Genomic DNA, 144,179 nt, shown 5'->3' with positions numbered 1-144,179 from the left:
AAAATTCTTCACATTAGCTCTAAACAGGTGCTCACCTGCATCATACAGTGCCCTATAAGACATTTTAAAGGGGACCAATGGAACCCCTGATTTTCAATTAAAAGAGCCAATCAATGTTTGTTTGTTTTTTACTCTAGGACTTCCATTAACATTATAGGGATAGTTCACCCAAAAATGTTGTCATCACTTAATCCTCAAGTTGTTCCAAACCTGTATGAGTTTCTTAATTCTGTTTAACACAAAAGAAGATATTTTAAAGAATGCTGGTAATCAAACGGTTGATGGTTGCCATTAACTTCCATAGTAGGAAAAAAAATACTATGAAAGTCAATGGCTACTGTCAACTGTCTGGCAGCATTCTTTAAAATATCTTCTTTTGTGTTCAACAGAAGAAAGAAACTCATACAGGTTTGGAACAACATGAGGGTGAGCAAATGATGACAACATTTTCATTTTTGGGTGAACGATCCCTTTAAAAATAAATGTAACTTCATGAAAATTATTGAAGATTAAAATGAATCAGTGAATCATTTTTGAACTAGTTCATTAAAATGAATCATCTAAATAAACCAACTCACTAAAATGATTCAGACTTCCCAACACAATTTGAGAGAGATATTCTAGCTGAGCATGTTTTGTCAAGCTACACCACTACTTGTTGAAAACTCTTAATATATTGTAATTTTATTGTTGAATCGAAATATTGTCTTGAAAACAATCTTGACAATTTGGGAAAATTTGGTCATTCTCCATTCAGGTAGAAAGGAGATGTACTTATATGTATTGTCTACACAGAGAATAACTAGCCTAAGGCATTACCAAGATGGCCACCGACTAGACTGACTTGCCTTTAAGGGACTTTGGGAGCATCCAAAAGAGACAGACTCCCTTCTGAGACCACACCAATTTGAGAAAGGCACCTCTATCACTTTTTTTCTTCTTCCTGTGTGCAATTATTCTGTTTATCCAGAAGGCTGCTGGCCATTGTCTGAGGGGGTGGAAGACTTATAAAGGCGTGAAAAAATAGGGGAGAGGGTATGTTGCGAGTTGGGGTGTTGGGGAGGTTGGATATCTATAACCTTTGTAATCCCCCCCCCCACCACCTCTCTTCTCTTTTTCTTTCTCACCCCCTCCATTCCATGTGACATTCATTCATCAGCCAAGTGCGTTTGGCAAGCCCTTCGCCTATGAGCGCCGTCCCAGTGACCACTAACCTTGGTATGTCCTGACACTCGTGATGAGTATCTGCAGGACACAGAAGGCAAGCAGGCTGCTATGTCAGGCCTTTATTGTGTACTGCCGAGGCTGGGGACAGTCAGCATAATCAAACAAATGACCCCTGAAGGCTGTGCCCCTCAGGGAGGGAGAAGTAGAAGGAGACAGAGCTCTGGCCAAAAGCACTTGGGCAGGATTTTTTTTTATCTCCTCTTCTCTTCCCCCTCCCTTCCTATGATCTTGCCCCAGGAGAAAGTGTGGAGGAGGGGAGAAATTACTGTACGGCACTGTACAAAAATGTCACCCGTTTGAGACGGACAGAGTTTGAGCACAGCATTGTTGCGATGATACTTTAAATTACAAGTAACTTTAAATAACTTGTAGTAGTACAAGTTACAAGTAACAGTTTCAAAGTAGTTCAACCACAGTCAAGCCGCCCATGAAAAAAGTATAGTTGGTAACAAAAAGTAGCTACATTAAAGCTATATAAGGGAGCGATATAGCTAAATTATATAATTTATTGATAAAATATTTAATAAATTATATATTATTTATTATTGAATACAATAAAATTGTATATAATTACACATAAATCTGGACTAAAATAAAACTAAACAAGAACTTAACTTATCTGAACTGAATCAGAAACATAGTGCCAATCATCACTATTAAACTAAATATTTATTCCGATGCCATGGAGTGCCATTAAACAGAGAGAAGATTCAAATTAGGTTTTGAATCAGTTCTTTAAAATGAGTCATCCAAATGAACCATCACAACGCTATTTGAAAGAGACAGCTCTACGAACATTCAAATTAATCAATGAATCATTTTAACTAGTTCATTAAAATGAACTGCCAGAATGAACCAGCTTGGTTCACTGAGTAATGATTGAAATGAACTAATGAATGATTTTTTTTTTAACTCCAGATGAATTAACCCACTAGATAGCACATTTTGTCACCCTACAATGCTACTAACTTGTTACTGGAAAAGCTATGCTATTATGCTACACTATTCAGTTAGCAACGTCACTACTTTTAGCTATTTACTCCCTGCACATCATAAAAGGGAGGTAGAATGTTGTACGTTACAGCATATAAACCCGATCAAGCCATCAACAACATTGAATCATAACATCTAGTTTAACTGCCATTATAAGTTCAGTATTTATAGCCATGCTATAATTTAATACTGCATCACAACCAAAAGTCAAGCACTTATGATTGTGGCGGCAGAGTGAAACATCTTCCACACTGGTCAAGGCCTTCCAGACAAGGGTATGCCTTTGATGACAGTATATTTAACACACTTAATGGAAAAAATGGAGCTGGGGATGGTGTGGGTCGCATGGATGAGATTCTTTGTCCTGACAACTGCTCACCTGGCAGGGCCTTTGAGAAGCAGTCAGGGTCTGATTGATAGTACTGACACCAAACTAAGCGCTGATCCCGATCCACGGGAGAGGGCTGCATTGATAAAAACCAACTATAGGACTTTAACCTTGCAGGGGAGGATGAATATTAGATGGTGCCATAAACTTTGCTGCAAATACATTGATTTAGGATGGTTAGAGTATAAACTGATCTGACTCTTTGTATCTGAAATGGATACTTCAACAGAAAAGTGGAATAAGAAAAAATATATATTTTGAAGAATCTAATGAAAGTCAACGGGGTCCAATACAACATTAGACCCCACTGGCTTCTTATGACACTTACTATGATACATTGACTACTATGGACAAAAAAACACCAGACATTTTTCAAAACAACTTATTGTGAGTTCCAAAGAAGAAAAAGTTTCACAATGACATGAAGGTGAATAAATGATGACAAAATTTAAATGTTTCGGTGAACTTTCCCAGCTGTGGCCATCAAAGGCTAGTGTTTTCTCTGTGGCCTATTGTAACACATTTAATACGACAGCATTATGTTTTTGTTTCTCGTATGCAACCTTTGTGTCTGTTTCTGTGTCCTCGTGCCTGCTTCCCCATCTGTGTTTGAGTGTGTGGGTGTTTGTGTGTGTGTGTGTGTCAGTAAGCACCGTGTCTGGGAAGTGTCTTGTCTAGCTGTAGGGGAGGTGGCTTAGTTCTTTGCCTGGCTAATCATCTCTATAATGTTAGCGGAGAGGAACTGTCACTGATGCTAAAGAGATCACAGGGCCAGTCTACAGTATGCCCCCGGTCTTGGCCCTCTCTCACGAACAACAGCCTCACGCCAGAGAGGATGTGTTCTGGTTGTACAGAGCAAAATCCTAAGTAGTGTCCTACACACTAGCTGATTACTTTGGGAAAACACTGCCGTTAGAGATCCAGACCCTGTCCAAGAGCACCAATAAGCTACGTGGTTGTTAGAGAATCAAGTTTTTCTGGAACCCGATAAGAAGCAAAGCTGAATGTAGTATTTTATGGGCTGCTATCAGTGGCAGAATCTTCTTCTTCCCCTTCTAGAAGTGGAAGCATATTGAGACAAAAAGACATTTTATGAGACATCGCTAACAATCTTGTGTCAAATAAAGGGAAGTCAACAAATGATGTTTCGCTCGCTCTAGGAAGTAGACTCTAAAAGAGGAACAGCTCAGGTAATGTTTAACCCAATGAGTTCCTCTTGGTTACAACCTCACAAATTCTGCCACCTTCAAAACATTGACTGTAAGGTGTTATGCAATGGTTTCAATTAAATTCTTGCTGCTTTTTTGACTAACCATTCAAAAGCATTTAAGTACTTTCACGTCCCCCCAATGTTACAGTTAGAAAAAAAAAGAAAAAAAATACAATTGATATAAAAGATTTGAAAGACTAAAAACAGTTAAGTTCCACTCCAACACGGGTATTCAAGTCGCCATCACCAAAATGTGTTTCAGCAACTGAAACAAAGAGGAATCAGTGTAGTGATGGTGTTTGGGGCTGTTCTCTATGTCCCCTCAGACTTGGCAGCCCAACGCTCCCCCATACACAGTTTCTGCCAGGAGGGTCTTTCGGCTCTTGGAAGGTCCCGCTTGAGCCTCAGTGCAAAAATCTTATTTTCTTTTTTTAATTCTCTTTTTCCTTTTTCCCTTTATCCTCTTTTCTTAATCAGAGACTTGGGATTGAAACATAATATGTTTATTAATGTCATTGTCTCCTTGTGTATCAGCAGGTTCCGGAGCGATTCCTGGAAGTGGCACAGATCACGTTACGGGAGTTTTTCAATGCCATTGTGGCAGGCAAAGATGTTGATCCTTCCTGGAAGAAGGCCATATACAAGGTCATCTGCAAGCTGGACAGTGAGGTCCCAGAGATTTTCAAATCTCCCAATTGTCTGCAGGAGCTTCTGCATGAGTAGTGATTTGAATTGCTTACCAAGTATCATCCCTTCTTTTCGAGAAATCTTTACAAAGTAAGAGGTAGCATTCCTATTTTTGAGTCCCGGCTACTTTTGAATGACTTAGCTGTTAATTTTTTTTTTTTTTTTTTTTTTGCATCTTTTTGGGAAAGTCTATAAAATTCTTGATTGTTTTGACTGTATTCAATCCTTACCCCCTTTTCCTTGCCTTTAAAATGGGCATTACTATGTTTACCACACAATGGTTAACAAATGGAACTGACACCCTGAATTTCTCTCTTTTATTGGTCATTTTTTTTGTTGAGGGCTTTGTTTTATCCCAGGATGTTTGCAATGTGTGATGGTTTTACTATTGCTGAATAAGACTTGCATTTGTAGCTTGTATAGATGTAATTATTATTTATGATTAATATAATTATTACCATTAATGTTATTCATGCTTGCTACAAAAAAAAAAAGAAAGGAAAAGAAAGACAAAAAATTGACATGTGGTATTCTTGTTTCTCATGGCAATGCTACAGAAAATAAATTATTCTTTGGACAAAAAATAATAATAATAAAGAGGGGTATACATTTTCTATGTGGGAAATTCATATATATATAATATAAATTTATATATATATATTTGATGTTATTCTTGAAAGGAACAGCATTAAGGTTTTTTTTTTTTTTTTTTTTTTGGTTTAGCCATTCTTCCATGTTGGCTAGGGTCCAATATTCTTGTGTTTTGTGTCCACATTGATAGCACTGGCTCTAGGGAGGGAGGCCTACTCGTAGGTTTTTTTTTTTCTTGACAGAGCAGCCTCTCCTGTAACTAAGCAACATGGCCATTTCATACTGGGGCAAGCCAGTTCGGCACAAAAAAAATGGACGCCTTCCCACTGAGAAACCATTCTTGCTCATAAAAAGCACACTGTCACAACTGCTCGCATAAACACACACACACACACACATTACTCTCAAACATAGACGCTAATTCACAAACACAAACACGTGCCGCACGGCATCAAGACAAGAGAATGGTTGTTATTGTTCATTTTCTCCACCTGCTAGCTGGGAACACCTCTATAATTGGACTGTAAATTTGGTAGATTATCTCAAGTTTGGTTTACACAGTAGACATTTTGGCTGAGAATAATTATTTGAGCATTAGCAAAAGTTTTTTTTTTCTTTGTACGTACTGGATTGTACATAGTTTATTTGTTAGAATTGTACAGATTTGCTTAATATTCACAATCATCTGATTATGCTGTGGCAGTGTACAGTTTATCAGTAGTGAAACCATGTTAAAGAAAGACATTGTTTGTTTGAGTTCAATTGTACATTTCTATATGAATCATATGAATTTCTTTGAGTTGCATTTTAGTAGCTTAGCCTGCTAAGAGATCCACGTAAATGTAACTAATTACAAAAATTAGCCTACCCTAGAGAAAAAAAAGCACAGTTTCTTCTCAAATCCGTGTTGACAAAAGAAAAGAGGGCCTTCAGACTCTTTGTGCATCCCTTCCTAGTTCATAAATAAGAGTCTGCAGTAGAGGGCAAGGGCTGGACATGTGATCTGCTCTGGAAGCCTGTGCCGTTTGCATTGGGCAAATCCAGCTGATGAATTGAAACGCAGGCCGGCAATTATTGTCAGCACAATGCCTTAAAAAACCTGCTGACTTCTAGATTAATGGGCACAAAAGAGCATGAGGTGCTGTCATTCTGTCGCCAGGGCTGGCATCATCCACAGCCCCCGGACAACGCACAAAACGCCAAGCTATTCACTATGCATTGTAAAGAAGAGGAAAAACAAACCCAAAAACAAAGTTTGGCCCTGTTCTCTTCTCAAGTCTCTTGCAAGGCTGTGCTGACGTACGTTCTCCTTTACATGCATTGTGATAAATAAACGATTCTTTCAAGTCGTAAGGAATTCTGTTATCACTACTGATTCATTTAAAGGTGATGCTTTGCAACATTTTCAACCCTAAAAGTGAAGGTTGTGTCATTGCAATATTTTAATTTGCGCATAAACTGGTGCTTAGTCAAATTCATCTGCTCATAATCATCTATACAAACAGGTATCGTGTGTTTTACGCATTTAATGAATCTGATAATTGCCTGTGCCTAATGTTAATTACACCAGCAAATTATTTTTGTTTTTTAATAAAAGAAAATACCATAAAATGTCACAGAAATTATACGATTTGACTTGTAAATCCTATGAAGAGACATAAAAACATAGACAGACCTGGAAAAACAATATTATAGCACAAATTGAAATTGAGGGTTATACTCTCCTTCTTTTGAAAGAAAATGCCCTCACACTAATAGGTTCTAGGTAATGAACTACATGCAAAGTCCAACTTTTACAGGCCCATTTGATGAAGAACAAGTGTGACGCTTAGTTCCCCATGAATCTGATGTACTTTGAGCCATTTAACGTAGCACAGAGGCAATACGTGTGCATAGGTGTGTGTGCGTGCTTATTTGGGCATGTGCGTGTTTGCAGGGAGTGTGTGATATACACGCATGATAGTACGTTAGTTTTAGTTCCCATAATGACTTCTGTTTATTTTCTTTTATCTATTGTTTCTCTTTTGAACTTTTATTTGTATTTATCACTGTACTGCATCTTCAAGACAAACCAGAGTGAGGTTACGTTCAACATCTCAAGTCTTTTTTTCTTCTTCTTGCTATTATACTTCTAGAAGTGTTATGATGTTTTAAATGTTTCGAGTGGCTCTCGGTCGACTATTTTTCTCCCCTTCATCTCACCACCTCTTCAGGGTTGCCCGTCAAAGGTGTTCTCGCTCGATCTGCATTCATTTGGTATTGAAATGAGATGGATCTGTTTGCGTGGTTACACAGGGTCATTTGCTGTGTTGCTTTGTGTCGAAAAATCCTAAATGTAGCCGTGTACATTTCGCACTCCATTAAGGACACTCTATAGAAGAAGAAGAAGAAAACCTATCTGAATAACCTTGATTCAAAGTTTGGGTATGAAGTACACTATTACTACACTATTGCTCATTTACATTTGACATAAGAAACGTTGTTTTTTTTCATGCAATGGAAAAAAAAATTCTGTCATGTGGTGATATGTACAAATCAATTGCCAAACTCAGTTTGGGACTGTTTTTTATTACAAAGAAAGACATTACAGAAGAGAAAAGGAAGAAAGAAACTTTGTATATGACTATATTTCTGGGAGGGGAACAATTATTTGTACTGAATGCAATGTGTTGTACAAGACTCTTGACTCTTTGTAGATCTGATGCTGTATTTATGAGGTGTGTGCTCCCTGAAGGGTTTTAAACATGATTTCACTGGCTATGTAAATACAAACCGAAAATGAGAAAACACTGCCTTTCTATGATTTAGCAATATGATGTAAATAGCATTATTAGGCTTCTTTTTTTTTTCTTTTTTTTTTTGTATGAAAGAACTCTTTGATTCTAGTATGATAATAACAGCTGAAACTGTTACAATTTTCTTTAATACGTTTTGAAGGATACACATACATTGTTAACGGGATAGCATTGTGGATTTTGTTGTCAATTTGTCATACAGAACTTTCATAATTTATTGGTTTAATTTATCATAATTTATTTGGTGATGGTGTAATTTTGGTATTTCTGGGGATGTATTGTAATATTATTTGGTAGAAAGAGACCATATAAATGCCCTCCTAAGCTCCTTAACTCTGTAGAGACATAAAGAGACACATATGTCAAGGTAGCCATTGTAATTTCAGACACTGTAGTCATAAGAGACGCTTGATGGGGAAAAAAAAAACCAAAAGGAAAAAAAAAAAAGATGTACAAAACAACTTTTCTTCTATCTTGTTTGGGGGAAAAAAAATGTGTGTTTTGAAGTTTTTATTTCTAATCACTTAAACAGACTTTTACCTTTGCTTTTTACCACCTACACAATACAGTAGTCAAAGTGCCTCGTGTGCCTTCCATCTCCTCGGAACTGAATGTATGTGCAGTATATATGCAAGCTTGTGCAAAATAAAAACTAAGTCCTAGATCAGGTGTTTCCTTTTGCCATTTGTCATCATTTAAATCAGCATGGTAATCAGAGAAAAACCAAGGAGATTTGGAGTTGCCTGTGATGCCAGAAGATATTATATTAGAAGATAATATTTCAGGTTCAATCCAAGTTATTCGGTTCAACTCACAGAACAACTTGATTACCATGAAAATTCATTTCAACTCATAATTTACTTTTATAAAAAGCAAAAATCTACATTTCAGTGAAACACTTACAATGCACGTGAATGAGGCCAATCAGTAAATGTTAATATACTTTTAAATAGGCATAAACAGTATGAGTGTTATGATTTTATATGGAGGGGGAGGGGGGGGGGGGGGGACGCTAACCTTTTCTGTGAAATGTTAGGCCTATATAAAATTTTACATGGCATAACACTTAAAACTCTTAAATAGTAAGATTTTATCAAAAATAAATAATGTAAGGTATTTTATAAATTTGCAGGATTCACATTTCTGATTTTAAATCCTTTAAAAAAAAAAAGTGGCCCTATTCACTAAGCGTCTCACAGAGAAAACTTTTTTTTTTAGAGAATCAGCATAAAGCCCCAAATGGTGTCAACTGAGCTTAATTTGTAATAAACACAGGTTATTCATTTCAGCTAACTGTATAACTATTAAAATGTTTATAGGCCTTTCTCCCCATGTAAATCAAATTCCTAATCGAGCCTGTTATTTCGTCATTCTTTGATTCAGGCTGAACAGAATCACTGGAGATGCACTTCATCAGATATCACGGTAGTTGTTTCTCGATTATGTTGTCTTTGACAAAACACTAAAACGATGTCATTTCATGTGGATTAATATGAACAATCTGAAGCATAGATAAATAATAATGATAATAATGAAATGCTTCAGATATTCACATCAACATCCAATCTTAATTGCAAAGAAAGAGGGTGGAAAAGGTGCACGTGGGGAGAAAAGAGCAGCGCTCGCGCAATTGTGGCTCGTGCGGCGTTGTGGAAGGAAGCGGGGCGGCCGCTGCTGTAATTTATAGTCTGATACAAAGAGGCACTTTAGTGGGCCTGGACCGCTCCAGCGGCTCCGCTGAACAGGAGGTGGGGTCAGATCACCCCCCCACCCCCCCCCTTCCCACCCTCCGCGCCATAATGACGAGCAGAGCCGCTCACCGCTCCCCTTCTGTTTGATTTCATCATCGCGCCTTTGAAAAGCACATCTTAACAGCACAACAATAAAACAGCTGTGTTTGTGTTGGCCCATTCATTGTTGAAAATTTTACCACCATCCCCTCTTCTCTCCCCTCCCTAAAGAGATAACACGAGAATAATGTCGCTACCGTGATGCTCTCTCAGAAAAGAGAAAGGAAAGATCGCTGTTATTAATTGGTTGTTATTAAAGCAGAGGGGGATAAAGGTTTTGTTCGACGTTCTCACAGGCCTGTCCGTAAGGTAGAATGAATTTTGATGGCTTTTGTAGCAATGTTGTAATAAGCATGTGAGGTTTTTCCTCATGAATAACGGTTAATTATCTGGCAACATATTTTTTTTTTTTTTCAGATTGTAAAGAATAAAACTGGGGTTTTTTTTTTTTTCAGTTCAAAATGTGAACAAACACTAAAGCTTGTGTAAGCAGCGCACCGGCTGACCTCTGTCAGATCGGGGCATTTTGTTTTGGTTATGTAGAGCTAACACTAACAGGCGTGTGTGACCTTCCCTTTATCAAGAAGACAATGACCTCATCACTCCTTCTGGCATTACATGCAACTTCAGATGCAGCTGCATCGGTTTGGATCCAGAGCTCATGGCTGGATCCAAACGACATGGACAGACGCGGTCAAACGCGCCAGGCTCGTTTCTTCCTTCTTTTTTTACGGAGGACGAACCTCTGGGGCTTCCCGCCTCAGCTCAGAGCCGACAGGCTCCTTGCAGTTGGGCTGAAGCAGCATCCTTGCATTACACGAACAGTCTGCTTCATAATCAAATACCATCTGTCGCTACATCTGAACCTGTTTTTAACATCTGTGCTTTCTGGTCTTAACAAAGCTTTAAAAACCAATTCACAACTTTCACAGCTCACTGAGCTGGATGTGTATATTTACTACTTTTAATACATCTTTCTGCTACTTTTACGAGGGCTCGGCTCTCTCCCAGCTGGGGGGCTGTTAGGAGGGCTGCTGCTAGGATGATACTGCCTTGCTCAAGTACCAACTGGCCCGCCACGAGTAGCCAAGTGCAGAGCACTGCCGCATACCGGGTCACAGAGGAAAAGGAGTGAGGCGGAGGAAGGGAAAACAAGGCGAAATGTGCCCCGATGAGAGAATGAACACCTTTTGCCAAAACAAGTTTTGTCCATTTGCCCCTCCGATGAGGAGGCTTGGAGTTGATCACGCTTGAAGCCCTATTACTGGAAATGGCACTGCAGGCCGAATGGCAACCAAGGGGAGAATCAGGAGCGTGGAGCAGAAGTGTGTTCTGGGTAAATGGGTAAGTGAAAGGTCCCTCCGAGGACAGTTCGGTCTGTCACCTCGCCATGCCGAGGAATCTGCAGAGTGTCTTCTACAAATTCAAACCCATTCGCCGGCAGATGTTACCGGAGAGGGTTCCAGAAAACATGATGGTTCGTTCTACAAAGTCAAAAGTAGACGTCAGGCCGATGTTTCCTATTCGCTGTGTCTCATATTTGCTACATGTTGAGCAAAACAGCAATCTCTCTGTTCAATTTGTGTTCTCATATCAAAACGAACCATAGAAATTAGATGATATGAAACAAAACCACATAGAAAGGTATGCCAAAATGCCATTGGTTGGCAGTTTTTCTCTCTAAGCCTTGTGCAGATTTTATGGGTCAAGGACAAACAAGAGTGTCACCAAATAAAAAGTTATTTTTAAAAATCTAGTTTCAGATACATGTATGTCTTGGAATATCGCAATAATATCGTATCGTGATATGTATCGAATTGTGACATGAGGGTATCGTTACACCCCTAACTTGAACACATGAGAGTCTAAACAAAATCATTATTTTCAAAGTTTTAAAATGTATTTTTAAGGAAAGATTATCATTAGTAACTTTTTGGGGAGTTTTTACAACCTCCTTTTTGGGAGACATTTTACAACCTGAACTAACTTTGCCTTGTCATAAAAGGTTGAATATGATATTTTAAGAGATTTTATGACCTTGAAGTGAGTAAGTGAGGATCTGCAGAGGTCTTTATCATTTTTTGTTTTGTGTGTGTGTATATATATATCATTATTATAGTATCATATAATCATTGTTGTTGACCTATTTAACAGAATCTAAATCAAACGTTTGTTTTGTAGCATTTGATTCTGATCAATTTGGTGCATTTAAATATGTGCAGCAGAAGAAAAAAAACTTTTTCTCCCTCTGTGGCCTTTCAGAAAAGGCTAATGTTTCAGATGACTTAGTGACACCTGGTGGCAGATTCATTACTCTGATCTCTGCTAATAGAGTCAGTTCCCACTCCTCCAATGTTGGGGGGAGGACAGACCACAAGCCCGTCATTAATTAAGAGCCACATAAGATCATTAAAAAGTCAATAGGGCCTTTCAAGTCTGTGAGCGTTTTCAGCATGCCAACTCAAAGCCGGACCTTTTAAATCAGAGAGCGAGAATAGCCACAAGCATTTCGCTTTCAACTGGCTTCTGTTTCACTTCCAAGTCCTCCTCCATTAGCATTTCCAGAGTTTTCTTCTGCAAAGACCATTTCATATTTGATATTCTGCCTCAGCGGGATTCTCTAAGGGTGACTTGATGTATGATATTTATAAGTGTGCACGGCCTTAGAGTGTGCCATGACTACTTGTCTGTGTTGTTTTATTTGAGCAAAGACCTTCTGATGTGAAGACTTCTGGACATACCAGCTTTATTTTGCGTTTTCTGTTGTGTGCTTTGACTTTATTGCAGTGTAAATCGCATTGATTTCAAAGTATGTTAAAAATCCAATATTTACCAATACCCATGTATTAAAAAAAAGATTCAATTTAACGATATATCACGCATCCCGTCATGTTCACTTGTTCACTGTCATGCAAACACTGACATTTCTTTTAGGAATTCATTACAACACTTTGGTAAAACCTATCAAAAGTAAGTGACAGCTGTGTAGCGTTTGAAGAACCATCAACTCTCATTCCTCCTAATTGTCATGCCATGCATTAAGTTTCTCAGACAATAGATAAGAAAGACACAGGCTATCTTTGAAGATGAGGAATGGCATGCTTGCAATGTGCACAAGAAGTGTGTGTTTTATTTTCAACTTTTACAATTTAGTTCTGGTGCTCCTAAGGAATAACCTTGCCCTGCTCGTGTCAAGGCAAGGCATGCCTTAGAAGGAGATATCCTCTTGACAGAGGAGGCCTCTCATTCCTAAAACACTCCATGGTCCTCTTTTAACGCTTGGGTTACAGCCCCCTTAGTCTGAGCTTCTCATGAGTGATGCATTGATATGGCTGATATTTATACATGTTAGACAACCACAGGTTGACACACAATGGGCAATGCCACCTTACCATTTCACGTTATCGGACCAAAAATGAGGTTATGAGATACAAATTAATAACCAATTATACACTGATACTTGTATTAAGCAATAAAAACATTCATAAAAAATAGGCATTTTCAGGGCTCCAGACAAAAAAAGAGAGAGAGAGAAACAAGGGAAGCCACAGTGTTTAAATATGTATGTTGTTATATAATTATGTAATGATTCCAACATGTCACCAAACAAACTTCAATTCAACCTTTAAACTGGATTTTATATGCTAAAAATGAACCAATAATATTTTGATGTGTCTTTAAGTGCAATGTTGTCATATGAAACCAGTCAGTAAATAGACTGATATCACAAATCCACACATCAACAGTTGCTGATATTTTACTAATGCACCTTAACAAGACATCAGACAAAATCTCCCATGAATGCAATCTACATTTCTACATAGTCTTCCAATCAACATTTTAAACTATTGTCACAAAATAGATTTTTTTTTTTTTTGTCATCATATTTGCGACAAAATTATTTGCACTCTGGAGCTCTTTTTCTGCTATGTGAAGCATTGCCAAATGGTCTCTCTCACGAAGTGAATGTACTGTGATTAGCTCCCCTAATTATATTTTCTATGGGTGTTTCTGAAGATTAGCATATTGTGATATTAGAGTGGAAGACCCAGAGAGACTGTAATACTGTAACACGCACTCACACTCGAGTCAACCCCAATAATTCTAGATCAATTGGGAATCTACCTACTGAAGATTAAATGATCATAAAGTATTAATGTGGGGAAATTTCATTAGGTCCAAGATAGTCAGATTAAATCTACTTGGAGAGTAACTGGATATTCAATATCAATTCAGACAAGGCTGTTGTATAGTAAATCAATTTTGCTAGACATGTTCCACTTTCCTCGAGAAACCAAGCTAATTCATCTAAATTTAAAGATGTCTATACAGATAAAACTCAGAGTATTATGAACCTGTAGTTTGTGGGATACAGACTATGCTGAGATGTCTAGAGATTATCTATGAAACGACTGGCATCATGGTACTATGAACCCACGCCTCAGACTTTGCCAATCTCCTTCTGCATTTTGAAATGCCACAATCAAATCTATTTGAAATCTTCTTACGAGTAAGCTAAAAAGATTAATATCTTTTTAACCTTGCAGGTTAATGCTTACCTTACAGAGGAGGGATTATTACAAACCTGTCTTCTTCCCAGGAACTATTTCTGGGTATGATTATATTCTAATGTAAGCAGGACAGGGTGACCAAATAGAAGAGAGCTAGACTTGGCATAGCAAGGTCTCGTGTCTTTGACGATACTGTGACCTACATCCCTCTTTGTAAGGTTCTGAACCCATTTATCAGAAAGACCAAGGAAGTAAACAAGAGATGGTTCACCCGAAAATAAAAATTCTGTCATCATTTACTCACCCACATCTCATTCGCATCCTGTATGACTTTCTTCTGTGGAAAACAAAAACACAATTTTTAAAGAATATCCTGGTCACTTTTTTTTTTTTTGTATAATGATTGACAAAAATACTTCTGAAGCCATTTGACAGCTTGTGTTAACGCCAGACCAACAATTAAGTCTTTATTTTTAGCACATTCATGAGAGAATCTGAGATTTGAAAACTCATTTGATTGCACAGGTGATGAACAAATTACATTTTGGAGAAACACTTTACAATAAGGTTAGTTAACTACCTCAGTTAACATGAACTAAGAATGAACAATACTTCTAGCATTTATTAATCTTAGTTCATGTTCATTTCAACATTTATTAATACAGTATTAAAATCAAAAGTTGTATTTCTTAACATTAGTTAATGCACTGTGAACTAACATGAACAAACAACAAACTACTGTATTTTTATTAACTAACATTATCAAAGATTAATAGTTCACATTAGTTAATGCATTAACTAATGTTAAAGGTGATCTAAGTTACTTTTTTACCTTAACTGAACAGCTTCGGAGTCATTGGAATGGTTGTATTACTTATTTCGGGTTGAATGGTGGTCGTTTCGCACCCCCCTGGTGCCCGTGAGCGGAAAATCCGCACTTGCAACTTTGAGCCGGCGGGCCGCCGGCCGCCGCGTCAGGAAGTATCGCGTGATATCAGGTCTCGCGATGTAAACAATTGCTTTACGGCCAAAAGATATCTGCTAAAATGCTGTCATTATTGCGCTCCCTCACGCTGTTCGAACCCGAATGAAGAAGACGTTTTAAAGAATGTCCCATCTGCTTTGATGTCGTTGATCTACTAGCCTCTGGTGTCTGAGAATCGTCAACGAGTTTTTACAACAGTGTTGTCAAATATCTCAAATATCTATTCCGAAGCTGTGGGGGGAGTTCTAGAGAGAAACCTGCGAGCAAAAAGTGAGAATACAGCGAAGAAATCCCGAAACTACTGAGCCCTGCTTTAACAAATGAAACCTTATTGTAAAGTGTTACCCTTTTTGGTATTTTTTTGTCAAACATAGCTATGATATTGCTTCTGAATAGTCACTTTTATATTTTTATGATGCTTTTGCATCCTTTTTGAAGTTTGACAACCCCAATCTTCATCCACTTTCATTAGAAAAGGAAGAAGTGACCAGAATATCCTTAAATTGGCCTTTAGTGTTTAAAAGAAGAGAGTCAGTCAGTCATACAAGTTTGAAACAACAGTAAATGATGACTGTATTTGAGTGAACTATCCCTTTAAGGAACCCCAACATTGGACAAAGCACCATTTCGCATCTGAAATATGGTTTCCCAGCTTCATTATTTTTCCAGTTTAATGGTACTGCCTCTTGTGACAAAGCGTAATAGAAGGTAGCCGCCAAAGAAACTACAAACTTAACTCCTTTTCCAGCTCACATGTCACTGAGCTTGACAAAAGGTCTTTGAGGTGCCCGACATCAACTATCTGTGCTCTTTGTAACCTTTGTTTGTGGGATAAATGTGTGAAGGCTGAGGTGCCATAAGACAAGGGATGACAAGCTGGACAGCTGCAGACTGCAAACTCTAATCTTTAAGCTGCCTGGCTCTCTCAGTCCAATTGTTGCGGGCATGGCCAAGGAATTTCATTTATCATGAAATAGACACCCCCTCCAAGAACTCTCCTCTGTACTCACTATAAATAACCTCCATTTTTCCTGCAGTAGAAAAACAGCACGTAACATCAGAGACACACCATTCCAGGTAAAAAAAAAAAAAGGGGGGGGGGGGAATTAGCAGGGGTGTTGAAGGACTAATTGAACAGATTAGATCACAATAATCTCAACTATCTTTCAACTATACTTGTAAACTCCCAAATGTTATTTGAGAATGGAAGAGTGGTGGTACCAAGTGATGGACGCGCCATCTGTCATTGTTTAATCGTATTTTAGAGGATCACCGGAGGTAATAATTATATAAACAGAGACGATCCCAGTAATACGCTAATGCTTGGGGTGAACCAGGACTCCTTGGATCAAAGTGTGCTCAGGAGAAAGGATCAGCGAGGGTGATGGCATTGGACGTAAATGTTATCTTTGAGAAGAGACTCACTAAGGCATCCGTGGCTTGTGTTCCTCAACAACTGTTGTCAAGCTAGTTAAGAGACAATGCAGATCAAGCCCAGGTATCCGACAGCTGTTAGCCAACAATAAATGGAAGAGGGGAGGCAGCCATGGAAGAAGTTACAGCATACAGCATTTAGTCAGCCCCCTTTCCCAGTTGTCACTTGGGCTATGTCCATCAAAGTCCAATTTAGGATGGCTATTGAGGGAGATGGACAATGCAGTTCTTTTTTTTCCTCCTTGCTTCTTGGGATGCCAGGAAGATGGTGCCGCGCAAACACACATGGGTGCACGCGCTTACACACACACCATAAATAAGACAATGACACATTGTTCCCTTGAAACCATGAACGTCTGGGCTATGAGAAGGTCAGCCGAAGGAGAGCTCTTGTTGTGGAGGCATAAGCAACATGGAAAGAACACAAAAGCATGCCAACTGGCACCGCGGCAAAGCACATTCTCAATCACTATCAGCGTGTTGACATGACATGATATGTCCGCAAGAATCCGCTAGAGGAAGTCAGAAAGGTGTCACACTTCTCCTTCATGCAACTTTAGCCTGAATTAAACATCTCTAGATGCTCATGAAGCTTTTTTCTAAGTGAGATTTCAGACAGATCATTACACCGTTACGTTCCCTCATCTTACACGTCAATTATTTATATTCTCCATTTGCCTTTCTCGACTGGTTCTTACCAGATTATTGTCTAGACCCATAACAAAGCAGTTTAATACTGTCCATTGTATTTGTGGATGAGGTACCTTTGAGAGATACAGTAAAAGAAAGTCAATGACTGGATTAAGAGACTTCAGAATTTACATTTTGTGAGACATATTGTTTTTGTATTTTATAATCAAATGATCTTCTTATCTCATAAGCCCAAGATTGAAGCACTAATCTAACCCAAGATTAGGCTCAGGTCTACCAATGGTATTCATCTACGGTGACCCCAATAATGTTAGGACACTTATGAGTAGATTTATATTTTAATATATATATATATATATATATATATTTTAATATAAAACATGTTCCTCTGGTTCGAAAATGCTTTTACTTAAATATTTCTGTCAAAAAAAAGTGCTGTTCTTTTAAAATTGTATTGATGAGAGAACTAGAAAGGTTACTTGAGCAACAAATCAGCATATTAGAATGATTTCTGAAGGATCATGTGACACTAAAGACTGGAGTAATGATGCTGAAAATTCAGATGCTATTAGGTAAACTCATGCCAGAAAAACAATATAGAAGCAATTTAATTTTTGATAAACAGTATAAGGGGTTACACAACCTTCCCTTATGAACATCACCTATCCCAGGAGGACTTGAAAGGATTTCATCATGTAACAGCAATAAACTAAATGCAATCTATCCAGGCGCAATGAAGACATTTGGTAAATGTAATATTTTCTGACGAGGATGCTTCGGTCTTTGTGTTTAATCCACAAAGAAGCCTCCCCCCTCTCTCCAGACAATCTCATCCTTTTCATTCAATCAAAAGATAAGCACGCAAGAACATGGTCAATTCATCAAATCTGTACTCTAGGACCAGTTCAATAATATTAGGTCCTTCTACTCCATGATGGGATGATTTTTTTGGAACAATCCAAACGCTTATGCAAAGGCAAGTACAACAAATCATGCTTGAGTCTATTCCTATCGTCAACCGAGAGATATTCAGAAGTTAAGACGAGACAGAAAAATCTGCAGAAAATGCTTGATAGAGAAACTTGCCATTTTAACCATAAAAAATATTAAACTAAGACAGAAATACGGCATCTTAATCGTTAGAAATTATTTATTTCCAATGTTGATCTTGTTAAACAAGAAATGTCCTCATCCATATGAAACAGGTCATCGGAACATCTGTAAATGGCTATAAAACAGCATCTGCTTAGCACACATAATGGCTTGCATTTAAATGTCCAGATGTCCCGTATTAATAAAATGATTGTGGTGGAGGAATTAAAGAAAACTGCTCTCATCAGCTCAAGAGAGACTGTGGGCTTGTAGAAGCACAGCAGGGCCTACATAAAATTTTCTTATTTGAGATCAGAAAAGAATTTAAGTATCTACCCAGTTAAAACGGATTTCTTACATGTATGTCAGACATTTAGACTAAAAAGTGTAATTTCAGTGTCTATATAAAGTATATACATTTGAATAGAATTTATAGCCTTGAGTAATTAGTTAAAAGCTAACATGAATAACATGAATGACAGGTGCTCACACTGTCACTAGTAGCTACCATACAAGATTTTATGTCTGTGACAATGGCAACATTGTTATATAAATGTTATGAAATACAAATAGCAAACGAATTGTTACTTGAAACATTGAATCTTTAAAATATTTAATGAACATTATTTCAAGACTGCTATTTGATCAAAATATTTTAATAAAAGGATTTAACCCATTTTAAATGATCACTTATTATTATTATTATTATTATTATCAAAACAGTCTTCACAGCTAAAATAATTAGCACCACATCAAATTTTTAATTAATATTAATTTATAATATTTAGTATTAAAGTAATGATATTTGAAGCATGATCATATTTGAAATACAGTGGGTTCATATATTTTGCAAGTGTTACAATTGCCCCCAGCTTCCACATTCTTATTTCTTGTATTAAATTATTGATTTTACACTGGTTTCAATTAAATATTATTATTTTCTCAATGTAAATAGATTGATGCTTTACTGTTGGCACAAATATATATTTTCTTGTACCCAATGATGCTCTAGTCAAATAAATAATTTGACGATTAAATAAAATAAACAAAAGTCTATGTTTAAAAAAAAAGCACTAACCAAAACAGAAAAAGAGCTTAGACCTTTAAACACCTTTGGATATGATGTGCAGCACCCATTTCAGAGCAGGTGTAAAGGTGCTTAACAGTATCATGCTAATTGTGTCATTCAAAGCAGAAGTGAGACCATCACTAACTTCAACTGAGGTCAGATGTGCACCTGTTTTGAGGGAAACAGTTGAATTCAAAGCTCCATAGTGAACACAAAGATCAGTGTGGTGATACGAGGCCACAGATTTGGCACTCAATCTGAGCGGCATAATAACACAGCAGCGCCTACAACTGCGGGGAATTTTCTTAAAGCACGTTATGGGCCAACAATCGCACATTACTCATGTCTGCAACAGCTGCTGTTAGAATTATGTGAAACTAAGATGTGCCCTAAAGGGAAAGTGGAAGAACAGTGTGTGAAATGAAGACAGGAATTTTTGCAAGTACGTTTGTGAACAGTGATTCCTTTACAGAAGACGCTGAAAATCCATGTATATTATGGTAGCACTTTATTTTATAAGTCCTGTGCCCACGTACATACTATGTACTTATTATAGTAGTCACAAAAACTGCGTAATAAATAGGTACTAACCCTGAACCTACTCCTAAACCTAACCTTAACCCATGTAGTTACCTTATATTACCTACAGTAGTACTTTCTTAGGCAAGTACACTGTAAATGCATGTAAGTGCATGTACTGTCAAATAAAGTGCAACCTATATTCCCATACAAGGGGTGTACTACAAGGTTGAGAAAGACACTCAGGGGGACTAAAACTGCAGACAACACAAGAAAAAAAACATTTCTGCATTCAGGGTCCAAACTAAATGAGCTCAGAGTGTAGCATTAAGCCCTACATGTTTGTTATGGGGAGATTTAAGGGTTCAGACTGCTCTCTGTCATCTGCACAGATTGAAGCATTTTATCATATCTGAGTCTCCTTCAAAACTAAATCTACTTATATATTTTTTTTTTCATTCCTTATCATTTTCTTTAATTCAAAATGACAATCCGGACTATCTAATCCATCTTCCTTTTATTAGAAAAAAAATATTATTATTATTCCCATAGGCTCTGCCCTTGCTAATATGAAAACTGATTTAGTATTTGGGACATGATGACTGGGGGAATGCCAAACAGAGGGGGGGGGGGGGTTATATCCCAAGAAACATTGGGTTACACATTAATCAAGAAAATAAACGAAAATGATAGCATTATTCACAAATGGATAGGTGTATTCTTCTTTGCCTTGATTGTATTATAAAGGGTTGTGTCTTTAGATTAGAACTACTAAGAAAAAAACATTTTGATTGGTCTGCAGGGTTGGATAAATCCTTTAGGTGCATGTTTGTGTCAGATCCTTGTATTTATCTGAAGGGTGATTTTATGACATTTTAATACAGAGAAGAATAGGGAATTTCCCTATTCCCCGTGAGTTATTTCTTAATCTTTGATCCTTCCCAAAGAGCTTGGAATAACTTGTAAATGTATTATAAATGAATCTGACTGCTTCATGAGATGAAACTAAGGCATGTTGGAGTCCCACAGGATTCCCAAGTCAAATTGCAACACAAATGCCCAGTCATAATGTGTGAAACAGAAATGCTGTTATAAATGCCTCTACATTGAAATGTTTAAAAGTATTCCCTTATAGTACAAAAAAAAAAACAAGCAAAGGTAAATAAACTGGCCAAGAAAAATAACTGAGAACATTCATAGTCTGAGATACTGCCATATCCAAACCGATTCCCAATATTAAATACTTGTTATTAGATTACATTTTAAAATACTTGTAATCAGAGTTCAGTTACTTTTTTATTTATTACATGACTACTTAATGTTCATAAAATGGCTCCAAATTATTAATAATTCACCGATTATCTTGAAAATTCTTTTTATTTTCATTTTCCTTTCTAAAAAAAAGCCTATGGCTTTTACATGTTCGGAAAGTCTTCCAGTTTTGTGGAATTACACAAGAACAGTCATTAGTCAGGCAGCTATAATTACATGGAGAATTGAGAGATCAGCATAAACAAGTAAAATAAACATTTATTTTTTTTTGGTAGTGTTTTATTTTGATTGTTTTATTTTAAAAAGTATTTAAAAAAATTTTTTTTTTAAAGATTTAATTAATCATTAGCATTTCATCAATTTCCGAACCCCCTGCAGTTCCTACACAAACCCTAGTTTGAGAACGCCTGACGTATTTTTAATGCATTTCACGTTGTTGATAAATTGGAATACATTTTCTTTCTCTATGCATTTTTATATCAATATGTTACAAGCTTATTGTATTTAAATCAATATGATAAATGAGTATCAAAAGTAATCAAAAAGTAATCAGATTATATTGACTAAAATGTGTAACATAATAGATTACATTACTAATACAGTTCTCATGTAATTTGTATTCAGTACTGAATTACTGTTTGTAAGGAATCTACCCAGCACTACATATACAGTATACACAGTATATATATATTGATTTAAGGGCCAAAAGCTATTGCTTTTACTACATGATGAACAATTGTGATGAATTATTCAACTCTGATGATAACTTAACACAAAGAGCTGTTCTGTAACTTTGCCAATTGGACTAATTGATGATTTGCATGTGAATGCTGGCCTAACATTATCCACCCTTTAATGTAGGATCAGCTAGAACCATTTTGAAATGAAAAGCTCAAACATCTTTGTTTTTAGGGTTGCTTTTGTAAAAAATACCTAATTGATGCGGTGGTTAGTTTTTGTTTGTCATTCAGGTATTGACCATTTGGCTCCTTCTCCTTATTATTATTGAAATCATTTTTCCACACACAATTCTTTGCCAAAATATATTCAGATCGATACTGGAAAACAGCATCCACGTTCACAACAGGAACTCCTCTGCCTGAACAGATAAATTCTTTCAGGCTTTAATTTTCTTCTGATGTGGCAAACATAATTATAATTCAATAATTATTAGGTACAACATCCAGGACATCAGAAAAACAACAATCCCAGTGGGTCCAAAGCAATAAATTATCCTTCTCGTTGAGTGTAACTCGCTCTTACCAGCAGATGGAGGTATTGGAGAGCGTGTTTCAAGAGTTACAGTAGCAGTGCACTATGGTCAGCAGATGGAAGCAGACATCAAAGAACCACCAACTGGATTATGTGGGGAAATCAGCTCACTTCTTTGTCTGGCTGAAAAAACTGTAAGGAAAGAAAGATTATTTATCATATTTAATATTAATTAATACTAATTAATAATTTTTGGAAAATTTACTGGACTAAAGCAACTTAGGTTTACCTATCCATACATCATTTATTCGAAAATTCGTGTTAAAATCTCAACCATCACTGAATAGCATTGCATTATATGTTTTGTCCCCAGAATCAAAACTACAAAACTTTGATTATAAAACTAAGCATTTAAACACATCTTATTATAATACATATTATTGGCAGATGTAGAGTGGCGACTGATATTTATATGCTTTTTATGCAAGTGGTTTGTTGTACTATTGTTAAAATCTTATTGATTAACATTACAATCTTACTTTTTGACTATATAAATAACATCTGCACCAAATTACATATTTTTGAAGAGTTTAGGTCTTTTGAGGTGAAAATGTAGGTGTTTTTTCATCTTTGAGTGTAAGACTACACATTTTCTCTATCCTATATGAGCCATTAAAGCGTGATGTATCCAATTTATACAAAACATAAAATGTAGTCAAACTTTTTTAGATTTTTTTTTAAAGTTTCAATAAACGGATCCATTTAAAAATATATTTATTTTTCGGACTATTTTTTCTAGACTTTACGTGGTTAATACTCAAAGGGCTGCTTAATATCAGAGGTGGACAGTAACAAAGTACATTTACCTGAGTACAGTACTCAAGTAAATGTACTTTGTTACTGTCCACCTCTGATATTATTACTTAAGTACACTTCAGTACACTTTTTGAGTATCTGTACTTTACTGAGTATTATTTTATCTGGAAACTTTTTACTTTAACTTCACTACATTTGAAAGACAAATATCGTAATTTTTACTCCACTACATTTCTGTCAAGGTCCTTGAGTAGAAAGCAGTAACGTCAGTCAGGGGTTGATTTTGGTTGCATTTTGGTTGGAAATGAAAGTCGGTTTGACGTCAGAACCCGACATCGGATTGACGTCAACATCCTACGTCGGACAGACGTTGGATTTTGGTTGGAAATGAAAGTCGGGTTGACGTCAGAACCCGACTGATGTTGGTTTCTGACGTCAACCCGATTTTCCTTTTCAATCACAATACTAGGTCTGTCCAACGTTGGAGATTAACGTCAATCTGACGTTGGATTCTGACATCAACCTGATTTTCATTTTCAAGGTAGGCAGGCATAGATTCAGAGGTATAAGGTACAGTGTGTGGACACAACCACCATACAATGAAACAAATCCATTCACTCATTTTTTTTTATCCTCAAAAAGCCTAAAAGCCGGCACGGACATCACCGTCTCCGGAAAGGACACCACCGTCTCCGGCACGGACACCACCGTCTCCGGAAAGGACACAACCGTCTCCGGCACGGACACCGGCACGTACACCACCGTCTCCGGCACGGACACCAATGAATCCAGAACAGACACCAACGACTTCGGCACGGACATCACCGTCTCCGGCACGGACACCAACGTCTCTGGAACGGACACCACCATCTCCAGCAAGGACACCGCCATCTCCGGCACAGACACCATCGTCTCCAGAACGGACACCAGCCACCATCTCTGGAACGGACACCACTGTGTCCGGTACGGACACCACCGTCTCCGGCACGGACACCAACGTCTTCGGCACGGACACCAACGTCTCCGGCACAGACACCACCCACCGTCGCCGGCACGGACACCATCGTCTCCAGAACGGACACCAGCCACCATCTCTGGAACGGACACCACTGTGTCCGGTACGGACACCACCGTCTCCGACACGGACACCAACGTCTTCGGCACGGACACCAACGTCTCCGGCACAGACACCACCCACCGTCTCCGGCACAGACACCACCCACCGTCTCCGGCACGGACACCATCATCTCCAGAACGGACACCAGCCACCATCTCTGGAACGGACACCACTGTGTCCGGTACGGACACCACCGTCTCCGGCACGGACACCACCGTCTTCGGCACGGACACCAACGTCTCCGGCACGGACACCAACAACTCCGGCACGGACACCACCCACCGTCTCAGGCACGGACACCAACGTCTCTGGCACGTCTCCGCCACAGACTCCAACATCTCCGGCACGGACACCAACGTCTCCTGAACGGACACCAAAGTCTCCGGCACGGACACCATCATCTCCGGCACGAACACCATCATCTCCGGCACAGACACCAACGTCTCCGGCACAGACACCACCCACCGTGTCCAGAACGGACACCACCGTCTCTGGAATGGACACCAACTTCTTCGGAACGGACACCAGCACAGACACCACCGTCGCACGGACACCAACGTCTTGAATTATGAAAAACGAATTATTGATATAAAAAATTAACATTGTTACTAGTAGCAATTCAATTGTTGATATCAAGAATAGACATTTCAACTAGTGACAATTGAATTCTTTATATCGAAAATAAAGGATTTACTAGTAAGAATTGTATTTCTGATATGTGAAATTGGGAATTTCAACTAGTAAGAAATCAATTGTTGATATCAAAAAGAGAGAGCAAGTCCAGGGTTTCATTCAAGAGTCATGATTGTGTCCCCATTTTCAGTTACCTGGAAGAGTGTTACCTGCTACACAGCATTGCTGACAACAGGGAATTTTAGGAAATATCTGCCTGCTGAATGATTGATCAATTAGAATGAAGTATTCCAGGCAGCTGTGAAACAAATACATATTTATTACGGCTGTGATTAAAAACAGCTATTTACACAGGTTCCTGTAATGGGCCATGATTAACCACCCTTAAATTACATTTTGCCATTTTAACGCATCAGAAATTTACAGCCCTAATATTATAATATAATATTCAAGTAAACAGACATGTGCTTTATCTGAAGGCAGTAGAAAGTATAACACAAAAAAATCTATTGTTATATACATAAACTAGGCTATAAGAAATAAAATATAATTAATCAATTAACAAGTCTAAATGAATGATTAAAGACAAAACACATTAAGCTGGCAGTAAGAACAATTAAGTCAAATTAAATCAAAATTTTGGTTGACAACTAAATAAATGCTTTCTCAGACTTGCATTACTAATTGAACAAGAATGTGTTCATTTATTATACATTAAAATACATTACAATTATTATACATTAAAAATAGTATAAGTTTGACAAAGACTTTGGTTTTGATGTTCACTAACATAAACTGATTACATTTCATCATGGGGCAAACAGTGGACAATGTTGAATCTGGAGATCTGGACTGGAGTATTGTTTTTTATGAATTAATTGAATGGTTGTTCAAGGGTCTATTGAAAGAGTGGATTCTGGAATCCAATGCTGCTTCAATGTATATCTAATGAGTGATTATAATCAAGGTATTAATCAACATTTTTTCTTCTAAATATCAAATTAGTGGAATGACTTCTCAAAGTTTATAAGATTTTACCTCACCATGACAACTATAGGTCACAAGGGTCATTGAAACCTATAGTTGAGTGACCATTTCTTAAAGTCTTTACTTTACTGTTAGATTAAAGTGGACTCTCATTGAGAGAAAGAACATGTTATCTTGATGTTTTGAGAAGACTTTCCTGTTTATAATTATAGCCTGGCCAAATCCAACCTTGAAGAAGCTGTGTGTCTGTGTGTGTGTTAGTATTCTTGGTTACAGGTTAAGGAACACGTGACATTATTGGAGATTGACTGACTTGTTTTCTTCGACATGTTGGCGCCCGCCCAGCAACCCAGATCTGCGACCTGGAAGGTCACGACGTGCCTAAATTCAGGGTCCGAGTGTCAGCAGCATAATCGATGGAGATATGCTTCAGTCTGTTTATGTGTGGAAAATGTGTGTTTATCTATTTCTTAGCCAATCAGAACCATTCAACCTGAAGCAAGGACGTAGCTTAGACCTTGGTGAAGGTTATAAGTGCTGTGATATTTGTAACAGCAAGCGGGGCGGCCTACGAACTCCTTGTGAGTCTTGAAGCTGACTTCTGCCTGATGAAACTGCAAACTATCTTCAGATTTTTTTATTTTATTTATTATAATTCTGACTCATGTCTTAAATTGACTGCACTTCTAACTCCTGGTCTTAATTATTCATATCTGGTCCTTGGGTCTTTAACTGTAAATCCCCTAACAATATGTTTACACGACAACAAAATACTCAAAACAGACAACAACTTTGTCAAAACATTCCCCGTTCATGCGGATCTGCAAAAAAATTACTAAAAAGGTTGTGTTTGGTTGCTGTTTGTGTGAGACCGGAAACACCGACCGTGAAGTCACGGGCCTGCAGGCCTTGACTGTGGCCAGGTAGTTGGCAATATCAATTTGTCAAGAAACACCCCTAGAACACGTATGCAAATGATGCGCATGACGTCACCGTTTTCACAAATTCACGTTTATATGGACACCCCGTGAACACGTGTATCTATGATGCTTATGCGCATGATGACACTGTTTTCACAAATTTACATTTTTGTTGTTTATATGGAGACGGTAAAGGCATCGTTTTCAAAACCTAGCACTTTAAATCCATTTTAAAAAGCTTGCATTTTCAGGCCCCCAAAACGCCAATGTCGTGTAAATGAAAAACACATAAAAGTTTTCAGTTTTCAGTTAAAAACAGTGTCGTGAAAACATACTCTAATTAAGGCCCTGTTTACACGAGAACGCTCGCGGGTGAAAACGTAAAAATATTTTATCAGATGTGCCTTTCGTTTAGACAGCGACAGCGTTTTTTGGGGCTTAAAAACGCAAAAAAAAGTGAAACCACCCTCCAGAGTGGACATCTTAAAAACGCTCCACCGTCGCGTTCCCGTCTAAAGGGTAAAAACGCAATAGTCTACTAGGGAAAGAAGTAGAAGGAAGGTTGTACGCATAGACAGTATAAGAAGTGGACAGAGCCATCTCATTGGAACTCAATTGAGATAAGTGAAGCCCATTTTTAGCGATTTTTTAGGACTTCCGTTCCTGACGCGCAGACTCAAACAGAGCTTGACGACGCAGATGTCACGTGAGCAACCCGTCTGTCTTCTAGTGGCTGTGGCATGAGAAATCTGAATCATTCCCTTCCGAAACTTGCAGAGACGGAGAGTGTGAGTAGGAGCTGTCCATGAGCTTGGAGCAGGAGTAACTTTTGCTAGGTATTCTGATTAATTATTTTGTCATTTTGCCTCCATGTCTCCTCGATTGCGCGCAAGCTTCTCCTCCTGTCCATACGGTAATCTCTCTACTGTGCGACAGAGAGTCGCGTGGTTATGACGCAATCGTTAGCCTACTTTTACAAAAACTGCTTCTACGGGGCCGTAACGTAAGATACAAGGTAATGGAGCATTTTATACATTGTCGTGTTTTTCTTTAGAAATAAATAATGGACAAATGGAGTCTTCAAACGCCTCAGATGTAAAGTTATTCGCTGTCAAAGTGACGCCAAAATGAATGGGAGTCAATGGAATGCTAACAGCAGGTGAAGTTCTGCTACAAGATGGTGGCACGCGGCCGGCTTCAACTTCCGGTCGACTTCCTTCCCACTTGGTTGTACGCAGGCGCGCGGACTTGGTGTTGTTGTGTGGCAGTGCTTCACATTGCCACCTAGCCGCCTGGAGTGCATACTACATCGAATTTCACACACTTTTGCGTCACCATATGCACGCAGATTTCCCCCCATAAAAAGTGATAACGCAAGCCACTTTTGCGTTTTCTCTTCAGATCGTTTCTGTGTAAACATAGCCTTAATAAGAATCTAAGGGGCTGTTTACACGACACCGTTTTCAACTAAAAACGTAAAACTTTTTATGCGTTTTTGCCAATCATATACACGGCAACGGTAAAAAAAAAAAATAATCGCTGTGCAAACAACAAAAACGCGAATCTCTGAAGACGATGAAGTCATGTGTTCAGCCTATAGCGTTTCATCACCATCTTATGGCCTGGCAGCAGAATACAGGGTTTTTAGCATAGACTGTAAAGGCATAAGGGTAAATAATGACAGGATTTTCATTAACTTTAACATAGAGGGAAATAGTGGCATGCTGAAGTGTGAATTGAGGAAGCTGTTTTTAGTCGTTTTCGCTGATCCGTGTGAATGGGGATCATTTTGACAGGTGTGGTCTGTATGCGGAAAACTGTTTTAAGCATATCGTTGCCGTGTAAACGTAGAAAAAAGAAAGAAAACCCGCCAAGAATGTGAAGAAAAAGAGCAAGAAGGTAAGTTATGTTTGTGTAATATTTTAGGGTAACTTAAGTTACCCTAAAATATTACACAAACATAACTTACCTTCTTGCTCTTGGTTGTACGCAGGCGCGCGGACTTGGTGTTGTTGTGTGGCAGTGCTTCACATTGCCACCTAGCCGCCTGGAGTGCATACTACATCGAATTTCACACACTTTTGCGTCACCATATGCACGCAGATTTCCCCCCATAAAAAGTGATAACGCAAGCCACTTTTGCGTTTTCTCTTCAGATCGTTTCTGTGTAAACATAGCCTTAATAAGAATCTAAGGGGCTGTTTACACGAATTGCTTCCCAACCAATCTGAGCAGAAAAAAAGAAAGAAAACCCGCCAAGAATGTGAAGAAAAAGAGCAAGAAGGTAAGTTATGTTTGTGTAATATTTTAGGGTAACTCAGGGTGCTTTCACACTTGGTTCGATTGCCTGTTCCGAACCCGAGTTCGATTGCTCCCCCCTCCCCCTGCCTCCGATGGACTGTGTTCACATTATATTATTTGTATCCGAACCGCAGTACGCTTGCGTCATCAAGCTGCAGCTGGCGCTTACTCGTGTTAATGTATCACTGTACAAACTTCGTTAAATTAATTAAAAATGAATTTAAAAAACTGACCGAGATCCGTTAAAACATTTAGAACCACTTCATGGGTTCACCAGATCAACGCCATCCATTTTGAAATTATTCGAAATTCGAATGTCGTATTGGATCGAATCGATCGCTGTACTTTGAACATTGTTGAACACTTGATTCAAGCTGTCATAAAAGATTTAAAAATGCATAATAACAATAATTATGTTTATATAAAAAAGGACTCTGCAAGAGGAAAGGGAAGTTATTTTGATTAAAGATTGCATGCAAACACATTTATGTATTTAAAAAAAAAATGATGTAAGCATTTATAATAAACTAGTGCAAAATGCCCGTGCAAAATACGTTTTTAAGTGTGTTACAATTTGTTTGTTACAATTGCACAGCAAATGTTCAGTGACAATTTTATTTGTGCATGGTAGAAAGCACACAGTGAACTCTGATAAAACGCTATGCTTGAGCAAACAGTTTGTGCATAGGCAACTACAAATGATGCCCGTGAAAGAGACTGTGAACGCAATGAAAAGGATATGTTTAGTTGGTGAATAGCATTTACACGGTAGCGATAACGTTAAGCGCACCAGAATGAAATATAATATTCAGAAGTAAACAGCATGGCTGACTTATAGATTCAGTTTACATCCACAAATGAATAAGCGCGTCGATTCAGGGAGCAGTGCAAAGTGCCCGTGCAAAATCAGTTTTTGTGAGCTGATCGCCGTCAAAAAAGTTCAGGAGATATTTCTTAGCGATGGCTGATTTCAACAGTTTCAATATGATAAAAAAAAATACTTTTATATTGATTCAATGGATTAATTGCATTTTGAAAAAAAAAAGTCATGAATTTATTGCATTTTTGGGGAAAAATAATCCGTTTTTATAATAAATCTTTGAAAATCAAAATCTGGATTTGAATTTATGTTATTATAACCTAAAGATGCTATGTGAAAGTTTGAAACAGAAAAAAGTGGTTTTCATCTTGCCACTTTCTTGGTAAAGAAAACACATTTTTACTCAAATTAATCAAAATGGATTTATCACGTTCTGGAACCAAACTATAATATTCAGAAGTAAAAAGTGTAGCTGACACAGTGTAGTGTTTATGTGTTTATGTCAGAATGTTTATTTTTAAACCACAACCTTCTTGGGGCTTCTTTGGCCGATACAACCCTCTAATGTCAGAATGTTTATTTTTAAACCACAACCTTCTAAAAATGATATATTTAACAATATATTTTGCATTTCTCATCCAAACAACGTCAAACTTGGCACTGCACTTACTCGTGCCCGTAGCAAGACACCTGTCGAGTTTGAAATCCATCGGACTAACGGTTCGAGAGATATGCGAATAACACACACACACACACACACACACACACACACACACAGACAGACAGACAGACAGACGTTCCTGTAATTTATAGAGAGATACTGCAATATTCTATTAGAGAATATTAATTTTCATTTTTTAAATTCAATTCATTTATCTTTTTTATTTGTTTGTTTGTTTGTTTGTTTTAAGAATTTTTATTTAGGAGATCAGTTCGATTGTTTCATAATCTCAAATGCCTCACTTTCCCCTAGACACCACGCGATGGCGCCATGAAGCCAAATATCAAGGTAGGCCGGTAGTGGACGACACTCGCGGACGGGCTTTAGGACCGCTGGGTGTGTGGGGCATTGCCGTAAGCCGCCTGTCTTCTGGTGCAGCTCGTTCGGAGTCTTTTCGCCGAACATGTGGTGTGGTAGTGGCGTCACTACACTTGCCGCAGTCACTAACAAAACCGATTGAGACCGAGGCACCGCTTTCTGACGAGTGCAAGGAAGTGTGACACGCGAGCAGCAGGTCAAGAGCAATGAAAACCGAGGGAATTGAGGGTACTGAAAGATTTCTGAGCCCCGGTAAAGGCCGGGGACTCAAAGCCACTAAGCAGTTCAAAGTTGGTGATCTAGTGTTCGCCTGTCCGGCGTATGCTTACGTGCTGACAGTGAACGAGAGAGGCGGACACTGCGAATACTGCTTTACCAGGTCAGCGCTCCTTTTAAGTCCACGTCTGACACTTTGTGTCTTTGTGTACGAGACTAGATCCTCCTGACTTGCTGTGCACACGGATGTTTCATTTGACAATGCATGCACGTACACCAAGAGCTTTATATTAATAATAATAATTGTTAACTTTTATAATAGTTCTTGATCAACTTTGTTTTGGTCATGACATATTTGACCGGAAGCTAATCTGCATTCACTGCAAGGCTGGTCCCTCTTAAAGATGGCTGGCACATGCTTTCTATTTTTTCTGCGTTTAAATGCTGCTGGGTCATGCACTGTGAGTGTGAAGGGTGACCCACTTTATACACACCTCCAACACGGACAATGAGTGCTGTGCATGAATGTTTAGTGAAATCTTTCTTTTCAGGCAGTCAGTCTGTAGATTTTTACAGGAGACGTGTGTGATGTGATCTAGACTGCATAAATCCATTAGATACAATGGCAATACATCTATCATAAGCGTATGTAAACACAAGACAATGTAAATTATTATTTTATGGGCTTAAATGAGAGCTTTTCGTGTGATTGATGCATTTGTCAATGTTGAACTTTTTATACTTTTGTATTGTTACAATGAAGGTGATGTATGACTTTGTTCCATTGAACAAGAATGGAGATGTTAAAGTTGGTATGCAAGAAAAATTCTCCTCATCTGTTTTCTAAATGCTTGTTATAGATCTTATTGTGAGTGATTTATCCTTGCATATGTTTCATTTTTAATGAAACTTTGTAATGTTTCATCAAAATGTCATAACTGGACCTTCTGGTGAAATCTTCTCTGTGGTGATGTGATGGATGCAGGACGTTTCCAATCATTTTATCATTAGCTCACCCTCATGTCGTTCCACAACTATAAGACTTTTGTTAATCTTCGAAATGCAAATTAAGATATTTTTTAATAATCACTTAAAGATTTCTCTCTGTATTGAAAGTCCAGGTAACCATTGATGCTTCAAAATGTTCATAAAGGCATCCATGTGAACCAAGTGATTTAATCCAAGTTTTTAAGGGATAGTTTAGCTAAAATGATTAATCTGTCATCATTTACTCACCTTTTTAAAACCGTAAGAATTACATATTTCTGTGGAACGTAAAAAAGAAGATGTTTTCAGGGTCAATATTAACCAAAACTGTATAGTTATTACCAACATTCTTCAAAATGTCTTATTTTATGTTCTGCAGGAGAAAGTCGTATATGGTTGGAACGGGTGATGAAATGATGACATGATTTTTATTTTTGGGTGAACTTTACAGAGAATGACAGAAATAAGATGCAATCAATGAAACTTAATGGTGACCGTGGCAAAAATATTTTGTGCTCTACCAAAGAATGAAAGTATTATGTTTTCAAAGGCATAAGGGTAAATAATGACAGGATTTTCATTAACTTTAATATAGAGGGAAATAGTGGCATGCTGAAGTGTGAATTGAGGATCATCTCAAAAAAAGAAAACTTTTTTTGTCATTTCATTCACAGGAAAGAAGGGCTGTCGAAGTGTGGAAAATGTAAACAGGCCTATTACTGCAATGTTGAGTGTCAGGTAAGTCTGTGTTTGTGCTTTTTGTTGAGGGAAATAATATCATAGTCTCTCTGTGTATGGATTTGATCCATTATCCATATTACAAAAATAGTTCACCCCCCAAAAAAGAAAATTCAGTTACACTTTATTTTACAGTGTCCTTGTTACATATGTTACATGTACTTACCATAGTAATAACAGTCAATTATGCATAATTACATGCAAGTAACCCCTTAACAAATCCTAATCCTACCCTAACCTTTAGTAAGTACATGTAGTTGCTTAATATTACTCATTACTTAAATATATAATTACACTGTAACAATGACACCTTAAAGCTACACTGTGTAGGATTTTCTCCCATCTAGCGGTGAAATTGTTTATGACTACCAACTGAATATTACTTCTAGCCCCTCCCATTCCGAGGGCGTTTTAACTCCTACGGTGGCTGTATTATTTCAAATCTGCCGGCAGTCGCGAGTAATCTCCCCCTCGCATTCGTCACGGTGCCACTGAGTGTAAAAACGCAAAAGGCGAAGCTTGAATTTCCAGGTATGTCCCTCTTTGACTAATGTATTTTCAAGATGGAGGCGCAACCATGCCACCATTCGAGCGACTCCCTCGTATATGTATTCTAAATGGCAGATTCTACGCTTACGAGAATACTTGATTAGTTGGTAGAAGTAATTACACATTAATGAGCACATATCATTTTGAAAGAACAAAGTGTTTTTTGCAAAGAATCAACTTAAAAAATTGCACAGTGTAGCTTTAAAATAAAGTGTAACTGAAAATTCTGTCATTATTTACTTACACATCATATTGCCTATATGCTGTGGAACACAGAGACATACAGTACTGTGGAATGTAACGCTGACACACTGTATTGACCAATCAGAAACCACAGCCATAACGATCTGTTTCATAAAGTTCATTTTGCTCTGTCAGCATATATCAGAGCTTTTTTTCCCAATGCTTAGTACTTACACTACAGTGCTCTAATTGTGAGGATGGTCCCACTGGAGCAACGCTTGTTGAAGTGCTTTTCCTGTGTTTGAGCCAGAGTAGCATAGTCTCAGACTCAGAATGAACTCCATAGTTAATGCACTCACTTTACCTGGAATCAAACCTGCAGCCTTTGTGTTAGCAGCGCAGTCCCTCAACAACTCAACCACCCTTTGCTACATATCTGAGACTAGTTTTGATCCATCCATTCTAATCAAATGTAGGGTCGTGGGGATGTTTATATATATATATATATATATATAGTTTATATAGTTTATATATAAATAGATAAATCATTGTTTATTTTTAAGAAATATACACAACACCGTTTTCAACTAAAAACGGAAAACTTTGCATTTTTCGGGGCCTGAAAACGCAAACTTGGGTTTCAAAGTGCAAGTTTTTGAAAACGATACCGTTATCTCCATGTAAAATACAAAAGTGCGAATTTGTGAAAACGGAGACGTCAGTCTATAGACCTTATGTGCTAGAGAAACAAGTGCCCAGCCAACTTTAGAATTTAGTTTTTTAACTTCCGTTTTCCCAGTAGCTCTGTATAATTCTATGGCGTTGCTGTCAAAGTAATTTGCTGGTGTAGTGGATTTACTTATTGTAGCGTTAACGAAAGCGGATATCATAACAAATGTTTAAAGTGGATATCATAACAAATGTCAGTAGCCTGGGAAGATTTTAAAACGAGCATTTCATTCATAAATCTGTAAGATCTTACCTGCGTGCTGTGCAAATATAAAGCATAAGAGACTTAAAGAGACACAAAACAATCTTACAAGCCCCAAACATTTGAATTGTAATTTTTAATTTATATATTTACTTTTTACTGTTCTAAAAGGCTTTAAAATATTTATTTCATCTCATCAACTTTGTATAAGACAAAGCACAGTTGACTCAGTTCCTCATTAATGAGTTCCTCCAGGATGAGAAACAGGGATCGTTCTCTGTAGAAACCACAGCCGGAATGACAGCTCTGTAATTGATCATTACGAGTGAGTGCCAAGCAGAGTCGAAAATCCAGCACAGAAAATAAAGATCATCAATAATCCATTTGCACTCTACCACAAGGCCCTTCTCTCTAGTCCCTGCTGTTTTTCTGCACCCTGCAAGTTGTGGCGTTAGAATCAGCCTATCCATCATCATACGGTTTTAAGCTGTTCCAATTCAGGCTTGTCCCTCTGTGGATCCTTGCTCTGAATTTAGGCTTTTATTCACATATAAATGTTGATCAGCCTACATAAACACAAGCTCAACCGTACTTGACGCGCGAGAATAAACCTGATTGGTTTTTGTGGAAGCTCAGACGTGCTGCGTAACACAAGAATGAACCTCATTGGTTGTCGCACATTAAGCAAACATGCTTGAGCTTCCGTTTACCATGTCTAATGTGTCCGTTGATTGTTTATTTGTGAATAAAAGCCCAAATTCAATCTGTTCATCATATAAAAAGCGAACATGTCTCTTCAGAAAATGTGGACTACATCGCTCAATTCATATGGATTAGTTTTACAATCTCTTTATTAACATTTTGAAGCGTCAAAGTGGTAATTTCACGGACTCAATGAAGAGACCGTGTTTTGAGGATGAACGAAAATCGAACAGGTTTGGAACATCAAGATGATGACAGAATTGTGGGTGAACTAACCCTTTAACGTAAAGTCATAATGTAAGGTAATATGTAAAAATGTAAAGTTTATGCATTATCATTAAAATCAGTTCCTCCCACATGAAAATGACCCAAATGCAACGCTCTATTCCCTGCTAAATGACACACAGGAAGTCCCACCTTAGAATCACACCAAAGATCTAAGACTTGCAGCAGAACAATGATTTGATAGCACTTCAGTGTTTATACTGCAGAAAGGGAAGCTACAAATGGTTGTCTCTGGCAAAGAAATTACACACTGTTGTCCATTTAAATATAAAAAGCAATAGTACAAAAAAAAGAACAGCAGACCAATATAATTAAAGCAGCGATCATGAAGAAAATCTGGGTAGCCTGTTTATTTTAAGGGATTTGGTTGTTGCTCTATTCCTAAATTGAGCTGAAAGGCGTTCTGGCCACGCTGTTGCTATGACGATCCGTCTCAAATGCATTAGGGATCGGTTTCTGTTTGCTCGCCAGAACACAGGATTTAGTTTATTCGTCGCCCAGTAGCCTGTGAGGCAGGCTGAGACTAATTCAAAGTCTTATCTCTCAGGAATTCTCGTATTCGCCTTGAGGTTCCGTTCCATTTGAAAGCATGACTCATCAAACGGAAGCGAGCCGACGTGCGATTGGTTATATCAAAAGCATATCATCTCAAAAAGAAGAGCTGTGACCCTTCATGCTGGGTGTGGTATTCATCTGTTGATGAAATGTGAAAATATGCTATATGTTTCCAGTTTGTGTGAAAATAAACAAAGGCCTTGTCCTTTCCTCAGAGAGGAGACTGGCCCATGCACAAGCTGGAGTGCTCAGCCATGTGCTCATACGGAGAGAACTGGTGTCCATCAGAAACCGTACGACTGGTCGCCAGAATAATACTCAAACAGGTGAGGACAACCAGGTTTTTGAGGTATGAGGTATAACTTTTTGTTAAAAGTTTTTGTTGGGAAAAGTTTTCAGCATTTCTAATATGAAGTTTTTCATCAAATATTATTTTTATTTTATATCAGCTTTATTTCAATGAACTGATATGATTTTAATAGTTTTAGTTAACAATAACAACAGTGCTCTAAAGACACCTATTTCCGGGTAACTTTTCATGCACGTACTAAATGCAATTATTATTACACTTAATGATATTTTGCTTGCTAACAGTCTTTGCCTAGGTGGATATTTACAGTGAATTTACTGCAGAGTAGTAGTTACAGTACATTTTATTCTCTGCTAGAACTATATTGCCTGTTACATCTTAAACGTTTTTTTGGCTGTGGAAGTATTTTGAGGAGGCAGCTCTCCAGCTGCTCTGCTGTAATAATGTCTATAGCTACAGCCACTCTTACTCATGAGTACTTCAGTTCAGAGAGTAAGAGAGGTCTAGTGCTTTCACATTCCTCACCTGCCAATTAGGTTTTTTTTTTAGGTTTTTTTTTAGTTTGAATGTAGTTTTAAGTTCGCAGTGCCCTGCAACTGTACATATGTCTGAATGCCTTGAGAAAAAAAAAATTGTTATAGAGGGTTTAGAGAAGAGGCGGCTTGCTCAGGGTTGGTGAGATTTTTTTAATGTTTTTAAAATATGTCTCTTATGCTCATCAAGGATGCATTTATTTGATCAAAAATGGTTTTCTATATTTTAAAATGTAATTTTTTCCTGTGCTGATTTTCCTGTGCCTCATGCTGATTTAGTGCTCAAGAAATATTTCTTATTATTATCTGTGTTGAAAACCGTTGGGCTGCTTAAGACTTGTCACTTTTGATCCATGTAACAAGTCCTTCCTTGCTGAATAAAAACATAACTTTCTTTAAATAAATAAAAACTTACTGAAACCAAACTTGGGTAGTCATTTAAGTTCTTAAAAATGTCAATGATGGAAATTGTTTTAGGAACTAATAAAACAGACATTTATAAATGAGTTTCCTCCCTTTAGCCACTTCATTCGATGCTATTGTTATTAATGCGCCTGATCATGAGATTATAGGCAGCGAAGACAGCACACATCTCTGTTGTCTTCTAAATCCAACCAGATCAAGGAGTTTCAGCAGACAGGCTGTTACACAAACATTGGATTTAGATGTGCCTTGTTGCCTTCCTACCTCCATATGTTGCTTGTGAAGGCAGCATTTATCAGGTTTCAGACACATCTAGTGTGAGTCTGAAGGAACTCAGCTCTTTCTGCTGCACCTGTTCAGATGATTAACCTTCACAGGTGTGAAAACACGGACGGCTTTTCTTTTTCTGAACACACTGATGCAAAGTTCACCAATAGTAATATTCAGTCATTTAAGAATCGGTACAATCCAGTGCACGGCTGATGATTTAGTTTAGAACTAGATGTAGAATTTTCAGTGCTGCTCTGGCACATATGGTGCTACCATGTGTTTTTTATGGATGTGTTTTTCCTGAATGCGTCAGGCCCGGCAGCTCTCCGTGACTCACTCTGCCGGCACATGGCGCTTTGTGTCACACAGCATGTGCCCGTTAGACAGTTGGCCAGAAAACTGTTCGGTCTCATCAAACACTGAAACAAGGTTTTGTTTTGCATGTTTGACAGTTTGTGAGGATTGTCACATCTAACTTTTAAACATTTTCTTGTTTTCCAGAAAAGCCAGACAGAAAGGACTCCTTCAGAAAGAGTGTTGACTCTTAGGGAATTAGAAGCACGTAAGTGTTTAGGGTTTAAAAAAAGGTTTAAAAATGCAAAGTCTGTTTCTTTTGCTTAAAAGAGGGTTTGAAGTTGAAGTCAGTAAAAGGCTGGTGACTTTCCACACCTGTTTAATGACCCTTACCATCTGCCCTGTTGGCTCTCACAGATATATGACGCCTAGAGTAGGACTTGAAGTCTTCGTCTGTGTCTGAAATTGTAACTGGTGGAGCCATGTGAAAAAAAAGAGTCAGACATTGCATGTTTGATGAAAAGAGAGCTATTACTGCTATTGTCCTGATACTCAATTATATATTAACATTCTGTCTAATTTGTGGCATAGCCTTAACAATGTAAGACTGGAGTCTTTTTGAAGATGAAATGCTAATTTCCTTTTCTGTACAATGTTTGTCAGATCTGGACAAGATGGATGATGAGAAGAATGAGATGAACGATACAGACATTGCTGCACTACATCACTTTTACTCCCGCCATCTCGATTTTCCTGATAATGCAGCACTTACTGAACTCTTTGCTCAGGTAAAGTTAACTGTGAATTTTTTCTTTTTTTCTTTTTTGCGTATAGTTTTGGGGCTCTGCATGTTTTTCACTAAATGAACACGGATAAATACTATTTAATCAATTTCATGCATCAATGAAGAAATGCAGTAAAGCAAGGAATAATTGAAGTATTATCTTATATTTTTACTGCAACATTTTAATAACTCGATAAAATTTTGTAATCAAGTGATTGAAAATGACAGTTTGAAGATATATTTGCATAAATGAACTTACCAAGTTTTTTTGTTTTTTTTTTGCTTCTAAATAAAAAGCCGAATTAAAAAAATCACAATATTTACAGGATTGCTTTATTTTATATTGCCAGCAAAATCATGCAAACTAAGTATTGAGCTGATTATATTCTAATCACTTTATAAAGTATGAATGCGTATATATGAAATATAAATACAATATAGTTTTATAAAATATAAATTAAGTTTACTATGTTTATTTTAAAGGGATAGTTCACCCAAAAATGAAAATTGTCACTGTTTACTCACCCTGTAAAATCTGTTTGACTGACTGACTTTTGTGGAACATAATAGAAGATATTTTGGAAATATATTAGTGTTTTCAATGTCAATGGTATCTAAAATGTTTAGTTGCTTACCAACATTCTTCAAAATAACTGCTGAAGAAAGAAAGTCATGTTTAGAATGACATGAATTCTCTTTTTTTTTTTTTTTTTTTTTTTTAAATAAGGAGAATGACAGACTTGGAAATAAAAGATTCGATGAAAGTGAATTGTGACCTTGGCTTTCATTCTGTCTAGCATCTCTTTTATGTTCCATGGAAGAATGAAAGTATTATGGGTTTTGAAAAATGTATCCCTTTAAGTGATCCTAGGTTAGTCTAGCATATCTAATAGTTCTCACTTCAGAAAGCATGAGATTTGTTCCAAAACCTTGTACCCTATTTGTGGATAGTTCCAAGTCTGTGTGTCCATGCTAATTCCTCCTTTTTACATCACAGGTGAATTGTAATGGCTTCACCATTGAAGATGAAGAGCTGTCTCATTTGGGTTCTGCTGTTTTTCAAGAGTAAGTCTCATACTAGAATCAAAACCACTGCCTTGACCAAAATATATGAAGTATTTGATAGTAATCGAATGTCTTTCCATGGTAGTGTTGCTCTGATGAACCACAGTTGTAGTCCAAATGTGATCGTGACGTATAAAGGTACAGTAGCCGAAGTGAGAGCGGTGCAGGAGATCAACCCTGAAGATGAGGTGAGACAGGGCCATGTTATGCTTGTTCTTAATATTGTATTGTATTGCATGTCTTGTCATTGTTTGAGACTAAATAGTGACTAAAATATTACACTTACAGTAATGCAAAATTTTGTTATCTTCACTGACTGGCCAGACCTCACATGATTTTTATTGTCACATTCAGGAAGCCTTTGTTGTTTGTTATTTAGCATTATAATCATTGTCATTAAATTGTAATGTGAAATGTTCATGTAAAATGCAGAATTATCTGACAAGTCAGTATTGAATTCTGACTTCTATTATAGTATTGCATAATCATCTCATTTCTAATTTAATTGTTGTATATTGTGTGACAGTCCTCTTTGTTTCTCTGGAATAGATCTTCAACAGTTACATTGACCTCCTGTATCCAACAGAGGATAGAATTGAACGGTTGAAAGATTCTTACTTCTTCACCTGTGACTGTAAAGAATGCACCTCTAAATCAAAGGTGAGTGTCATTTTAACCCTTTAATAAACGACTTTTCATATACGGGTGCGTTCACAGTTTTAGTTCAGTTCTTTTGGTCCAACCCAAAAAACAGATAATACATTTAGTCCTGGTTTGCTTAGCGTTCACACTGTCATTTTTAAGACTGAGCCTAAAGATACAAAAAAACAAAAACAAAAAAAAAACGTCTGAACTTACCGAATATCCAAAACAATGCTGTGTGCTTGGATAAATGTGCTCGTTATATGTGTGTACATATGATGGCATTTTGTCCTGAGAACTCGTGAAGAGTTTATAAAATGTGTAAAAAAGGAGTCAAAACAGCGTCGGGAATTCCTCTGTTGCACACAAACGAAGATCGAAGGAGAAGGCGTTTCTGACGCCTGTACCGAACTGTTATGGCTCCCATGACGAGAAAGAATCAGGTATGCTTCAGCATTCTGTCCTTTTTAGGGTCGCATCTGGTGACGTCACGTCATGTTTTTGGTTCGTTTTTATGTCTTTGGTCTTTGTTGCGTTCATATTTCTGTCGAAACGCATCAGAGTTCGTTTGAAAGCGGACCGAGACCCATCTTTTTATATGTAATAACAGTATGAATAAAAATTAACACGAATAAGGGAACTCAAGTCGATATATGTGGAATAACACCTTCTTTTTTATTTAGGACAAAGCCAAAATGGAGATCCGTCAGAAGCTTAGCACACCTCCAGGGGATGAGGAAATCACACAGATGGTCATGTATGCCAGAAATGTCATTGAGGAGTTCAGGAGAGCAAAGCACTACAAAAATATCCTTCATTGGCCTTTTTTTTATTTTTATTTTTTTATAGTTTTGTCTGTGATATCGGGCAATATTTTTGAATATAGAGCAATCCAGAGGCACTGGGATATATTTAGTCTCCACACTTGAAGCCATACTAACCTTTGGGATATATTGTGCCACAAAACATACATTAGTGTTTTTTAAAAACATAATTGCCAGACAATATACACTACCATTGAAAAGTTTTGGGTCAAATATTTTCTTTTTCTTGCTTTTATTCAGCAGTTATGCGTTAAAATTATATCTTTTAAAAATCGACAGACTGTTTTCAACTTTGATAATAAGTTATGTTTCTTCAGCACCAAAGAATATTAGAGTGATTTCAGAGGGATCATGTGACACTGAAGAGTGGAGTAATGATGCTCTGGAGTAATGAAAAAAAGAAAAAATTAACAGAGAAAAATAGTTCTTTTTAAAATTGTAGTAATATTACACATTAAATGCATATTAAATGAAATGCAGCCTTGGTGAGCACAAGACACTTTTTTCACAGACCCCAAACTTTTGAACGGAAGTGTATATATATCCTGAAGTTGTGGTTTTGACTAAAAGTTCCTTGACCGCTAAGTACCCCCCAGTGAGCTGCTGGAAATCTGTGAACTAAGCCTGGAGAAAATGGGTTCAATCTTTGCCGAAACCAATGTGTACATGCTGCATATGATGTATCAGGCAATGGGTGTCTGTCTCTATATGCAGGATTGGGACGGAGCAATGAAATATGGCGAGAAAATTGTCCAGCCCTACAGGTAATGCTGGGTCCAGTGTGATTCCTGTCTTTCTGACTTATTTTAATTTAAAATTCAAATAATAAAGAGTTACAGTGTATCCACTTTACTAATAGTGTCCAATGCACATATCTTTCTAGTGTGCACTATCCTCCTTACTCACTGAATGTGGCTTCTATGTACCTGAAACTTGGAAGATTGTACCTAGGACTTGAGAGGAGTACACAAGGAGTTAAAGCTTTAAAGAAGGTAAGGCGTTAGCAGTGCTAATGTAATAATAATGTAATATTGGATGTGGGTGTCCTTTTGAAATCTAAAAGAAAAAAAAAAACTAAATATTTTTGGACCCATCTAGGCTTATAAATTGTTGTTGCTGAATTTATCACAGGCTCTTGCAATCATGGACGTTGCCCATGGTAAGGACCACCCGTACATCGCTGAGATTAAAAAGGAAATAGAAGACCAGACATAATGGGAACACGTGGAGGAATATGCATCAAACACTGGCATGTGTCTTATACCTCTCCTGGGAATATAAAAACAAAGTGATGTCAAAATTACCTGTTTATCTGAGATGTCATTTAAGTGAATTTTGGGTTTTGTAAATAGATGGCCTGAATCTGAGATACTTTGTTGCTTGTGTTGTCTGCACTTTGAACAAATGTGCTATACTGTTTTCTGAGAAGAAGGGCTAAGAATTAAGAATCATATCATATATGCCAGGTTTTTAACAACATTTTGCCCCCTCATGTAGCAACACAATATTATTGTTTTCAATAGCTAACGAATGTAAATCATTTATATATTCTCAATAAGGCGAAAGACTCTGATTCTGTTTTACTTGTCTGTTTGCATGGTTATTGTTTTTGCACTGATCAAAATATATCATGGATACTGTTAAGATATTGGACTTCCAATCAATCAGTGCATTTCATAGTGTTACTATCATTGTTGCTTATTTGTTAAACGTTTCTTGTTTGTTTAGTATTGTGCTATTTTGACAGATCGTATGGGCTAAAGAAAAATTAAATATAAAAAAAAGATGCAGACTGCCACATGCAAAATACATTAAATTTAATGTGACAACACTAAAGTAATAAATTCCTTATGACAAACACTGACTTTATGGATTAAATTTTTTTTAGTGGAATACTATTTAAGATGTGCAACCAGCATCAAAATAACAAATTTATCTCTGAATTGTGTCACTAAATACATTCAGCGACTTGTAATCATCATCATCTGCTATTGTTTTTGTCATAAGTCTCTTCATAAGCTGTGTTGCATCCCTGGCAGTAACCATGGTGATGAAATCCATATATGGCTCTCATACCATCTGCTATGACCCAGAGCACGTGTTTGGCAGAGCCCTTTGGAAGCAGTATGGTGCCATTCATCTCTACAGAGCACTGCATTCAGGAAGACAAACACGAACAGAAGAGTAACCATTCAGAAGTGTATAGCAGCAAGGGATTAGAAATCATTACACATAAACACAAATCATATGTGGTCTATGGTCATCAGGTTTGCTCAAAGCCCAGTTTCAGATGTCACTAATTATAAAGACAAACATGATTAAAGTTCTCTTTTAATATGGATATTAAGGTAGCAGAATTTCTTTGAGTCTTTATTTGTGTTTTTGAAAGTGTTATTTTCTGCAAGTCGTCGGTTGTTTATATGGACTTTTGGATGAGAGTTTACTGGTTCACCCGGCGGCTATTCATTTAAATTCTGAAATAAAATAATGTTTTTAAAAAATGGGTGGGTGGAGTTAAATTCGAATGCATAGGGATGACCAATCAGAGGCCGATATGTTCTTACGTCTTATGCCAAACGCGCCAATGACGACGCTGCATTCAGTCACCAACAATTTTGAACCTTATTTTGAATTTTCCACTTTAGTAACTGAAGAAGAACACAAGGGAAGAACCTACAGAGGGTAACCGTAAGGGGTTCTTTCTTTATTTCTGGTAAGATAATATATTTTTGTCGAATGTAGTATTTCATTGTTGAGAGTGGAATGTTAAAAGCCGTTATAAAGTAATTTGATGTCTTAAAACCATCCGCGTGTCATACTAGCCATACATACTTTTTTTCACAACTTTACGTTACCTGCCTTTAAAACATATAAGATTTAAACACATAACGTTATTTGTCATTTTTATTTGTTGTTCTATAAAAATATAACATTAACTAAACCTAAAACCACCTCCGATCATAACTGACTAACGTTAAGTTACTTGCAATATATTTACCGAAATCTAAATATTTATTCTTTTAAAGAAACTAATAGGGTGAAGAAGTTATTTTTATTACATAACGTTACACCTCTTATGTCTCACAGCTGTGCCCCTAAAATATTACGTTAGTGAAATTAGGTAATATTAATCTCGGTTTTCATCCTGGAGGTCCTCTTTCTATATTTCACATATGAGTCTAAAAATGTTACACGTCCTGATGTACTTGTACGCACTTTTGACATGTAAAATCTAATATAAGCCCTCATTTTAAGTAGATCCTTCAGCATTTAATACATGTGTGAAATGCAAAATATTATTATTTTGTGAACAATAATTTGTCAACATCGTAATATATTCTGTCAGACTGGTGACTGCAGTAGATGAAGCTGAAAATAAGTTCAAAACCATCATGTAGTCTCCATTCATTAAGTGAAGTCGATTCAAGATTTGCCAATATTTATAATAAATGTGAGATTTTTTTTGTTGTGTCTGACAGTGTTTAATAATTAAATGTTAAATAATTTATATTATTGTATACAATCAATTGTGCCAATATGTAGTCTGTTTTATCTCAGTGTTAGGTTATGCATATAATTCTGTAATATTTCATCTTGACTGGGAGTTTTATAAAACAAATGTTGCTCATTGTCTTCTTCAGAGCATGCCAGTTTTTCTTTGAGGAGCAACACAGCATCTTCAGTAAGTATGAGCTGGGCTGTAGAAGAGTGGAAGGATGGCCTTCCTGCAAAGGCCTTACAAAAGATCCAAGAGATTGAAGGGCAGCTTGACAAGTTAAAGAAGGAAAGACAACAGAAACAGTTTCAGATGGATTCCCTTGAAGCTACTTTACAGAAACAGAGGCAAAAGGTCAGTTACCTGAGAAATATCAGAGTAGATTTCCTCAGATTTTAGCAGATTTAAATATCTCCATTATTTGTGTATTGTATTTCCCTACAGATGGACAGTGAGAAAAGTGAAGCGTCTGCCCTTAAGAGGGAGAACCAGTCTTTGGTAGAGTCTTGTGAAAGTCTGGAAAAGACTAGACAGAAACTTGCACATGACATCCAAACGAAGGAGCAACAGGTGAATTATCTGGAGGGGCAACTAAACTTGTGCAAGAAGCAGACTGATAGACTAGAGCAAGAGGTCAAAAAGTAAGTGGACTGTTTAATACTTTAGCCCTATTTGCACAGAATAAGTATTACCTGGTGACCTCTAGTCATTTGTAATAATTGCGGAGGTTGTCTGTGATCTTAATCCCGTGTGAATCGGCCATGTCTGTAATTTGTATAGTAAAAATTCCCCCGCAAATGACCTACCATATTTCGCCGAACACCGAGGTCCTGTGATAATATTAGTCCCGTGTGAATCGGCATCTCTGTGATTTGGCATGGTCGTTTATAATTTTTTCAAGGTTTTTGTTTCCTGTGTGCTTATTTATCCATCTTTCGTGAAGAATGGAGGCTGCGCTGGAGTGTTTTGATAGTATTTTGGGTGCTGGGTCATTTCGCTATACACCATACAACTATACAATTTGCAGAAAGAGAAAGCTGAAAACCATCAGAAGAGCAAAAACAAGAATGATTAGATGGAGATGAATTACATGTATAGCAGCATGCGGTATAGAACATTATTCTGTTTATGATTTATCATACAGCTAGACCTATAATAACAAGTTATTTCCAAGCAATAGCCTATTGACATCATATTCGGGAGATAAGTCTATAAATTCGAGTAAAATCACAGGCTTCGCTTATCCCATGCGACTGCGCCAGACGAAATTCAGATGTGGGTGGGTAATTTCTAAATCACACGAGGTCCCCAGATAATACTAATCCAGTGCGAACAGGGCTTTTGTTGTGAGTTGTGACAAAGTTATCAGTATAATATCATTATTATTTTTAAATGTGTAACTAACTTTCATATAATATTATTATATAGCCTAATATGTATAAAAACTTTGTGTAAGAACATATTCTAAACTAGCCAAAAATGACTCGTCTTGGGCTTGGCTTAATTTTTAATTTGATTTTATTCAGGTATAAGCATGAATTGGAACGATCCCAAACTTCACATTCTTCAGAAATCCAGCAGTTGAGTACACCGCAGAAAACTTTTGCAACCCCTGCAACACCTAATCATTGGCAACAAGGTAAGATATGAATTGTATAGAAAATAAAAATGCAATTCAGAATGAATGCAACATACTTAAACATTATAATATTGCATCTTCAGACTCAAAAATAAGTGACCTACAGGAAAAGTACAATCGAGAGGTTGAGGAGCGGAAAAGGTTGGAAGCTGAAATCAAAGTCATGCATGTAAAAGTAAGTAAAATACATTCAATTTTGGTGAAAAGAGCCTTGTAGCTAGATGATATATTAAATGAAAATTATGTAATTTACTCACCCTCATGTCGTTCCAAACCCATAAGACTTTTCTTCATCTTCGGAACACAAATTTAATGAAATCTGGGAGATTTTTGTCCCAGATTTGACAGTCTGCGCAACTACCACTTTGATGCTTATAAAAATTACATAAACTAATCCATTTGAATTGAGCGGTTTAGTCCAAATTTTCTGAAGAGAAACGCATGATCGCTTTATGATGAACAGATTTAATTTAGGCATTTATTCACATATAAACATTAATCAACACACATTGGATATGGTAAACTGAAGCTCAAGCATGTTTGCTTGACGTGCAAAAATCTACGAGGTTCACTCTTGTGTGTTACGCAGCACGTTTGAGCCTCCATAAGAACCAGTGAGGTTTGTTCTTGCATTAAGCAGGTTCGGTTGAGCTTTTGTTTGTGGTTGCTGATCAATGTTTATTTGTGAATTTGTTACATTTAATCTGTTCATCATATAAAGCGAAAATTTGGACTAAACCGCTTTAAGCATTTTTACAGTCTCTTTATGAACTTTTTCAAATTGGCAAAATTTTTCGAAGTGTCAAATTGGTAGTTGCGTTGACTATTAAAAATGTCTTGATTTGTGTTCCGAACAAAAGTCTTAATGTTTTGAAACGACATGAAGGTGAGTAAATGATGACAGAATTTCTGGTTTTGGGAGAACTAACCCTTTAATTTACTAAATGGTAATAATGCATCTCTCTTTTGTAACACCTGAAGCTTCTGAACCAGTCTGCAGTGAGCCATAAAGACATTGCAAGACAGCAGACAGGGTCCTCAATTTTCCCTTGGCAGCAAGACCAAAAAATACACAGTCATCAGTCTCAGACTGTGATGGAGACACCATCTAGGAGAAGAAACGGACCCTCTGGGATGTCATGGTCTTGTGATGACACACCAGTAAAGCCACACCAGCAGTTCACATCAGGCACTCAAAGTGACACAGCTGGATCACAGCAGATGGAACAGCTTAAGAATATAAATCAAGGTTGGTCTGACCTTACAGATGGATTTCATTTTTTTAATTACGTAATTTTATTACAGCACTAGTACAGTGATAATCTTCATATGCCTTGAGGTAACACATTTTGTTACTGTTTTTTTGCTTTCTTATACTGATCAGATCTGAGGTCCAGGGTTTCTGAGTTAGAGCTCCGTCTTCAGGCTCAAGAGAAGGATATGAAGAATCAGATCAATAAATTCAGTGAAATTCAAACTCAACTGGAAATGGCCAGGAAAGATCTGGCAGACAAGGACAAACTCCTGAGCAAGTCCAGAGATGAACTCACAAAGACTACAGGCCAGTATGAGCAGTCAGTTTCTAAGGTAATGTAGATCTGTTTAATACATTATACTACTGCATATTATATAAGTTATAGAAGATAAATGATCTTATATACAGTGGCCCCAGAAAGTATTTAAAACACACTTAAAATATATAAATTTAATTATAGCAAGTAACATTTATTTTAAAGCTAACACAATCAAACTTTCAAGAAAATCAATGCAAAAAATGTAACTATTTTGCTTTAAAAGGGTGCTTGTTTCTTTAAAATAATTGCCACTTTACTTGATATTTTATCATGATTATATGTTATGTATAATGTATGAAGATATTAAAACATTAAGTGTTGTCTATATGTATTTTCATGTTGCAGTCATTTGGTTGAGGGGAGGGGGGTGGGGTTCATTGTTTAGAAACTCAAAATTTCTAAACAATGAGTTATCATGTGAATGTAGTAGTTCATCTTTGGTTGATTTTGGCTCCTCAGTGTTCTTCAGTTGAAATGAAGCTGAAGCAGGTAACAGAGGAGATGAACTGTCAGAGACATAATGCTGAAAGCGTGCATAGATCTCTTGAGCAGAAAATCAAAGACCAGGAGAGAGCGAGTCAGAAGGTCTTGTCTCCTTACTGTCAAATATAATTTAAGTTTTTTTTAAATATATTTCTGAATATTGGATGAGCTGAAATTTACAAATGTTTGTCTTCTCACTCATTTCAGGAACTTGCACAACTTCAAAGCTCCCATCAAGCTCTTGAGCAGCAATTTAACCAGGTAAAAAATAAAACGAGTATGGAGATCCAGCAAGCCAAAAAAGACTACAATGTTTTGCAATCAGATATGGATAAGGTAATTTGAAAATTCAACTATGACTATTGTTTTATAAATGTTATGAATAACACATTTCTGTTCAGTATATTTTCTTTTTATTTTGTTTCTTTTCAATTTCTTTATACACATGTGGCTAAGTTAATCACAACAGAATGCCATTGGTTTTAAAGGTAACTGCTCTAAAGAATCGACTGGAGAAAGATTTGGAAGAGCTGAAACAGAAACTTCTCAGGTCTGAGCAGGGGTTACAGGCCAGTCAGGTGAAGGAGGCAGAGTTGAAGAAGAAATTTGATGTAAGTTCTTTGTGTATCTGTTAAAGAAAATGTATTAGTTGGCTTGTTTTAATTTAATAATAATAGATTTTACTTTATGGAGTATGTGGACTAAAGTTTGTAGTACAAAAGCATGTAAATGGCTTGTTTCTGCTTATCCTAGGAGATGCAGAGAGAGAAGAACACTCTCAGTTGTCAGTTAGACCAAGGAATGAAAAGGGTCAAACAACTTGAAGAGGAAAAACAAAATATTGAGCAAAACCTTGCCAAAAGCCGTACGATGGTGGATGATTTAAAAAGTATGTAATAAATCTCATTGGTAAATTTTCAATATTACATAACATTTTAGAAAAAATTCAAGGAAAATCTAAAGTAATGCTTTATCTAATCATTTTTACTCATTACCTTCAGTGAAGACACAAACCCAGAGTGAAGAACTGACTGAACTTCGCAAAAAAATGGAACGTCAAAGTGCATCATCATCTCAAGAATTGGAAAATTCCAAGAAAACTTTGGCTGAAACAGAAGCAAAGAATATGAAGACTCAGGCTGAGTTGCAAAAACTAGTTCATGAAGTTGAACTCAAAGTTAATAAGATTTGTGCTGTGGAGAAAGAAAATGAAGACCTCAAAATGACCTCAAACTCCTGTCAGAAAGAAGTTGCTGAAATGAAGAAAGAGTATGCAGCTCTTCTGGAGTGGAAAAACGAAAAGGAACAGTTGATTAACAACACCGAATCCAACCGTGAGGAAATGCTGAGTAAAATTGCAGATCTGGAGAAAGACAAGGCCAAACTCAGTGATGCTCATGACGGCTTTCAGAAAAAGATGCAAGATTTAGAAAATGAAAAGATTTGCCTATCTGGTCAGATTGATTCACTCAAAGGTGAACTGCTTGTAAAATGTGTGGAGCTGGAGGAAAAAGGTAGAGTGTATGAGGAGCTTCAACAGCAGTTTAGTGAGACACATCAAAAACATAATAAGGAGATGGACAATTTGAAGCAACAAATCACTCGAATGCAGGAGCAGGTGAGTGAGCTTGAAACTAAACTGCATCAAGAAACAAGTAAGGTTGAAGGAATGGAGCAGGCCCATGGTCAGCTCCTTGAAGAATATGATAGTGCTTGTGACCTGGCTAAATCAAAGGACTCTATTATTGAAATGAACAGAACTGAGATTGAGCATCTTCAGGAATCATTTGCCTTGCGAGAGCAGGAGCTAGATAAATTCAAAGAAGAGAAAGACATGTTGGCTAAAGAATGTGAAGTCCGCCTTGCACAAAACAAAGAGTTGGAACAAGAAAAACTCAATGTGGAAACATCTCTGCAGGATGTTCTTGAGAATATTGCCTTCTTAGAATCAGACCTAAAGTCTCAAAAAGATTTAAATGCAGATATTCAGGAAAAATATGATGATCTTTCGAAAGTCAAAGAAGATCTAGTAGAGAAAGTGTCTTTGGTGGAAAAGAGGGAAAAAGATCTTATTCATGAAGTTGAATCAATGTTACAAAAGAATAAGTCTCTTGAAGAGCAGTTTAATTGTCTTGTTTCTGAAGCAGAAGAAACAAGAAGTTCCTTAGAAAAAGTAAAGGAGCTACAAGTTCAGACCGCCACTGAGTTGGAAAATCAGAAGACAATAGCTGAAAATCTTGCAAAAGAAATAGATGAAGAAAGAAGGAAAGCATCAAGCATGGAGCAGGATAATGCACAACTCAAAGTAAAACAAGAAGAGCTTGAAAATAAAGCAAATGATCTATCTGAGAAGTATGAAAGCCTTCAAAAGCTCAATGATGTTGTTTGCCAAGAGAAAGAAGAAAATCTTAAACAGCTTTCCATAATGACGGAAGCACTTGCTGAAAAAGATGTCATGGCAGAAAAGATTGTTTTAATACAAAGTGAGCTTGAGGCCTCAAATCATTTGTCAGCCACACTAAAGAATTCACTAGAAAGTCTTCAGAAACAGTTTGACTCTACTGTAGAGCTGAATTTATGTCTGGAAAAAAATTTACTGGACAGATCTGAAGAAAAAGCTTTATTAGAGACAAGTATCAAGGAGCTCACTGAGAGACATAACAGGGAATCTGAAGTTTATGTCTCTGAAAAGGAAACTCATTTTAAAAAACAAAATAGTTTAGAGGAGCGCATCAGTGTTCTTGAGGCAGACTTACAGAGCAAATGTTTGGAGGTCAGAAATGCTTCAGAAAAACTGAAGGAGGCTGCCCTCGAAAAGGAAAAGCTGAAGCAAGATCTTGACTTATCAAAGAACCAACATAAGGAGGACACTGATTCCTATCAGAAAGTTGCAAAGGAACTTGAAGACTTGAAACAAAATGCATTTCCTCATGAGCAGGAGATAGAAAGTCTCAGAGCTGCTTTGACCATTCTGAAAAGCCAAGAAGCCACACAATCCTGTGAGATTGAATCCTTGAGAAACAAACTTCAGGAAGCTCAGTCTGAGAAAGCTAAAGCATTAGAGACATTGAATGAAAAAAAGATTAATGTGAGCAAAATTGAAGTACAGCTTGAAATGTTGCAGATGGATCTTGAAGATAATGAAATACAGGTAGAGGAGTTGCAAGGCAACATCAGTGTTCTTGAAGCAAAGTTAAGTGATAGTGAGGCTCAGAGGTCCACCCTACAAGCAGAGCTCGAGTCTGTCAAAGATGACTATAAAAAGAGTGTCCTTGAAGTGTCCCTGCTATCTGCATGTTTGGAGGAAACACAAAAGGAACAACAATCTAGTTCTGCATTAGTCAAAGAGTTGGAGTCTCTCCATGTAACCCATGAAAATCTTAAAGTTTCCCTAGAGCAAGAGAATTGCAAGCAGACAAACCTTGAAGCAATGTACAACAATCTTATGGAACAAAAACTAAAGTTGGAATCTGATATCCAGGTATTGAAAGCAGATGCTCAGAATTCCCAGGAGCAAGCGGATAAATTAAAGCAGGCACATGATTATCTGCTGTCTCAGATAGTTGAACAGCAAACTCGCATGGAACAGCTTCTGTCTGAGAAGAATCTTGATGCAGAGGGTTACTCTGATGCAGACACAATGAATAAAGAGCAAACCGCATATGAGAATGACCAAGATATTTCCGAAATGGCATTTGCCAACACATCTATTTTGCCCTTTGAAGAAGATACTGCTGTTCTGAGTATTTCATCACCTGGAGAGCAGCTTAATACACAAGAAGAGGCTCAAACATCCTTGTCATCAGATGAGGATATCAAACAGTTACCACTGAAGGAGCTAATGCAAAATCAATCCAGGGAGCTTGAGGAGATATCTCATGTTCTTAAGGAGAATGTCAGAACCATGGAGGAGCAAACTAGGGTTCAAATAGATCAAATCAAATTACAGCATGCTAAAGCGCTCCAGAGCATGGAGGAGCAAATGCTCAATATCAAAAATGAGTTGGAGGCCAAACTCCGAGAAGAAAAACAACACGCAGAGAACTTGTCCTCACAACTGGAGACAATGCAGCAACTGCAGGAATTGGACCTTGCATCCTCCTCCTTGCTGGCTTCTGAAACTTCACAGGTAACCTATGTATTTCACAATTTAATGTCAGATGTTTTGAATTCAGATATTATGCATTTTATCAGTTAAATTGTTGACTTAAAGGTGTATTTCACTTGTGAAATAAATTAATCATGACTTTGACCTGCACATTTTTGCAATTGCATCAGTGAACTGAAAATTCCCTTTTGCGTGATGTTACATTCAGGCCGCCCGTATTACATAAACTAGAAAATTACAGAGTGCAGCTTAAATCATTGCATTTAAACAAAGTGTAACTGGGTGAAATATAGGTTTAAAGCTCTGCTGATATCAAAAAGCTATTTGATTTAATTTCTCTTGATTTGTATTCATAACTATTTTTTTTTTTTTTTTTTTTTTTTTTTTCATCTTGATCAGGAAATGACATCCAAAGCACAGAAAAACATAATCCATCATCCTGAAGAGTCAGACTCCACTCCAGATATTAGCCAGAAAAGTGAAAAAATACTTGTGGAACTTGAAGTACTTAAGGAATCTCTAAGGACACGCGAAAAGGAGGTTCAACATTTGCAATCCCGGTTTGAAGTCTTGGAATCTGAAATGGAAATTAGAAAACATTTGTGCTCTGACTTGGAGGGCAAAGTTCGTGAAACGGAAATAGAAAAGACAAACAGCACAGACAAATTGATGTCTGTCACTCAAGAAAACCAGAAACTGAGCAACCACATTGGAGAGTTGATAGAAGAGATCAATTCATTGAAACTACAGCTACAGACCTCCAAATGCCAGCTCTCAGATGTTATGGAGATGATGGAAAGCTTAGAGATGGCAAAAGGTGAGTGGGATGAGAAATTTTTCCAGATTGAGAGCGAACTAAAAAGAGTACGTTCTGAAAAGGCCAATTTAGAAAAGCACATCCTTTCCATGGAGGCTGACATAGAGGAGATGCAAGAACAGAAACAAAGGCAAGCAGTAGAGCTTGATGCAGCTAGGAGGACAAATTACAGCCTTGAACAACAACTTAATACAACTATGGCAGAAGGTGGGCGACTTAAAGAAGAGCTTATTTTGTGTACTGATGTAAGGGAAAGTGAAAACCACTCCTTAATGAAGTTGAAAGAAAAGGCTGAGCTTCTGGAGAAGAGAGAGAGCAATACACGAGAACTTATAAAAGAACTAGAAGAGGACATTAGGGCAGGGAAAAGACAAATCGAGGCTGCATCTAACCAAATTGATGTCCTGAGGAAAGAAAAAGAGCAGCTAATTCAACAGTCTCAAAACCTTGAGAATACAGTGGCTCTTTTGAATGAAGACAATACAAATTTGTTTAGTGAATTAAACAGTTTAAAGAACAATGAGAATTTTGCTTCAAGAGAGTCTGAAAACATGTCTTCCAAAATCCAATCACTTGAGAATGAGAACGTCAGGCTGTCCCAGTCCCTTGAATCGTCTCTCTTGGAGAAAGGTGAAATAGCCTCCAGGTTGATTTCGACTCAGGAAGAAGTAGCTCAGATGAGACAGGGCATTGAAAAACTGAAGGTACGAATTGAATCTGACGAACGGAAAAAGAACCACATGAGTCAGCTGCTCAAAGCTGCACAGAGGAAGGCAGATGTTCTTCAGGACAACATTGAAAAGCTTGAGAGAGAAAAAGAACTTTCTGACCAGAATCTGGAGGACACCATTCTTCAAGCAGAGAGTGCCAAAGCCGAGCTTGAGGAAATACAGGCTGAAACGCAAGAGCTTACCAAGAAAATTGAAGAGATGGTCACTGAGCTGAAGGATCTCAAGGAGGAGAAGTATAAACTTGAGCAAGAACTTCAGCAAAAGAACAGCCTAATTGATGAATTGCAGTTGTCCAATCAAGCAGCTTCTGAAAAGCTTAAATCTGTGGAAGAGGCAACAGTGAATCAGCAACAAATGATCACGGACTTCCAATTTAAAATTGGTGCCATGGAGGAAGAACTTCAACTCTGTCGAACGGAAGTAGAATCGAAAGAACTGATCGCACAGGATTTGACCTCTCAGTTGCTGTCTTTGCAATCTGAAAACGAAGAGTTTGCCCAGAGAGTTCTCGAATATGAAAGGTGTCAGGCAGAGCTTTGTTCAACCAACCAGTCAGTCTTGAAAGACTTTGAAAACAGGCAGCAGGAGCTTTGCAAAGAAAATGCCCGACTTCAGTCACAAATAGATGAGCTGCAGGCGCTATCTTCAATTCAGGTTGAGCGAGATGAATTGCAAAAGGACAAGGTCGAGTTACAGTGTACTATTGCACAGTTGGAGGAGAAGACGCATATGCAGTCTTCCAAGATAGAGGTCATGCAGAAAAGTGTCACTTCTCTAGAGAACAATGTCCAACAGCTAGAGAGCCAACTTGATGCTATGAAGCTCATGAACTCCGAACTAACAGAAAAGGTATTTTGCATTACCTTTAGCAGTTTCTTTTTTCTCCTTGTTCTCATTTCACATATTAATTTATTTGCATTCACTTTCAGTTAAATGCACTACATGAGAGCAATTTGCACCTCCATACGCAACATCAGCAAGAACTGTGTGAGGCAAGGGAAAAGCATAATATAATGGAGATTAATCATAATCAATTGACTTGTCAACTGCAGGAGTCTCAAAAACAAATCGAAACATACAAGGTAAGAATTTGTCCTTCACCATGTTTTACACTGCGTCATTGACGTTCAGTCTCTGCTTACACTACACACATTTTCATTGCACCTTTCAGCTTGGCTTCGAAGCATTGACGATAGAGAAAGATGGCCTGCAGAAAAATGTATCTGATATTCAAGAAAGTCATGATGTTCAGATGAAGGAAAATAACAGGAGGCATGAGGAGAACCTGAAACATGTACAGCAGCAGGTGGGTAGATGTAATATTGTAACAATGTGTGTGTGTTTTTTTTAAATAAAGGTAGTGCTATGCATTCTAGCATAGTGTTATGATAACAATGCATTTTTTTATTTTATTTTTTTACATTTATTCAGCAAGTAGTCAAGGACGCAAAATACTTTTTCATCATTACAAAAAAAGTTATATTTTAAATAATGTTCTTTTATACTTTTTATTTATCAAAGAATCCTGAAAGAAAAAAAAATTATCATGGTTTTTGCAAAAAATATTAAGTACTATTTTCAGCTGTTATAAGTAGAAATGTTTCTTGAGCACCAAGTCATCAATTAAAATAATTTCTGAAGAATCATTTGGCATTGAATACTGAAGTAATGGAGTAAAATTCAGCTTTGCCATCACAGGAAGAAATTTTATAATTTGAGTTAATTGTTTTATATTTTAATTTTAAAATGTTTTTTATTTTAAATTGTAATAATATTTCACAATTATACTGTTTTTAAAATATATATTTTTTTTATCAAGTTTATCAAAAAAATGTTTTATGTTCTATAGCATGAGATGAAGATTAATAAACTGAAGGAAGAAAAGATGATGTTTGAAGAAAAGGCTGCACAGTATCTCTCTGACCTCAATAGCTTCAAGTCTCAAAATTCAGATGTGGAGTCTGCCTTAAAGGAATTACAAAATAAATTGGTATATTGTGAAAATGAAAAGGTATTGTTTTTGTTGTTTTTCTGTTCATTCTTCATTATTTTGGACACAACTTTCATTCTATATTTAGTAAAGTAATTAACTTTTATATTTATTGGTCTTGGTCCCTGTAGGCAGAGTTTGACTCTAAGGTTGTGCGTTTGTCCAAAGAGAAGGACAGTGCTATGAGTAAGATCAATTTGTGGATGAAGTCATGCAAACAGCTGGAACGTGAGAAGCAAGCACTTCAGGAAGAACTTCAGCAGCAGGGACAACAGATAGCAGCACTGCAGGCCTCACAGAAACAAGGTATAGACAAAACTCAAGAGAACATAACACACTATATAGAAAACTTGTTGCATAGGACTGTCTCTTTTTTTCTTCTTTTTTGTCAAGTGATTTCATATCGATCGTATTTAAAATTTGTCCATCTCGTTTTAAACTGAAATAATAAGTTTTTGGATTTTGACAAATGTTAAACAAAGAAACATGATGGAAATTCAATAAGATATACTTAGGATTTTGCATTTCATTTCATTTGTTTTTTAAATAATATATATTACATTAAATTATGTTTAATGCAATATATGCTAATGTTATAATAATACAAAACTACTTTCATGTTTTTTAAATGAATAAAAAATGCAAAGTACAAGCATATTTACTTGTGATCTCAGACTTTTGGACACAGTATATCAATTTAAAGCATATCAGATAGATGTACAGATATTCCCTTTTTTGTACACCCCAATTTTACAGCATCTGTCATGTTAACAGGTGATGGCAGCAGTAACGGCCTGCAGGAAGAACTACAGGAGCTGAAGGAAGCTCTGGAGGAAAAGAGCCTTGAGGCGGACGACAACATGGACCGATACTGCAGCCTCATGGTCAAAGTTCACAAGCTGGAAGAGACCAATGAAAGCCTCAAGAACCAGCTCAAGCAGATGAGCACCCAGACAAAGACACCCAAGAGCAGGAGGTCCCTGAGGTCTGAGAAGAGTGACATGGAGAACAATAAGCCAGTGGAAGACACTAAGAGCGTGCCAGCAGGAAAGAGACAGAGAGCAGCGGATGACACCCCCAGCAAAGCACAGGAAGCCCTGCACAGTATCACCAAAAGACTGAAAGCTGCGGCTGCCACACCTAAAGCCACACAAGACGATGAGGATTACAGACCAGAGGGTTTGCCTGAACTTGTTCAGAGAGGTGAGAGGTTATCACAATTTGTTATACGTCTTCATGGCACAGCCTTCACATTCATATGTGAGTTGTGCTCAATCAAACTTTCACAATTGAAGGAACAAGTGAAGTCATTGATCAACATCACTTCTTTCTGCACAGGGTTTGCAGATATTCCAATTGGAGAGATGAGCCCATTCATCATTCGCAGAACTGCAGTGCAGCGCTGCAGCCCTCGTCTGGCGGTCCGAACAACTGCGGCTCAGCAGAGCTCCGTTTTAGCAGTACATCCTGTGCAAATCTCCAAACAGACAGCAGAGGGCAGGAAATCAAACACAGTGAGTAGAACTACCTGTGTGTATTTCCTGCAACCACAACAACCTACATCTTTCATCATCTTTCATTTACTCGCAAAATGGTGATGATGATAGCATTGATTCCATGATAGTTTGTTTGAATCTTTGGTGAAAATATTGAAAACTATATAGGCTATATATATTAACCTTCCATTTGTAACTTGTAAATGGCCAGATCTAATAATTCTACTTAAATGATATTCATTAACAGTTCAGATGGGCTGTTTGTCTCCTACAATTCTACTCTTTATGCCATCAATCAAAGCAGGATTGCAAAAAAATGATTTCACGCAATGTCAACAGTCAGTAAAATGTTGATACTGGATTGGGGGAAAACTAGGTTTTGTTTATATAAATAACAATACATTAACTTTCACTTAATTACATTTACATATAGTCACTTAGTAGATGCATTTATTTAAATCAACTTACACATTTGGAAAAACACAAGCAATTTGTCATAAAGTAGCCAACAGTATTAGCTGTGCAGTTATACCAAATTTTAAGAGTAGACCAAAATAGTTGAATATGTAATATGATATTTTGATAAATGTTCTGTTATTTTAAGAACAAAAATGGGGAAAACAAACAGAGGTGGTTTATATGTCATTAACTCTCATTGTAATATTAAAATATTTAGACATTCCTCAGTCTTTAACCACAGGAGGGCATCATAGACCCTCAGAAAATGTACCTGCAGTCTGTAGTCAACTCATGTCGCTCTTAAAGTTACTGACCATGAAGTTGCATTTCCAGATGAAACTGTGCTTGACATTTCAGATTAGATGGAAAGCCTTAAGTGCTCTGAGGCATTAAAGCTCTCCTGTCAGCTTTTAACTTCCTCCGTAGCTCGGATCATGTCACCTTACCCCAGGTCACCATTTCCTGGAGATTTTCCCTTTTATTCTTCAAGAATTCAAAGGGAAGTGGAGACCACATGCTGCAGAGTTACTCTCATGTCCCAGAAAAATCCTTCACCAACTTGAATACCTGATTCAAGACAGTTTATGGAGGCAAAAGTTCTGCATTCCTGCTTCCATGTGTCAATTTAAAGGAATGATCCGGCTTCAGTACAAGTTAAGCTAGGTCATTAGCACTTGTGGCATAATATTGATTAACAAAAATAAAATTTGACTTGACACTCATTTTAATAAATAAAAAAAGCAAGATTGTGAGTTATAGTGAGGCAATTGCAATATGTAACAATTAAAATAATCACTTCTTATATAGTCTAACCTATTTCCTTTGTGTGTCACTGTCATTTTACAATGAAGAAAACAGATGTGCATGAATTAATAAAGATCTATTTGCTCAAAAATTGGCTTTCATTAGGCCAGTATACCTCTAATATCACAGCCTTATGTCTGCTTTTGCGCCTCTGTGGCGGCCATGAAACCGCACTATAAAATGGGCTGATTAGCGCAATACGATGTGCAAAAGTGCTCATTTTGGATTTCGTTAGAGCAGTTCATCTAGTACAAGGCTGAATCCAGAATCGGAATTTTTTTTTTTTTTTTTTTTTTCATTTATTGAAGCATAGGCCTCCCCTTTATATAATATGACACTTTCTAAAGTCCTTTATATATGACTCTGCTAGCAATAAGCGATGTTAGTATTGAATGAAGAAACTCAGCATTTCTCCGCCATCTGTAAGGATATGTTAAATTTGAAAGTGGTATAATAAAGGGTGTTTTGACCTTGTGAAATACAAATTTTTAGCACATTTTACTGAACGAATATTTATTTTAATTGGCTGTTAAAATTTTATATGGGACTATATAAATATACTACCCTAAAGAAATCCAAATTTTGATTACTTTTTACTATGCCAATTTTTTTTTTTTTTGGAACAATTAAACTTAGCATCTAGGACAACCTATTGCACCATCAGCCCATTATGTGGCGCGGTTCCTTGGCCGCCACGGAGTAAAATTCATTAAAGCACATATACAGCCTTGAAATATTATGTACTGCCATAACAAAAGCCAAATGTTTAGTACTTTTTACTATATCAGTCTTTTTTTATGGACTCTTGAACTGGGCTGGTCTCTTTAGTGTCTCAAGTCATTGTGACTGTGACCTTAATTGTCTATTTATATTGTCTAATTATATATACACACAGTATACACTTTATTTAAATAATAAATCATGTAATTAATTCCCTCTAAAGATTAGTATACAATTGACAGCCCTAATTAATAGATGACATGACAGAAAAACCAACAACTGAACTTTGAATGAAACAGACGCGAGCCGAGATGAGCAAACCATTAGTCAGCTTCCAGCACAGCCAATTTTCAAGTACTATTCAGCACTGGTTCTTCTCCAGAAAGTACATGCTGGGTATAAGTCAAGGGTTAGGGGAGAACAGAAGATTGATTGATTGCAACATCTTATATTTATACATTTTGCACTTGTCCTCAGCTTGGCATTTCACCCAAAGAAAGATACAGTATGAGTTGTTTTGAACATTGATTGATTGATTGAACATTGCTGCTGGGCATTCTTGACAGCTCAGCATTGCTCTCTTCTGACATTATTCATGTACTTTCAGGTCCAGGCTCCTAAGGCCATGCAGAGCAGTGCGGCTTTATTATCTCCACTCGCCAGCAGTCCACGGGAAAACAGCTGTGGAAGCCCTGTGCAGAAAACTAGCAGGCGCTCTCGCGGCTTCAAGAAGACCCCTGAGAAACAGGAATGGCTCAGCGCTTCTCCAAAACAAAACGACAACTGCCAAGTTCAGTGATTACTGGGATGCAATGCAAATTTGCAGAATGTTTATACACTGGCTTTTTAGCTTTGTAAATAATATTCAAGAAGCCGTATCTATATTTGTCTTTTATAATATTTTCTATTTCTGGTTTCGTTCATCTCATATTTTCGTTCTTTTTTTACTATTTCAAAACATCTGATGTGTTACACAGAATAGCGGTATCGTTTTAGTGTATGTATTTTATTGACCTGATTTCTTATATCCTTTTGTATTTTTATAAATAGAAACATTACAATTAATCACTCCATTTTACCGTATGTCATTGTTTTTTTCTGACTGCTTTACTAAACTTCACTCTGCCTTACAAATATGTTTGTTTGTGTACTTCTGTTTTCTGGAAGTGGCCTTTTGGCTGTTTACTCGTACGCAAGAAATACAGCAGATTTTATTGTTAAGCAATGATAAATTTCAGCCCTGAATGCATTAAGCTGTGCAATATGTAAAGATTTATTTGCAGACTGTCTAATACAGTCTATTATTAATGAACGCACAACAAGGATCTAATTCTTAGTTCAGGTTCTGACTCAATACAAGTCTACTTGGCTCTTAAATCAATACCTTTGCTTTTAAATTCACTCAGAAGATCTCCCCTGAGGTTTGGTTAAGGTCTAGTTGAGAGGATTTGGGAAGAAAAAGAAAAAGCTTATGTGATGATACAATGAATGAGTGTTTCATCATGACAACCTTAAAATGTGTTCCCTGAAACACTGCATCCTCATTATTGGTCAGTCCTTTTACTTAAATTATTTGACACCAAAAGCTATTTTGATTTATTCTAACAATAATGAATTGTTTATATAATTAAAATTAAAAAAAAATTTTTTTAGTTTAAGTTTTAGTAATTGTGTTATAGGCTTTTTTATTTTTTTATTTTTTTTTTGGCTTTAATTTATATTTATTTTTAGTTATAATAATCTTAGTACTTCTATTTAACCTGTTAAGCTGCAACCCCACTTTTGAAAAATCCCAAGAAATGACATACCCAAACTGAAACAGATACAGTTCATGAACCCTTTGTACTAAAAGCACAAGTATGATCTCATTTGAAAGCTGACACCTGGCAGTTTATTGTAAATGTAGAATTAATTATTGTCATAATGACAAAAATTGTTATAAATAGCTTCAAAGTTTTGTAAAGTTATTAGAAATTATTTTTTATGAAACATCCTCATGAAAAAAAAATTGAAGTTGGCACTGGAGCAATCTAGAAATGCACTACAGCTAATGCCACATGTCTAAACATTTTATGTTTAAAATCTTAAGATAATAAGTCCAAAACTCTGTATTTAGTGAAATGTTTTTCAAGACCATGTCATGTGACTTTATTTTGATTTGACGCTAAAATGTTACTGATGTTTATTGTCATCTTCTAAACATCTATCCAGTATATTGTTTTGTGGTGCAAACGAGCCCCATTCAGTCTCAGTCTCCCCCTGCACACATTCACACCTCTCCAGCCCGGTTATGGCTCTAAATATGCATTTCTTTTGTCTGCATTATAGTTACTAACGACTGGCTATTCACAGGCTATTCATATGGTTTCAGTCACTAATTTCTTTTCTTAAAGTTCACCCTTACATTTTAAACTGTATCAAATGCATTTCTTGAATAAAGAAACATTTCAGTAAGCATTCAAAAAATAATAAAAATATAACTTCTAGGTGGCAGGTGCACCTAGGGCTAGCTAGCATGTTAGCTTAGCACACCATCAATACACGACAATTTATGAGATTAAAACCATGTTTGTGCTTATAAACTTACTTTATAAAGCAAATCGAGTATTTTAAATAATTTTTTGTGATCTAATTTGGCTTCAGATAAAAAATCAGACAGAAAATATACTATTGGATAGTGTTCTGCACAACGATTCTATATAGATTAGCATTACATTATAAATATAATCTATTATTATGGAAATACCTGGCATGGATTGAAAAACACAGGTAACTCAAATATCATAGCAAACATGTTTATTGTCTTCAAAACTGCATGTTACAGCCATAGTTACAGCGCGATCTTTTGTTAGCTTTGTGTGTGTTCGTGTTCGAGGCTTCCTGGATTGTCACATGATTATGGCACTTCTTCATGTTCTAATACTGTGCACAGGGCGGCGAGGGCGCCCTCAGGCTATTGGTATGAATTGAAAACACAGTATCAGAGTTATGCAAACGCTCATAATGATTACATCGACGCATTTGGGTATAAATTCAATAAATATTATTCCTGTCTATAGAAATCTGATGTAAACCTATGAGAATATATCAATATTTCTCCAAATCTGCACATTTTTGAGCTAAAGCCCTGAGGCACGTTGTTTTGTGTATCGCTGTCATGACGACGGCACGGGAGTTTTTTTATGAATGAAAGCGGCTGACGCGCATAATTCATATCAAAGGTATCGACTAATTTTTTCATTTCATAACTCCTGACACAAATTAAGAAATAACTGTCGCTATAAGTTTCTCAGAATACAATAGTGGTCAAATTCTGAAACTTGAGTCTTATATCTTTTTAATGATGTATAGTTTGTCAAGGTATAACATTAAATCTGATAGTAACTTTGAACTATATATAAATAAAACCGCTTCAGTGCGCCGACGCACTGGCAACGGTTAACAGGTTTAAACTTTTTATTTAAATAAATATTAGGAAACATTTCAAATTTCCATTTTAAGTTTTTCATGTAATGTTTATTTTTTGGCAGCTTATTTATAACTGTAAAACTAATTTTAGTAGTTTTAGTCAGTAACAGCACTGGATATGATGTATTCATAAAGTATCTTTGTTGTCGGAAATAAATGTATAATGCCCGTTTTTCTCTTGCAGTGCAAAGCAAGAACAAATCCTCCAGTGCATTGAAGTTTCTGCTGGTGTATCACTGCAAAGTAATACATCATGTCATCTTTTAATCATTTCAGCAAAATGCTACCACATAGGGCTTTTATTACTCCACAGACATGCTTACTATGTAATATGTGTGCATTATTAAGTTGATCCCATGAGGGAAATTGTGGTGTTTTACCAGTGAAGACAAAATTCAACATTAATATATCGTAAATTAAAAATGCGAACACGTAATATTAATAATACTAACTTGCACTACCAAAATTGCATGTCACTTCCACAACATCACATTATTATATTAAATTGCACCATTTGCCAGCTGATATTTATAGCTATTTTGAGTTTGAAGAGCTGCCCTTTGGATTAGATCATAGTTCAATATTTCAGGACAGACAGCTTTAATAGAAAACATAAATTTGACTGTCCACAGAGACATTTTTAGAATTAGAATGTGGTGCCATATTAAATCCACTTCCTTCTGTGTACAGTGCAATAAAATGTAAGGCGATTCAATCGAATTTAATATCAACAGAAAAATTCTATACACATCTGCGGTTCTGTTTTTGAGTTTTGAATTTTGATGTTACATATATTACATAGATACAATTTTAAAGGTGTATGTTTAGGGAATATCAGATGGTGTATCTTTTTTTTCTGTCTAACAAGCACTGCATGATAACTATATTACTCACTGATATTGAATTTATAATTTGCATGCTAAAAGCACATGAAAAGATTTCTTTGTATTTCCAAAATCTATGAAATCATAATCATATTAAGATAGGCTACTCCAGATTTAAAAAGCTTTCTACTGTGATCCTGGTAATTGAATAAAATTATGCTTTAGTACTGCTGAAGAAAATTCCATTATATGACTGACTGTGCTGACTCTGCTGAAAGTGATTGTGATCAAAGTCAAGGACTGTGACTACTGTACACATGCTATCTATTGGGGAAGGAAAAATGGACATGTATTAATATTAATATCATCCTTTACAGGAGTATTATCTCATCCGTTTAACGTAAATCCCAGGATGTCCTTTGAAAAAGAGTAGGTTTAACCCCAGCATCCTGGCCAAATTTGCCCATTGGCCTCTGTCCATCATGGCCTCCTAATCATCCCAATATACTGACTGGCTTCATCGCTCTGTCTCCTCTCCACCAGTAAGCTGGTGTGTGGTGGGCGTTCTGGCACAATATGGCTGCCGTCGCATCATCCAGGTGGGTGCTGTACATTGGTAGTGGTTGAGGAGATTACCCCTTCCATGTGAAGTGCTTTGAGTACCCAGAAAATTATTATATGCGCATCTACCACAAACACAGGACATCACATCAGTTCTGACTGGATCTCTTCCCAAATCATCCCTACCTAACATTTTCGTCTAATTTTTATTCGTTGACGAAAATGTCTATAGTTTTCGTCATAGTTTTTGACATTCAAAACTGGTTTTTATTTAGTTATCGTCTCGTTTTCATCTGTGAAAAAATGTTGTTGACGAAAATAATGACAAAAATTATTCGGCAACGAAATTAACATTGGTCCAGAAAGACTGTCAGTCTGTGCATTAGAGGTGGACACTTTTCAGTGACTCTTTATACACTGTTACACAGTAGGTGCCGTTTGAGTGAGTCATTGAATCATTCACTTAACCAATTCATTAAAAAAGCTGCTTCACATGCTGTGTTTAAAACCTGCGTTTTATGGCGTTCCCTCGCTAACTTCTCGTTCACTCAGATGTCATTGGGTATATTGCACAAGTGCCCACCACTGGCTGAACCCTTGCAATGGGTTTAAATGGAACGCCCTAAGCCCTGGAATCTGCTCTGGAGCCATGCCGTTTAAGGCCCTTGCACACTGAGTCCGAAATTCGCGTCTGAAATTTTTGCACGTTAAAAAATAAATACGACCAAACGTTATGTCAATCACACTTGCACACTGCCTCCGAAACTATCGTCCGTCAAAAAAAATTCGGATCTGGTTCGATTTTCTGTGTTTTTCGCATCCGTAACAAGCATTTGAATGGTGTTTTGACAATTTAGAGCCACAGAATGACGGATACGAAAAAACGTATGCGAAAATTTCGGATTCAGTGTACAAGGACCTTTAATCTCAGTATAACTCTTCTAAACTGCTTTTAAAGATGCAAAGTACTTTTCCCTCTGTTTGAATCATATAAGGTGTGTGGGTAAATTAGTTGCAAGCACTGCGAGTTCCTTTTGTGCCATCACAATCGGGTTGCCTGATGTGTACATATGAGTAGATTCCCCCGAGGGGAAGTGCTTAGGGAAGTTCGGAACTGTATCTAAAAATAGAGTTAAACACAGCCACCATGTGTTCCTCTGCAACGTGGTTCTGCTTTGGCTTTGTTTAGAATGATTTTCATTGGCGGGCAAAAATAGAAAAAGTAACAGGCGAGGGTTGAATTACAATTGAAGTGAGCATCCCTTAGTCAGGTTAGACGTCATATTGAATTTAAGGCGGACGAAAACAAAGCAGTGGGGAACAGACTTACAGTCTTTACAACGGCAGGCACTATTAAGGTCCTCATGTAACGTTGACAATTTAGGAGTTTTGCCTACTTAAAGTTTTTTTTTTTTTTTTTTTGATAGACATTTCATTAGCTGAACAATGTATGTTTTTGAACAACAATACAAACAGCTGAACACACTGTGCTTCTATCTCTCACAGCCTCGTTTCTGTTTATGTAGTTGTTGCAAATAAAAGTTTATGAAATATGCTTTAAATACATTCAAAATTAACCACAAGGAGGCTACCCTGGGTCACATTACCATAAACTGTCAAATTACTTCCTTGAAGTAATTGCATGCCATGTACCTTTCACTAACGGGCTTGTGAAATTGCCCTTTTGTGAAGGGATTCACTTGTTCACTTTTGCTCACTAGTTCACTAGTGTTTTTTTCCAGAAGTGCCCTTCAAGCACACAAAACCCTGTTTGAAATTCGTCCAATATTGTATCTAATATGCAAGTTGCAAAAAAAAAAAAATCTTGTTGACAAATTTATAAAAGCAATGCCACTCATGTGCATGCTGTTGGTCAGCACAGACACACAAAATTACATATTCATGAGTTCACACTTACAAAGAGTATGCGTATTTGTCATGCTGTCCGTGGAGAGGGCAACGAGCTCGATATTTGGCTCGAACCCAGAGCCAAAACATAAGCGCTCAGGGTCTTTTATAGTAATGATCTTTCAGCGCCACATGCTCTAATATTTTTATCTAGAGCCAAACGCGCTTCATTAAAGCTCTTTCCGCTCCGTGCGTGTTGCTTCTCTCTCTCGTTAAAGAAATTATTTTAAGACACGGTTATTTTGACAACAGAAACACTGCGAGCAGCAAAATAGATACTTTTGCAAATACAAATATTTGCATATGTCTCACATGGTTCCCACCGTTTGTGACAAAAAACGTGTGGCGCCTTTAAGGCTGATTTATACTTAAGTATGAATATTTACAGAATTCTGCGTCAGACCTACGAATAGGCAACTCGGTCCACAGTAGATTTGGTCGTTTGAATTCAAATCATTCCCTCCCCTTTTCCATTGCTGCAGCCTCTGTTTCGAGTTCTCATTGATATTTTATTTCTGCCTCTCATTGTAATGCTCCCCTTCACCTCACTCTCACTCAGCAAGATCTGGGGGGAAAAACGATTGATGCTAAGCCAACTCATCCATCCAGCCTATAAATAGAACACATCTCACTCTAATGGGTCAGTGAAATATTCAATTAATCTAAACACTTGCAACCTCTTGCTTCAACCTGGGATTCCTGCCAGTCACTTGGCCAAAGTAACAACACACACATACACAGAAAAAAATAAGTCAACAATAAATAAAAGGTCATGTGTGAATGTCAGAGAGATTTAAGAAGCAAAATAGAGAGTAGCTATCCAAGTGAGATATGAAGTGGATAAAAAAATAATGCAGTATAGATCTTTCTGAATATCAAGCGATAAACAAGACAATATAGAGGAGATTGCCGTGAAAGCGCTTTATTCCAGTCGGGGACAATACACAAAGAGGCAGAAGCTAAAGAAGGTCAGTAGAAAGCAATAATATATCACACTCCACAATAACAATACTTGCTTGGGCTTATAAGTGAAAAAGATGAGAGCAAACAAAGCATGTGGGTCATACTCAAACAAGACAAGAAGGAAAAGAGAATGGGTATATATACAGTCCTTGATTGACGTGATGATGAGGGACAGGTGATTGGCATTATTCTGGCGATTGGGACTTGTGAAGAACCAGGTGCAGGTGTGAAACTGAAGGCTTTCTCAGGATGTACCAGTCATATCCTTGACTGTACTTGGGATATTCAGTCAAACCTCATTCTTTCCAATCCCAGAGGTGACATTGTGATTATCCTCATCCTTGCCTGTGACTTGAATTCCCCAGCGGAGCTAATAATAAGCAGAAAGTGACATGAAACTGTGAGTTCCCGATAAGTCTCATTTCCTTTAGCTCAGGCGGAAATAGTTAACGATGACAGCAAAACAACATTTGTGTGAAAGGGGATATTTCTTCCCGTCTGTTCCTTATCAACAAACAAACAGAAAGAAACCCCTTTTAGAAGTTATGACCAAGTCTATTTTTCTTTAACTGTATTTTCCACTTCATGTTCAAGGTACCAATGGTCTTTTCTGGAGGTTTGTTTTGCTCAACAGGCCTACATTTTCTAGAAGGCAGTATGCTCCACTATAGCCATTGTAATTTGTATTGGCAAAGTGAAGGAGGCTCTTAACCTCTATGAAACCTTTTAAATGGTTCTGTATGTAAGCACACTTCTATTCCACAGCTGTAGCGCTTTGCTAAAGTGGTACAACGCAATTGGTATAAGAGCATAATGGCCATGTGAAACGTATGAAAGCTGCTTCTATAAGCGTCATCTTGTTTGATGTTGCCAATCAAAGAATGCACCAATTAGAGATTTTATTTAGAATGAAAAAAATCTATTTGTGTACTTCTAATTGCAGAGCACTTTACAAGACATGTTACACTTTTGTCCCTTTTTAACATGATAAAGTATAGTCTTGGAAACTTTTTATGGTAACACTTTACAATAAGGTCTCATTTGTTAACATTCGTTTATGCGTTAACTAACATATTAGTGAATAAAAATGTTTGTGTTCATGTTAATTCACAGTGCATTAACTAATGTTAACAGATACAACTTTTGATTAATGTATTTATAAATGTTGAAATTAACATTTATTAAGATTAATAAAAGCTGCAGAATTATTGTTCATTGTTAGTTAATGTTATCTAATGTAGTTAACTAATGTTAACAAATTAAATTTATTGTAAAGTGTTACCCTTTTTACAATGCCTTTATTAACTACACCATATATGTGTCCATATGGTTCCATATGTGACCATATAAGCCCTCAAGGCCAAAGTGAAAAAGAAAAACTGCCATCTATTCATTATACATTAATGGTGGAAAAAAATTTTTATTTCAAAACAACTACTGAATTATTTAAGAATTTCATAATAACTTTCTCGTTAGTGCAATTTCAGTGTAATGTCTTTTGACATGGAGATTGACTGATAAAATGGTCCAAGTAAACGTTTGCTCATGAGAACTTTCCCACTGACCACACTGTATGGTGAAACTTCATGCAATGTCAGTGTTTTTCTAAGGCATAGCATAAGCTCATTCACGTGCATGGCAAACACAAGCTAAATATTTTCACACTGCAGGGGTCAAGGGGTTGCTTCTCAAAATTTTATGTAACGTGGATTAGACCGTTATCTTGCTAAGAAAACGGCCCTCTATTTATATACTGTGAGTCCCTAAAAAAGAATGGCCACTGTTTAACTTTCAAATGCCAGTGGATGTTCTCCCTGAGATTTACAATGAGTCAGCAGTTTGACATTTGACCCAAGTGTTTTTTCAAGTAGTCAATTGAAGTGAAGAGTGAATGCCAATAAATGGACAGATGCTAGTCATGAGCTTAAGCCCAAATGTGCTGTACATAAACATTTTTTATTCTGCAAGATGGGACAGCAGGATTAAAGGTATAACAATACTGACAGACACATTCTGTAATGTTTACACTATTTGTTTAACAGGTTTTCTATGTTAAAGGAACAATATCCTAAAAATGATGATTGCTGCATTGGTTATTTGGCCCCATTCATGGAATATGAGGAAAATTACGTGTAAATTGAATGAATTTGTTCTTGAAGTTCACTCAAAAATGAAATTAGCACTTACTCACCCTCATGTCATTCAAATGCTTAATGTTTTTATCCATACAATGAAAAAAAAAAGTTAATGTGAGATATAGCAGGATTCTCATTTTCAGTGCACTGAAAGGAAGGATGTGCTATAAATAGAAATTATGTCCGTGTCCCTGTGTATTCTGACCTGAAATATAGCTTAAATATAGCAGGTTAGCTTTAGCTTAAGTTCTGGAGCGAGGCACCGGTAATTTCCATTTGTTTTTTTAAAGAGCTACACCATAAACGCCGTCTCTAAACTACACATTATGTGGTAGAAAAAGACCAGGTGTGCTAATCTTTGCTAATTATCATCCTGTGGGAGGCTTACAGTCTCAATACAATCACATAGTTAGCATTTTTCCGGTTGCTGGCTGTTAAAAACGGATTTATGTGTCATAGGTCAAATTCTGGTCAATAATGATATCTAACTAGAAACCAAACAGCGATTCGCTGCAGGAGTCACATCACTTCCTTTAGTTTAATGAGAATTTGTGTATAGCTGCTCAGTAAACTAAATTGCCAAGAGTCAAATGTCTTATACACTTCCTACACAATAGCACTGCATTATAAGTTCTTGAAGATGATTACAAGCAGGGTAATGTTTTCTCATTAAAATCAGATGATTTTCTATTAATTCAATTGAATGTGAGGGAATACTATAGGAAATACCAAAATGGTGGATTGGTGGCTTTACCTTTTATGACTTCATGAGCAATCCAGTCATTTATAAAGATATTATGTAAATATTTATGATATATTGGATGATCTACAGGCCTATTGAGTTATTCTGCATGTTTTTGGAATCATTTCTTTCTTAAAGAAAGTTTTGCCAAAAACTTTGATGCTTGTAACTGAGCTATAAAAGTGAGTTTTTTTGTTTTTTGGGGTTTTTTTTGGATATGAAAGTTATGTTCACAACACTTCCAATTTTTCCATGTCGTTTATGTTCTTGCTTGAAATAAGATCCATGCCAATATTATGGGTAAGTTTGGTATTGTGATTCCAAAATCAAACTGGCAGAGGATAACAAGGAGGAACATGGAGGAAGCTCCGTGTGAGCATGGAATGTGAGTGCACATGTGCCTTTGATGCACTTCTGTCATTGCCCAAAGGACACATAATTTTAGCCATCTCAGTGACAGAAAGTGCGATTGCCAAGGTGAAAAGACAATGGGGAAAAGGAAAGGGAAACAGAAGCTAGTGTATATGGGAAATAAAATATGGTGTCTCTTAACAGCTGTATTTTAAAATCATGATGTCTCAACATGAACTATGATAATTCACTACATCATCTCTACAGTTTGTGCAGTTAACATAAGGCAAGGGGTCATGCAAAGTTAAATTCTTTGAGACTGTCTACTACTCTAATACATCACTTCTACATTACATGCATTGTGTATGCACATAGATTGACTGTGCAGTTATTGTCATTTGCTATTGACAACCCCCTCTCTGTTCATATTCAAACAAATATATTAGATACAATGAATCTTCCTTTAAGCAATGTTATACGTTCAGCCTTTTCATTTTCATCTCAATAGGAGATGTATTAGGAATGTAAGACGTTGATGCGTTCACAGCTGGAACATTGCCAAAGTCATTATGGAAATTTTGTTGTACTGATAGATGATTTGAACTAGAATGACACATTAGAAGAATGTTATACAATGCAATCTGTATAAATATTTGAAAGCAACCTTGAACAGTGTTTTAAAATGTCTACTTTTTTGTTGGAAAAATGTAACTGCGTCTTAAATGCACCTTAAGTTTTTTAACATCTAAAATACTGCTGGTTTTGTTGAAATGAAAGAAATTTAAAATGACTGATAAACTGAATTCAACCAACCTGAAAAAAATGGTTTTACTGAAACGTAATTGTCGTAAACGTAAAAAGCATCATGAGTTAAGTTGATCGTAGTAGAGACCATTGGTGGCAATGGCTTTACGATCTACTTAGGCTTACAATGCTTTTGAGAAATGCAGCCCAGTTAGTCGTCAAGAAAATTAATTAACAAATTAAGTTGTACAATGTTAAATAGTTGCTTTGGCTCATTTTAATTAAACTGAACAAGAGGTAAAAATAATTGAGTGTATGTTTGTTTTATAATGTCAACTGTGATTTTCTCTTTGATGCAACATAATGTGTATAATAACCCCAAATCACAATTTCTCATTGAAGCAAAATTCGCCAAGGAGCAGCTAAACACAAACCTTTTCTTCTTTGTTCTTCAGAGCAGATGTCCTAGCTGACACGAGTCAAGACTATACAGGCCTTTATAGGTGTGGTGCAGAATAGTGCACGTGTGTCGAATGTGTCACTCTTTATTGGAAATTGGAAATTGGGTCAGTGTAACTCAATTAAGTTAAAACTGCATTCCCTTGTTTACATAAACCTGATTGAATTAGGTTACAACAACAAAATTTAGAATCAGGTAGATATACCTCCTTAAAGCAACAACTGCACATGTTCGCTTTTTAAAGTGACGCTTGTAATGGGCTATATGTTTTAGAGCAAGATGTAAAAATACCTCCAAATAGGGCCTAATTTTAGGTTAACCAAAATCTTTTTAATTTTAAAAAATTTAAATAAATAATAAACAACTACCTTACCAGAAAGATAAATCATACACGACTAGCCAACAGAAAGATGTGACATGAAACATTTCAATTCATGACACTTAAAGGCATTGATTGATTGACTAGTGCAAGATTGATACTAAAACAAGGAGAGAAGGCATTTTATGACCAATGCTGTACGATTCTTGAACGATGATTATGAGCTGGTTCTTTAATGAATCAAACATGCAGCTGCGTGACCAATGCATTCCTATTCCGAAATAATGACTCTTATAAGTTGGTCCTTTTTAATGAATAAAAACAGCGCGGTCTGTCGATGCAGTCAGATTCCTGAACAAATTACTCTTATGAGCTGTTTTTTTATTTTTTATTGTAAATTCACAATTGTAGTCTGATTCTCATCAAAAACACTTTCAATAATCAAACAGACCAAATGGACCCTTTTTTACAGACTAATGATGCGGTTTAAATGTCATCAGCATCTTAAATCCTGCAACATTTTTTTATATTTTAATTTTTTCGAAAAATGTACCTACATTTATAACACTATAGTGTACTATATTGTATATTACCTTTGCATCAAATTACAAAAAAACTAGTTAAAGCTATGGAGGGTATAGGCCTAATACAGCGGCTGTGGGAGTGACGGTTTACACCTTTCTCTCTTTTGACTGCCCTTATCAATCTCTCTATATTTTTTCCCTCTTTTTAAAAGTTGTGAAATCACTATTGTGGAGTTTTTCTTTTTCTATTTGACCAAATGGGAACACAAAAAAATATATAGCCTATTTAATGTAAATAGCTAAAGAGCTTTACCCAACTATGAAGACTTCCGCTTCTGAGAAAAACCCGGAAATTTGAAAAGGGTCAATTAATCAGAAAGACTTAATTGACTGAACCACAAGTCAAAACAAACAACTGCCGCTGTAATGTTCGTGAGACTTAGCCTAAATCTGGATGTTTGTTTTATCTGCTTAGTTGAAATATTAATTTATTTCATCACTTGGAAACAAGCTGCTAATGGTTCTTTCAAATAGGCTATTTACTCCCCAAAAGTAGCTCCAAAACCGGAATTGTTCAGAGAACGAGAATCATTAAATTCCTCATGATTTCCTTCCCCTAATATTGACAGACATGCGATATGACCTGCGGCAATGGAGTGGCGCGCATGAAATCGTGAAACCTGCCCACAGTTTGCGAACAAACGAGGAGCTCGAGCGGCGCTGAGCGAGCGTGGAGACGGACAGCTCGCGCGCTCATGATGAGAACAGCCCGTCCAGTTATCCGTGTGCCCCCTTTGGACACTCCCTTCTCACTTCAGTGCTTACTCAACCACGAAATCCACCGCTGGATTCCAAAATACTGCTCGCATGGAGATTTAAAACCGGACAGAGGCATGATAGTCCAGAAGAGAACACGGAGGGATGCGAGTGTGTTTGCTGCCATGATTAACATCCAGTTTTTGCTAGTGTGCTCCTGAGAACGGCAAGACAAGTCAAGAGGTCCAACACTCAAGACAGCCGATGAGGAAGAAGAGATTTGGCAAAGTAGTAAGTGCGAGATGTATTTTTGCATAATTGAATTGTTAATTATGTTGTAAATTCATTCACACCCGAATTATGTTCTAGGGACATCCAAATATGATCACGCTTTAATTCTACTCGAGATGCGACCATAAATGATAATCAGTCAAAATAATTGATTTGGTTCTGAACACTAGTAAAATCCAAATAATTTGACAAAGTTGATGCAAAATCACTGTGGATTCCGTTTTTTTTTAAAACAAAAGTTTTTTTCTGAAATTAAATAAAATGATAAATATAGAGTATTAGCTGGAATTCAGTATTACTGAAAGCAGATAAAAGTAAAATATAACTGTAAACACTACAATACACTTGCTACAATGGTGATGGCTATTGAAGTGCGTTCTGCAGGGGTTGAACCTTTTACCTTTAGGTGACCAGCTGAAATGATGTATCACAGCGCCACACCACCCACAGCCTTGACATGCTTTTTCCAGATTTGTAGGAGGATTATTACTGAAATCACATTTTGCAGTACAGTATGCCTCTTCTGCTTGCTTGCTTACTTCATTACAACATCATGAATGAACTTTAATGTGATCTAATGACTTGTCTTGCTCATATCAACTATAGCTTTAATGTAAAAGTCAAAATATTATTGATATACTTTTAAGTTTGGCAGTTGGAGTTTATAAAAATATTAAAAAACACCAGAGAAGTGATTTGAATGGATCTGCATGGGTTAAAGTTTCACATCCACATAAGTGGACGCAGGCATTGCTGGAAACCTCTGGGGCTTCAATAACTAACATATCTGTGAGGTAAGCATTGAGGTCTGTATTATGCACAGCTCTTAATCAGTGCAGAAACTTGTGCTGTCTTGCATAACGTAGTTCCACACGCTGCATACTGGACACTAGTTAGGAGAACATTACGTCCACTATCACTGGTTTGCTAGAGAGGGTTTTCACACTTGGCTGGAACACTGCAGAAGTCAGCTGTGAAAGAACCAAATTAATATCCTCACAGATGAAGGGCCAGATTCACTTCTACACTGATTTATTTATTTTTACAACCCTGAAAATGATTTTTTCGGTTTAATTCAGTCTGTTACTTGCCATTTCTTTGTAATTTATTGTGAAATTTACTCAAATTGTTTTTCAGAACATTTTTTTCCCCCATTCCTGCGATGATGCTCTTTTATGAAAATCCTCTTCAAAGTAAATTGTAAATGCTCGTATTAAGAAATAATCAGCCAATATTTCAACACTGTTGTGATAGCCCTATCATAAACACATGTTCCTAGGGAACAGAATTTAAAATTCTTTAGATTCAGAATAATAACAATAATAATTTTCTGAATCATAAAATCTATGTCCATAATCTAAATCAAATTCATCACTGTTTTAAAACCCTGCAGCTGTCTGTGCCTTTCATAGCGGCTATTATTTATTGATGGCTCCATGTAAAAAAAACATGAATGCGTTTTCATTCATGTACAAAGACACATGGAAAAATAAATATAGATATCTAGAAATCAAGCAGGATTCTTTAAACTGTAATACAAAATTACTGAAGCCTTATCAGCAGTTTTTTTTTTTTTACTTACTGCTGGCTTTTATACCCCCCCTCTCTCTCTCTCTCCTGCTCTCTCTCCTGCTCTTTCTCTTACCTACTCTCTCCCTTTGTTCCCCCCCAGTGGCTGCACCTGATCTTTTAGATCCTAAATCAGCCACACACAACACCAAACCACGGCTGTCGTTCTCCTCCAAGCCCATTGTGTATAACTCGGGTGATGATTGTGATACCATAACCACCGTAATGAAGTGGAAAACAGTATTGGCGATCTTCCTGCTGGTGGTCCTGTACCTGATCATCGGAGCCACGGTGTTCAAAGCTCTGGAACAGCCCCAGGAGATCTCGCAGAAGTACCTCATCCTGCAGGAGAAAATGATCTTTCTCTCTAGACATGCCTGTGTCAACACCTCTGAGCTGGAGGACCTGGTCAAGGTACAAAATCATTTACCTGTGTGCTTGAAAGTGGAATTCAAAATATTTATTTGTATAGGTAAAAATAGCCTTTTTAATGTTGATTCAAAACATAGTGGTTTTGTGTGTGGTACGTTGGGTGAATAGACTAATCTTTGCCAAAAATCAATACAGACAGCTCTGAAGTTGTCAGAAACAGTGTGCAATCTGATTAATTGGAGACACTGAAAACACTAAGCCGAAGACATGTTGGTCTGTTTCTGAAGTGTGATGCAACCATATTTCTTAGAAATAAGAGGGATGGAAAAGATTGATTGGCTGAAATTATAAACATTCTGAACAATCTGTCTTGAATGTATTTATGAAATGTTCTTATGGCTAATAACTGTATACGCTTTATCTGCTCTCCTAAAAGTGGGGTTGCTGCCAGTAATTTCTTTTAAATTATGTTTTATTAACAAAGTTCGGGAGGAGCACGCTCAGATAATTAACACGAGCGGAGAGCACTCGACAATCAACGATAAGAGGTGTATATATATTCAGCAGTCTCACCTCAATTTGTTGATCATTTAGCAGCATCCCTCCACCACCCCTTCTCCACACTTCTAGTCCTAAACATTTACATACGGGTTCGGGCTGAACTCCGAGCTCGGAGCCCTCCCCCCAGACAGCACGCCAAATACGCATTAAACTTTACTCCCTCTAATTGTATGTAAGTGTGAACTCGTGAAATTGGTTTTAGAGAGTTCAGTTAACATTACCTGTCGTGAAATTAAATCTGCCCTTTACATTACATCACTAGCTGTGCCTTCTGAAGTCTATGGTATTTACCTTTGTGCAAAAGTAGATTGCATTTATAAAATGTCACTTTCTATTCAGAGATTAATGTTTGCTGCAATTCTAGCAGCAGCGTAAAGGTCCTGGATGCTTGTGTGTGTCATTAGCTGGGTTTTCATCCACATATTCTTATGTAAATCTTAGGATATTGCTTAAAAATGCTGGAAAAAACAGCAAAAAGTATTTATTTTTTTACTGTAAATGTGCATACAATTGTGAACACATGGGATGGGAGTTCTGCTTTTGTTTTTGAAATATTTAAATAATCATTTTAATAATGTGAGCAATAGTTCTATATTTGATTTCCACACTTTTAGTGTGGTTGGGTTGTTGTGCGCTGTGATGTGTTAAACATCCTACCTATAAATATTCCTGTAGTTCTCTGACAGGCTATAAATCTACATTTTCTAACCCCAGGAGACAACTCGTACCCTCCCCCCTTACCTTTTACGATAAATTACATCCCAACACACTGCATTCATCTACTTCACATCTCTTGATTATTGTTCTGCACATCAACATGATGTTTCACATCAACACACCTCTGAACAAATGTTGATTCCTGCCTAGTTGCTTTGCTGCCAACAGCCCAAACCCAGGGAGTGATTGTAGCGGCACTTAGTTGGTGTTCACAAACAGGAAAGCCTCCCCATGGAAAGAATGGCCTCTCCCTTTTGCCTGAGCTCTCCTTCTGCCAGCTGGGAGGAGGCATGGATGAGCAGCTGGGATACACTGAGGGCTCGTCCTGACTCCTGCTATATTTAGGCCAGGAGAATCTGCACAATGTGCAGATGTTTTTGACAGTGTTTACACTGCTTACTCACTGCTTAGTGAAAACATGGCCAGTGTTTTTTGTTTTGTTTTTTTTGCTACAGTTCTCTGGACCAGGCCACTGTGGCCAGAGTTTTTATCTCAGAGTCCTTGGTGGCCCAAGACCTGATACAAGCCACTGCAGATTCAAAAAAGAGATGGATGCTTAGTGCTTGAATGTTTTGCAGTAAACAAATGAAGAAATGAGAAATTATGGGTCTTTTTTGGCCCATCTTCATCACTTTTTGGGGAGGTTCAAGGTCTAGACACCTTTTTTTGTTGAACTTTTAAGTTGAACTTATTTTAACTTGAGCATCGCATTTAATGCCGCATCATGCGCAAGACGCTGCTAAAGACGCGAGATGCGAGTGCAGCAGTTAATGATGTCTGTTTAGCGCCTTTACATTGAAAAACAATGGAAAAGTAGAACAGTGGAAAAGTGCATTCTGTGTGAACAGCCCCTTCAATTTTAATGTTTGAAATGCTTTTCTTTATTTTGGCATTAATTGCAGCTCTATTTTTCAGTTTTGTAAACCAATTTTTTGTTATTTTGGCATTATTTGCAACGTTATTTGTAATTCCTGCAGTCTTTTTTTCTTTTTTCTTTTTTTTTTTGTCGACATTACATTGTATACCAGTAATTGCAACTTTATTTTTAATCTTTGCAATGCAGTTTTCCATCATTTGGAAATTACATCTCATAACTGCCAATTTATTAAATTCAATTTTCCATTTGTTTTTGAAAAAATTTATAATTGCAACTTTTTGTGTGTGTGTGTATTTTTGCATATGCAATTTTCCATTATTTGGACATTAACAAGATTTGAACATCTTGTAATCTCAACTAAAAAAAAGAAAAGAAATTGCAATCCAATTGTTCATTATTTGGACTACATCTTGTAGTTGCAACTATTTTCACTTTATCTCGCAGTTGAGATGAGAGATGGCCATAGTACTTTCTTGCCTCATGTACATGTAATGAGAGAAAGACTGAATGAGATATGAGTTAAGGACCATGGACAGCTCCACCTTTTGCCCTTACTTACTTTAGTTTCTGAAGTTTGCATACATATGAAATGAGAACAGAACAACTTCAGCAAAGCTTTGACCTTCCACTCACTCTTTGAGTAATGTGTCCTTTTAAAGTGCTTTTTAACTTACCTAGTGTAAAAATAAGAAAAGCTATTTAAAGAACTTCACATTCCCTAAATTTGGAATCAATCCAAGCTTGTAGTAAGTGACTTTAGGTCTTCAAGGAACACACTGATCAGAGAAGCAAAAATATTGATCTCAATAATGCCAAGATCCCTTCTTTAGAAGAGGCACAGTCTGAAAAACAGTACAAGAAGTATAATATCATTCCTGCTGCACAAACAAAGGGCCACACATTTGATAAGGCAGCCATACTATAACAGATTTGACAGTGAATGAAATTACGGGACAAATTCTGTCTTAACTCCCAGCTGACACTGTAATGTGTGACGTAAAATCCAGAGATGCTGTGGAACACTGATAAAGAACAGATCCGTGTCTTTGTTTGAGGGCCTGAATGTAGGCAATTGGAGCCAGCCATCCTGCTCATTCAGAGACAGTCTGCTTCATATTTAAACGTGTTACATCTCTCCGCACAATAGCAGATGGGGTTATACTTGGAAATAGCATGGCTGAATATGATTCAACATGGGTAAATTGGAAATATAGCTGTCATTTTCTAAATAACTTTTCCTAATGAAAATTTGCCACTTTTTTTCAACCTTCATGTCATTCTTACCCTGTAATATTCTTTCTTTTGTGGATGGCATAGTATCTACTTTTGTGTTTCACAAAGAAAAAAAAAACTTTTTTTGTGTGTTTGCTCTGTTCATTGCTCTCGTTTTTGGTTTGAGTGATTCGTAAAAATTTTGGAGATTATTCCTGTGACCTGTTCTCTCATTCGCAGCAAGTGGTGGTTGCTATCCGGGCCGGGGTCAATCCCTCGGGTCACCCCTCCAATGAGAGCAGCATGTGGGACCTCAGCAGCTCCTTCTTCTTTGCAGGGACTGTCATCACCACAATAGGTAACGGCTGTTCTTGGTATCAATCCCCTAATTGATTCTTTAATTGATTAGTGACTTTTTGAACTTCATTATCACTTCATTTAGGTGATGAAAGCAACTTGGGGAAATGTGCTTGGTAAAACGAGTTTAACTCAGGGACTTAAAAGTCATATAAATAGACCACAAATAGGACTGCACAATTGATGAAAAAAAAAATCGCAATTTAATTAATTGTGATATGTGTCAGTTACAGCTTTATTTTTAAGTGTGCTCCTGTGAGTCTGTCAGCTTCTATTGGATGTGTGGGTCAGTATGATTTTATTTTTTTTTAACAGTAAAAACAGTAATATTGTTAAATATTATTACAATTTAAAATAACTGTTTTATATTTCAATATGTTTAGTTATTTATTGCTGTGAAGGCAAAGTTACATTGTCAGCAGCCATTACTCCAGTCTTCAGTGATACATGATCCTTCAGAAATCATTCTAATATGCTGATTTGGTGCTCAAGAAACATTTTTTCATAAAGAACATCTGTGCTGTCGCTGAAACTGTAATGCTGTTGCGTCTTCGTCCATTGGATCATTCATCCCTCCACCAGAGGGAGCCATCACCAGAATTCTAGTTCCACTTCCTTTGTCAGTAGTTCACTTCCTGTTTGCAGATTTTTAAACCAAAGTCACTTAAAGGCAAACCTGGCACCTTAGCCGAAAAAAGCGTAATGCCTGTTACCGCTGTGAAGGAGACAAGTGGCCGTTTAAAAAAATAATAATTTCAATGGAGGAGTGGCTTCACTATTCTGAATAAACTGCTTTTGTGAGGAAATCATAATTTAATGAATCAACAACTCATCATCTAATCTTCTATATGCTTGTTCTTAAGGTTAACATTCGTTTGTATTGATCTATTTTTAGAGTTTACACTGAAAATAATTTGCTGTTTAATAAGGGAAGTCACGGACAGGCATGATTCAGTTTCACTTATAATTCATTTCTATGGTATCCGCAAACAGTGACTGAGCTGTAAAGCTGTGAATCAAGGCACATGTGATCCAAGTTAGCCGTTACTCTTTTTCCAATGGTAGAGCCACGGACCCTCATATCTCCAAATTTCTGATTTAAACCATGCTCTCAGTAGCCATCTTTGAGAAGTACTGTCAGTTCACCTGCATACCAAGTGTTACTATTACTGCTATCTTGTCTCTTGAGCATGACCCTTTCAATGTTCTCTGGATTACCTTTTTTGGATTTGTTTGCTGTTGGACTGCCTATTTGGATTTTTGGATTTCTGCCTGTACATTGATTATGGTTACCTGTTAAACGTTTGGTTTGTATGCTCTGGACTTGTTGATTTGTTTAAAGCAACACTAAGGAACATTTTTTACCTTAAAATAATGTTTCCAAAATCGTATCAGTGGTTCATCAAGTCGTAACAGGGTGAAAGGCACTTCTGGATTCGCTTTGCGACCCTATATCTGCTATAACCACACTATGCAAGTTTGCCAAACCGGGTCGTATTTCTGTAGTTCGAGACATAAGAAAACTACAAATTTGACTTGCTTTACGTCAAGCGTTACAATAGTCATTATTTAGTTTTTCTTCGTTTCTGATGTCGCAATACATCATACTTTCATGAAATCATGCAACATACTCTACCTTGTCTGTGGACATCGTTCATTCCAAAGCCGGTGCTGGATAAACAACGAGCGTGCGTGCGACAGTAGCTGCGGGCGGCAAAATTATTTACGACAGCGGTAATGGACAATTCCGCTTCCAACCTGTAGGGGGACCGAAGAGGAAAAGTTCCTTAGTGTTGCTTTAACCCTTTCACGCATAGTGGTCACTACAGTGGACAGCTATTAAAAAAGCATTTTCTTGAATTTGCACGGGTTTTTATGGCAAAGTTGCACATCAGCCTCTTCATTGGACCCTGGTGCATCATCCTATAAATTGCAACCAAGTGGCAAGCCTTTGTGTTTCGATTTTTTTTTTTTTTCTTTTTTTTTTTTTCTCCAAACCAAGATGGCCAAGGGTCAGTCAGACATGCCAAGTTGCTCCGGAATATCCACCCATTCCTTCTATCCTAGGAGACTCTTGTAGGTAAAAAAAATATTGCAGCATCAAGCAATATCTAATGAGTCATATCGCAGTAAAATTTTCCAAGTTTTGAGTTTAGATTGAGAGAAAACTCTGATTAATCACATGTCCACTGTAGTGGACGTCATGCATCAATTGCTATATTTCAGCTACAATTCATAATTATAATGTGAATATTGTTTTTGAAATGTAAAACTTAAAAACTTAATCTGCAGTGACTTTTTTTACTGTAAATAAATGTACTTGTATTATTAGAATGTAATTTTCATTGACATAAAAAAAAGTCATGTGATTACATAATGTATGACACTTGTAATGCATTACTTTACTTGTTAGATCAAAAAGTAATCTGATTACGTAATGCATGTTACTTGTAATGCGTTTCCTTACTCATAACATCAAAAAGTAATCTGATTATGTAATGTGCGTTATTGTAATGCGTTTCTTTACTCATAACATCAAAAAGTAATCTGATTACGTAATGCATGTTACTTGTAATGCGTTTCTTTACTCGTTACATCAAAAAGTAATCTGATTAGGTAATGCACATTACTTGTAGTTAATTACTTGTTAGATCAAAAAGTAATCTGATTAGGTAATGCATGTTACTTGTAACACATTACTTTACTTGTAACATCAAAAAAGTAATCTAAATGCGTTATGCATGTTACTTGTAATGCGTTATCCCCAACACTGATCATTTCAGATGAGATTGAAAAAAACGTATCGCTAGGTTTTCTCAGAGGAGGGCTATGATAGAAATGTGCATGTCCATCTAGAACATAATCAGAATTATCAGCTAATAAGGGTAAATCTCCATACTCTGGTGCACTGGAGGGACCATCTGAGTGGTTTCCACAGTTGTACCTTGACAGACTGTAGAAAATTCTGATGGAATCACGTCCTCATGTTCTGATATCAAAGATACGCGAAGTGCAAGTTGTATGAAGCCTTTGCAATATTTTGCATTTATATTTTTTGTATATTTTATAGTTTTCACATGATTTGATATAATTGTATTGATTAGTTTGTTAAATTCACATACTTTGTGTTTGATTATTGTCTTATATTTAATATAGTATATCTTAAGTTTAAACCAACCGCATGCTGTCCACTCAAGTGGACATCTGAAGATCTCTTTGAAAAATTTGTAAAAAAATAAAATAAAAATCAATTCTTGTTTTTCATGCCCTAAGAGCAATAAAAACACATAGGAAAAAAAATCCTGACTGAGGTTATCATAATTCATGCATGAAAGGGTTAATAAACTCCAACAAATGGATTCTAAAACACAGAATACTTCGCTGGATATGAATCCAGCAGGAGTCTCACAGCCAAGAGTGGCTTTTGCTTTTCAGAGCAAGATGCTAAAGGGCTACCAGGAACAGCTAATTGCACTACTGGCTACTAATGAACATTTTACTCCGTATATTCAAGCTCTACTGTCAACCTGAACCGAACCGGTAAGGCTGGCTTTAACTGATGAGTTTTTTGGGTCTGCAGATAAATGTCTGGGTTTTTTACATCAGTGCTCAGTCTCTTTTTCACATCAACCTGATGCATCATGTCTGTTGTCTGGGATAATGATTTACAGATCCGTAGTTCATTCACATATTTTGTGCAACAAATACGAGATGTGTTTGAATATCCAGCCGGTGGGAAAGATGTTTCATTCCAATTATTACACCTACGCCAGGGCCAATCCACCGTAGCTGAATATGCCACTAAATTCCGCGCATTAGCACCATAGAGCAGATGGAACGGCGTGGCTTTAAAAACAGTTTTCCGTGAGGGATTAAATCCCGTTCTACAAGGGGAACTGGCATGTAAAGACGAATCCTTAATTCTTTCACAGTACAGTTATCTGGCAATCAAGCTTGACAGTTTAATTTGAACCCACCACTGAGCATGTTTCCCATGAATCTCCCGAACCTATTCAAATTAGGCGAAGAACGCCAGCGCCAATTACTTCACCATCTACAGTATGTTTCTACTGTGGATAACCTGGTCATCAGTGTGTCTCCTGCCCATTAAAGACAAGGGTGGAACAACCAAAGCGAGCCTAACCTCATGTTCCCTCAATTTCTCACTACCAGTCAAAATATTGAACTAATATCTAATCAGACCTGTTGTGTAACGGCTCTAGTGGATTCTGGAGCTGCAGTAAATTTGATATTTCAGCAACTGGTTCATAAATTCCAACTCCCTACTGTGCAATGCTTTCCACCATACATATCACGGCAGTTGACGACAAACCCTTTGGGAGGGAAAAATCACTCCTCAAACGGGTCTGATTAAGCTCCTGACTTTTCATACTGAGGAACTTATCCTGTTTTTCATCTCCTCACCATTGCATCCCATCATCTTGGGGTATCCTTAGCTGTCAGTACATGACCCACAGATCTCATAGAGGTGAACTCATCCAATGGTCAACCTTCTGTCTTGAACCCCACCATCCATTTCCCATGTCTGACTACCAGTGTAAAAAGCCCCAAACTTAATCTGTCCATATCCCTTAAGAATACCAGGACTTAGCAGAGGTTTTCGGCAGCGAAAAATTAAGCTAGATGAAAATCAGAACAGGAACATACAAAAGTCCATGAAAACGAAAAGGAAATGACATTAACGACTAAAATTAACACTATAATGTAAATTCTATTAATTAAAATATCAAGGGAAATAATCAACTTATGGACATGGATACCACGACAAGGATATTTACATATGATCTGAACACTCAGCATTTTATGGATTCATTTCGGTAACACTTTATTTTACAGTGTCTTTGTTACATATGTTACATGCACGTACCATAGTAATAACAGTCAAGTATGCATAATTACATGTAACTAACCCCTTAACCAAATCCTAATCCTACCCTAACCTTTAGTAAGTAGCCTACATGTAGTTGCTTAATACTCAGTACTTAAATATATAATTACACTGTAACAATGACACCTTAAAATAAAATGTAACCTTCATTTCTTAGCAAATAATCAGCAGCTGCATTTTTCATTTTGACTTCATCACTAAGGATGTGTAGGAAATTGCATTAATGTAATTTAATAAGCTTGATTAATGAACCTTAACTAATCCTTTGAACAGCTTTGACTGTTCTTGAATACATGTGTAAGACACCTTTGAAACCTGCTGGAACGGAGCCAAGTAGTGGACTAAAGAGCAAGCCCCCCTTCATCAATCCCCCACAGTGTCCCTACCTGGGTTGCGAAGTATAAATTGCAATTAATGAACTGAGCAGGTCTGACAGCTTGACCTTTTATACAGTTGAAAGAGGCCAATTTCTTGGGGCTGCACACATCTCCATGTTTTATGTACATGTTAAAGTTTGGGGGCCCTAAAAATGTTTGTTTAATGAAATTAATGCTTTTATTCAGCAAAGATGCATTAAATTGAACAAAAGTGACAGTAAAGACATATATAATGTTACAAAAGATTTCTATTTTAAATAAATGCTGTCCTCTATTCATCAAAGAATCGTGAAAAAAGTCACGTTTCCACAGAAATATTAAGCAGCACGACCGTTTTCAACATTGATAATAAGAAATGTTTCTTGAGTAGTAAATCAGCCAATTAGAATGATTTCTGAAGGATTATGTGACACTGAAGACTGGAGTAATGATGCTGAAAATTCAGCTTTGCCATCAGGAATAATTGATCAAATATATTATTTTCCCATTTTATGGTAAAATAAATGCACCCTTCATGAGCATGTGTGTATATGTGCGTGAGTTGGATTGTTTTAACAATTCTGTTAAAAACAGGTTGCTTGGAGTTATTTTATTAATGTTGTTGTATTATTTTGCATGAATCAACATCATCCATAATGTGTTTGTCACCCAAGGGAGTCAATTTATAGGCTTGGCCTTTAAAGCTCCAACTGCTAATTTGTTTACCAATAGGTGACCAAATAATTATTCTTTTTTGACATTTGAACGAAAACCTTTCAACTCCACCTGGCCACCTCCATCAGCAAGGATGCACTCACTTTGTAGTGTCCTTATGCGTTCATCTGTTGGTGAGGGCATCACATTCGCTAACAGGCATCAGCACGTGTGCAGAGTATTTGCCAAAGCTAAAGCCCTCAAAAGACACACTTGTGTGTTCATTAAGCTCTTTTTGCGTTGGTCTTCCAGTAAGTAGTGCTTCTTCTCTAATGAGGGTGGCATGACATGGTTTTGTTCCCTGTGTCAAACTGACTTGTGTTGTGCTCTAAGACAGCACATGACATTCATTTCTCATCCGATTTGAGAACAGATATTATCCTGCTTTAACACATAATTTCAGTCATTTAGGTGTTATGACTCATGAATGTGTTCATGGTGCTTTTCAGTACTGGGACTACAGCTACTTTGTGTGTACATTTGTACAATACTTTTAGGTACTTTTATTTTCATTGTTATCATTATGATTATTATTCGGATGAAAACTTGAGGTGTTAAAATAGTCGTAGGTATCCAGTAAAAAATTGTACAGTCCATAAATTTCTCTACCTGGAGAACAAATATGACTTGATGCCCTAAAGTAACATGTTTTGATAAACATTATCATTGTGTTTATTTCATTTTTAAAGCTATTGTTTACAAAATCAGCAAGTGATCAACAAATGTAAGACTTTGTGACAACTGGTATGAATACAGACTTAACTTGAGTCAGTGTTCAGGGTTGAGAATGCTGACTCACAGTATGTTGAACAAAACAAAGTCAGACTGTTTGCATGTGGTAGACAGAACAAAAAAGATATATTGGTTAAGCTAAGCGAATAAGAGCATATTTAATTTTTTTTCAATGAAGGTTCTGTTTTCATCATCGATTTCGCTTTCATTGATCAAGACACATGTGCTGACATATCACTGCATCAAATCCTGTGGCTCATGTTTTCTTACATCTGAAGATTTGTTTGCATTGAAGTCATTTGCATAAATGTATAGATATGACACAATTAATATATTATATGTGCATTGGAACAGAGCCGGTTTATGTTTGGGAAACTTGTTTTTATTTGAGCAGCTATTTTATCAAAATCAATTCAATCAATTGGGGGCTGCAAAAAAAAAAAAAGATTGGCAGAATGGTTTTGGCCCACTGGCCACCAGTTTGTGTTCTTATCTAGGTCTATGACAAATTAATTACTCGTTGTTTGTTTCTATTTAAGGTCAGGAAGCATGATGTTATCTATCTGAACAATGAAGTGTCTGGCCACAGTATTTTTTGTATAAGGAGAAAATGGAAATGCTGAAGCCATTAACATGCATTATAAATTTTTATATACTTAAATCCTCATAGTTAATCTGCTGGAACAAGTATGATATTATCCAACCATGAACATATGTGCATAATTCTTCCAAAAGGCTATGTGTAAAGACATTACAGTTATTCGTCTCCATTGTGCCGTGTGTAATTAAGGTTGTCTCGTAGGAAACCATTTTATGTCTCTTTCAAGGTTTTTTGATTTAATCAGATTTAAAAGAGGACCGAGTGCATGAGGAGTGATTGAGCACAGTTATTGAGTTTCAAGGAAAAAGGAAAGGTAATTGGATGGAGGCTCTTGTGGAAATGCCCCCAACTGCTGTGCTTCACTCAGGGTGGGCCTGTCCAGTGGCTTAGCTTTTTGCTCTTGTAATTGCTTAAATTCCTGTTGTGGTAGTATTACACACACTACAACCACTGGTATTCTTGCTGTATTCTCACATTTTAGTATACAAAATGAGTCAAACTTTCTTGAAAAAATAATGCACTTAGTTTTAATCATTTTTGTTTCAAAGCTTGTTTGTTTTTGTATGTCTTTGTAAATGCATAATGTAATGCATTTCAGACTTAAAAGGAAATTTTCTAAATGCTACATTCTCTTCATACTCCTAGAGCAAAATCATAATCTGGGTTGTAACCAAGGGATTTGGTAGATTTGTTTTGAACCAGGGCTTAATAGGTGAAAAAAATAATCGAATCGGTTCCTTTGAGCGAACTTCGACGCTGCGTTATTGCGTTGACGCGATGGGAATGTTGTCAGTGTGACCGGAATCTGAATCATGTGTACACATGCACCAATGTCATTGGCCATGTATAAAGTTAAATGACGCTACGCAGTACGTGACTTGTGTCTATAAAATGTCGCCTGACACGGCATCACCAGCTTCTTTGTGTTTAGAAGTCGCTTGTCTGTATAGTTCGTCACAGTGTATGTGTTTTAGAGCAAGAGTTTGACTTAAAACGGAGAATAAAGCCCTATTCGGACGGGACTAGTTTAAAGGGATACTCCACTTTTTTTGGAAATAGGCTCATTTTACAACTCACCCAGAGTTAAACAGTTGAGTTTTACCGTTTTCGAATCCATTCAGCCGAACTCCGGGTCTGGCGGTACCACTTTTAGCAAAGAGTTTCGATTATTTTTCCTATTTAAAACTTGACTCTTCTGTAGTTACATCGTGCCAGCAGGCGTAATGATATGACGCAGCACCTGAAAATAGTCCCCAGCTCGTAAGTTTGTCTAACCTATTAGATCTATTTTCAGGCGCTCAGGCACTCATGGTACGGATCAAAGTTTCTTGATTATTACGCAGGAATGAGAGTATAGTTCCTAGCCATATCAGCCTAGAAAATCACAACTTTACATTTTCCGTCGGTCTTAGTACATGATGTAACTACAGAAGAGTCAAGTTTTAAATAGGAAAAATATCTAAACTCTTTGGTCATTTCTTTGAGAGCGATGCTAATGGTCCTGTCCGATTCACTGATCTATGCTAAGCTATGCTAAAAGTGGTACCGCCAGACCCGGAGATCGGCTGAATGGATTCGAAAACGGTAAAACTCAACTGTTTATCTCTGGGGGAGTTGTAAAATAAGCCTATTTCCAAAAAAAGTGGAGTATCCCTTTAACATGGAGAGGTGGGGTAAAGTAATAATTACCAGAGCTTCTCTGTGTTTTAGTCCCGTCCGAATGTGCCAGTAATCATTATGGACAATGTCAGTAAAGACTATGGCGACTTTTACCTTCAGTAAAAAGGTCTGGAAAAATGACCACAGGTAATACTAATCCCGTGCGAATAGACCCGCTGTAAATATGTACGTAAATATTTCCTCATTTCCTGTTTAAAAGTAGTTTTCCACGGTTTTTCCAAGTATGCAGACGCTTGAAAAAGCATTCAGTTGCGTTCTAGATGCTGGGACAAGTCTGTGGCAAAACTAGTGTTTTCCACATACCCTTCAGATCAGAAAGAAGATCGAAAGCACTTGTTAGAGGCATGAAACATCTTTTAGCGTTAGGTAAGTGCCTATTACCAACACAATCCAATCTGAAGTTAAATACATCGTTCGACCAGACATAATAGGTTATGTGTTTGCGCACGTGATATCACAAAGCAACATAATAAGCACATGATGACAGGAAGGTGACGGCGTTGTGTAAATTGAGTTACTCCTCCCACTTCTGCTAGTTTTACTGAGATATCTAATCCCGTGCAAATTGGCCATTAATATTACAGACGTCCTGTGGTAAAATTTACATTACTCCATCCACCCTTGTAAAGTTAATCTTGTCCAAATAGGGCTTAAGTGTAGGATATTTGTTCTGCCATGTCCAACATATATTTCTGAGGGTGACAGGCAATAATTTTGTGCATGGGATCAGAGCATGCTAGTTCAGCTCTTGAGGGAGCTGACTGTTCTCACTGCAATCGCTTTTCAGCGAGAAAGCTCCGCTCCTGGCCCCTGAGTGTTACCAGCCTATAGATTCTGGTCTCTCGACTGAGGTCTATTTTCATCATGGTGTGAACCGCGTCATCTAAACCCAGTTAACTGCCTGGTTGGTTCAGTACTGGAGTTCCTTCAGAACTAAACTCCAGGACTAAACCCTGCTACCACGAAGGAGTATGTTGCTGCTATTTCGGCTTGCCACATTCACATACTGGGGCTTCTGTAAGACGCATGTCTTGGTTTCCCGCATCTTACGAGGTGTCAGAAGGCTCAGGTCTGTCTGCAGACCACGGGTTCCTTCATGGGATCTATACTGCCTCAGAGAAGCTTCTGACTCTTAAGGTAGCTCTCTTGATACCAATAACTTTTTTTAAGAGGGTTGGAGATTTGCAGGCCCTCTCAATTTTCTTAATTATCGGTTTGACTCAAGAAAATGGTCAACAAAATATCTTACAAGCTTTAGAAAACAACAAAATGTTTCAGAAAGCACAGTAACACTCCAGCTAATAAAAGTGAGTTCTTAGAACATTTTGTGAACTTTCCCATTAAATTATGAAAACGTTGTTTGTTATCTGAACATTCAAAATGGGCAGTTTTTTTTTAATGTTTTTAAAATGTTTTTTTTTGTTATTTTGTTTTGATTCTTGGTGACCGTTAAGGTAATGTATTTTCTAATTTATCACTTTGCAAGTATTATGGGAACATTACCTTTGAATGTTCTCTGAATTATCTGAAAAAGTAGCGAGTAGTAACATTTAAAAGACATTAGACTAACATCCAACTAAAAAGTTTCAGAAAAACGTTTCATGAATGATGTATAAATAAAATTTTGGTGCTAATGATTTGAGAGCATTATTAAAGAGCTGACAACTTTGAACAAACATTCTATTAATGTTACTGGAAGAACGTTTGTTCATAACTTTAAGAGAACCTTACTAGAACATTAACCAAAGTTCTGAGAACATTCTCTGTTAGCTGGGACCTGTATGTTTTTGCAGATCATTCCTACACATAATGTCTGGGACTTCTCTTTCTGCAGGGTTTGGAAATGTCTCTCCACACACAAAAGGTGGCAGGATCTTTTGCATTATCTACGCACTACTGGGGATCCCACTCTTTGGGTTCCTCTTGGCAGGAGTGGGCGATCAGCTGGGAACAATATTTGGCAAAGGAATCGCCAAAGTGGAAAAGATGTTTGTGGTGAGAGAAAATTAAGCTAAAATCATGAACATAAAACTATCAAAACCATTACCATTAGTTCACATTATAATCTATCATTATAATAATTTTACTTGTGCAGCAGTTTCTAGAATCATACATCTATGCTAACTTGTTTCCAGAAATGTTGACCTGAACAATGTATATAGCTATTCAAGTTAAAACAACAGATTAGACCAATTCTGTGAAATATTTATAAAAACTTAATGTGTAATAACCACCATGGTAAGTCAAAAGATTACATCTAAACAACAATATATAATTTATAATTTGTGCACCTCAAATCCCTTCAATCAGAAATGCACTTTATTGTCTTCGCTCAATAAATCCCCTGCAGCTATAAAATACTGATTGTTTTGAAGAAATGCTTGCTTGCTACTAATAGCCTTGTTTGGTGCTGCAGAACATGCGGCCACTTTAATGATTCGCTGTAATAACTTAAGTGCCTCTGGTGGCCATCTTGTTTATACTCGTTGCACATACACCACCATTCTTTTCTGCTGAGCTGTTGTGTTTTGGCACAGGAACAATTTGGAACATTGACGTGTACAATGAAGAGCACAATACAGTGTTTTTGTCAGAAGTCAATACAGCATAGTGAATTATTTATTGCTGGTGCACTCATTCTGTTGTGTACCACATAATAAACACAATATGGCTGAAGGCCGAAAGAAAAAAAAAAGAAAATTTCTAAGGGCAAGTGTTTATTTCACAAACTCTACTCAATGAATTTGCTTGTCGAGTGCAGCTTTCTGTCCTGTGATGACATATTTCCACATTTTCTAGCCTTGAGTTACATCAAGAATCATCATTCATGATGCTGGTTAGTTGCAGCGTTTGATTGGACAAAACTCTGATTAGTGCAGCACAAGTCATCAGTTTCCTTCATCCATTCTTTATGATCTATATTTTGGTCCTGTTCCTATTTTTGCACATTTTAAATGTGTATATTTGCTAAAAAATTCAACATTTTGTAGTACCCTACCATCTAGGTGTACTCAAAGCGAACACAAATTGACTAAAGGCCATAAAGCTCTCATTTTGAGGGGGTCTTTAAACTAGTGATTGGCCAGTATTTCAGCCAGGCTGATTATTCGTCCTACAGTATATTTGGCTTGAGATTATCGGCATTAGGCAATAACTGTACATGTTTGGCTAATTAATGTATATTAATGCAGTCTATTAATAAAGCCTGATATAAGTATTAATAGCGCTTAATAATTTCTAAACATTTTTGTGTGAATTGAGTAAATGTGTAAAACAAAAATATTAATTTAATTCAAACATACGATTCAACTGCACTATTTTTTTTTTAATCAGAAAATAGACATCATTATGGCATTACACAAGATCATTTATCTAGATGAAGTATTTTACAGCTGAACAATTCTAAAAATGTAAATTCACAATAATTTATTTTAAGATTGGATTACATTTTAAAATTGCCTGATATTTCCAGGTTTTCCATGAGTGTGGGAGTATCAAATGACAGGTAACAGTGTGAAATGTCATTGGAAGTTGATTTATTATTTTCATAAATTTCACTAAATTTCAAATCTATTTGTTTGTGATTTTTATTTATTAATTTACTTTATTTTTTTGTATGCACACTACCATTCAAAAGGTACGTTTTTTTTTTTTTTGTTTGTTTTTTTTTTTAAAGAAATTAATAGTTTTTTATTTAATAAGGATGCATTAAAGGATGCACAAAAGATATTTACATTTGTTACAAAATATTTTATATTTTAATATTAAGCAGCTGATCATTGATAAGTACCAAATCAGCATATGATTTTTGAAGGATCATGTGACACTGAAGAGTAATGATGATAAAAAATTCAGCAATAAATTACATTTTCAAATATATAAAAAATAGAAAAGTCATAATTCTTCACAATATTACTGTCTATACTGTGTTTTTAGTCATATAAATGCATCCTTGGTGAGCAAAAGAGACTTTAAAAAACATTATAAAATCGTATCGATCCCAAACTTTTGAATGGTAGTGTGCTTCTCTATGTCTCATGTGTGACAGTGTATACTAGATGCCAGACATTGCATAAGAATGATTGTTTTCAGACGGTTTCTGGTTAAGTATTGTGGACGTCTGTCAACAGTGATTATGAGCTTAATTGTCTTTTCCACCCGTCATTCTCAACCTCTCTTCGCATCTGTTTTTCCTTACAGAAATGGAACGTGAGCCAAACTAAAATCCGTGTGACATCCACAGTCCTGTTCATCCTGTTTGGGTGCCTGCTGTTTGTGGCTCTCCCCGCTCTCATCTTCCAACACATTGAAGGCTGGAGCACTCTGGAGGCCATCTACTTTGTCGTCATCACTTTAACCACTATTGGATTTGGAGACTTTGTGGCAGGTGAATGAAGTCACTATTTCTGCTCCTTCAATCTCAATTTCAAGCACTTTTGTTAGTTTCTGACAGCAAACAAATACCCTGCAAACAACTCAAACTGAAGTAGTCAAGTGTATTCATGAGCTCGGTGGGTTGATGTGGGTTCATTTATCTCATTCAGGAGGCTCTGAGATCGAGTATCTGGACTATTATAAGCCCTTGGTGTGGTTTTGGATCCTGGTGGGTCTTGCCTACTTCGCTGCAGTTCTCAGCATGATTGGAGACTGGCTCCGGGTCATCTCCAAGAAAACCAAAGAGGAGGTATGTGCTTATTGATATGCTTTCAGGCAACCCCAGGTTGAGAGCACTTCTGTTCCACACTTTTTAAGCAAAAATCTGAATTTCAGAATTTTAGCTCCCTCTCAGTTCCAGTGTGAATTGGTTATGAACCACAGGATGTTGAATTGGGATATATTAGAAAGGAAATTTACTGTATTGCACTTCAATACAGACACACAGCAGAAGAGTTTTATTTCTCTGGGCTAGAACAGATGGTGTTATTTAAAATCTCTACCATGTAAGCCTGTTAATTATGGACATATAGTATAAATATCAATACTTTTGATAGTGATGGTGTATTGGGAGGATCAGTATCACATACAAATATTGATTCTAAGTGTTGGTTAAACTAGCCATTTTACTATTATTTACTATTAGTTAATAATTATTAACTATATTATACAATAGTTGTTGAGAACAAAAAATAAAAAAATAGAAATCTGATAATCTGCAGTTTTAGCCTAAACTGGTGTTAAAACTGATGGCTTCTAAAAAAACAAAAAAACAATGGCTATATTTGCCCATTTTATCATCAGAAATTATGTTTTCATGTATGGCATCAATTTCAGTGATATTAATAATATTTTATTATATTATAACCTTTTTTGGAAATACATATGCTGCGTGCTTGAAAACATGTTTAGCTATAAACTACTGTTCAAATGTTTGGGGGTCAGTAGGGGTTTTTTTTATAAAGAAATTATGCATTATACATAAAGGTATTTTTAATGCAGTAATTGTCTTGTAATGTACCTTTTATAATGTATTGTATGGTCTCATGAATCATTGTAACCACATTTATAATAGTTATTTTATCATTGAACACAACTTTAGAAAGTATAATGCATTAGGGATGTGCCGGTATCAAATTTTCATGCTGCGATTAATTGATTGAGCTTTTATCACGGTATACGGTATTATCACGATATTTTAATTGCTCAAGAGAAACGAATGGATTGGGAGGGGATGTAAAAAAAAAAAAAACTTGCATCACAATAGGTGTAATTGTGATTGTCAAAACATTTGGTAACTAAACAGAATTTTACACAATTTTCACGATTTCAATTCAATTCTTGGGATTTGATTTCAATCTTGATTCAATATTGACTCTTTGGATAAATATTAGGTAGGCTACAGTAGATAGCCTACATGTTAATTTTTCTCAAGAAAAAATATATCTCACATAATGTTGTAAACATACAGATAGAGAGCCCTGTCAGCTGGTATTATTAAAGGTTAAAAATTAACAAATTAAATTAAATAATATAATTTGGTTTTCATTATAATAACAATTATGACACAAGTAAAAATATAATACAAATGTAATATAGTGCATATATTTAGCAAAATACTCCTCTCTATAGCTATTTTTTCTAGTACACTAACGTGTTGGTCATTAAATGGCTTTCCTGAGGTAAATGTAACGTTCTGTGACATAATTGTTCACCTGCAGTTTTATTGACCTCTTTCCGTGGTTGAAAAACACTGATTGATCGATATTATGTATGAGGCATATATACCTTTCGGTAAGTTGTACTGTATCTTTAAATAAAAAGTAACAGATGATCGGTTTACTTGAACTGAGGCACTACAGCGATCGGTCACGTCACATTTACAAGCGCCAAAACGGTATTTATTGTCTGAATTTCGCAATAAAATGGACAGAACATGAGAGCTGAGAATTTTTTTCATATCAAAAGTAACCTGCTCTGTCTAGTCTGTCGGTCTCCGTGTCCTCTTTGCTCCGTGATTTTTCTCTGCGTGAGAAAATGGATGTGTGGCGCGAGAGCGTGTGAAAAGTGTACGTTAAATTGCGTGAGTCTCATGCTGAAGTTGGCAGCCCTGCTTTTAGAAGGGGGATAAATCCTTTATTTTACTGTCTATGGATAAATCGTCGACAGCGTTCCTCCTTCCGCCATGCTTCTTCATGTGAGGATTGTTTACATTAGTGCGCACTGCGCCGCCTGCACACAGGGCTTCTACATGTGGGGATTGTTTACATCAGAGTGCGCACGTGTTTCGCGCAGCATATACGCAGTGTTTGTTTAAGCGGTTGATGGAAAATAAGCTAATGCGCGTTCTATAAATATAAATTCTGATCTATTATTTTTCACGGTATTTTGAAGTGCCCGCGATAACAATATCGTGCATATTCATTACCGCGATTTATCGCATTACCGAATACCGGCACATGTCTATAATGCATTAAAACGCATTGCAAACAATCAATTTCAGAATCTGCAAATATTATAATGCACTTTAAATTGGGTTACAATTATTTATGAAAAGATATAATGCATTATACATAAGGGCTTTAGGTAAAGTGTTGCTGAAACTTTTCAATTATGTATTCTGTTTGCAACCTAAATTCCAATTCAGAAATGAAATGTGGATGAGGGCATTCCCAGTTCAAACATAAACGCTGAATGACACACAACCCTTGACTGTACTTATTAATATTTGCCGAGTAGTTACATCACAAAGTTTTCCATCACAACTGTACCCTGCAAAATTCTGTACAGTTGATTTAATGTCTACTGAGCTGTATTCTCCACAATATGAAAGAGGCATTTGACTTTATTGCTTGTATAGCATTTCTATAAAGATTATGTGTTTTATGAGGCCTGTATGAAATCTTCAAGGTCATGTCGAGGAGTTCATTGTGTGTTATCATGGCTTTGTTTGCTATGTAGTTCACAGCAGAAAGTTACAATGTGTCGGGGGCCAATCACAGATCAGCGCTGTTTAGATTTCATTTACTCTAGTGTATAAAACGAATGAGCTTCAGCCTGGAGAATTATGTGCTTGCATTAGCTGGAACAGAAGGTTTGCTCTGTCTGAAACACGTGATGAGACATTTTCTCATATGATGAGATGATAAAAGTGCAGTTTTCTGACGTCATACTCTATAGCATTACAAAAGACATAATTACTTTTATGTTTAAGAGCTGGGATTTGTCCTTTACAAGAACATGTACGGAAAGTCTCACAAAAAGCAGAATGTAGGCCTCAGTATTATTCAGTTTCCCTGTGTGAAGCAGCAGAAAACTGTAAATCTGAACCTGAAAATGTATATACTGAAGTCAATTATCACATCTTACTGGAAGTCAAGGAGAAGGCAAATGCAGTGCAGGATTAATGTGAATGAAAGGTCTAAATGACCCAGTTCTGCTACCTGATTCTCACCTGTTTCTTAAGTGCTGTAAAGGTGTTGTGTAGCACACACAATCTTATTTTCTTCTGAATAATCATCTCAAATTAGAACTTTTCAAGAGTTCTGTGACCAACTTACCATCTAATGACCTCATTAGAGAGGAAAGCAAATGTTCCTTGTTTACTTGTATCAGATTTTCTCAGTGGTGTTACTCTCTTATTAGTTTTCTTCCTACTACAACTTCTGTTTTGAGAGGCGACCCATGCAATTTGTCTTGACATTGTCTTGGCTTATAGTGAACTATTTCTTCCTGAATAAATTAAAGTGGTAAATTTTAATATATTTTAAGGGGCTTTCTGGTAATAGTGCATCTGGAGAATCTCAAGCACAAAGCTGAGAACATTTAGAGACTATAGTCTTACACTGTAATTTTTGTGTAACTGTATAGTCCAGTCATTTTAAGCCAAAATGGGGGTCAACCTTGAACAAATTGCAACAGAAGCAAACTCAACTGATTTTGTATCCTCAATATGTCCCGAGTAAGGAAAAAAAAGTCCCGAAGAATCCCATTAGGGGAAAGTTTCGAAAAAGACCCAAATATAGCCTATTCATACGCCTATTCATTCTTTTTCTTACATGAATAGGGTAAAAAATTTAACCTTTAGATATCACCATGAAAATTACTGAGTTGATTACTTGCATCAAGACAAACAAAAAAATGTATTACAAGTTTTTTTTTTTTATTGTTTGTTAACATGGACAAACAGTGCATAATCTAATTACGTATGTGCTAATTTGCATAAATACCACAACAGATCTAAACATTGGGTCTGGCCAGGTGAAAATGTCTTGTTGAATCTTGTTGACATATAACAGTAAAATACTTGATGTTAAGGTCTGAATGGAACCCATTTAGGCTACCCATGAACATTAATACATAGAGGCATATTTGACTTGAAAGTGTACAGCGACGTGCAAATACTTCAGCAATTGAAAAAGACACTGTACTGTTTCCACACTTTATCAGGCAGCACAATCATTTTCAACTGCGATTAATAATAATCATAATAGTAATACTATTATGGGTTATGTAAGTACCAAATCAGCACATTATGATTTCTTATATAACAGGTTTTTCTTGTAGATTCACTAGACTGGAATATTGGCTGCTGAAAATGGGACTTCATTCATCACGGTTTTCTTGTATTTTGAAATATTATTACCCTTTAAAATAATGTTTCATGTTTTCTATTTTAAATATATTTTAAATTTAAGAGTTTATATTTGTATTCCTGTTATGTCACAGCTGAATTCATAGCTCCAGTCTTCAGTGTCACTTGATCTTTCAGATATCATTCTAATATGCTGATTTGCTGCTTAAGAAACATTTTTAGTTGTAGTAACATTGTATTGTTGTAAATGTTTGAAAGAGTTGTGCAGCTTAGTGTTTTTATGGAAACTCTGATTTTAAAAAAATCAGGATTCTTTGATGAATAGAAAGATTATTTGACATAGAATTTAGTCTTTATTTAGTATTAGTTTGTTACAACAATATGCATGGTATATATTACAGTAAATACACAAATATTGGAAAGGGTAATCACAAAAATAGGAAAAATTGTATTATAGTTTGACCAACATGCCAATCTATTGTTACACCAGATGTGGCCCGGATCTGGGCCGACACTGTTGCGGTCTGGAATAAATTGCACAAATGTTTTTAAGTATCACATGATAAGCCCAATAACAGCTATGGATTGGGATGAGGGGGTCCTAAAAATCTATACACGCATGCACACTGTGGTTGAGTTATACAGTCTTATAGCACCAGGCCCGAATTACTTTCTTTAACACTCCCAGCTGCACTGAGGCTGAGTCAGCCCACATGCCTCTCATTCCCTCTAACTGAAACATTTTCACAGAAAACAGATTTTCGAAGTTCTGATTTGCACCTCTTAAATGCTTCTAAACACACATGACCGTTGACTGCGTTTGGTCCCACTGACAATTCCTCATGTTCCAGGTGGGAGAGTTCCGCGCACACGCTGCAGAATGGACTGCTAATGTGTCGGCGGAATTCAAAGAGACGCGCCGCCGCCTGAGCGTGGAAGTTTACGACAAGTTTCAGCGGGCGGCGTACATCAAGCGCAAGCTGTCGTCGGAGCTGGGACAAAATCCAGGTCAGGACATGCCATGCAGGAGGACCCTGTCCGTGAACTACACAGATGAACTAGAGAAAGAAGGTCTCCCGACCCTGACCAAAAATGGCAGTCTGTACCTGAACGGTCTTACCCCGGAATGCCACGATCACGGCGAGATCTCCATCATTGAACATCTCAAATGCTAAAACACTGATAAAGAAGAACAGGAAGATTCATTTGTGTCTACATCTATTTTTGATCACAAAGCTATATCTTTCCTGGATGTATATGGATGTGCTTTTATCACAGTTTTCAATGTACTGGAATGAGAAGGGGACTTTATGCCTTGTGCCAGTGAAATTATCCTGTGGAATGAAGATGAAGTGTGTGTTCTTGAGCAGAACAGGACAACAGCTTTTACTTTCCAATTAATCATATTTGTGCCTTATAGACTGCCCAGAAGCTGCTACTCTGATACAGTACGTACAGTTGAAATGTATTGTTATTTTAGATGATGAACCACCAATCTTGTCCAAACACTGACAAATTTATTTGTTTTATTGATGCGTATCGCAAACCCAGCATGTGTAAGCATTTTGTTAATAAACTATTACAGGATCAGGCAAGAATGGTTGAGCGTTTATGATGCTGACAGATGTGATTGGTGGCTCACCAGTTGTTTATATCTTGATTTTTAAAAAATCTACATTCACATTCTGTTTAAGAGCAGTTGTGACCGAAAATACATTAAACAGTGTTAGGGTCGAAGCATCTCACATTGTTTTACTGTATAATTTTTGATGTGATTTGCACCAATAGCATGATTCTGTAAGCAAATACAATTTTTCTGATAGAACCGGTCGTAAGTGGACATACGGCTACATCAATAATCATATGTTGACTGCTGAATGAAGTTGTGTGGTAATGCAATGTATTAATATATTTCTAGCAATGTAACATGGCATTATATTTTCCTTTAGCCTGCACATGATTTAAAGTGATAGTTCACCCAAAAATGACAATTGTCATCATTTACTCACCGTCATGTCGTTCCCAACGTGTATGGTTTTCTTAAGTGTAACTCAAAAGGGGAAATTTTAAAGAATGTTGAAAATTCACTGAAAATCTTAATGTGGTTTATGAATAAATCATTCATTTGAGTTGGATCTTGGTAAATCGGTTTAAGATTCAATCACAAAAGTCTGGAACTGCATGAGGGTGATTAAATGATGGCAGAATTAGAATTTTGTGTTTTTTTTGGGAGAAATTTTCCTTTAAACTCATATAATTTAAAGCCAAATGAAACGACTGTGGAAACAAGTAAACAGAGGAATGGCCAAAGAGAAATGTGTTTTTAGAAAACTTTTCAGACTGTTCAGTTTTAATCTATTTTGTCATAAGCAACTATTTTTTCATATGTTTTTAATAATGGCATACATTTACCAAAATGTGCAGTTTTGAGGTCTAAATGTACAGAATGACCATGAATGTTCTGTCAAATCCATGTAGGCTTTGTGTCAATGCTGAGTGGATGATATACCGTAATGATTGATAAGCATAAGACAACCTACAGTAGACTGACTGAGAGAAAAGCAAACTCATCAGGTTTTTATTATTATTATTATTATTATTATTGTAAAAGCTTAATTCTTTTGACACTGGCATCAGCTGAAACATACAATAGCCTTTGGCATTTCCTCATAGTGTATTGTGAGGTTAGCAGTGATGGGTATGAATGGAAAGATTTTCAACACCAGCTAAACATCCAATTCATTACACTTTTTCAATGTTAAAATGAGGTTTATTCAAACAAGATATATGCATTTCAGTGTGATGATATTTTCTGGTTTAAGAACACTGAGACACTGGAAAATCACACATTTTTCACAATCTTCTTGCCTAGATTTTAACACTTGTCAGATGATTGTCAAAACAGTGCCATATAACTGTAGTAACAGTATGTTTATCTTGCCTTTGCTCTGTCTTCAACATTTAAACTGAAAACTGCTAGAAGTCATGGTTGTTAAGCTTGGATCTTTCTTATGCTAATAGCTTTGTTTTTTTGTTTTTTTTCAACAGCATTTTTATGAGCATTATTTGTGATGTTTCTACACAGTTTTGCATCTCGGTGCTTTGCTTTTAAATAAGCAGAATAAACAAACCGATATTCTTATTCTTCAGGAGATTGAGTTTTTTTTATGTCTAATAGAATTGCAACTTGCCATATTGTTTTTAGAAAATTCTATTGTTCCCGAATTGAAGACCTTTTAATCAGGCCTTTGTGGGAAACTAGGCCCTTGGATCGAGTCCTTGTGGGAAAGGGCGATGCTACCGTAAACATGTGCCACATATACACTGATTGATATGCTCTCAGTCTTCTCCCATAACTCTGCCGCTGATACAGTCGGAAGCTGATGGTAAATCTTGCCGTCATCAAGAGCCAATCAGGACTGTGCACTTCAAGCATGAGCAGATGTTATGTAAGCATGTCTGAGCATCCAAAGAAAACAAGAGCCGCTGTGTGAAAGAACATTTCCACTCATTAAATCCTCCTGCTAGTCTCATCAGGGTCAATCGGCAGAGGACATCCCGAACAAAAACAACACCAGACTTTATATCTGTAAACACAACCTGTGTGAACTCAAATTCAACTGAGGCTTACTGATCTATCTATCCATCTATCCATCTATCCATCTATCTATCTATCTATCTATCTATCTATCTATCTATCTATCTATCTATCTATCTATCTATCTATCTATCTATCTATCTAACAGGGAAAAATATTTGATGAAGGCTGAAGGTTGAGAGACATTTGTTGCCAAATATCAAACTGAACATGTGTTTGTTCTCATTTATAATTCAGCATGGGAAGTAGCCTAAATGTCATAATATATTATTTAATAAACACTTGCTGTAATTTATAAGGATTTTTATTTTTAACATGCACACTTACATAAGGTTAGTAAAATCATAACTGTTCATAACGTCTTCACCCCCAATATTTAATATTATTTATAAAGTATTTTATTTTATTTCAATTGATACATCTCTGATTGGCCAGAGGAGACTCATTGTGATTTACATTCCTTTTTTGGCTCTGGAAGTTAGCACACATAGTAAATTTTAATTGCTGGCTTCTTACACAACGTTGTTCTCTGTACCTTCTACCTTTTGTTAACTGGTCTGTTCTGCTTCTATTGTACTGCTCTATTTTTAACTGTTACCATGGTGAATTTGCTGACAAAAAAGGAGCAGTCTTGGGTCATGTCATGAGGTTGGGAGAACTTTTATTTACAAGATTGTAATAAGATGTAAGATTTTACATGTTTGATTTTCCCAGCACACTGCACACTGGAAAAAGCCTCTTGAGTTTAAAGTGTGGATATTTCTATGCAGCATTGGTGGGACGCCTCCGAGGGTTATAGCAGGTCTTTCAGAAAACTGCTAGTTTTTAATTTGACATTTCCCTGATATTTTCAATCTGATGTCAAACTTGACAAACATTATTATAGTCGCATATCATCTGACTTCAGCAATATTATAAGCTATTAAGATTCAGAAACCCTTACACATACAGTTTTGATCGATAAAACACACAGACACACACATACACACAAAAAAAATCCAATATTACTTTTCCCTCTATAGTGAGCGGTTCCCTTAATGAGAGCCTAGAGAATGCTGAGTTCCGGCAGTTCCCACTAGTCGATCTGTTCATTAAACGTTTGGTTCTCAAGGGAGCTGAGATGCCCATTGAGGCAGACAGCCTGTACAGTAGCTTCCCATGATGCAGCAAACCTCCGCTGTCAGTTAATCCACAGTCTGAGTGACAGCCAAGTGACACACTTCCTCACACACACAGCTCACTTTCCCAAAGGTGATGTCTGGTGAGAAAGCAAAACATTCACACACTGGCTTCATGAGGAAAGCCATTGTGACAATAGACCTGCAAACAGATCTTTTTTCCCTTTAAATACTTTATTATTATTATTTCATTGTTGTTATTATTATAAAATATTCATATTTTGTTATATTAATTTAGTGTGTTAATATATTGTATATATATATATATATATATAAATATAGACTTTTTAAAATAAGCTAAAATAATTGTTTGGATAAGCATGAATTGCTAGGTTAGTGTTGGTTAGGTGCTGCTTGAGTATCATGTTAACCAGTAAAATCTTAGCTGGTTAAATTTACACAAGTACTAATCTTTCAGTTGAGACTGGTTGACTGAGAATCTAAACTAATAATCTAATCATTCATCAATGTGACTAAAAATAGTAGCCGCCTCTGTAATAAACTTCCCGATTATTGATTATACTGTTGTTAAACATAGCACTTTAATCTGCGTTCAATGTGTTTTTAAATCGTTTGCCTAATCAGCAGGATGACTACATTTTGTAAAAGATCCTGACTGTAACCCAGTTAACATCGATTACACGGTGACATGACCAGGAGAAACCTGTCTGTCCCAGTCCGGCAGCACTTTCTGACCAGGTTCTGTTTGTGCGGCTCAACCCACTGATGCTGCTTAGAAAAGAGCAGCTCATGCATAGTGTACGGATCCAGAAGGGCTGTTCACACCCGTCAGAACAGTGAGAATAAACTCATCATCTTTATCATGCTCTACTTATCACTGGCACTAATTTCCTTTTTGAAACAAGAAGTGCATTAGTGCTCCGCTCTGCGCAGGCTTTTAAAAACATATCTGCATATTTTATTGTGGTCATTAATTTAGTATCATATTGCATAGATAGATAATATTTTTATTTATAGCCTGATTCAGTATCATCAACTAGCATATTGCATAAAGATGAAATGCTTTTAATTAAATATGACTTAAGCACATGTTGAGGACTGTTTCAATTGCTTGTAATCTTGCTGTAAGCTTTTGCACCCCATGGTTCGTTCTTCAAAAAACACGTCTAACCTCCTATAACTTCCCAAACTGCCCAAAATAAACTAAAAAAAAGTTACACACTGACTTAAGTTGGTTACAGTGGGTAAGCTCTTCTATTTGACCTCAAGTGTTAAGGTTTACTGGTTTAAATAAAAATAGCATTATATAACAGTATATTAAAGTAACACTTTCATCATTTTTGGATGGCTCTTGGTGTAAAATAGACTCATGTTTTCCCTGTCTACTATATTTCTTACATAGACTGATCAGTCACATGGCATTTACAGCTCAGGGGACCTGCACCAGACACACAAGTATCATTGAGATGAGGGAGAATGCTAACAGATACCTTTCTCCAGGTATAGACCACTTTGTTTGACCTTATAACTTTGAATAAATTAATCATTCCTTGCAACTGTGTTTATTTTGTCACATTACTTTGCTGTATTAGGCTTTACAAAAAATCAAGTGTTCATGGTTAATCTCAACTATGAGATTGTCCTTTACATTTTTGCAAACATAAATGACTGTTTATAGAAAGTTCTCCAGCTGCTGACAAAATATATTCTAGATATGCCACTGTGTAGCATAAATACATTTACTAGACACTACATTAGCAATGTCGGCATTGACCTTTGACCTGATGCCCCTACGACCTACTAACAACAGCCGTCGGTTAATAAACAAATAGAATATAACTATAAGATAAAGCTTGGTTGCTAAAGCACTGGATTAGCAGGATTAGCATAAAATTGTTTGTAATGTTTGTGAAGACACAATAGCGTTTTGGCTGATCTGGCAGTGGGAAAGAACAGATGGTACCGAAAGAAATGCATGAAACAGGCACAGCTGTTATGAAATCGAACACCGTCCACACAACACACACTTGTGAGATTTACATATATGGATAAGAGGAAAGCTAATCGATTTATAATCATGCATGTAACTAACTATCTATCTTTTCAAATCTGTGAAAAACAACCGTATCTAATGTTTATTCTGAAAATGGAGCAGATAGGCTATGATAGAGATGTAAAGACTTACATCCATGTGTTTCAGAAAGAGCACACACTCCGAAGGACCCCTGTCCTCTACAGAGATCAATGATGAACCAGGCAGATGATATACAATGAGAAGAAATATTCAATGAACATTAGATTTACCTTACAGTATGACTGACTGTGGGGGAGTGACTATTGATTTTTTTTCTATAAACTAGGTTTATGCACTTTGAGTTGATCAACAACAAGTGAATCGATTAATTAACTAACTCTAAGAGGACTTTTATGATGGGGGTGTGTGTGTGTGTGTGTGTGTTTTGGTTTATATTACATTGTGGGAACCAAATGTCCCCACAAGGATGGTAAAACCTGAGATCACCTCCATTGTGGGGACCAGCCAGCGGTCCCCATGAGGGAAATGGGTTAATAAACATACTAAATTATATTTTTTTGAAAATGTAAAAATGCAGAAAGTTTTCTGTGATGGGTAGGTTTAGGGGTAGGGTTAGTGTAAGGAGATAGAATATACAGTTTGTACAGTATAAAGACCATTAAGTCTATGGAGAGTCCCCACAAAGATGTGTGCGCCTGTTTGTGTGTGTGTGTGTGTGTGTGTGTGTGTGTGTGTGTGTATGTGTGTGTTCATGTTTTTCTATCCCGGTGGGGACTTCAACCTGAATGCACACAGACTCATGGGGACTCGTGTCACAGTGGGGACCTAAATTGAGGTCCCCATGGGTAAACAAGCTTATAAATCACACAGAATGACTTTTTTTGGAAATGTAAAAATGCAGAAAGTTGTGTGTGATGGGTAGGTTTAGGGGTGGGGTTAGTGTAAGGAGTATACAGTTTGTACAGTATAAAAACCATTAAGTCTATGGAGAGTCCCCACAAAGATAGTAAACCAGACATGTGTGTGTGTGTGTGTGTGTGTGTCTGTCTACAAGCCAAGGTGATCCTTTGAATGAAACTATTGCTGTGTTTTGCTGGCTCAGACACATCATGGCTCTCCCAGTTCAACTGATAAAGAAAGAAAATCCATAACCTGCAGCAGGTTTGATTTCTCTTTCAAACTTAGGCTACTTGCTTAAAGACAAGGAAGTCTGGGACGGACGGACGGACAGAGATAGATAGATAGATAGATAGATAGATAGATAGATAGATAGATAGATAGATAGATAGATAGATAGATAGATAGATAGATAGATAGATAGATAGATAGATAGATAGATAGATAGATAGGCTGTCAGACATAGGAAGCCTGATTGATTCACAATGTGACTTAATATTAAAATTTTATACTTAATATATAAACTTAATATAAACTTAAAATGTACATAGAGTAGCCTAATTAAATGAGTTTAGGGGGGAAAATAACCAACGCGACAAACTAAACTTTCAACAAAGGGAAAACTGGCTTTCATTGTAGTTGGCCACTTTGTCGCAGCATTTAAAACGGTAGGAACGCCATCGTGTGGCCAAACTGTGTGAAACATTTCTGTGTCTCATTTACAGTAAACCTACCACTATATTTTTTTTGTATCCCTCTCTAACAGTAATACCCATTATTATTATGCATAAGTGACGGTGAGTGAGTTTCACTGTAGCCTACCATTGTAGTTGCGTGCCATCTTGTGGCCAAATTGTGCAAAACTTGAATTGATGTCACTGAAGGACCATGACGCGTTGTCTAATGGACTGCACTGTAATGCACATACCGGTGTGAATATGTGTAAGTGCGATATACGGAAAAACAAACAAACATTGATTTTTTTTTTTTTTTAAACAGTAATGGGCATGGCCATGTCTGCAGCAGAACTGTAAGAAATTTGCTCAATACACAAATAAATAAATCAGACCCATTCTGCTGATGTACTGTGTTTATATTCTCGAAAAGCTACGATAAGAAATAGCCCTTACCTATAGTATACACGGGATATTTGCTAATAGGATCTTCCCAGTAACGGATAAGATACTGCACATACGAGGTGGTGCATGCGGAGGAATTGCACGTTGTGAATGCAGTGTCAGCGACTCTACGTGGCGACGATGGATGCCGGAGGAAGGCGGATTGGCGGAACGTGGAGAGCTCGAGGAGGAGCTGATTTTATCCGGGACACGACACGTCCACGGAATCCACGTGTAGCCCGTCACTGGTGCAAACACACGGGGCTGTGCTGCTCTCCTCAGATTCTGCCGGGGTGGGTTTCATCATGGAGCGACCGCTAACAGCCGCTGCGAAAGGTAACGTTAGTCGCATTTCACTTCTAGCATTGCTGTTACTTACATCCTTACTGTTTGCATTTCTAGTCATTCAGCCATTATACTAGCATCTATTAGTACAATGCATGAAAATAAAATAAAATAAAATAAAAAGGCAAAAGAAGAATAGACTTCACTGTCGCAGTGTAAGATTTTGGGTCAATAGTCAGATTCTTCATTTCCGTGTTTGATTCAAACAGTAACGTTACATTAAATTGCTGTATCATTCTTGAATGATCGATTCCTGTAAATGGCGTTTTTGCTTTCTTTAATGATTCATGGGTCGTTTCTTTGACCGTCTGGACTGATTGTGGTGACAGGTGTGCCAAAGCGATCCAGTGGAGCAGTTAATATGAACACAACACGGCTTCTGTTCTTACTCATCCTCCCTTTACTGAGTCTGTGTGCTCCACAAGCCCAGAAAACACTCAGGTAGGCCGCAATAACGCCATGCTTGTGTACTGTTCTGTATTATGACTGTACTGTATCCCCCCAAACACTCACCCACATAATTTTGATTAGGATAGATTATCCAATCTTGATTCAGAATCTTGGCATTATGGTGTGAAACATTTGTACATATTTTTCTTGACATTGGAAATAAATAATAAACTTGGCCCATTTTTCTTGTGTTATGTTTTGTTCAGTTTTTCTAGCGACGGCATCATTGCACCAGACCTGGCTAATCCTTTTGGGTCCAGCGAAGAAAACCGCAGGTTATCTCTTTTGAATACATCTCCCTGATCTTACTTCACTGTCTGTAAACCTACCTGATCAAACAAGGTAGCACAGTTGCCCCAAGGTTCAGAGTCCATTTTCACATCAGAGATAATGCTGAGATATCCACTGCTGACACACATGCTGAACAAGCAATAGCTATAAAAAAAAAACATGATACAAACAAAATGCTTTGTTGTGCTTTCCTGCTTATTTAAAAAATGTTGTAGAGAACATATTTTATAGAAAAGCTATGCAGTTTTCTATACAGTGCATTTTTAGAACAATTATGCCAGTGTTTATCTTTAAAGTGTAAATTTGAATGTCTCAACATGGAAAAATACTGAATGAATTCAGACCCATGCTCATTTCCCTATATAAATACTGTAATCATAAGGCAGAACTAAAGTGGACAATGATCTTTGATTCTTTATGACAGGCTCCTGCAAAGCTACATCAAGAGCAGCCTAAAGGAAGGACAGAGCAGTCCAGAGCTGAACACCAGGGAACAAGGTTAATAGTTCATTGTGAACATGATCTCTCAAAGAACTGCTTTTATTTCATTCCTTTGTGCTTTTGCATAGATTTTATATTTTCTATTAAGCTAATTCCACTCCCTAGTTCCTGATTCCTGATGTTGAATGTCAACACATTTCAAGGACTTTGATCTTAAACAGTTACAGTTTCATTAAAAATACTTATGTACAGTACATTTATTTTCCTAGAAGCACAGCAGATGATCTATGCACGTAATGGCATTAATTTATACATTACAGGCACAAAGTACTCTCTCTCTTTATATATATATATATATATATATATATATATATATATATATATATATATATATAGTATAGTAGTCAACATTTGAAGTGGACCAAAAACTTTCATCAAAGTTATACATGAATTTTGAACAATACCCGTTCTTGTCTTAGGACAACTTTAATTCACTTTTTTGATCCACTTCAAATGTTGACTACTGTATATGCCTTGCTGTGAAACGTATAAATGTATATAGAAAATAAATAATAATAATTGTGTGCATGTGTGTATATCTCTTTTTATAAGCTTATTAATGATTTGTTCTCTTGTCGCAGAAGTGTTCTTCCTTTTCTCCTTGTATGACTATGATAGAAGTGGGCAGATGGATGGCCTTGAACTGATGCAACTTCTGACAGATTTCCTGACTTATCATGAAGTTATGCCAAAGTCAACAGATTCTGTGAGTGCTGTTTAGTTTTGTCATAACATTCAAAGTAATCTCTCGAGTTATTTTACGACTTAAACTCATTTACATTTTAGGTTGTATCTTTGGTGGATTACTTGCTACAAGCTCAGGATCTGAACCAGGATGGACTACTGGCTCCTTCAGAGCTGTTATCATCATCATCATCATCATCATCCACGATTGACCATCATCAAGAAAACAATATTGTTCTCCCTGATTCACCAGCTGACAAGGCCTTAAAACAAGAGCGAACACATACGAAATCAGAGGATGGAGATGCAGAAGTCAACCAAGAGTCTGAACATGAAAATGAGACCCAAGACCCAGCTAAAGAAGAACACACACAGGAAGAGAAGCCTGTAGATCATAACCAGATACCTGAAATACTGCCTTCAGAAGAGCAGGAGCCGCAAGACGATCATCAGGAGCAGAACATGCCAGTCCATCTGGAGCAACCAGAGATGTAATGCCAAATTAAGCATTAAGTGCAACATTTGACTGATTTTCTTTTTTTAAAGACACCTCTCAAACAGATACAAATCAGCCATACATAGGAAACCCCTCACCTGCTGCATATACAGTACTGTGACTGACATCATTTATTGCTGGACACTAAAAGTTGTTTTGAAAGTCTAAAAACATGTTAATGGTATTTGCATCATTGTACAGTTTGTGAACCACTAAACTGTACAGAAATTTCCAGAGTTGTGGAATTCAGACACACAACCATCGGTTCATCTTTTTTGTGCTGTTTAAACTATGCAAACTCAGAGAAAGTAAACCTTTAATTTACTGAAAATTTGATGCAAAAAATCTAGTCACAGCCAAGATCTAATAACCATTATTAGGGTTTGTACCCAACTCTTGGCATATTTCTATACTGCACTTTTTTGGGGGGTTAAGTACCTTCGAATTAAACGGTTCAAAATTGAGCTGCTTTCATTTTTCTGCCTCAGTGCAAAAGAAGATTTGGAAGGACCAGAATAGACTGCTTAAGTGAACAATTTAACAGTGCTTTACCACTTAAAAAAAAAAAAAAGTTACACCGTGAAGTGCTGTACTGCACTTCCAGAGAGACAAAAGCTTCACTCATGCCCAATTTCCAGTAGATTTCTCAGAACCATCAAGCCTCAGCATTGAGAATTTCTATACAATGTGAGAAACCACAATTTGTGTCTGATACTTTTACACTTTCTACCTAGGTGGAAAGAAAACCATTTAAGGATAAAGATGTTGCAAGTGAAAAGCAGTCATGACAAAACTGTTTGGTTTTAATATTTATTACACTTTAGACAAAATGCATTAAAACACAATCAAGTAAAAATCATTCAACCTAAAAAGCAACTTGAGTCAAACATACTGAAAATGTGGCTGAGGCATCAAGATGTGCGAAACCTTTATAGACTGGTCTAAAACTGACTCCAATTACCTGGACTACACATTTGTGGTGCATAAAAATGTCACTCCCCAATTCGAAATAAACACCAAAACATAATCGATTGGGGGTCCCCGTCTAAAAAGACTCTTAATAAAACTCAATCATTGATTAACAATGCTTATTGTACCATGGCCATGGAAGATGGCAGTCAGCTTAAGTTGAAGACATTCAATGTCCACGTTCTGAACAGTGCGCTCATTTCAGCTCTTGCCATTTTGTGGTGGCATTGGGATTCCAGCAACAATTTCAGATTCAATGCCACAGTGGTCCTCGCCTCGGAGAATCTTGAAAAGTCCTGAATTGGCAACAAAAGAAAATAGGGCAGATGAAGGAAATGCCTGCACGTTGTGTAAAATCAGCTGGTTACAAACTGCAGACAATAAAATTTGACTTTATACTAAATAAATGACCCTCACCATTATCACCCCAGTCAGTGTTCCAGGAGTTAGCAGCAAGCCAGTAGGGGACACTTTTCTCCTCTCCCCAGCCCAGGATCTTAATAGCATGACCACCTACTGCAGATCCAGTCATGTGCTGATAAACACCTATTTAAAAGAAAAAGAAAATAATTTTAACATGCTGCATTAGTACTCTAGATAGACACATGAATAGACTGAAACCAACCAGATTTATACTGCAGGAAGTCCTCATACACCGTGAAGGCTGCCTCAACTGGGCCATTCTTAAAGAGTTCTTGCATAATGGCATTCTGATTAGATGGGACACTATAGGACGTCTTTCCTAGAATGACAAACAAGAACGGCTCAATTCATGAATTCACATCTTGCAGCATTCAAAACATCTTAACTAAACCATCCCGTTCTCAACCAGGAGGCCGAGGTTCCTTCGAGATGGCCCCCTTAATTCAAAATTTACTTAAGTGAATATGAACGTCTATAATAATGAGGTTGAAATGTGACCTGAACCAATTTGTTTCCCTGAGTTCTTACCAAAGTGTTTGTCCTCTTTGTAAGAAGGGCTGTAGCCAGGTTCACAGGACATCTCGCAGTTAGGAGTGTCACCACCCTCTCCGGTACAAGGAGGCCGACTGCCATTCACATGATGCTCACAGGGTTCAATGGTGTATGGACGACAGCCTAAAAATAACTCGTTAATACACAGTTGAAGCTCAACACATAAAATGCTCACCAAAAAACAAAAGGTAGATACTAACCAACATGGGAGTTATAGAGTCCACCAGTGACCAGACCCTCTGTGCTCCAGTAGTCCCAAGCAGCAGAGGGATATCCACCATTACATCTGAGATCAAATTATACAAGATGCTAAATCAGTGTGTTATCTAAAAACAGCATCAAAACACAAACATCAAGGCTGGAATACACTACAACCTCTGAACAACTGTTTGCCCCAATTTGCAGTCTGGGCAAATCAAGGCTATTTTTGAAATTAATCCAATTTTAGAACAAAATGTGTAATTTTGTGTATGATACCCAGCTTTTCCTCTGTAACCATTAGCAAAGTCAGTAAGCGCATGATGCCAAAACATGTTTTGAAATTTAAAACATGCAGTGCATTCCAGACTTTATTCAAGAAATGGTATTAACTAAACAGATCTCAGAGTCACTGCAGGATGAAATCAAACAAATGGTTTGTTAAGTCTTGTTCTTGTCAAATAGATTGGCACTAGCCCACACTAACTTACCCCATGCCACAGGTGTCACAGCAGGTAAGTAGGTCCTGAGAAGAGATCTCCACACTCACTTTGGCATTGCTGTGGATACATACTCTGTCAGAAATGGCTTCAGCAGCCCCAAATGCCTGTGTAAAACAATGGAACCATGAGTAAACGATGAAACAAACACAAATTGCAATCCAAACTAATACTGTGTGCACCAGAGAGAAGACCTCACCCAGCATGAACCACAAGAACCCTGGTCTCGGATCTCTTTAAGAGTGGGGCAGTTGGGCCACTGCACTCTGGCATCAAAGTTAGTGGGGAGCCTGAGTTTACCCGCATACTGTGCCCTGGTTAAAACAAAGCAAACGCTGTTATATACTAGACCTAAAAGGCAGAACTGAAAAAAAATAGGTATGATGAAACCTACGTAAAGCACAAAATCACATGACAAAGTAGTCATATGTACAACATGACTGCCAAGATAACAAGTTGCACTTCCTCTATGAAACTCCCCAATCATTTCTTTCCTCACACCACATTCAATTGCACTCACATGACAGGGAGTCTTGGTCCTTTCAGAAAAGTCCCACACAACCTCTTCACATAGCTGTAGTCAACATCACGGAAGTTGTGTCCAGCCTACAGGGGAGAACACCAGACTCTTGCATTCAATTTTAAATTAAGAAGAGCAATTAAGAAGCATATACAGTGAGGAAAATAAGTATTTGAACACCCTGCTATTTTGCAAGTTCTCCCACTTAGAAATCATGGAGGGGTCTGAATTTGTCATCGTAGGTGCATGTCCACTGTGAGAGACATAATCTAAAAACAAAAATCCAGAAATCACAATGTATGATTTATTAACTATTTATTTGTATGATACAGCTGCAAATAAGTATTTGAACACCTGAGAAAATCAATGTTAATATTTGGTACAGTAGCCTTTGTTTGCAATTACAGAGGTCAAACGTTTCCTGTAGTTTTTCACCAGGTTTGCACACACTGCAGGAGGGATTTTGGCCCACTCCTCCACACAGATCTTCTCTAGATCAGTCAGGTTTCTGGGCTGTCGCTGAGAAACACGGAGTTTGAGCTCCCTCCAAAGATTCTCTATTGGGTTTAGGTCTGGAGACTGGCTAGGCCACGCCAGAACCTTGATATGCTTCTTACAGAGCCACTCCTTGGTTATCCTGGCTGTGTGCTTCGGGTCATTGTCATGTTGGAAGACCCAGCCTCGACCCATCTTCAATGCTCTAACTGAGGGAAGGAGGTTGTTCCCCAAAATCTCACAATACATGGCCCCGGTCATCCTCTCCTTAATACAGTGCAGTCGCCCTGTCCCATGTGCAGAAAAACACCCCCAAAGCATGATGCTACCACCCCCATGCTTCACAGTAGGGATGGTGTTCTTGGGATGGTACTCATCATTCTTCTTCCTCCAAACACGTTTAGTGGAATTATGACCAAAAAGTTCTATTTTGGTCTCATCTGACCACATGACTTTCTCCCATGACTCCTCAGGATCATCCAAATGGTCATTGGCAAACTTAAGACGGGCCTTGACATGTGCTGGTTTAAGCAGGGGAACCTTCCGTGCCATGCATGATTTCAAACCATGACGTCTTAGTGTATTACCAACAGTAACCTTGGAAACGGTGGTCCCAGCTCTTTTCAGGTCATTGACCAGCTCCTCCCGTGTAGTTCTGGGCTGATTTCTCACCTTTCTTAGGATCATTGAGACCCCACGAGGTGAGATCTTGCATGGAGCCCCAGTCCGAGGGAGATTGACAGTCATGTTTAGCTTCTTCCATTTTCTAATGATTGCTCCAACAGTGGACCTTTTTTCACCAAGCTGCTTGGCAATTTCCCCGTAGCCCTTTCCAGCCTTGTGGAGGTGTACAATTTTGTCTCTAGTGTCTTTGGACAGCTCTTTGGTCTTGGCCATGTTAGTAGTTGGATTCTTACTGATTGTATGGGGTGGACAGGTGTCTTTATGCAGCTAACGACCTCAAACAGGTGCATCTAATTTAGGATAATAAATGGAGTGGAGGTGGACATTTTAAAGGCAGACTAACAGGTCTTTGAGGGTCAGAATTCTAGCTGATAGACAGGTGTTCAAATACTTATTTGCAGCTGTATCATACAAATAAATAGTTTAAAGAAATCATACATTGTGATTTCTGGAATTTTTTTTTTAGATTATGTCTCACAGTGGACATGCACCTACGATGACAATTTCAGACCCCTCCATGATTTCCAAGTGGGAGAAAAATAGCAAAATAGTAGGGTGTTCAAATACTTATTTTCCTCACTGTAAGAAAAGAGCATTACAAATAGTTTCTCAATACCGGCTCAGTCATCCTCGCTAGAATGCAATTTAGAGCATCAGACTAGAACACCATCTTACCACCCAAGTAGTGTTTGCTTTATTGATGAAATTGACCATCTCATTGGACAGGGGAGCGAGGCGAGGTCGAGCCCAGCTAACTGAAAGGGCTGAGATCACGCACAGGAAAGCCAGTCGCCACATTCTGAAAACAAGAAAACTCAATTAATCCCACTTGAAATCAGACAAGGTTTAAGCCTAGACCAAGACTAAAATGCATGTTTGAGCAGTTTTAACTGAGAGCAAGTTATACTGACATATTTTAATATATATCAGTGCCATTGTTTTGTCAATTTTTTTTTTTTGATATGGCACTTTTATAAAAGCTACTTAAATGTCCTAATTGAGCGAAGGCCTAATTCTGGCTTAATCTAAGCCCCGTCTATGAAACCAGGACATGGTCTGAAACACCAAAGAGTCAAGTGGCACATCAAGGTCACTTCAATCTTCAGGTGAAACGGCTCACTGACTGCCTACAGTAGTGTCATCTTTAGGCTGCAGTCATGCAAAAGTGAAAGCTCTAGACATTTAAGATGTACATGCTTAACCTCTTAATGGTTCTGGAACAAGACAAACAAGCCTTGATCAACTAGGCTACTCGGGTAAGAGGTTTATGTTTTAGACATTTTAATTATAAAAGGGGCATCCACCTCAGTGGTTTAGCAGTAATTAAGGAACTAATTTTGTTTTAAAACATCACCAAATTATTAAGACGCAATTTTGAAAAATCTGTAGATGCAATAAGAGCCTTGACAAGTCATGACAAATATCCTCATGTTCGGTTGCACTTCCTCAAATAGGCATATGACGACATCAAGTGTGTGTGAGTCAGCGCAATTTACAGGAACAACTTGCTGATTTAGTCTACAGAAACCCAGCCAACTTCGACCCCAAACCCAGGGGTAACCTGGACGATTACAAGTAGTCAAAAACGAGAGATACGAACACCCTCAGAAGCAAATTATGTAGTGAAGAATACAAATATGAAATATTGTTCGTTGCATTTGGGGGTTGCCATTTAAGATAAGTGCAAGACCATTATCTGCCGGATACTGTTCGTGCTTGAAACATAATAGTGTCTCTGTAAGTAAACTAGCAGTGTAATGTCAACTTGAGCTACAGAAACATTCCCATGCGTTTAAAGACGAGCTCTGGTTTCTATTCATACTTTCGTTTTTAACTGCAGGCCTTGTTTACATAAACCAACAGTTAATCCATATTTTAAGGTCAAATGAAGAAGCCTGTAAGCATTTGAGCTTACATTTGATAGCAGGAAGCGCCGTTGCAGATAAAGATGAAGTCATTCCCTGATAAATGTTGTTTTGAACAATAATTTTCGTTTGAGAAGTTATCAAACGCTGCTATATCACCATGACCTTTTTGAATATCTCTTTGGTATTCAAATTAAAGAAAAATGATCGACAGTCTCGTGATTTAAATGCAGATTTGAGCAATATAGCAGTCTTACCTGTTGTTTGTCTGCTGACAGTTGTGCTGTTAGAAAGTGTGTCTCACTCCCCAAAACTTCCACTGGGCGGAAATAAATAAAAGGCGAAGAACACGCCGATGACTATATAAAGCAAAGACAGATCACGTGATGATAAGTCATGTGCTCGTGGGTCTGCTGACTCTGACGTGATCAAATCAGTTGACTTAAGCCATCACAGTACTGTTTGTTAGTTTATTTCATATGTAAATGTGATGAATAGTATGGAAACCAATTTCCACCACATAAGAAGAAAATCATGTCATGATATAAAAAGTCATAATTATGTCATAAAAGTCCTAACATCAAGGTTCAATTTTTTTTTTCTGTCATTATGATATCAAAGTCATATTTGTGACATTATGAGCTCTGTCAAAATAGAGCTCATAATGTCACAAATATGACTTTGATATCATAATTTCTAATTTCGATTTATTATCTCATAATTATTCATGCCACTTTTATATAATAATAATTTCCTTTCTCTCATTATTTTGAAGTCATACATGGAAGCTTGTTTCTGCCACAGGATAAAAAATAAAAAAGGTAATTGCGACTTTTTGTCTCACAATTCGGACTTTTTTTCCTCGCAATTGTGAGTTTACATCTTGCAATTCTGACTTTTTATCTCAGAGTTATAAAGTCAGAATTGTGAGATAAACTCGCAATACTGAGAAAAAAAGAGTAGAAAAGAAAATTCCCCAGAATTGGACATAACTTGCAATTGCCAGTTTACATCTCCACAATTCTGAGAAAAAAGTCAGAAGAGATATAAATTCGCAATTGCGAGAAAAAACGTCTGAATTGTGTAGATTCTCGCTATTCTGCCTTTTTTCTTGCAATTCTGAAGGTTTCTTGCAATTGCGAGTTTATCTTGCAATTCTGACCGGTCTTCTACCCTCAGAATTGTGAGATATTCTGTGAGAAATAAACTGACTTTATAACTTGCAATTGCAAGTTTACAATTCTGACTTTAACTCGCGACTTTATAACATGCAATTGCTATATTACACAATTCTGAATTAATGTGAACTTTAAAAAACTGAATTAATGTGAATTAATGTGGAAAAAAAGTCATAATTGTGAGATAAAAAGTCACAATTACTTTTTATTTTTTATTTTATGGCGTATATAAGCTACCATAAATAGGCCTGCACGTGTCTAAATATTAATGAAACCTTTTTGAGATTTTGATTATTTGTCATGAAATAGTTTTTTTATGTCTGATATTTTTCCAGCTGTGTTTTACAGTTTAGTGTATCAAGTAGTATTTTGTGTTAGTTAGATGAACTAAGCTGTTTTGAACATTTATTATGTCTATGGTTTTGAACTATTTCATAAGTTGCTAACCGCCAATAAAAAAAAGAAGAAGAAGAAGAAGAAGAACTATTTCATATTTGCTCGGTGGGTGACGTCACATTGAGCGGCAGCCTCCAAAAACTGACCAGAAAGACTCGACTGGAATCACACAAAGCGCACCCCATTCAGCGCAGAAGAGTCCTTGAGTAACGGAATACCACAAACTTTAAAAAAAAGACAGTAGTGCAACGATGCAGAATCGAAAGGGAAGTGCAGTCACATGGAGTCACGTATGTCTCTACTCTTTTTCAGGAGTCATTGTTTTATTGGAGAAAGCGGCACGTAAGTTATTTTCTATTTGTTTAATCATTCCTTCCCAAACCGCTATCTGTGCTTACTAAACATATTTGGCAGCTGCTTCGGCATGTGGATGTGGGTTCTGCCAGTTCGGACTTGTTTTATTATGAGTTCAGTTTTGTTACTGCACATTATTACTACAATGCTGCTATGGTTTCCTCACTGCATTTGAGCGCCTTTTTCATGAATGGCGAGCAGGGGGCGTGTTCTGTCACACAGCTGCTTCATATCAGAGACAGAGCCCGAGAAGAAGAGAAAGAGGGCACCAAAAAAATCAAAATCGAAATGGACTCTGTTGTTTGACTTTTTTTGTCGTTTCTGTCATCAGTTGTACTGTGCTTCACACACTACCTCTGGACGGGAGAAGAGCTGCTGGCCTGGTTGACACTGGGTCTGTGCTTGCCTTTTGTCACTGCTGTGCAGCTGCTCAGTCTGAGGTGGTACATCACTGATGAGGAAGAAAGATCCAAGCCCTCACTCATCCTTGTGCACTGCCTTCATCTGGGCATCTATCACAGGTCAAAACACTATATCGTTTAGATTCAGAACTGCATTAATTCAGTTATGAAGAGTGAGGTGGAAAACTGTTGTAAATTACTGTACAATACAATAACTGTATAATATACTCTATAATCCGGTGAATTCATAAAAAAATGTATAGGTTGTACTTTGAAAAAAATGAAATAAATAAAATGAAGCCTATTTTTAGGACCATTAAACAAATATATATATATATATATATATAAATATATATATATATATATATATATATATATATATTATTATTATTATTATTATTATTATTTATTATTATTATTATTATTATTTTTTTTTTGCATTGTGACAATATGCTTTGTGACACTTAAAAGGGATAATTCACCCAAAAAATTAAATTCTGTCATTAATTACTCACACTCATGTCGTTTCAAACCTGTAAGACTTTCGTTCATCTTTGGAACACAAATGACGATCTTTTTGATGAAATCCATTGTCAGTCCACACAACTACCACTTTGACTCTTCAAAAAGTTCATAAAGAGATCATAAAAAGTAATCCATATGAATTGAGGGGTTTTTAGTCAAACTTTTCTGAAGAGAATCGATCGCTTTATATGATGAACAGATTTAGTTTAGGCTTTTATTTCCCCCCACATCCTCAAATTGTTTAGTTTTTTTTTTTTTTTTTTTAATTTATTTTTTTTTATTTCCTTTATTCTCAACTTTGATTTTCCTTACCGTAATACAGTTTTTTTGTTGTATATTACATTAATACAATGATATTTTAAGTTATGTAAGCATAAATATAACTTTTTTGACCTGTTCATCAAAGAATCCTGGAAAAAAATGTATCATGGTTTCCACAAAAATGTTAAACAGCACAACTGGTTTCAACATTGATAATGATAAAAAAAGTTTATTTAGCATCAAATCGTCATATTATAATGATTTCTGAAGAATCAAGTGACATTGAAGACTGGAGTAATGATGCTGAAAACTTAGCTTTATCATCACAGGATTACCATTTTTAAATAAAATAAAATAGAAAACAGTTATTATAAATTGTAATAATAATCTCAAAATATTGTTCAGTTATGTAATTTCTTATTCCTTTCTTTTAATTTTGTAATATATTACTTTTGCATGTTCATGACAGGTGGATTCACCCAATGATATTATTTATCACACAAAAGGCTTCTGTTGATTTCTAAGATGTGTGTATATGTTTTATATTTGCAGGTTATGGCGCTGCATGAAGTCTCAAGGTGGGCAGCTGAAGTTTGTTGCATTACTAATGCGGCAGGCTGATGTTTCTGCTCTGTGTCTGATCGAAGCCCTGACGCTCAGCCTGCCTCAAAGTCTACTGCAAACCTACAGTTTATTCACCCTTCACCCCAGCTTTCTGTCACCAGGTATGTGACTTCCCTTTTGGCACGAACAGAACTAGCTTCACGTCAACAGTTTTCAGTGGAAGTAATGAAATAAGTCAGTTTACTGAAATGAAGCAGTCTCAATGACGTGTGCAGCCAACAAATGTGACCTCCGGAGGACGCAGCCTTCGAAATGAGACACAGCTTTAATCATTTTTGCTGTGCACACTACCAAAAAAGAAAATTATGCATTTAGTCCTAGTTCGCTTAGCATTCACACTGTCATTTCTAACAAAGAACCTAAAGATACGAAATAAAAGGGATAAGGTCACAACCTGATTGGACAGCTTTTATGACTACATATATTTGAGATGGAACATATCAAACATCTAAAACAGTGCTGTGTGCTGTGCTTGTTGTATGTGCGTATATATGTGTAGTCAAAACAGTGCCAGGAATTCCTCTATTGCACAAAAACAAAACTTGCTGCAAGTAGACGTGGTTCTGATGCCTGGACCAAACTGCAATGATAACATAGCGCATATGTCGAGAAGAACATGAAAAAAAATTATTGTCACGTTTTGTAATCACAACATTTTTTCATTTGTCAAATCAGTTTAGATAATTTATGTGGTTCAGATAACATATTTTGAGTTTCTGTTGAGTAAACCAATCTCCTTCATTGTATTAACTAAATTTTTTAATTTCAATGAACTTAAAACTTTATGGCAACCAGGTTACTTTTTTTTTTCAAAGCTAAACCAACAATAATTTTTTACAGTGCAGGTATCCTTGAGCAGCCTGTCCTTTTAGGGTCGCATCTTCTCATCCTTTTTTTTGGTTTGTTTAGGTGTCTGGTCTGTGTTGCATTCATATTTCAATCGAACCATGGTTATTTTTGTAAACTAAAACTGAAACAAAGACTAAAACGATTGATCAAAAAAAACATTTTCGTAAACTGAAATAAAAGAAAAAAATTCAAATAAATAAAACTAAACTAACAACAGTTACTGAAAAACGAACTAAAATAAAATAATTATCAAAAATAAATAATCTGAAAAATATGAGCTGTGTGGCTGTTCAGGGAAACACCTGTAGATGGCGCATAATCATCGTCATATTCGGGAATACGGGACTAATCGATACTTCACTTGAAGTGGAGAGGGAAATTTACTCACCTGACATGCGTATCACCACAGTATCAACACATCACATGCACACTTATTCAAATGTCCCGCACTAACAGAGCAATCGCACCAGAGTTCATTTTAATCGAATCAAACCTGCCAAGTGTGAACATAAACTGTTTATTCCCTGAATCTCTTTCTACAGTGGTCTTATGTGTCGGGCTGAGCCTACTGAATGTGTCCTGGTTTCTGGTCCTGTTCAGCCGTTCATGCTTTCTGCTTCGTCCTGGTCACCTGCACATGACTCCTGCTGCAATGCTGTGCCAGCTCGTATGGAGAGGGGGCATGTTGGGTGCCAGGGTGGCCAGCCTCATGTTCTTCTGCAGCACGTTTCACTGGTGGTTCTCTGGAGTCGTGGGTGAGTCAAGCCTTGTGTCAAATCCTTACACATAAAAGTCTTCACAGTTAGTTTGCGTGACAGTCTTGAGGGCTTTAAGGTAATTTGTCATTGCCCAACTCTTACCTGGAAAAGGATGATTTGTTAATAAATGGCTGCTTTGTGATTGTCTTTTTAAATCGCTGCTCAGGTTTCCACTGGCTCATTATGACATTCTGGCAAGTGTCCCAGCAGACAGACATCTGCATTAACCGGATTTCCTGGCGTCTCTTCAACTTCATCTTAGGGGCTTTGCACATTTTCCTGTTTTTTAACGTTAAAGACGGTCCCTCAAGGTACCGCATGACTGGGTTCTATTTGGTAGGTTTCTCTGCACAGCAATGTTATTTTACACTTACACTTTACTGCATTAGTCGTATAATATTTATTAAATATAATTTTAATTCGCTTTTATTGTTATATATTCAGTTTGGATTTTACTTTTTAGTCATTTTATGTGCTTTTGTAATTTTTTTGTAATTTGTTTTATTTCTATTTAGCTTGAATTATTTTAATTTTTTTTAGTTTGTCATTTTAGAACTTTTGATTAGGTTTTTCATCTAATATACTGTATAATAATTTATTTAATTTCATTAATATTTTTGTTCAATAAAAAAAAAAGGATATTCAAAATTTTAAATATTATCATTTTTAATAGTTTTAGTATTTTATTTTAGTATTTTAGTAACAATAAAACACTGCTCCTCTGTCAGCAATAAATGTGAATGGGGAAATCAGCAGAATATTGTAACATTGTGCAAAATATTTGGAAAACTGTTTGTGTCCAGATTGTGTGAAATGCTGCAAGGTTTTGTTGACTTTTATACTGATGACCATTTAAGATATAGTGAATCTTCTCTCAAGAATAATAGCTTTGTTAACATCTTTGTTTTTTATTGTTTATTGATTGATTTTACAGTTAATGTTGCTGGAGAACACGTTCCTTCTGCTTCTGGCGTCAGACTCGCTCAGTGGGCCTTCATGGGACAGCATGAGTATTCCTGTGGCTGTCTTATGCAGCTTCTTTATCGGTAAACATTATGGATTCACTGATATAAAAAAATTCTGATACTGATAATTATTTTCATGTTATGGCCAATAACCTTTAAATGGCCATTATTCAAATGTTATACTATTTTGTCTAATTAAATTAAAAATAAAACACTAAAAACTAAAATCAGTTGTTTAAAATGCTGCAAGTGAATTTAGGCATCACAACCATATAATGCACAGTATGAAAAATTAGTATTCATTTTGAGATTTACTAAAGATTATATTTAACATTGTTATTAAATTATTAGTGTTTTTAAAGATTGCCGTTAGATGACAGCAAGGTGATCTGGATAGAAAAATTGTGGAAATGAGAACGTACAATTAAATATCCAGATACTGATAATGGGGTCATATTATGCTTATTTTTATTTTTATTTTATTTTTACATTTGCCACTTTCTTTAGTGTGTATTGTGCATTCCTAGAAATCACTTTTTCTTATAAAAACATACAAAGCTCACATAGTGTAATGTAACATGTTGCAAATTACAATTATAATGTTCTCTGGTCTCTATTTTTCTAGGTGTCATTTTTGTGGTTCTTTACTACCGATTTCTTCATCCAAAATCCACTGAGATCCTCCAGAGTCTGAGACTCCAAATGAGCTTGACAACTACTGACCGAACAACGGATGGACACTGCAAAGACACAACAGTTGAATCGTCCACACACAATCATGGCACTTTCTCAGTGACCGATTTTGCTCCTGTGAAGGATGCAGGAGGCTGTTCTGTTCAGCCTCTAGAGGGCGGTTGGCACCATCATCGTATGTTAATACACCTGGCTCTCAAAACTGGAAACACAGACAAGATCAACTGCCTGTATGGAGACAGAGGGCTTTCATTCTTCCTGGGGAATGAGGATGCACCCGACACGGATGCTGAAGGGAACCCTTGTAACCGGCCATCAGTGGAAGCAGGTGAACGATCTGAAAGCTGTCCGGTTGAAAACAGAGAGGGATTTTCTGGTGCTGAAGTCGGACAGCAGTCTCCAGAGAAGGGTGCGGTGTATAACACCTGTCCCGCAGACTGCAGTAGTACTGTTTACTTTAGTGCGGAACCCCACTCCTCCTATAGTGTCAGCGATTCTACCTTAGACAAAGAGTATATGGCTGTGATCAGTCCCATTATGAATGGAGCTGAACTGATCTTGACTGCTAAACAGCTGTTGAACAGGAACCCATGTTATACCTCAACTCCAATGCAAGACCTCAAAACAATGCACAGTACAAGTCCTCGATTAGCAGGGGCTCGAAGACAGGTACAGTTTTAATATTAAAACTGGCATACCATAAAAATATGTGAATTATTTGGGATAAAGCTAGTAAACATTATCTGTTTATTATTAGCACATATTAACCACTATAAGCTGCATGTTATATTTATCTGCAGTTTGTTACAATTACTTGTAAGCTTAGTGAATTAAAATCAGTTTACATTTATTACTATTAAGTTAAATGGACAAATTTTACTTGCTGCTCTTTTTTTGTCTGTTGTACCATAATGTTTGATACATTTCTATGTTAGTTTTTTTTACCATCTAATTTTATATTTCATGTATATTTTATATTTTGTCTCATTTCTATATCTATATTTTATCAGGTATAATATAGATTGTTGTATTTTTGGTTAATCTGTGGAGACAAAAAGTTTGTTTTAATATAATTTTATAGTTCATTGTCAAAATAAGTATTTATAAAATTGGTTAAAGGTACTCTATATGTAACTTTTTTGTTTTATTCAAGATTAACATTTAAATAATGAGTCAATACATTATCAATCCTTCTTTCAAAACATGTTTTTGTCTCCGTCTGATTCTATGGTAAGGCATTTAATATAAATGTTTAATTATTTGACCTGACGGGATGGTTTTCGCGGGAAACTGCGTGCGTGTATGGTGTGGGGGAGTGGCATAGGTTCACAACGAGCGAGAAAGGTTGACGTGGAACCTCTATGCGTGGAACACGCTAAATCTCGAACTTCCGGGAATCACCCGTTTAAAATAAACGCAGAACAGAGGAGAGTCTACTGGCAAATAGAGAACGCAATCTGAGGGACAGTAGTAATTAAAATAGATTTTTTTTGGCTTGCGAGAACTGAGGGATTTGAAATGTTAAAGGCAACGATGACAAAGCTGCCGTTTTTGTTACTCAACAAGGTAAGGTATTTTATTGAACAGATGTATTGCCATATTTAGCTCTCTAACAGAGTTAAAGCATTATCTATTGTGAGGGGTCATTTTATTATGGTTGTAGCGCTGTGGCTGGAATTTTATTTTCAAGGTAAGTTACCATGTCTATTAATATAGCTATCTACATTAACTCTTCAGCTAGTCAGCTTTAGATGTTTCCATCTTAAGCCAAGTAGGCTAGTGAATGTTTTATGAGCAGTAGGATATATTCATCCGCAGTCACAGAGCAAGAACCATAGGCCAAAACAATGTTCTTCCGCAAAATGTCTGAAGTTATTTTAACCGCTAGAGGGCCAAAAGTTAGGTAGTGTAGGCCTACCTTTTAAAACGACTACAAATTTGCCTTTTGCTTTTCAGAACTTCCTATCATGTTTTCATTTGTACTGATATAAATTATGATCTTGTACCATTAAATGCTACTTCATAGATTTCCATATTGTTTCTTTGTTTATCTAAACAGTTAATATTATAAAAGGTTATTTAGGTACCTACTCTTTATTCGTTCTTTTTGTCTGTCTACTCATTTACTTGGCCTAATATTGGAATAAAAATTTTTCAAATGTATATGGATTCTGTCATAACACCTGTTCTCATCAGACAACAGAGGGCACTAATACAGTAAAAGTTTGTGCAAAGAGACATTCAGAGTGTGGTTACAGAAGTATTGGCATGAACAAATCGCTTTAAAAGCTTCGTTTTTTTATTTTATGGAAAGATGTACTGACTGGATCCACAGACAAACTTTTGGCACATTACTCCCCCTCAAACACATTAAAAACAACCATGTAAAAAAAAAGACAACCAGATGCAAATATATATATTTCTATGAAATGAAAATATTTTTGAAACACTTATACTAAATCGGTGTGGAATGAGACGGTGGAAGCATGTGAGCCTCTTTGTTACATTATTAAAATGCTGCATGTGTTGAACACCAAAGGGTGAAATAAGGACAGGGACATATTTGAGGACATATCTGACCTTTCTGGACCATGTTGGATTGCTCAACTGTGCTCATGCATGGATGGATTTGAACTATAGCACCATGTTGAAAATTCATACTATCCTGATTCCTGTGAAAAATATAGTACAAATAGAGGTGATTGTCTTCCATGCATAATTAATACTTGAAAAAGCCCTACACTGTAAAAATGAAGAGATTATGTTAGATGTCTGTAAATCCTCCACCTTAATATCTTTTTACTTTTACAGCAAATTTTTCGAAAATGAAGGCACAGACTATCATTTTGTTTTGTCAGTTTACAAAATATCTCACAAATGAGAAGAAATCCTTCACAGAGGTCATGAAAACCCTGAGCTCCAAAACAAAGCGTTTGTATAATAAAAGTGTTTGTAACAGAAAGTCATTTTGCTTAAATAAAAAAATAATATTACAGGCAACTAAAGGTTAAGATCTTAATAAAATTAGGTGTCTGAATTGTCCAATATTCATGTGACTAAAACTAATTTCAGACAAAATTCATTCCAATTAAAAACACAATATTTCAAGGCAAGCATAGTCAAAGCTCAAGCATATTATTTTTCCTCCACCTGTTTTATATCTCATGGTGAATTCTTCATTAAAACAAGTTTTCATTAAAGGTGCACTCAGTAATTTCCCTCATTATGAAATGAATCTTTCAGCAGCTGTCTTAATTACTTGATTAACCTTTTTGTTTCTCAATGCATGCTGCTTGGATTTATTGTATTTGTGTTTAAATAATTATAATGCCTGTTTGTTATTTGAAGAGTTTTAAAATAATATCACCAGATCATTATTTGAATACTTCAAACCATAAATGGGTAATTACCAATTTCTCCAAGTGGTGGACATTTCTACATTGTCATCAGTAACTAAAAGCATTACTTTTTCATCCACGCCACTAGGCGTCAGTATAAGTGTCAGTATCATATGGTCAGTATATCAGCGCAACATAAACAAAAAATATACTGAGTGCACCTTTAAATACACGAGTGCCAGTGCCACCAGAAGAGATGTTCCTAGACGTCTAGTAAATGTTGGCGACGCTCATGTCTCAGTCCCTTACTGTATCCCACAAAAAGTGTAATAGCTATTATACAGTTCAATATTTCCTCAAACCTACAACGACTTCAATAGTAGCGGTTCAGGCTGCGTGTGCCCGGCATGTCCGGCTGTCCGTTCATCCAAATCTCCCGTATAATCCGCTCGCGTTCTTCCAATCGCTGCGCGCGCTCCAGCTCTTCGGCGGAGGTAAACACGTTACCGAGCGTCCGTTCAAAGCGTCGGTGGCGGCGTGCTGACAGGTCGGAGGCATTGTCCCAGTCTGAATCGCTGTCGCTCGTGTCACTTGTGCTCTCCGCAGTCTTTCCTGTTTTCCTGGGCGCTTGCTGTCTTTTGCAGTCGGTTCGACAGGAGATCTGCACCACTAACGCGATGAGAGTAAGAACCAGTCCCAAACACACTCCACACACAAAATACAGTGCCGCCCGTTCCGGGTGATCTGCAGAAAAGTTCAGAAGGTTAGAAACGTTTGCATTCGTTTGGTGTAACGGATTGTGTCCGGATAAATTAAAGTAAAAAAAAAAAAAAAAAATCTTACAATTTTTTAAAACATGAAGTAAAAAATGTCCGTGTGTTTCATTTGTTTTACCCCCCATATGCATTGGAAAGCATTTCAACTAATAAATGGAGAACTTTTTATGCATTTTGGCCGTTCATTTACACGACAACAGTGTTTTGGGGGCCTGAGAACACACTTTTGCGTGTCTTTAAAAAGGCGGTTGCTAACAAGTGGCTAAATGGGACTACAGACAGAACGTCATCACACCAAACAGGTAAACTCAGTCCACTTTTACAGCCTCATTATGATTATAATCGCGCTCTTATAAACTATATTCTAACTCAAAGTTTCTGGGAAAATGTTTTTAGATAAAAACTGAAAGAGTTGTTGGAAGGTGACGTTGAAGTCATGGGACTGTGGTGTAGTTCGTTTATAGCCTACTCTACCGACTGCAGTTAGGCTTCAAAATTCATAAAAGTTGTGTTCATCTGTGATAATTATCTTGATGGACAAAACGTGCAAGTATCATAAACTTTTGTTGATCACAGACCTTGTTTTTAGCAATAATCCAAAAGCCTATGGGAAAATCCTATTGTGATGCTAACTTCTGGTTGGCCTACAAAGTGACGTCATACCTGCACCACTCTATTACGTGTGCAGTCTATAGGCGTGTAGTGTTTCTTCACAAAGTGACATCAACTACTGGCCTGGCTGCACAATACAGCGGTTTTAGATTATTTAACACCATTACTCACTGTTTGGAAACATTATGCAGTAATTAAACTTTTTTTTTAATATTTTTTAACAGTTGAACTTTAAATTTAATTGAAAAACAATTTAAAATGGGTGAAAAATGAAATAAAATAGACAATAAACAATATAATACATACAATTTGAATAATAAATGAAAAGAAATTAGATTTAAATACTTAAGAACTATAAATTGTTTTATTGCACTTCCTTAGTCCTTGATCTAGCTTATTTTGGTATAATTAATTTTTATATATAGAATGAATTATTAGCAGTTTTCATTGAAAAGTACTAAACTAAAAGTATTTTTGGCATATAAAGTATATAAAAATCCATTTAGGGAGGGAAAAGGGTGTATGTATAACAAGACAAAAGCTGGAGTTTCATTTCAAAAATTGCAGAATTGCAATTATGCACATGATTATCTTGTGTTCACAATCGTTAGAAACCAAAATTGTAATTGAAAATAGAATAAAAATGAATCGGCCAGTTTTTGTACAGGGTATAGTGGGGATGTGAGGGTAGTAATAGTGTACCATACTTGTTTTTACCTGCTATGAAGGAGTAAGCAGCCAGTGCATTGCTCACTAAAGCCATCTCCTCGGTAGTGGCTTGCCTTTCATTGAGGAAAGCTGTAACCATTTCATACACGAACACTCTATGGATCAGTTATTTTGTGGTACTGAAAGAGAGAAAAAGAGAGGGAGATACCGCAAGTTAAAACCAGTCTGAACCCACCTTCATTTTTTAAAATCCCTATAAAGGGAAGCACTGAACCATAGCTTATAATGATGTTGTTTTAAAGAGTGTAATTATATTGGGATTTCTCCCTACATTTAGGCTGTACCATAACCTCATGTGCTGAGAAAACTATTTTTACAGACAGGCTGGAAATTTCCGAACACCAGAATCATGCTATATTACTGTGCAACCACAGACATTGTAACAACCTAAAATTTAATTTCTCCTCATCAAACTGTCACACAAGATCAGACAAAAAAGACATTCTGATCCAACATATGCATTATTGTTCACTGACAAGGTGATTGATGACTGCGTTTGAGACGATCATAATAGAAATTATAACCTTTCACAAAGAAAGATTTATTTATAGTATGCCATCCTACCCCTGACGTTCTCTCATTCTCTCTCGTAAAACCATTTCTAGGCATCTGGGAAAATTTACCCGTAAATTGCCAGGACATATTGACTGTTTTTTGTCTTTCATCCCAAAAAGAAGAAATCAAATGTAATGAAACAAAGGTGGTTGAACACAAACAACAGTATGAGTCAGTATGGCAGGATGGTTGGACAGAAAGCTTGGGTTAGTAAATGTTTTTCAGTATAGTCTGGGGCTGGGCTGAAGGTAGACGGCACTCAGAGCCAGTCATTCACGTGGGTGTAATGGAATGTAGAGTCTCGGTCTGTCTCACTTAGAGGAAGACAGGCTGCTCTTTCAGACTGTTGACACTTTACACAGATATAGGTGCACGTTGGTGCTTTTGGTGTTATCCTAAAAATTGTGATTTTTGCCCTGTCCCACCTCAGAGTTCTTGACCTTCTTGACTGCATCCATATTAAACCAAGGCCCTTTCACACCAAGGACGATAACCATAACGATAAAGATATCGTTCTAAAAAATCGTTCTAAATATAAAAGAATAGCAGAGTCCACACCCCAACTATAATGATAACGGCACAGAGAAACTATATTATTCGAATCACTTTCAGAGCGATCATTTTTTCCAGCTGACGAACGATAGAATCATTGACAGCCAATCAGAATCCATCCTGCTTTATAGAGCTCGAGCATTTAAAGCGGCAGACGACAAAACTGCAGCGCATGCTTAGAATAAACAGAACTATATTGTGCATTGGTTGTGGACACTAATATAGTTATCTTTATACTTGTTCTTGGTGTGAACAGGCATTTACATGACAACAGTGTCATCATTTTTACTTAATATGGTGATATTCAAAAGATTTCTAGCCTCTCTATTCACCAAGGCTTTATTTATTTGATCAAAAATACAGTAAAAACAGAAATATGATTAAATGTTATCACAATTTAAAATAACTGTTTTCTATTTTAATTTATCTTAAAATTGAATAATTCCATTGATAGCAAAACTGAATTTTCAGCTTCATTATTCCAGTCTTAAGTGTCACATGATTCTTCAGAAATGTATTCGTACAATATAAAAACAATGTATGAAACAATTAAAGGCACAATATGTAACTTTTTTGCTTTAAAAATAGCAAAAATCACTATATCTATGTTATATATTTTTTTTAGTTGTGTACTTACATTATCCCGACTGTTTCCAACAACTTTCAAACCAGGAGAAATTTTAATTTAATTCGAAGACACGGGACGTTTCTTTATTTCCGTTTTGTCGCAGTCAATGGCGTCATATCCACGTTGTCCCTGGTTTCCGCTCGTGCTGCCATGGTAACCAGAGTTATGAACCAGAGCCCTCTGATAGTAACCAAGACGACAGACGTGGACCACTGTAGTTCGCAATATCTATCTGCACGCTGTTGTTGTTTCGTTCAAACATTATGGACCATGGCAAGCAGACTTTGGATAAAAAAGGAGAACTAAAACGAGAATCAATATCAGCGCGGTGTTTTCGAGATGCCTAGAGCTCCCATAGACAGTATATAAACGAGAGCTCCACGTCCGAGACTTCGACCGCTCCTACATGTACTTTATTAAACAGGTGAGCACATTTACATAAAACGAATCAATGTTATATAGTTCAACAATGATAAAATGTCAGAATATGATCTGTATGTTATTCTAATGTTGATCTAGCTTACTGCTAGTCTCATACAGACAGACTAACACATACATTTCAACACATTCAAATGCAGTTTAGTGTGCTAGTGTAATGTTAGACCAAGTGAAACAGCGCTGCGTTACCTCACAAGTTTAATTTGTCTAATAAACTGACCTGTGAGTAGTAATTCTGCGTGTAGTTCGGTAGAATGAAATGTCCATATTCCTTTTATATCCGTGGGACTCGCGTCGCGTTTGGAGCTGATAGCTGTCTCTTAGCAATCCCGAACTGCTTCATATCACAGTCATGACAAAAGCATCGATGTATTCAGTCATCCATAAACATTATTAGATCGGTCGGCTTGACGTTGACGACAAGATCCATAATTCTTAGCAAATGTTGCGTCATCTAACTACGCCTTTGTTATTGTAAAAAGGTTAGCGACCCCTAGTGGAGAAAAAATCCCATACTGTACGTTTAACATACTTCTTTAATATATAGAAAGTGCAGAAGAACAGCATTTTTTTTTTTTTCAAATTTAAATCTCTAACATCATAAATGTCTTCACTGTCACTTTTAATCAATTGAATGCGCCTTTCTGAATAAAAGTATTAATTTATTTCAAAACAAAAATCTTGATTCTGAACTTTTAAATGGTGTAGTCTACATATTTAAATTTTCTAAATTTGTTAAAAATGTATTGCTAGAAAATTACAAAAACAAAAAAAAGAGTTTTTAGACAGAAAATTCTGAATTCAGTAATATTGTCTTAGTAAAATAAAATACAATTAATACACAATAAAACAGCTTGTATAAAAGTCAGTTTACCTTCTTGGGAATCTAATTTTTAACTGCATGTTTTTAAAGCCCTAATTGGTACCATTTACATGGAAAGTACTTGTTAAAAATACCCAGCACTGCTAAGCAAATGTAACTGTTGAGTCTTTCAGTCTGTGCAGTCTGATGAGGCTCTTCATTCACCCTCATTACTATCTTATAATTATGAATATCTCCCAGGCTCTGCACCATAATTTGGATGTTTAAACAGTATTTTCAGGTGTAAATAGTCAAACGCTATGTGAAGCCTCCATGCAAGACAATCACATAACCTTTTGCAAAGTGCTACTGTCTGTGATGCTTGTACTTTTGCAAAAATTACAGCAACACAAATTAATTACTGTTATTAATACTCAGATGCTCAAGTCTTACTTGATCTGCTGATGTTATTGTTTTGCAGCGACATGTTTGTGGTTCTTTTTACCTGTTTAACACAGGATAGCATGAGAAGTTTAATATGCAGAGTCTTACCTGGAGTGTGTCGATACATAGTGGTCCATCTATGCGAACTTTAAGGTCACACTGCAAAGAACAGAGAACAAAAGAAAGCAAGACACAATGAGAAAGAAACTTCAGCATCCTCCCTTTGGCTCTTCAAAACTGATGGACAAAGCAAAAGAAAAAAAATGTAAGGCTACTGTATGAGTCACAGTGATCTATGTAACAGAGCAGCCCCCTCAGTGCTATGATAAGACCTTCAGTGGAAAAACGCTCTTTTCCCAAACTTAGAGTTCATACATCACATAGTATCACTATGAGTCCTTTTCCTGTACACACACTCCTCCATTCAACCGCAGTGATTAGTCAGGGTCCAAAACCCTCCCTAACTAGACACAAAAAAAAAAGCGTGTTGAAGTTGTACAAAGTTCGCATGGGACAGGCCAATTATCTTACTATTTGAAAGCCACAATGAGTAAAACCAAAAATTCAGCTTACTGAATTATGACATGATTTTTTAAGAATGAAACTTGGTCACAATGCGAATATCAGGATTTGGTGTGAGAGCAATATATAGAGAGATGACATACAGTAGGTAGTAAATGACTAGTCAGTGATCATACCTTTCTAATTTTGCATGTAACAGAGTAAACAAATATTATCTGTTTAGTGTTTTCATATCTGTACTTTGGAAAACAGTAAATTGTTGTTCTTGTGGTATATAATGTTTTTGGAAAACTTCACTTGACTTTTCCCATGCAGGACAAGTCCTTCTTTCCCACAGAAATCTCATGGGTTTTAACCGGTCATCATATTAAAATAGATCTAAATTGCTTAGCTTCTTCCAATGTCAATACAAGGTTAAAAGAGGCCAGTAATTTAATCTTAAAGCTTGAAAAGGATGATTACATCAGCTTATTTAAATGAATTGAATAGTGAAAATTTTTTCAAATAATGAGAGATCACAGAAAAGCAATTTAATCCCATCATTCATCAAGGCAAAATACACAAACTACACATTGTCAAAAGTATTAAATTTGTTATTATTATAAATAATAATAAATATTATTAAACTAGTTCACCCAAAAATGGAAATTTTGTCATTAATTACTCGCCCTCATGTCGTTCCAAACCCGTAAGACTTTCGTTCACCTTCGGGAACACAAATGAAGATCTTTTTAATAAAATCTGAGCGATTTCTGTCCCTCCATTGACAGCTACGCAATTGACACTTTGAAGCTTCAAAAAGTTCCCTAAAGAGATTGTAAAACTAATCCATATGAATTGAGTGCTTAAGGATTAATATTACGATCTCTTGTCTCATCAAAGTGGTAGTTGCGTAGCTGTCAATGGAGAGTAGAAGTGGCTCAGATTTTATTAAAAATATCTTCATTTTTGTTCCGAAGATGAACGAAAGTTTTACGGGTTTGGAACGACACGAGGTGAGTAATTAATGACAGAATTCTAATGAATAATTAATAAGTTATGACTGAAATCGTTTATAGCCTATCCTGCAGACAGGTTTGGTTTAAATATGTTCAGATTCAAAGAAAACAAAAACATTTATATGACGTCCTTCAAAATTCAAAACTCTGATGTAAAGTGTTTTTTTTTAGTTTAAGTTAAGCACAGCATATACTAGACAAAATAATGTGAGATGTAATTCTATCAGGCTATAATAACAATTAAATGCATTAGCCTACAAAGGCAAAATACAGAAACTACACATTGTCAAATGTGTTGTTGTAAATACATTCACGAGAACACCGATTTGTCATAAGGCCCATAACATTCTTGAATGAATTATGCTTACTATGTTCCCTGGAATTGTCTATTACAAATATTTTGAGAGAGTTTTCAGCGTTGTCCTCTAAATGGAACCACTGTTATGCACCGCAATCAAGAGAGGAAAGCGGCAGCTCATTTTTGGCAGGACTTTATTGAAGCCAGAAGCCTGTAGTATTTGAAGGCCCGGACCAACGGAGCCTGGCTTTAATCAGACACCGAGCCAAACTAAGCCCAAACCTGAGCTTCAAAGCTGGCACAAGCCAATACCCTTTCATTTGACTTCACGAATAGAAGTACAGCAAACGAGCAACTCTAAAATGATGTTGTTCCTCATTGAATAAGTTAAGCAGCATGGCTGTTCTCCCGTTTTAAATAACAAACTTATATAATGTTTCCAGGATCTAACAATTTTAACAGGAATTCAAGCACCTGTTTCTCAACTATAACATGATATTTAAGTTGAGACAATAATGGGTGGACATCTGCTGTCATTAGTATTCACAGCCAGGGTTAAAATGAGTCAATGTCAACTAGACCTCCCACAAGCATCCCAACCAGCCTGCATTGTTGACCAAGAAGGTCACTTTTAGCTGGTCAGGCATTTTTCTGTGCCATCTATGTAAGTTCCTCAAGAACAAACAAACAGGTGGAATGGTAAACAGGTGCTTTTTTTTTAGTTAAGACTATAGGGACAGTTCACCCAAAAAAGAAAAATCTGTCAACATTTATTCACCTTCATGTCATTGGAAATCTGAATGTTTTCCTCGGAAGAAGATATTTTGTAGAATGTTTCCTATGTTTTTGTCCAGACAATGAAAGTCAGTAGGTCCGAAACAACATTGGACCCCATTGACTTCCACTGAACAAAAAAACATTTTGCAGCTTACTATAAGAACATTGATTGTTTACAAAATCTGCTTAGCCCTATGATAAATGTTGACTGCTAAAAGGGATGAACTGCCTCCCTTCTCCTACGAACATTTCTTCCAAGCATCAAAATAAACAAGAACGGGCCACATTTTGCGGGGGTGAAACAACATTACGTAAACTTTTTCGTCAGAGGATTGGGATACAAGCACAAAACCATTTAAGTCATTAAATATCAGAGGGAGCCTGATACTGCAAGTGGCCTTATGAAAATATGTCTTTTCACAGGGGTCTGTTTATCGTGAACTCATGAGATTCAGAAGAGAAACGAAAGAGCAGAGGGAATGATTCAGACTTCATCACTGTTTTCATAAGAGAGAGAGAGATTATACTAGACATCACAGAAAAAGATTCATTGGGGAGTTTCAGATTTCTATTTTTAGAAGAAATGTTTAAAAATAGAGGACTGCACGCAGTTTTCCAGCAGCTGTCTCTGATCAGAAGGAATGGCAAAATGGAAGTCTGGTCAAAGAACATTAAGAGAAAGATGAGGAAGGTGCATGACAATACAGAATATAAGACGGAGAGAGTGTAAAACAATGGAATCCCTCAACTAGTCATGTCTTTGCTATATAATCAAACCCCTCAAATATAAACAGATTTAAATGAGCGTTTGAGCATTTGATCAGACGCAAAGCAAACTGAATTCCCTCTACTTATGACTGTTTTATTTTTGTATCATGCAATTTACATCCCATCCAGAGTTGGTTGTAACCACAAACCACTCCATCTCCTCACACCTCATAAAGGAAGATTAGGAGAGACGGCATAATGAATGCTCAAGATGTCTATGTCTGATCACATAATCCCACATACACATTTGACTTTTTCTAATAATCCATTTTAGTTAATTCAACATGAGCCTGCATGGTTTATAGACATACTGAATGCACATTTACAGGAACACTTTCATTAACAAAGATCAGAATGAGAAGCTTTTAACATATATACTGTGAGATGGATGGATGGATGGATTGATGGATTGATGGATTGATTGATTGATTGATTGATTGATTGCACGGGAGATACTAGATTATTGAACAATGAATTTTTCATTAATATTTTTGGCATAATATTTTTATTTATTTAAATTGTACATTTATAAATTAATTCCCTGTGATATTTTATGGTTTATGGGAGGGACATTGTCATTCAAGCATGAATTAGGGGGAGTGGATATACCTGTGAGTGCAAGATGAGTCATCAGTATTTTTTTGTCCATTTTAGAAGAGAAAGACAGTACATTTTAAATGTGTATACAAAAGCATTTGTCAACTTTCAGGACACTAACATCCAAAGTAAAAACCCAAAGACCACAAATACTAAACACCAGTTACGATTTCACAGGATCTAACAGATATTATCTTGCATCACTGAGTATTTCATGTTAGAGCCTGAGATCCTAAATACAGCCATGATTTATTTGACTCTCATTTGCCTGCACCACACCGCTTCACCCTCATTATAATCACAAAACATGACTTTGGGCAGATTCATTTGCCAACCTTAATGCTACACTTCCTCTCTGCCTTGTGTTTTTTTTTTTTTCTTCCTTTTTTCTTTCTCCCCTGCTTTTTTCTTCTCTAATATTAGGTTTCAGAATGCAGGGCCAGTCTCGGCTCTCTCCAGCTCAGTGAGAGTTAGCTCAGTGAAGCAGAACAGTGGAGCTGGAGGACTTAAATGTACTTAACCCCACACAGATGGGGAAACTAAAGCTTTTCCATACCTCAGCTGCCTCAAGACGAGAGACTACTATTATTTAACGTCACTATAGCCATTTTTTTATTTTTCAGAAATGTTTTTATAATACCACATTTAACCATTTATTGTCACGATGAGAGATTTACTTGGATGAAAAACAAAGGGCTGTTGAAGGATGTTGCCCTTTTGTACTGATTTAGCACCAGTTTCTTTGACCCTTAACCACCATGAGAGAAAAGAGGCTTGGATGCTTACGAAAACCATGTTTAACATGCTGCTGGTTTTTGCTGTAACGGCAAGGAAAACATGATGAGTTTATTTAGGTCTGGCTTCTTGGAAACAGAACGAAGCTTTCAACTAAAGAATGTTCTAGTAGAATCACCTTTTTTGAGCGCCTTGGTGGAGAACTATGTTCAAACGGATGCCCCAAGGGATGTCAATGTTAGTGTTCTGTGTTTGTACGGCTCGTGTGCATTAAAAATAAAGATGCCAAAAGAGGATTTTCATAGCGATTCCAAGAACCATTTTGCGTTCTCAGAAGAACCATTCTGTTAGCGGTTCTTAAAATAACCTTTTTTTCTTATTGTGAAGAACATTTTAATAATCTTAAGAACCTTTTGTGCAATGGAAATGTTCCATGGATGTTAAACTTTCTTCATGGAACCATCAATGCCAATAAGGAACCTTTATTTTTAAGAGTGTAACTGGCTGGCATAGCATTCCCATTTGAATCCTATTCTCCATTGAACATTTCTTTAAATTTGGGGTCATGGGTAATTATCCTTGGAATGTACAACTCAGGCAGAAACGTATATCCAGAGGCTCTTGAGCCATATTGTACTTTTTAAAAACAGTGATGCTTGCCTTAAAAAAAAAAGATTAATACTACACTGAAGTATTAATGGAAACCTTGTAAAATTCATGCCATTCCACTGTCCTTCACAAAGGTCCTGTCTCTCAGAACACAGACCTAGCTTTACCACGTAAGCAAGCCGGAGGCCAGATTATGCTCTTACTGACAGATCACACTAACACACATGGAAGCGCACGCACACACATTCAGAGCAGACCCCACAGGATAAACAAACAAGCATTCAGCCAGGCCTTTCGTAACGCACATGGTACACAGTATCATCTTTGATCGGGTACCTGAGAGGCCCATTTGACTATTCTGAAGAACACTTAATCGTTTATTTCTTCTTACAAAGCATCATACACTTCACATTTTAGTTGCTTCCAAAAAATATTGATTAACCTTTAAGACCCAACAAATCAAAACAGCTGGTTGAAGTCACTTGCTACACTGGGTGTAAAATAATCTCAACAAAAAAAAGGAAGCCATTGTGTAATGGCAATGGTTACATGCCTGCAACAGCTGAAACGTTGCCTTCTCAGTTGATCTGCTTGAGGCCACGCACACCTGGCTCAGAATTAAACAGTTAGCAACTCCATAATTAGAGGCCAAAGAGTAAGACATTAACTGATCTGCAGTATAATAGTTTATTTGAGAAAGAAAGAGACCGTCTGTGTGGACAGATGCTAATTATTACCATATTTATGCAAGATCAAGCTTCTAATGCAGATTAGAATTTATGGATGCCACAGAACTGTTAAAAGTATTTTGGGCTTATTATGCTGAACTTGTTCACCACACAAGCTCATGAAAGGCATATAAAGGTTTAGTTAATCCAAAAATTCTTTCATTTACTCACACTTATGTTGTTCCAAACCTGTAAACATTTCTTTCTTCCATGGAACATAGAACTATCAAATGGCTTCAGAGGACTTGTAATATATTTGCATATAAGCACCACGTCATGTTGTATTGTGTTAAAAACTGTCTGATGTCCACACTAGATGCATCACTTTATCATGCATTGAGTAGCTAACAGTAAATGGATGCTCCATTATATTTGTGAGGTACTCCCTGTGTTTGTGCCAATTCTGGCAACAGGACAAATGGATTTGGAATGTTTGCTGTAATGCATCCAGTGTTGTTGTTTTGTGGTGTACTAGTTATAGTCCCTTTGTGTCCTTTTTGAGATGCAGGGCAGTGGAATAAGTGTTTTTTTTTAAAGGAACCTCTTTTAAAGGGATAGTTCATCCAAAAATGAAAATTACCCCATGATTTATTCACCATCAAGCCATTCTATCTGTACATGACTTTCTTCTTTCAGACTAATACAATCAGAGTTATATTTAAAAAAGTTCCTGGCTCTTCCAAGATTTATAATGGCAGTGAATGGAGTATGAGATTTTGAAGCCCCAAAAAAGTGCATCCATCCACCATAAACGTACTCCACACGGCTACGGGGGGTTAATAAAGGCCTTCTGAAGCGAAGCGATGCTTTTGTGTAAGAAAAATATCCATATTTAACACTTCCGACAGACGGCCTTTATTAACCCCCCGGAGCAGTGTGGATTACTTGGATTGTATCAAAATCTCATCCTCCATTCACTGCCATTATAAAGCTTGGAAGAGCCAGGACATTTTTTGATATATCTCAGATTGTGTTCATCTAAAATATGAAAGTCATATACACCTGATGGCTTAAAGACATGGGGTAATTTTCATTTTTTGGGTGAACTATCCCATTAACATGACTCTACATTCGAAGTATGACATGAGATGCGCAACTGCATCCATCTAGAGTGTTTTGCATTAAAAAACAATGGAAAAGCAGTGCAGTAGAATGCAACAACTTGTTTTTGAGTTTAAAAAGATGTAGGGCAGTGGAATTGAAAAAACTGCGAGGTTCTAAAAAAGTTAATGTTTACACTATGCAAAAACTAATGCAAAACGTGTTCTGTGTGAATGGCCCCTTATTACCATGTAGAGTATGACTTTAAATTTGAAAATGGTAAATATTGCAGTTTTGTGGCAGGCTTGCTTTAAAATGACATAACCCTAAAACAGACAACACAACAGCCCATTGTTTTTAGTTTGTTTCCTTGCATTTTTCTTTTTAACCATAGCCACTTGTTCTCTTTTTAATTGCTTAACTGCACCCCATTGGCAGTGCTGATATATGCTGAATCATGAAAGCATGTGATAGGCTGGCCGTAATGCTGCACAAAACACATATCTCATACAAAACATAGGCAAATCCCAGAGTATAATGGCACAGGGGCTCATAAAATACCACATGCTCCCTGCCAGGGTCCTGTGTATTTTTGAGCTTGATTCATACTGACAGAAGGCTTTTTTCCACTTTGTGGAATTACATTATAACAGTGAATTGTGACTTCTACCAGCCAAACCAACTGGGAAAATATTAAATTAAGTTTGGAGAACAACTGGAGAGAAAAAAATTAAAAAACGTGAGGGAGCATAATGAAAAACAGCAGGGTCATTAAAAGATTTCAGGAAATATGTAAATACATGTGCTGATGATAAAATGTTATTCATTGTGACACTACTTTTCAAGTGAGAATGTTATATTTCTTTTATAGTAATTTTATGGTGCTTTTTGTCCTTTATGGATCTTGAGAGACACAAGTTATTGTATGCTTCCAATGAATGGAAAAAAGCAACGAGAACATTCTTCTAAATATCTGCTTTTTGTGTTGTGTGTCCACAGGAGAAAGAAAACTCATACAGGTTTGAAACAACATGGCCATTCAGTTTGAAGTCTCTGGCCACTACACTTACTTCAACTAAGACCTGTTTGAATCCTGTGTGTTCAGCCTGTCTCACTGAACAATGCCGCCCTGTGTGTGTTCAGGGCCATCGGCCCCACCGTTACTGCTCTAGGAGCGGGAACCGGGACAGGAGCTGACACAAAGCAGCTGTCGAAGACCACTAGAGTTGCAGGAAGTCCTGCCAACATCTGGTCCTTCTATTAGAGACCTTCGAGAACCAGAACAGGCGACAGCAGGCTCTAAAAGTGAGACAGACTCTAAAGGTGAGGGAAAGTATTGTTTCTAGTCATGAGGTCTATGGCCACAAGGATATCACACTCATTGGCTAGGTAGCTATTAGCTAATAGTTCAATTATGGTCTAGACATTGAGGTCTTTGTGTATTTGAGGGTGGACGTATAAAATAAGATGTATGACTAAAGGACACTTCCTCCTCACTTAGAAAAACACAGAGAAACTCCTGTTAATGATGCCATTAGATAAGAATATAATGCTAAGAAACCTGAAATTGTGCGTGCACTACCAAGTAACAAAAAGTGTTAACACTTTACAGTTGGGTTCAGTATGTTAAGTTTAGTTACTGCATTAGCTAACATGAAATTGCAATACCTTTACAGCATTTAATCTAGCTTAATGTTAATTTTTACATATACTAATAAATTCTTAACATTTGAAGTTGTGTAAATCAACATTGGTTGATATATTATGAGCAATCATGAATTACAATGAACAATATTTTATTTGTATATTAACCTGGATTAATAAGTGATGTAAATTTTTTTTTTTATTGTTAATGCATGATACCCAATGCATTAACTAATGGTAACAAACCAAACCTTATTGTTAATCTTAAACTTGCTTTAATTGTGTCAAACAGCCATAATCAACATTTAGGTTTTGTTTCTGGGCTCAGCGGGTGTCTGGTTGTGCTTGAGGGATGATATTGACCCTGTTTGGCCCTCCTGAGCAGAGAAAATACATCAATCTAATGTGAAGTGTTAAAGGAAATCCTGCGAGGGTGCTGTTGTTCAAACAGAGTCCAGAACCCCTGCGAGTCATTCAACAGCTTTTATTTAACACAGAGAGCAAAGGTGTTCCCTTTTTTTTTTTTGGAAGGTGTGGATAAACTAGTTGCATAGTATAGTCATAGTCATTTCAATTGCAATGACGCGTCATGTTATTACGTCTTCCTTAAAGTGAGCTCTGAACCACATTATGCAAACCTTCATAATTCATAGCTTTAGCAGAGTATATTAATTCAGAAGATAAAAGGATATAGATCATACCTGTATATATGGCCTTAGACAGGGGAAATATGACCTCAGTTTATATATTCATGTTACAGTTATAGTCAATACCTAGTTGACATTTCACTTAAAACATTAAATAAAAACATTCAAGTAAAAAGGCAGTGAAACACCTATAAATAAGGCCATATTACATTATCTGATAATAAAAAATATATTATTGTTTACTTTAATTGTAAAACATTATAAAAAAGAATAGAAAATATTTTATATTTAATATCTTAAATATAATATTAATTGTAAAACTAAAAAATAATAATTGAATATATTAAATAAGTATATGTATTATTTTTTATTATTAAATCAAATTATTAAATACTTAAATTATTATTTATTCTTAATTATTTAACTATTTAATAAGCATTAAATAAGTGTGACATTTAATTTTGTTTAAACAGTAACTGCCAAACCCACAATTGCAACATGATCATCATATAGTTCCACTCAAACTCACCCATTGTATTCTGTCCATGCACACATCTCAGCTGAAGCCGTAAAAGACTGTTTCATTTGAGTATTCCAGTGTGCATAAGTGAGCTTTCTGTATAAATGAGAATCCATACAAGTCCAAAAGGTCTCAAAGAAGGGAGCAAAAAGTAGGAAGGTAAACTCTCCTGGAGAGTCTGTTTGCCTATTCAAAACAATTCAAAAACTTCACTGGTGGCAAAAGGTGGTCATAGCGCCGAGTGCAGATGCATACTAGAGCTGTGCTTCTCTTTATAACCCATGTCAGGAGGACGCTGTGCCCTAGAAGCTGGAATGTGACACGGAGAAGGCAGGAGGCAGAAATATTCACCACTGACAGACACAGACCAGTCAGAATGAAACTCTGGAGAGCAGTGAGTATGAAAGAAAGGGAAAGAGGGAGGTCTGGGAGACTGAGTGAGAAAGAGAGAGAGAGAGGGAGAGAGAGAGAGGGAGAGAGAGAGAGAGAGGGAAAGAGAGAGAGAGAGGGAGTCTGGAAAAGAAGGAGAAGGAGGGGGATGGTTGGACGACTAGTAGAGAACAGGACATGACATGGGAATTTCATTCAGCCTGTACTTGGAATTTGCCTGTTAACTTTTGCTGGGAATTCTGCTGCGAGGCTCTCTGGGGGGAAAAAAGCATTTTTGTACACATGTGTATGTGTGCACGTGTACAGGAGTGAAATTCATAAAAAATTCATGTTCTTTAAAATGCATGACCATCAAACAGCCTTGGAAAATACAGTGGTCAGAGAATATATTTGGTAACGTAAGTCACTTAATAATTTATAAATTTCTTTGCAATATATATGTAACAAAATTTAATACAAAGTGTACTTTATTTTAAAGACGGACAGCACACGCACACACTTTTAAAGCAAAACATTTCACAAAAACTGGTTTTAATAACAAACCAATAGATATACTTTTCAAAATTCGAAATATTCGGACATTTTCCGTTAGTCAGATGTTAGTGGATCATGTTCATAGGTAATGTGCTAAACTAAATGTGTAGTTACCTGTAGGACATCTGTGTGAAAAGGAACAGTTTTCAACATTGATAATAATAAGAAATGTTTCTTGATGTTAGTATGATTTCTGAAGGATCATGTGACACTGAAGGCTGGAGTAATGATGCTGAAAATTCAGCTTTGCCATCACAGGAATGAATGACATTTCAAAATATATCAAAATAGAAAACAGTTATTTTAAATTGTAACAATATTTCACAATATTACTGTTTCCATTTTTGATCAAATAAATGCAGCCTTGCTGAGCATAAGAAGGTGTAGCAGTAAAAGGTGAAGTTAGTTCTAGCATCATTTGTTTGAAGCTGCCACTTGAAATATTGTTATGGAATGCAATGAAATTCATACATTTTAAGTGCGGCTTTAATGCTTTTGGCTTGTATTTGACAAAAGATCCAAAAAACAACAATGAAAAAAAAAAAAACAGGTTTAATGCGTTTAACCTTAGTTTGTCCATATAAACAATGAGCATTCCCATGACCTTTGTGCACACTCATTAAGCTGAGTTTCTGTGGCTTTTATAGACCATAAAAGCCTTAGATAGTCTTTGACCTGCCCACCCAATGTGGCCATCTTCCTCTAATCTGATAGGAACCACTATAGTTGTCTGTCTGTGACTGAGACCTGAGCTTTTGATCGTTCAGCCTGATCTTCTAACAACTCCATCATCACCATCCATGAAATGATCAAAGTTAGTTAAATGTGACCGGAAGGAACTGTGGTTAAAAATCAAGCAAATGCTTTGAAATCACTAACGAACAGTGTTTTAATGTCTGAAATTTGATCTAAATCAATGAAAAGATAAGGAAGGGACTAAAAAGTGGGTTAGATTTGCTGCAGCTTACATTATTTTCATTCTAAACAATGAAGTGCCATATTAGTAGTTGCACAAATAGTCCATATTGCATGAGAGTGCATGATCAAAGAGTAGCCGAGCGTTGACATACCTCATGTAACCTTACTAGATAATGGCTGGTAATAAAAGCTGTTTGAGCAGAGACAGCCCGCGATAAACAAACAGCGGAAAACAATGAGCTCTGTACATTTGTTGTCTTGTCTGTCTTCTATTTTCAATTCTCAAATGGCTGAAAAACACTGTCACTAACCAGATAAACGTAATGGGGCTGTCATGATTAAGAAAACCTATTTTCCCAGGGAAGGTAATTAAGCATTTAATGGGCATGTTAATAGTTCACCAAAAGCACACGAGACCACATGAGCGAATACAAGCAGAGAGACAGAGCCATGCTCTGCCAGATGAGATCCACAGATTCTGAAGGCACATTATGTAGCAGATTGCAGAGCTACTGAAGTCCAAACTCACTCATGGAGATGATTAGATTAGCGTGATTGTTCAAAAGCTTTACGTAACGTCGGAGCATCTCTGGGGAAAAAAATAATGAGGAAATCTTTTCCTGGCCAGAGATTACATCTACAGCAAAAACCATATTGATGATGCACACAAAGTGAACAACAATACATTCAACTAAACTATTAAAAGGTACAACATTAAGGCCTGGTTTCACAGACAGGGCTTAGATTAAGCCAGGATTAGGCTTTAGTTCAAATAGGACATTTAATAGCTGTTATAAACGTGCTTTAGAAAAAGAAAAAAGAAAAAACATTACCGGGGTGCATCTTGAGACAAAACAATTATATTAAGATACGTCAGTGCAAGTTGCTTACAGTTGAAACAGCTCAAACATGCATTTTAGTCTGGGACTAGGTTTAAGATTTGTCTGTAAAACCAGGGGTATGACTTACCAGCTTTGCGATTCAAAATGTTACTGCTTTAATTTTGATAATCTGGATCCAGAACTTTTCAATGGATATAAGCATAAACCACATCCTTAACAACACCCCGTCCCTCATTTGTGTTCCTGTTGAACAGGCATAAGGGTCTGCTGAAACAGCACAATTCAGCATCAGCCTTTCAGCTGCCCCATGTGCTGGCCTTTACTGCCCTGCTGCCCAGAGTCAACACATTTCACACAGAGCCCCTGATGGGTCAGCACTGGAAAAATGACCGTATGAAACTATATCAAAAACACTGATACATTGCATACACTTTAGGACATTCAACAGTTCAAAGTGTGTGGATTATTTTAACTCTTCCGAGATTTTGTCTATTTGATGCAAAGCAAACATAAATGATGTTACATTCTTACATTTCAAGTATAAAATACACTCTTGGGCAAAAAAACTAAAAAAA

At 36.7% G+C, this 144,179-nt stretch overlaps 8 protein-coding genes across 11 annotated transcripts in view; 6 read left to right on the top strand and 2 right to left on the bottom strand.

Annotated features, from left to right (window-relative positions):
- prox1a (prospero homeobox 1a) overlaps positions 1 to 8,559 on the top strand; it is a 34,885-nt gene extending 26,326 nt beyond the window's left edge. For 2 of the 3 annotated variants that reach the window (XM_084097410.1, XM_084097409.1), the window contains exon 5: positions 4,353 to 8,559. In XM_084097410.1, coding sequence (XP_083953536.1) covers positions 4,353 to 4,541 — 189 coding nt within the window. In that variant the 3' untranslated portion in view covers positions 4,542 to 8,559. The remainder of the gene's footprint in view (positions 1 to 4,352) is intronic. The other variant, XM_084097411.1, reaches the window with a different exon arrangement.
- A 22,508-nt stretch (positions 8,560 to 31,067) lies between these two features.
- On the top strand, positions 31,068 to 43,208 carry smyd2a (SET and MYND domain containing 2a). Its single transcript, XM_084096229.1, has 12 exons — positions 31,068 to 31,438; positions 32,937 to 33,000; positions 36,421 to 36,531; positions 38,243 to 38,303; positions 38,699 to 38,823; positions 39,817 to 39,884; positions 39,970 to 40,072; positions 40,434 to 40,544; positions 41,210 to 41,333; positions 41,940 to 42,114; positions 42,234 to 42,342; positions 42,482 to 43,208. The coding sequence occupies exons 1-12, from the start codon at positions 31,266 to 31,268 to the stop codon at positions 42,563 to 42,565; spliced, it is 1,308 nt and encodes a 435-aa protein (XP_083952355.1). The 5' UTR covers positions 31,068 to 31,265; the 3' UTR covers positions 42,566 to 43,208.
- Positions 43,209 to 43,952: 744 nt separating this feature from the next.
- Positions 43,953 to 60,801, top strand: cenpf (centromere protein F). The gene is made up of 20 exons (XM_084096106.1): positions 43,953 to 44,063; positions 44,992 to 45,200; positions 45,291 to 45,487; positions 46,373 to 46,485; positions 46,569 to 46,660; positions 47,467 to 47,734; positions 47,870 to 48,072; positions 48,519 to 48,644; positions 48,750 to 48,878; positions 49,031 to 49,153; positions 49,296 to 49,431; positions 49,544 to 52,671; positions 53,050 to 55,047; positions 55,128 to 55,280; positions 55,370 to 55,504; positions 56,048 to 56,209; positions 56,320 to 56,494; positions 56,963 to 57,391; positions 57,527 to 57,702; positions 60,275 to 60,801. Exons 2-20 carry the CDS (start codon positions 45,039 to 45,041, stop codon positions 60,464 to 60,466), a joined length of 8,097 nt encoding a protein of 2,698 aa, XP_083952232.1. The 5' UTR covers positions 43,953 to 44,063; positions 44,992 to 45,038; the 3' UTR covers positions 60,467 to 60,801.
- Positions 60,802 to 73,549: 12,748 nt separating this feature from the next.
- Positions 73,550 to 100,547, top strand: kcnk2a (potassium channel, subfamily K, member 2a). The gene is made up of 7 exons (XM_084096944.1): positions 73,550 to 73,713; positions 75,386 to 75,696; positions 79,262 to 79,379; positions 90,205 to 90,365; positions 92,571 to 92,757; positions 92,915 to 93,054; positions 98,250 to 100,547. Coding segments are annotated over exons 1-7 (1,242 nt in total). The 5' UTR covers positions 73,550 to 73,712; the 3' UTR covers positions 98,574 to 100,547.
- Positions 100,548 to 106,270: 5,723 nt separating this feature from the next.
- cgref1 (cell growth regulator with EF-hand domain 1) lies at positions 106,271 to 109,416 on the top strand. The gene is made up of 6 exons (XM_084096415.1): positions 106,271 to 106,521; positions 106,860 to 106,971; positions 107,187 to 107,255; positions 107,696 to 107,769; positions 108,354 to 108,478; positions 108,559 to 109,416. Exons 1-6 carry the CDS (start codon positions 106,491 to 106,493, stop codon positions 108,949 to 108,951), a joined length of 804 nt encoding a protein of 267 aa, XP_083952541.1. The 5' UTR covers positions 106,271 to 106,490; the 3' UTR covers positions 108,952 to 109,416.
- A 332-nt stretch (positions 109,417 to 109,748) lies between these two features.
- On the bottom strand, positions 109,749 to 115,556 carry ctsba (cathepsin Ba). Its single transcript, XM_084096414.1, has 10 exons — positions 115,416 to 115,556; positions 113,969 to 114,092; positions 112,115 to 112,200; positions 111,794 to 111,908; positions 111,586 to 111,701; positions 111,097 to 111,182; positions 110,873 to 111,019; positions 110,547 to 110,663; positions 110,339 to 110,467; positions 109,749 to 110,217 (listed from the first exon to the last, which is right to left on the bottom strand). Exons 2-10 carry the CDS (start codon positions 114,089 to 114,091, stop codon positions 110,123 to 110,125), a joined length of 1,014 nt encoding a protein of 337 aa, XP_083952540.1. The 5' UTR covers position 114,092; positions 115,416 to 115,556; the 3' UTR covers positions 109,749 to 110,122.
- A 1,340-nt stretch (positions 115,557 to 116,896) lies between these two features.
- On the top strand, positions 116,897 to 123,360 carry xkr5b (XK related 5b). Its single transcript, XM_084096226.1, has 7 exons — positions 116,897 to 117,074; positions 117,418 to 117,607; positions 118,826 to 118,998; positions 120,289 to 120,501; positions 120,671 to 120,840; positions 121,439 to 121,550; positions 122,095 to 123,360. Exons 1-7 carry the CDS (start codon positions 116,984 to 116,986, stop codon positions 122,841 to 122,843), a joined length of 1,698 nt encoding a protein of 565 aa, XP_083952352.1. The 5' UTR covers positions 116,897 to 116,983; the 3' UTR covers positions 122,844 to 123,360.
- A 1,079-nt stretch (positions 123,361 to 124,439) lies between these two features.
- Positions 124,440 to 141,320, bottom strand: eva1ab (eva-1 homolog A, regulator of programmed cell death b). 2 transcript variants are annotated; one of them, XM_084096227.1, is made up of 4 exons: positions 140,930 to 141,320; positions 131,145 to 131,195; positions 127,606 to 127,736; positions 124,440 to 126,244 (listed from the first exon to the last, which is right to left on the bottom strand). In XM_084096227.1, the coding sequence occupies exons 3-4, from the start codon at positions 127,694 to 127,696 to the stop codon at positions 125,874 to 125,876; spliced, it is 462 nt and encodes a 153-aa protein (XP_083952353.1). In that variant the 5' UTR covers positions 127,697 to 127,736; positions 131,145 to 131,195; positions 140,930 to 141,320; the 3' UTR covers positions 124,440 to 125,873. The 2 variants fall into 2 exon arrangements, with proteins under 2 accessions (XP_083952353.1, XP_083952354.1); XM_084096228.1 differs by lacking the exon at positions 140,930 to 141,320 and having other exon boundaries at positions 131,145 to 131,284.
- Positions 141,321 to 144,179: the final 2,859 nt, after the last annotated feature.

This window comes from Abramis brama, assembly GCF_963993115.1.
Source record: "Abramis brama genome assembly, chromosome: 21".
In the NCBI taxonomy this organism is placed as follows: Eukaryota; Metazoa; Chordata; class Actinopteri; order Cypriniformes; family Leuciscidae; genus Abramis; species Abramis brama.
Note: the sequence above shows the minus strand (reverse complement) of the source record. Positions and strands in the feature narration are given on the sequence as shown.

Coding starts and splice junctions, on each gene's coding strand:
- ctsba (XM_084096414.1), bottom strand. CDS start 114,091: ATGTGGCGACTGGCTTTCCTGTGCGTGATCTCAGCCCTTTCAGTTAGC. Junction 111,702..111,793: donor GTTCTTGTGGTTCATGCTGG/GTGAGGTCTTCT, acceptor TGTTTTACACAG/GCATTTGGGGCTGCTGAAGC. Junction 111,183..111,585: donor TGTGACACCTGTGGCATGGG/GTAAGTTAGTGT, acceptor ATTTGATCTCAG/ATGTAATGGTGGATATCCCT.
- kcnk2a (XM_084096944.1), top strand. Junction 75,697..79,261: donor AGCTGGAGGACCTGGTCAAG/GTACAAAATCAT, acceptor TCTCATTCGCAG/CAAGTGGTGGTTGCTATCCG. Junction 79,380..90,204: donor GACTGTCATCACCACAATAG/GTAACGGCTGTT, acceptor CTCTTTCTGCAG/GGTTTGGAAATGTCTCTCCA.
- cgref1 (XM_084096415.1), top strand. CDS start 106,491: ATGGAGCGACCGCTAACAGCCGCTGCGAAAG. Junction 106,522..106,859: donor GCTAACAGCCGCTGCGAAAG/GTAACGTTAGTC, acceptor TTGTGGTGACAG/GTGTGCCAAAGCGATCCAGT. Junction 108,479..108,558: donor TGCCAAAGTCAACAGATTCT/GTGAGTGCTGTT, acceptor TTTACATTTTAG/GTTGTATCTTTGGTGGATTA.
- smyd2a (XM_084096229.1), top strand. CDS start 31,266: ATGAAAACCGAGGGAATTGAGGGTACTGAAAGATTTCTGAGCCCCGGT. Junction 38,824..39,816: donor TTACTGAACTCTTTGCTCAG/GTAAAGTTAACT, acceptor TTTACATCACAG/GTGAATTGTAATGGCTTCAC. Junction 42,343..42,481: donor GAGTTAAAGCTTTAAAGAAG/GTAAGGCGTTAG, acceptor AATTTATCACAG/GCTCTTGCAATCATGGACGT.
- eva1ab (XM_084096227.1), bottom strand. CDS start 127,696: ATGGTTACAGCTTTCCTCAATGAAAGGCAAGCCACTACCGAGGAGATG. Junction 126,245..127,605: donor TGCTTACTCCTTCATAGCAG/GTAAAAACAAGT, acceptor ACTTTTCTGCAG/ATCACCCGGAACGGGCGGCA.
- cenpf (XM_084096106.1), top strand. CDS start 45,039: ATGAGCTGGGCTGTAGAAGAGTGGAAGGATGGCCTTCCTGCAAAGGCC. Junction 46,661..47,466: donor TCAAAGTCATGCATGTAAAA/GTAAGTAAAATA, acceptor TAACACCTGAAG/CTTCTGAACCAGTCTGCAGT. Junction 56,210..56,319: donor TATATTGTGAAAATGAAAAG/GTATTGTTTTTG, acceptor TGGTCCCTGTAG/GCAGAGTTTGACTCTAAGGT.
- xkr5b (XM_084096226.1), top strand. CDS start 116,984: ATGCAGAATCGAAAGGGAAGTGCAGTCACATGGAGTCACGTATGTCTC. Junction 120,502..120,670: donor GTGGTTCTCTGGAGTCGTGG/GTGAGTCAAGCC, acceptor ATCGCTGCTCAG/GTTTCCACTGGCTCATTATG. Junction 121,551..122,094: donor CTTATGCAGCTTCTTTATCG/GTAAACATTATG, acceptor CTATTTTTCTAG/GTGTCATTTTTGTGGTTCTT.